Source organism: Aptenodytes patagonicus, chromosome 1 (genome assembly GCF_965638725.1).
Source record: "Aptenodytes patagonicus chromosome 1, bAptPat1.pri.cur, whole genome shotgun sequence".
Lineage (NCBI taxonomy): Eukaryota > Metazoa > Chordata > Aves > Sphenisciformes > Spheniscidae > Aptenodytes > Aptenodytes patagonicus.
In genome coordinates, this window is record NC_134949.1 from 90633466 (window position 1) to 90772656 (window position 139191).

The window sequence follows — 139191 nt, forward strand, 5'->3', positions numbered from 1 at the left end:
CATTTTGGGGAGCATCGGTGTCAAACACTGGGTGTGACACATACTAGGTTTAGATGACCATCATTTTCTGAGCCGGCGAGCTGCGTGTTACCTGCTGAAACGTGTTCTCCCCCTAACCTGTGGCGCTCCCACTCCACATTAAACTGACTTAAATTCAGCTTTTCGACTGGCAGAGCTGAAACTTCCCTGCTGTAAGAGCGACACGACAATTTCTGCCACTGGCGCTTGCTGGAGGTGCGCCCCACGAACCAGAAAGGTAGTAGGCAGAAACCCCCCACGGCGGCGTCACCTCGCACCCCAGCTCCTCTCTGGCAGCCGCAACCCACCAAGACACACGGGAGGCGGCCGCGAAGTCTGAAATCCCCTTTCCTAACGGCGGCCCGGAATTTCCAGAGGAAATTGAACACCGGTTACTCAGCACCGCAGAGGGGCCTCCCACCGCCAGGCCCTGCTGGGGTGGGCGGGCAGGACTCCGAGGGGCCGGGCCGGGCGCCTGAGGGCGCGGCGAGCGGGGAGGCGGCCGCCATCGGCTTTCGGTTTCTATTCGGGCGAGCTGCTCGGGAAGAGCAACCATGAGGCTGCCGGCTTGGCTGGGGCGGCTCCTGTTCGTTGGCTCTTTCCTGGGTAAGTCGTGAGGGGGGTCGGCGGGGACCCTTCCCGAGCCTTCCGCTTTTTCCGCCTCCCTGCCGCCCGGCCTCAGCGGTGTCGGGGCGGAGGGAGCGGCGCGCGGGAGCAGGGCGGGCAGCGAGCGTTAACAGCGGCGCTGCGGGGAGCAGGGCACCCCTAACCGTCCCTCCTCAGGCGGCCGGGCGGGTTTGTGCCGCCCCGGGGTGCGGAGCTGGGGAGCGGCGAGGGCGGCGGCTTCGCAGTCGGGGTTCGGGTTTGGCCGCTGCGGTGGTTTCCGCCCTGGGGAGCTGCCCTCACCCGCCTCCCCGGCCGCGGCCGTCACCGACCGGCCGCGGGGAGCCTGGCCTGGCCCGGCCCCCGCGCCCAGCTCCGCGCCTGTGGCTCTCTGCGCGGTGCTGAAGGGGGCTGTCCCTGGCCGTTTATTTTCTGTCCTTCTTCATGGTAGTAGGCAGAACCAAATAGCTGCCTTCCCCCCCGCGTTTAACCCTGGACTGTCTTAGTATCACCGATCGGTACGTTTAGGATTCCCCACCCCTCCTCCGTTCTTGGCACGGGTACTACTTGTGCCCCGTTTGTCTCAAACTTGTGTAAACGGGAAGGTTACGGTGGGAAACGGGTGTGATTTTACACAGTTAACGTGCAGCTAATTTCCTGTCCAAGTGAAGTTACTCTGTGCTATGGAGGAAGCACCTTCCACATAAAGGGAGCCTTGTATGCCCAAAGCACGTTTGCCCCCGGGCCCTGAGGTGTTAAAGAGTTGAGGAAACTAGCTTTTATTGTAAAAATATTCTTGTCGTCCCTGTATATGAAAATGCTGTTTATTTTGTATTCTGTGTTACTTCTTGCTCGGGCAAAAATCATCAAAGTTCTCAATGGTTTTTTGCGTTTATTTTTTTTAAATGGGTGGGGCTTTTTTTGTAGGAGTAAATTATTACTATTCACTTCTGGTGGAATACTAAACAAAGGCCTTCTTAATCCAAATTCCACCTGTGTGCCTGAGGACCATAGCCCTTGCATAGGACTACAAACATGAGAAGTACAAGCAAAACTCGCTCATTTTTGAAATTGAAGGCAGATGTACAAACTTTCTCATTGTCATCAGAAGTAGCTGCTATTGCTGGATGAGCCAAGCAGCATGGCTTGCTGTATGTAGATCTTCTTATCATTCCTCTAGTCTAAGGGATTTCTCAGTGGCTTTTCTGTTGCTTTGGGAGTTTCCTGGATGTGCCTAAAACAGGACCTATTGTATCCCTTTTTTTAAAAAAGAAGTCTCCTTTTGCTTTTCCTGAAGGCTTTAAGCAGATGGTTCTGCTACTGAGTGTTCAGAACAACTCCCTGAGATTTTCTCCTGTACTATTCCAGAAGTCTTCAGCTTGTTTTGTTTAATTAAGATTGTGAGATCCTGTTCTGCAGCCAAGGCTGTAAGAGAGCTTTGGGACCAGGTGTGTGCGGAGGACCAGTGGAGAAGCTAGGACTCTGCATACCTGCGTGAGTCAGTCTGCCCCTGTTCAGCCTTAAGACACAATTTCTTCATCTCACCTGCAGTGCTTTTGCAGATAGTTCTACATGAGTGTTAGTAATGCATGATTAATTGAGTATCCTCTTGTAACTTTCTCTGTGTGTGAAGGCACTTTGTTACCTTGTGTGACGTAAGTTGGCATGCCGCTGCTACTCCGAGCATCTGAGTCCAGGTGCTGTAGACTTACCCAGGAAATGAGATTCCAGGTTCCAAACAACATACACTTGAAAGGGAGAGATGATGGTAATTGAGCAACTGGAGAGGGTAATTGTGGCTGCAAGTATCATAATATCTTCCTTTAGTGAAAAAATTAACTAGCTCTGTTGTCTTTTTCTCTCTATAAAACTTTGATTGTGCAGTGGTTGATTAGGGTAGGAGATCAGGAATACAAATACAAACTCTTTACTGTTGTTCACTAAACTAAATCAGCAAGATTTCACACCCTTTTTTTGTTTGTATGCTTGCATTATTGCTATGATGTGTGTTGTTGCCCATGTGTAAATGTTCTTATGTTGATTTTAACATGGTAAAATAATCTGTGATCTCTGTATGAGAAAATCAAGACTCTCAAAGTCAGACTGATCTGCCCAAGTGCATAAAGTAAATCAGTAGCAGTTTGACTTGGCATGCAAGTTTCTAGCCTTGCAAACACCTGTTGTAAACACCAGGATGCTGTTGGTAGATCCTTATCCTCTATCAGCCTTCCCCTCCTGAATCCCTGCCTTCCCAGCCTCCCCGCTTCTCCACCCAAATTCAAAGCACTGCACCTATCCTAGTCTCGCGTTGTTGAACATCCGAAAATGGGGAGGAGAGAGAATCACATCGCATAACCCATCCTGAAGACGTGCTTCTTCATTCTCCTGTGGGAACCTGTGACACAGAAACTGCAGTGTAGCGTTGGCATCTTCAGAATCCCTACTCACCGTGTAGGGATTACTGCTTTTCACAACACCCTGCCACGTCAGGTTTTTGTATTTGCAAGTCTGAGGTTTTATCAGACAATACTTAAAGTGTAAAGGTCACATTGAGGCTATGAAGGACTTTGATTTTAGACCTACAAAGACCACGCTCCTTCAGTCACTGGAAATTCAAGCCAAAACTGTGTTAATTTGGGGATCCTGGAGATTGTTTGTGGGTGGGGAAAAAAGTCAATGTAGTATCTGTGGCCCAGTTTGTTGAAGGAACCCACAGAGAGATCTTTGCACCCTCCCTGTATGAGGCGAGGAAATTGTTGGCTACCACACCAGCAGGAGGATCGCAGTGCCAGCTACACTGGTGGGGACATTCTGCTGTGCTGCAGATGGCAGCCAAACTTCTAGTGACTTTAGCAGAGTCAGGACTTCCCCCCGAAAAGCAGAGGGGATAAGGGAGGTAAGCTGGATGAGTGAAGTAGAGCACCTAGAAGCATTCTGCGTCTGTAGTGAGGCTCATCTGAAAGCCAGGGAACTCTTTCGGTGGTCTGAGCATCAACTCATTTTTAAGCAGTATTGCTGCCTTCTAGTTCTTGCATATTTTGCTGGGTTCCTTAATGCTTCATTTCCCAGTTCAACTTCTTTCATAAAAAATGAGTTAAGGGGAGACAACCTGGTTCACCTAAGAGCAGAAGTTACCATATACAATATTGAGCATGGGCTGATAGAAAGATATTTGTTAGGAACTCTCATGTTTTCTTCCTGACTTCTAAAACTGACCAACACAGAAACCAAACTTACCTTAATGTGGCTTTGTGTTTCTTTCCCATTAGGCAGTTTGACAGGTTTGGGCTGGTTTTTGTTTTAAAATTTCCTCCCTTTCTTTCTCTACACACAGAAATATATGCTCCTTTCTACATTTTTCTTGATCATAAAAATACCAGGATTGCTCAATGTTTTTTCCTGTGTCTTTCCACTCTGTGAGAGGTATCATGGGAACTATATCACAAGGCGTTGGGATGAATGGGGGGAAATCTGGACTCCTAATAAATTCAGGTTGCTTGTAGAATGTGTTTAGTTCGGTAGGCTGCTAATGGAAATGTTAAATACGGTTTTAAATGGTACGAATGGAAGAATCTTTTCTAGTCATCAGCTGTATGAAGCTGGCATCTGATTGTGTTGTCCTATTACCTTACTCTTGAATCTTCCTGAATAGAGGAAGTTCTGAATTTCTCACAAAGGAAAAAGAAGAGAAAGAAAACAAACAAACAAACAACCCCCCAAAAAATCCTCTTCTCCCTGCTTAAAAACTCTTGGTAAATCTTTGCCTCCAGAGCTGTGGCTGTTACGTTATATTAAAAACAAAAATTCCATTGATATTTAACACTAAAGGATGAACACAAGAGTGAAGAATGTTACTGATACTTTCTTAGCTTAATGTGGTTAATGGTCTTAGTCCTTAGAAAGCCAGGATCATCTCTGGATTACATGCACAGACTCCTTTGACTTTTTTTTTTTAATGGTCCTCCTATGAGTTTAGTCTCATGAGACCATATTGGCTGTGTTCAGTGTGGTATGGCTGTGTTCAGTGTGGTATGGCTGTAGGCTATCTGGGTGGTATAGGGTTAGGAAGAGACATAGGTTGTAGTTTGGAGTACATTTAAGCGGATGTGGCCACAGGACAAGAACAGTTCCTCTCTATGTCATCCGTTTGTGCCGTTCTTTACAAACAGAACTGCAAAGATGATCTGGCTGAAAATGAACTCGGTTGAAGGACAAAAAGTTATTGAGACAGATTATTTTCTCAGTCCTGTTGATCATATAGCTACATAAAGACTGTGCTAGTACAGCATGGAAGTGCTATCTGGATGTTGGGAGTAAGTGGCCAGATGATTTGGCTTTTTTTCTGGCAGTTCGGGGTAGGCTTAAATGCAAGTTGGCTCTGTCCCTAAGCAAAGCCCAGAGATCGAAAATAATCAGTATCCTACAGGACACAGTGATCCTCTCTAGTAGTTCACCATTGCCAAAATAGGGATTCCCAGTTCTCCCCCTCCCTCCCTCGCCTCACGCTGCCATGTGTTGGCCTGGGCATTCACTGAATTTAGCTTATTGCGTTAATGGGAGTGTAATTTGTCAAAACCCCCCTATAAAGTTAATGGATGGTGTTGGCTCAGTCCAGGGAGCATGCCAGTGGAGCAGGACCCTGAGACTGCAAAAAGGAGGGCAAAAGCAGGTGGAGGGGAGGGAGAGTGGGGTGGCCATGCACACCTACTCTCCATGAGGGGGCTCAGGTGTTGGCTTAATTGCCCTGAGCTAATCAATTGTCTGGGGCAGGGGGCACAAGATTTTTAGAATAGGAGTTCTCACATTGCAGCCTGCTCCTCTGTGTGACCTGAAGAAGGGCCTCGTTGGTTATGTTCTTGATAGGAGAACTAGCTGAATCTAGGTTGTCTCAAAGTACAGGCAGTAATAGTCTACTACATAAACCCTTCTGAAGCTGGAGTTAAGTGATTAGGTTATCCTAAGTTTGTATATGCAGAGCATGTCATGCTATAACTACAGAACATACAAGTATGATTTTATGTGCTCTCTTCCCACTATTGCCCCATATAGTGCCTCTCACAGCAAAAGAAGATTTGGAAACCATGCTCCTGTAGTAACCCCGCCCCATATGGTGAATTCCCTGGAGTACTGCTCTGTTAGTGGACTTTGACTTCTGCAGAATAGATGAAGTTTCGCTGCTCTAGAACAGCATCTAAGAAGGACTCTTGTAAGGCAGGGATCAGTCTGTCTTTGCCTCCTAGAGAATGTCTTGCACTTCCATAGTCTTTTATAGTAAGACGGGTTAAATCAATGATCAGAATAACTGTGACTGAATAATTATTAATAAAGTCATAATGCTGCTCAGAGGTAATTTCTGGGGACTGAGGCTCAGGAGGTGGAAGGACTATACAAAGCTAAACCCTTGGGTTGTGAGGCTGCATTACTATCCGAGTGATAGGAATGTTGGAGGTGAATTCAGGTTTGTGCTAGATGAATAGTAAGAAGTAGCATGACAAACTGCATGTGGTTTGCTTAGCAGAAGTGAAAACTCTCTACTTAATCCAGGGTGGTGATGAGAGCTGCGAGTGGGTGAAGCTTGCTAATAATGTTGTGTGTGTCTAGGCCGTTACGTCAGAAATTTCCCCTTGCTGTTAATGGAGTGCAACGTTACCAAGTATGAGAGAGGTGCGAGTGCAGGTTGGCCAATGCGTTAGCCACTGTACCACGGAACTTGAAAGGTAGAGATGCTACACTAGCTAAAATACTGGTAACTTTGTGAAGCTTTTTCTCTTGCTGCTACCTTTAGTGTGGCCCTGGTGACGCTGTACACATACCTTTATTCTGGTGTATGAACAAGCAGACTTGCCAGAGATGGAATATTTTTGTTGATGTCTGTTTAGTATGAAGTGAATAGACTTACCTAGAACTAACCTAAAGCAATGCTTTGGCAAAAAGAAAACACCCAAATCAAGAAGGTGCCACAAAAATAAGAGCCCACACATTTACATTCAGAGAGAGGAGTATCCTTTCCAATTTGGAAATATAGCCCAGTGGATATGTCTAATACGAAGTTTATTTAGAGGCATCTCCTCAGAGTTGCTTTTATATCAAAAGTTCTAAAGCTTAAGAAAATTTGCCAGAGCTGCACAATCAGTATCCACGTTGAGATGTGCACCGCACTGGGCTCAGAGCTTCCATTTCGGATCTTTGAAGAAACAGGCCTGAGCTGCAAAATTTTGGATTGGACAGATTCTGTCCTTAATTCAAAGGCAAAGACACCAGGATTTCAGGTGCATTGTTGTGAACCAGATCCTTCTGGCTCACAGGAGAGTCAGAGGTGAGTAGAGATCTGGAAACAACTTGTCAAGCCCAACCCAGTCACTCGCTCGCTCCCCCTCAGCAGGATGGGGTAGAGAATCAGGAGAGCAAAAGCACGAAAAAATCGTGGGTCGAGATAAATACAATTTAATAAGTGAAGGGGGGGGGGAAGGGGAGGGGAACCAAGTGATGCAAAAGCAATCACTCACCCCTTCCCACCAGCGGACTTCTTTGAGCAATGGCTACTTTGGAAAAACACTCCTCCCCCTCATTTTTATTGCTGAGCATGACATATGGTAGGGAATATCTCTTTGATCAGTTGGGGTCAACTGTCATGGCTGTGTCCTCTCCCAACGTCTTGCCCATCCTCAGCCTACTTCTAGAATTGGGCAGAGTGAGAAAAAGAGAAGGTCTTGATTCTGTGTAAGCATCGTTCAGTAATAGCTAAAACATTGGTGTGTTATTAACACTGTTTTGGTCACAAATCTAAAACACAGCACCATACAGGCTGCTGTGAAGAAAATTAACTCCATCCCAAGCAGACCTAGTACACAAGTGCGTGGTAGCGGTGACCATGGCAAGTAGTAGGAAGAGTAAGACTGGGCAAGTAATTGGAGAACAAGGAGAGTGGAAGAGGCTTGGGCAGGAAGCAGGGTGGAGGGAGCTAGAGAGATCTGCGAGGCTCAGCAAACGGAAGAGAGATGTAAGCGGGAACAAGGCAAAGGAACTGAAAATTCTGGCTATTGTTAAAAAAAAAAAACCAAACCAAAAAACAAAAAAAAAACCCCAAACCAAAAAACTTTGGAACTAAACTTACAAAAGTTGTTAGAGATTTGCACCTTCTTCTCAATTCTGGTGTTAAAGTCAGCTGGTGTCTGACCCTGGTAGCACCTTTATTCCTGCAGAGCTGATATTTTGGTCCTCTGTTTTTCCCCATTCCTCAAATTCTTTCCCTGGAAGTATCCAGGATTGCCTAGTCCTTGTCATAGCCGAGCTTTTCTGCATCTTGCTTGTACCTAAGCTCTGCTGGGATCCAATGAGTCCTTCTGAGAGTCACATACCGAGGCTTTGATAACCCTACCATAGGCTTCCCTGAGCTGTGCAGTGGAGCATGCTCTTTCTTCCTCCTCTTCAGGCTGTGCCAGTGTGCACGAGGGAATTATAATGCAGCTGGGCCCAAGAGGGTCTGGTCTGGTCAGGACACTAGTGAGAAGTTTTTAGGCTCTTCTTCAGTTGACCATTTTATCTCTTTAACACAGCAAAATATCTTGAACATGTGGTTTGACTAGTGAGTTACTAGGGAGGCAGCGTCTCGATATCTGACAGCATTTTGGAAGGCTTTATTTCTGTCCTAGGAAAGTTTAGGGCTGTGAACCCAGACTGGAGAGAGGCAAACGCCCTCACTGAAGAGGGTAAACACGAGGGGTTGGATTTAAGATGCAGCTCAATCCTCATAATTTCCTGGTAGCTATTTTAAGAAGTCTGCTCCAGGGCGTGGGTGCAGTCACTGCACTCCAAGCCAGGCCTGTGCTGCTGGCCAAAGGGATGGTCTGACTCATGTTCTTCCTCGGTTTACTTGTTTCCGCTCCGTCCCATGCACAAACACTGGTGTTCCCACAGCAAGTCACATCTGGGAATTACAATCCTTCTGTGGGTTTTTTTGGGCATGTTTTTTGGAGTAGGGGTGTGTGTCAAGTTAATTTCAGTGGATTGTACTCTCCGCATAATTATTTCTTTGTGGGAACAGGCAGACAAAACGGAGAGGGAGGAATGGGTAGGTCATCCCCACACTTTTGGTCAGCAGCATAGTTTTAAAATGACTGGGTAACCTTTGCATGGGGATGCTGCCTGTTGTTAGGCCCGTGCTGAGGGATATAACGGAAAGTATGGATTTTGTGGTGGGGAGGGACCCAGGCTTGTTGGTGGGTGCCACCCTTAGGTCCTGCCTTTGCTGATGTGTAGAGCTCTGTAAATGCAGGCAGCCCCATATTGTCCAGGAGTAGCAACACATACCTCTGTGAACTTGCTGCAGTGTGCAAGTGAAAAACTCTGCTTTTGATGTTAGATGTAAGATTTGCAGTCATTCCTGCACAAATCTGATTTTTTCTCTTGCAACAGCCTGGGACGCTGCTGCAGCTTACTGTCATCTGCGTTCTCTCTTTCCTGGCTGTAGCTTTTGCCTATGCTTTTATACCACGGGTCTAAGTGTTTTCTTACTGGAGTTTGGGAAGCGGGTCGTGTTTGTGGCCTGTGGGGGAATTGGGAGGACTATGGGTGAATATTGTGATAGTCCTTCTGGACTGAACATTTATTTCAGGGTTCTCTGCAACTGGTGGTTCTGAGAGTTAGGAGGGAACATAACTCTCTGCTGCTTACAGTTGCTGGGGGAATTCACAATTAAAAAAAAAGCCTAAAAAAGGGGTAGTTGGGAAGTTACAAAAAATGGAACAAAAATCCACTGTTTAAAAAGCCCAACTCCTGAGGCAGACGGTTCCTTGCTTTAAGCTAATCAGTAAGGACTTTTCCATCCAGCTTCAGCAGTTGGAATGTTAACGTCTTAATGGTAATATGGGAGCCAAACTGCTGCTTGTGTTCATTATATAGACCTAATATATGCATATATGCATTTCAGATAGGTACATGAGGCCAAAAAAGATGATAATGATAGCATTAAAAATAAAAAGGGAATTAGCTTACAGAAGTTCTCTGGAATAACTAAACCTTACCTCAGCTTCAAGAAAAGTAGTGAAGAAAATCAAATCAGGTAGACATATATAGTAGTGAAGCATTTATTGCTGATAAATGGAATATTAAATTCCACTTACTCAGTCTGAACAGAACACGTGGATACCTTTAGCCTGCTTAAATGCTTAAAGAATCGGAATTATTCAGGTGAATATTAAAACTCAAGTATAGCACAGTAGGTTGTATGGGCGACCTGTTACTCTGTGAGTGAAGGACTGTGCCTTGCCTTGTGTAGGCTGCAATCCAAGCTCTGCATTCAGAGACATGATTTGGTTAGCATGGAGTTCCAGGTTACATGCATTAGCTGAGTCGTTGTCAAGCATGAGAAAATCTGAAATGTTTTCACTTACTGCAAGCCAGGCTAAGATTTGTGGCTTGCTGTTTGATGCAGGTCAAATCTGTGCACCCATGCTGTTGCCGTGGTTCAGCTGATGTGTGGTAGGCAGAACGGTTGACCGTGGCTCAGAGTCCTGGGTAGGTGGAGAAGGCTGTGTAGGCAAAGGTACCTGGCTGCTGGAGAAGTGGGAACAGAAGATGATGTACATGAGATGAGGTGGTGGGTTTGCAGAAGAGGCTTTGCTCGCACAATGTTAGCTTCTCTTTATCAATAACGCTTTCATTATGTGATTTGTTTGGAAGGATAGAACGCAAAGACATGGCATAAGAAGGAATTTGGGTTGAAGGAGATACAGGAGCAGGTAGTCTGACAGTTTCTGTAGAGGCTACTGGAGGCCTTAGTGCAGCACTACTTTGTTGTGTGAACTTTATCTCAGAATAATAGGCTACAATAAGGAGAGAGGGAGAAAGCAGAGAAACATCATTCTTATTTCTAGCCTTCCAAAAAGAGTGTATGAGAAAGTGCTTGGCTGTTACTTCTCCCTCTTTGCTCACAGCAGAGAAGTTAACTGCTGTGGAATGGAAAGTCTGTCTTTGTATAAAATGAAGTAGAAAAGAGGGGGAAGGATTCCTTGGAAATTTAGAAAACATATGATGACACATGCTTTCTTTAGAAGCTCAAAGATTTGTGGTGGAGACCTTATGCAACGTTTCTGTACAATTTATAATTTCCTTGAAAAAAGGAAGCTGACAGCATTGAATGGGAGGTTTCCTCACATTTTCACTAGAGCAGTGAAGCAGGGAAGTAAAAGTGTCTGATCCCTGATTTTAGACAGGAGGAGATCACGGTTATCGTGAAAGGATAACCTTTTCCCTGTCTTGCTCCTGGGAGCCCCAAGTGTCCTTGGGCAGGAACTCTTCAGCTCCTTGCTGCCAAGCCTTTGTTTCACCAGCCAGCAAGAAGAGAGAGCAGTGCTCCCCCATGCCTAGCAGAAGCTGTGGAGGGAAAATGTGTTTTCTTTTCAGCTCTGCTTTCCTCCAGTCTCATTTCTGGGCTTGAAGAAGAAACAATCTTGCCCTCGTAACTCCAGCCTAGCTCTTATGACTAACTGAAAGAGAGCAAAGATGTGGAGAGTTTACATGCATCAACACCCAGAGTTAGGAAGTTATTAGTGTTTGGCTGAGCAGTGGTGGCTGTCCTTGCTCATGTTCTTAGTCCCCAGCAAATGGTTGCTTTCCTCCCAGAAGGGAGTTGTGTTACCTTGCTCTTGTCAACAGCCACTGTGGCTTGCCTTATGCATGGTGACGTTAAGCCACCACAGCTTGATTGTATCTGTGAGCCAAAGTTACTGAGAGGTAGAATTTCACAGTGGGTAGAGCAGGGAGTTTTTCTCCATGCTAGGAATACTGTAGGTCCCTAGGCGGTGAGAGATGACTTCTTGAAGAAAATGCACTCCTAGAAATTGTCTTTATGAAACAAAAGTCTCTAACAAGACTCCAAGCTTCATCAGATCAAAACAGTGTTTCATCTTGCCCAGCATCCTGCCTTCTTGTGGTCTCCAAACATAAATGTTGGAGCTCCTGGGTTCTTATCTTTTCTGGAAATTGTTAATTGAGATGGGTGGGAAGAGATGCTCATACTGGAGCAGCAGGAGCAAGTGAGATGTTTAAAGCTGTCTGAACAAGATAGAAGACAAAGAAAGGCAGGTGGGTTGTGTTGAAAAGATGTGGGAGTGATAGCTGAGCCCTCTCTACCCTGTTTACTTTTCCTGTTCCTGTGCCTGGAAAACGCCACAGCATAAGTGTAGACAACAAGAAGTAGAAACTGTGATAGCATGAGAAGAGTACTTTCGTGAGTAAGTTGCAAACAAATTGGATAGTCCATGAGAAGTAAGGCATGGAGAGGACCTTCTGTTCTGTACCCAAGCACACAGAAGTGTGTTTCCCATTGCTTGCCTTCAGTCTCCTGTCTGAGAGTCTTTGTTTCTATGGTATGGCACCAGGCAGAAGAGCAGGACACTTAGTATGCTGATGAGCATTGTTTTTTGCCTATGGGGAGCCTAATCTTAATGCCTGGCTTGGCTGACCTCCTGGCTGCTTTCATATGGAAAGGAGATAGGATGTGGAGCAAGATGGGCTATAGTTTATTTTCTGGACTCATATACAGTGAAGGGAAGTGACTTGTTTTGATGTGATAAAGCTGTAGTATCCGCATTGATTGATGAGCAGGAGTAAGTTTTCATACACTGATGACATGAGAAGCAAGGGAAGCACAGAATGATATAGGGTTTGTGGTGGATTCATGGCTTGATGCCATTTAGGCATTAAAAAAAAAAAGAATCAAAACCAAAACAAACCCAAAATAGTAGCTGTCACTTGGGAGCAGTTGGCTTGAGGAGTAGGCTTCTGAAATATTTCTCTTTCACCATGCACAGTTACTGTTTAAAGGGAAGTTTTCCATGGTGCGTATTGGGAATCTTGCCTTAATATGAGACCTCATTTATATCTTAATCATGCCCTTCCTTCAACTTAGTAGTAAGAAGTTACCAGCTACCATGGAGCGGAATTGAGTCCTTAATGCAAGTGTAACTTGAACTCAGTATTGACATGTTTTTGTCTATGTCTACATACATGTCTGCCATGGCAGTAGTCTTGTGATTTTATTTTTTTTTTAGAGCCATTCAGAGCTATTCGGAACTAGGAGGTGATTGCTGAAGACTGAAGCAGGGACATAGAGTTGCTAATGGTTTACAGTATCCCTTCCCCACAGCAGAATTTGGTCTCATCTATTAGATCAGTAGATTTTTTTTTTCCCCCGCACATGTAGCTGTTTTTAATAAAAACTGGAGAAAATCTCTTATCAATCATCTTTTGTTGTTGTTGTTGTTTGTTCATTTATATTGAATGCCTGGGCCTTTTTTAGCAGAATATGATTGATTCAAAACCGATAGCAGTTAAGGTTTCTGGACAGCTCCCATTTCTTGCTTGCAGCTCTGCTACATCTCAGAGGTTGGGATGCTATTTCACATACATTGACTGTGAAATAAACTTGCTTCAGTGACATTTCCAAAGGAAGTCCCTAGTATCCCCGTAATTTCAGAGCAGGCGCTTTGAACAGAGTAGCAATTTTGTGTCAGAAGTGTGCTTTTTACTAACTCTGTGAATATTCATGCTGAAAAAATTGCAGTTTATTTGCTCAGCAGGAGCTTCAGTCTGGGCATTCTGCAACAAGATGCTGAGATAGATTTTGCTGGTGACAACAATTCTTCATTTCATCTTTTTCACCAGACCATGGGCAGGAGGCCTAATTCAAGTGAACAGAGGGAAAGTACGGAGGATAGAGGAGCTTAGGATAGAGAAGATGATCGGGACAATGATTCTACCTGGGACCAGAATGTGGAAACTGGATCCCTTTGCGGTGCCTGTCACATGATTGTGCAGACAGGCTGGGTTTGGGTAATTCTTAACTGACACATAACTTTGCGATTGTGATGTGCTTCTAACCTAAATTTGAATGTGTCTGATATTGCTTGACTAATGCTGTATGCACTGGTTTATAAAACAATTATTAAAGTAACTTTTTTCTTTTTTTTCCCCTGTATAGCACACATTCACTGTGAGGACGTGTTTGGCATCGTGGGAGAAAATTTTACTTTTCCAGTAAAAATAGACCAAAAAATAACGGAAATTATTTGGACGAAAAACAAGGATAAAGTGGCTGAATGGGAAGGGCAAAACAAAACAACATATTTTACATCTCTCCGTAACAGAGGCTTGCTTAACAAGGAGAATGGGTGCTTGACTATATTTAACTTGGAGAACAGTGATGCTGGCACATACGTGTTAGACTACTTTGATTTGGTGAAAAAAAATTACGTCTTAACCTTCATACTGTCTGTGTTGGGTAAGTAGTGGAAGAACTGCATAAAGAATTTGCACCACGTTACTCACTTTAAGAAGGCTAGAAAGGGGATTGTTTATTTGTCAGGGAAGCAAACAGAAACAGAGGAGGGCTGTTCTTTGGCTCTATTGTTAAGTTGCTTAGGCACTTTAAACAAATTTTCAAAGGTGGCATCTAATTTATGTGCCCATCATTACTCACCTTGGAATGACTTCTAGAATGTGTTTAGATGGCACACTGTGTACTTTCAGGTAGATAACTTGGTCAGCTTGCTCAAAGAGTTTGGTTATCCCAGGCATCATGTATCTACTAAAGATGATCCTGCAGGCATATTATACATGCTTGAATATCTGTGGCATCATCCTGTGCAGATCTACGCAGCTTCACTAGTAGTCTGGGAAATATATTTGACTAGTGTGTATATTAGTCCTATTGACAATGAACCATGAGGAGTTTCAAACTAGGCACTGAAGAACCACAAACAGGGCCACTTTTAGAAATACGTTTCTTACACACATACCTTACACTTACACTTTTATCTATGTACTCTCCTGCTGCTTTTATTGCTGCAGCCCTTGTCCCGTTCTAAAATTCAAGGCGGTTTATAACCAAAATAATACAGAATGTTTTCTCTCCTTTTAGCTCCCCCTTCAGAACCTGAAATAAATTGCAACATCAGTGGTGATGACCTTGTGTTAAAATGTACAGCAGATTTCCAGGAGCCTCTGAGTTACACTTGGAAGTTCAAAAGCATATCAGTCACTCGTCAGACCCAGGAAGTTTTCATCCCTATGAAGGATGTTGGTGCTTCCGAGAAAGCTGCATGTTTCATTAAATTCTCTCAAACAGAAAAGAGCTCTGAAATCTCTTTGACTCAATGCTTTCCAGATAAAAAAGGTAATGACTCTGTCAGGTTGTATACACAAGTCTGAGAGGCTAGGTTGGGAAGCAGCATGGACTTTGACTGTAAGATTTCTACTCACTTCTCAGGAAGTTGAATTTAAAGAGTAAAAAGCATCAGAAGTGATTTGTCTGCTAAAAGTGTGTTTAAGGTTGGTGAAAGGTATGAGGTTGACAGTTTGGTTCCCCCCAGAAAGATACTTTTTGCAGGGATCTCAACAGAATAAAACCTTCAGCTGTGACTTGAAATGAGTAATAATAAAGAGGGAGACACACTTAGAAGTTCTCTTGTGAACCTTCTGGCCTTATGATTTATACTAATGACTGTTGTACTCTTTACACTGCTTTCCATGAACTGGAATGAAACTATTCAGTCATTTCAAGTGAGTCATCTAGCAGCCGTTAGATAAAATAATTTCTCATCTAGCATGTGCATAAGTCAATGAGCATACTTCTTTTCGTCCTTCACAGACAGATATAAAAAGGAGAAAAGAGTTTTTCTGCTGTTGCTTATTGCTTATTGCTTTGGGACAGCCTCAGCTGAACATCAGGTCAGCTTGAAGCTTGCTTTTTTTTTTTTTTAAACATAGGATGAGAACACATTTGGAACCATCTGGTTTGTAGGGTGTGTAAGGCATCCCTAACTGACAAAATTTCCCACTTCTGTGCAAAAGTAATTTTCATGGTTTACCAGTATAGAATTCTTCCTCCTTCACTGGAATTATGTGTTGGAGACTTGTTAGAAATGGCTGCCAGGTGCCCGTCAAGCTGCTCTATCACTCCCCCTCCTCAACAGGACAGGGGGGAGAAAATATGACAAAGGCCTAGTGGGTTGAGATAAGGACAGGGAGATCACTCAGCAATTACTGCAACGGGCAAAACAGACTTGTCTTGGGGAAAATTAATTTATTGCCAATCAAAATCAGAGTAGGATAATGAGAAACAAGAACAAATCTAAAACACCTTCCCCCCCACCCCTCCCTTCTTCCCAGACTCAACTTCACTCCCAATTTCTCTACCTCCTCCCCCCGAGCAGCACAGGGGGACGGGGAATGGGGGGTTGCGGTCAGCTCATTATGCATTGTCTCTGCCGCTCCTTCCTCCTCACGCTCTTCCCCTGCTCCAGTGTGGGGTCCCACCCACGGGAGACAGTCCTCCACAAACTTCTCCAATGTGGGTCCTTCCCACGGGCTGCAGTTTGTCAAGAACTGCTCCAGCGTGGGCCCTTTCTACAGGGTGCAGTCTTTCAGGAACAGGCTGCTCCAGCGTGGGTCCCCCACAGGGTCACAAGTCCTGCCAGAAAACGTGCTCCAGCATGGTCTCCTCTCTCCACGGGTCCACATCTCTTGCCAGGAGCCTGCTCCAGTGCGGGCTTCCCAAGGGGTCACAGCGTCCTTTGGGCACATCTGCCTGCTCCGGCATGGGGCCCTCCACAGGCTGCAGGTGGATATCTGCTCCGGTGCCTGGAGCACCTCCTTTCCCTCCTTCTTCACTGACCTTGGTGTCTGCAGGGCTGTTTCTCTCACATGTTCTCTCTCCTCTCTCCCAGCTGCTGTTGCTCAGCAGTTTTTACCATTTCTTAAATACATTATTGCAGAGGCGCTACCACCATCGCTGATGGGCTCAGCTTTGGCCAGCGGCGGGTCTGTCTTGGAGCCGGCTGGCACTGGCTCTGTCCGACATGGGGGCAGCTTCTGGCGTCTTCTCACAGAAGCCACCCCTGCAGCCTCCCTGCTACCAAAACCTTGCCGTGCAAACCCAATACAAGATATTTGCTGAAACTTCATTTGGCTGAGATCTGGCTTGGCCTTTCATAGGCCAAAAAATGGAATAGCCATTGCCTTTCAAGCGGTGATGTGCCTTCACTGAACTAAGGTACTTACCATGTAACTTTCCTGGAGCTGGCTTAGGGTTTTGCTATTAACTGACTCTGGTGCATTAATTTCTTGAAGTTACTTTTTTAAAAACAAATAGCTATAAAACATACTCAGGGTTGTATTTCTACTGAAGTAGTGTATCATACAGTTGCTTTTTAACTAATCGTTCATTATTTATTTTACTTTTTTTAAAGGAGACAGCTATCACAAAAGAAGCAGAGGCGGTCTTATTGCGGCTTTTCTTCTCTTCATTATAGTTGTAGGAATACTAGGATTCCTATACAGAAGAGGTATGTATAGCATTTCCTACTTGAGCTTAACATGCTTCAAGATTATGCTGATCTAAGGTTCTGTAGAATGTATGAAAGTTTCTGACCGTAGGATGTATTGTAAATACAGTAGTAGAAACAAGTACAACTTAGGTGAAGGCTAATGGATTTGAAGGAAATACACTGAACTTTCCTGCACTCAGACACTGGGCTCTGTGTACTGGGAAACAATGTAGTTTGTATTTCTCCTTCAGACCGGGTCTTTCATTTACTGTGTGTTTCTACTTACCAAGTATCTATGGCCTCTCCCATTCCTACTTTGAGTGTGCTTTCACTGCCTTTTTTTTGAGAGGATCATAAAGCTGCCCTCAAGATCAGTTTTATTGTTGTGGGACAGGCTCATACCAGGGCCTGTTGAATACCTTATGCGGAGTCTAATCTGATAACTCAGTGTGCTCAACTGATACATAGGGACTTCTGTGACTCCTGTCAGCCTGTATTGCCACCATCTTGCAGTTCTAGATTTGTTTCTTGGTCTGTCCCTACACTGAATTCGAGTATTTATTTTGTAAATCTGACAGCTTATTTGGAAATGGTAATTGTAGGCTATCACTGTGTATCTCTTGCTGCCACCTTTTTAGGTTAATATGTCAGATTGTATTCTGGCTTGAAAAAGAGGTGCACACCATCTCTTCTCTTTGTGTTTGAGTCCCAAACAGGAATACATTGCTTCATCCTAAGAGTGCTCTGCATGGAAAATTCCTGTTGGCTTCCAGGTGGGGTCACCACTTGGGGGTGGCTACAGGGTGAAGAGCATGCGATGCATCTCCTCTCTGGGAAGAACTAATTGATGATATTCTGGAGGGAGGCTCTGATCAGAGCCTACATAGATGTATATTGCATGTGGACCTTATGCTTTCCTGATCGTTCTCCATTTAGTTTCTGTTGGCATGGAATCATAAAATAAACTAGGTGGGAAGAAATCTCTGGAGGTTTCATCCAACTTGCTGCTCAAAGCAGGACCAACTTCAAAGCTAGATCAGGTTGCTCAGGGCCTTGTCCAGTCAAACTTTGAATAATTCCAAGGATGGAAGTTCCCCAGCCTCTTTCAGCATGTGTTCAAGCGCCGAGTCACCCTTGTGGGGAAGGATATTTTCCTTATTTCTGTTAGGGATTTCCCTTTTGTAACTTGCAGCCATTGCCTCCTGTCTTTTTGTTCTGTACTTCTGAGAGGAGTTTCCTTTGTTTTCTATGTAAGTTAGCTGTAGACTGCAATTAGCCGTCCCCTTAGCCTTCTTTTTCTTCAGGCTGAACAAACTCAATTCTCTCAGTACCTCCTTGCACAGCTCCTGCCCCCTAAACACCTTGGTGGACATTTGCTGGACTAGCTTCAAAATGTCAGTGTTTTTTCATTAATTGGGAGCCTAAAACTAGACACAGTACTCCACAATGTGGTGTCACAAATAATTCTGCTAACACAGCCCAGTATCTGGTAGGCTTCTACTGCAAGGGCACATTTCTGATTAATGTTCAACTTATCGTCCACCAGGGCTTCCAGGTCCTTTTCTGTAGAGCTGTTTTCCAGCCAGGCAGAGCTCAGCCTGTACTGCTCCGTGGGGTGATTTCAAGAGGTGCGGGGCTTTACGTTTGCCTTTGAACGTCACATCTTTTCTGCCAGCATATTCTTCCAGGTTGTTGAAGTTCCTCTGAGTGGCAGCCCTGCCTTCCAGCATATCTCCTACTCTCCCCAGTTTGATGTCATCCGCAAACTTTCTGAGGGTGCCTTCTGTGTGCTTATCCATGTTGGTGGTGTTGAACAACACTATGCTCGGTACCAACACATGAAGAATGTCACTCATAACTAGCCATCAGTTAGACTCAAAACAATTCGACTACTTCCCTTGAAACAGCGAAGGTTTGACCATGCTAGAAAATAAACTTGTTATATATCAGTAGGATAAGCACTGCATAGGTATAATCAAGCAGAAGATGTGATTTGCTGATTTAAGAACAAGACTCAGAGTCATGAACTGCTAAACTCTGCTTTAGATTTGGTTAGATGTGTTCTGACTTGTTGTTGTTGCAGGAGGCCCGTTTTGTTGATCTCTCACTGATTGTCTTTGCTCCAAAACAATATTTTACTGTTTCTTCTTTCCCCAAGTCAAGTATTCAGTTGTACATCCTCAGTGATTTTTTTTTTTTGTTTGAGTTGTGGGGGTGGGGAATGGATAGAGGCTCTCAGTTAGTTTCCAAAGGCACAAAACTTATTTTTGAGTAATTTCTCCAGGTATTCTATTTGTTCTGGTGCAGGTAGAACTGCACCTGGAACAGGAAGAGCTGCTCAGGAGAACAGTCCAGCGCATGGCTCAGGTAAGAGAGCTAGGGTGTCACAAATGTGTGGAAATCAGACTATTGCTTTAATTTGGTCTAGGCTTGTAAATTTTTTCTCTGTGGCAGTATAGTCTTTCATTGGAGAGGTAAAGGAGTTAAGTTTTCTTTCAGGCTTTAGTTGTTTTACAGAGTGTAGTTATTTTTTCCAGGTCATTAATACATACTTTCTAAAATAAATAAATTTTGTTATAGGAGAATGTCAGTTACTTTGCTCTGTGGACAGCCAACAACAGCCTAACTCAGACAGAGGTAAGAAACCTGTATTGGGGTATAGATGTTTTTAAACATCTGCTCTTGGTTGGAGCAAGGAGTCTGATCTGCTCTTTCCTTTTTTCCAGTGTGTAAGCTTTTGAGTTGATCTTCAGTGTGTGCACACGTGGCCTCAAAGTCTCAGCTGAGGTCCCATATTGGATAATCATAGGGACCTGCACTTAGTGGATGTGTTAGTGGGGCTCGCAGAATTACTGATGGTGAATGGCATGAGATTTGCCTGGTCAGCAACTCTCTTTGGAGATGAATTCTGCTTCTGACAATGGAGAATGTGGGCTGACCTCAGGATGAGGCCTGGAAAAGTGCACACTATAGGGCAATCTGTCTGTTAGAGAACTTACTCTTTACCTGTTTGGTTAGAGCTGGTTTACCTGCTGAAATGAGGTTAATATTTCTTCCATCTCTTTTAATCTTACCTGCCTGTCTCATTTATATAAACTTCTTTCAGAAATTTGGTTGATTATTTTTGTAAACCCAGTATTCATATCAAGTGCTTAGGGCTGGACGTGAATGTAATACATTGCTCATTTCCAGTGCCCCCCATGGCAATTTCTTGCTGGCTTATCTTGGAAATTGGTCAGCTAGCCTTTTTCTCTGTGCATTGAATTTGACTTAGAAAGCTGGTGGTTCCAGTGGGTGGGGGTTGATGCTGTGCATGTAGCAGTAGATTTAATGATGACCGTTGAAGGTAGTATCACATCAGACTGGCAGGAGTTTGCTGTTAGTTTACCTTGGTTGTATCTTGAAAATCCATCCAAGACAGGCACGTTGCTTGTCTGATGTGCAGAACTCTGGTCCTTGCTTTTGGTGCATGACTCCAGTGCATGCTTACATCCTGTAGGTCAGGTTGCAATTGTCTCCTTTTCTTTCTCTAACCCCTTTCAGTTGTTTCAGGAAAAAGTCTGTTAGCAGCACCTTTTGAGTCACTCTTACTCCATTTTGCAGGCCTGTCTTCTCCTTGTAACAGTCAAGATGAGGGAAGGAGACAGTCAGTGGAGGAACTTCTTACCTCTTTCCATTAGTTACCAGTCTGCTGCCCACTGATGATTTCTTTACATGATGCAGGCAGTACAGATCCTCAGGGTTGTCTGCATTCCTGTCTTCCTGTCCAGATCTCCACTTGTGCTTCTGCTGTCCATTCTAATCCTTTCCCCCCTTTCCCCCCTTTCCCCCCTTTCCCCCCTTTCCCCCCTTTCCCCCCTTTCCCCCCTTTCCCCCCTTTCCCCCCTTTCCCCCCTTTCCCCCCTTTCCCCCCTTTCCCCCCTTTCCCCCCTTTCCCCCCTTTCCCCCCTTTCCCCCCTTTCCCCCCTTTCCCCCCTTTCCCCCCTTTCCCCCCTTTCCCCCCTTTCCCCCCTTTCCCCCCTTTCCCCCCTTTCCCCCCTTTCCCCCCTTTCCCCCCTTTCCCCCCTTTCCCCCCTTTCCCCCCTTTCCCCCCTTTCCCCCCTTTCCCCCCTTTCCCCCCTGTAATTTTCAGTAAGATTGCTCAGTTCTCTGGCTTGTGGGCCTGTGTGTTGGGGTGTGGGAATCACGCTATACAGTGAGCAGCTAGGGAAGGGGACAGCTCCTTTAGTCTGTGCTCCTTTCACAGGGGTGAATGAGGCTAACGTGTTCCAGCTTTAACACGTATATGTCTTGTTGCCAGGACCACTGTGGTCTGTTTTACGAACCAAACTAAATCAGTCAGTCAAGCAGATTAGGGAGAGCAGGGGAAGACTCTTAAAAAATACTTTGTTTTGGAGGTCACCGGGCCAAATACTGTTTCAATGGGGAATGGCCAAAGCTCCTGCCATCAGATATGAGCTCAGTGTCCTGTTGGAGTGTTCTGGTGTGAACTAACAGTGGCTTCATGTGGGATACTCGGTCTGGTATCTTACACGAGCTGCTGGAGTTAGCAGAAGGCTGGAGCAGGATGTTTCTTGGATTGCAAACTACTGTGTCACCGTTGCAGAGATTTTTTGTGTGTTTAATTTAATTTCTTAAGTTGGTCTTTAATTTCTGAAGTTTCTTAATGTTTTTATGGGCTTGGAGGTTAAAAAAACGCAATGAGGTCCTTGATGATGGGCCTGGAAAAGATGCCACAGGTAGAGAGGCAGCACCATGAAAGCAGGGGTTTGGGGTTTTTTGTTGTTGGGTTTGTTTGGGATTTTTTCCTCCCTTTCTACCCACCCTGCCCCAGCATATCAAAGTCTTATGAGCTTTTTAGCAGGATTTTGGATAAAGAACTTCGTTTTTCTTCTGTGGTTCTAGCCCATGGTTCAGAGATCACTGAAGTCTAGAGACTACGGATGGATTTGAAGGTGAAAAAAGGAGAAGGATGGGAAGGAAAAAAAACAGCCAAAAAAACCTCCTTTTGATACTGCACTTAAATTTACTTCAGAATGGCCCATGTTTCTGTTAGAGATTCTTTAAGGTCTGCAAAGAGAAAGGGTTTAAAGTCACAGTGTTAGTGCAACACATACATGAAGTAAAAAAAGGAGATGTGGATTCTCTTCTCAGCTGTCTCTGGCTTTTTATGACAAATCTGTGCAGCTTTATCACCTTAAGTAAACCCACTTCAGAAAGATTTTGTAAAGCTGTAGGCATACGTATAGATAATGTTGGTTATGGTCTGGGATTGCTGGAGGGAAGTTGAAGTTGAAATTAATTGTGAGTCCTTCAATGACGTGGCATAACATACTAGTTCTCAGGAGTATCTGCTGAAAGTGTTATAATGAAACTGTCACTTTAAGGCTGAGTTGCATATTTTGCGGACTATTGTGCTACCTCCATACACATTTCTAAAAAGGATTTCTGTTTACTTGCAGCTACCTCTTCACAAGCCGTTGATTATGAGAATGAAAAGCCTGAAGCAGGTAACAAGTGAGATGGTGCCCTAAAACAGGGGAACATGAAGGGGGGAATTAATTTTTGCACATGGCCTTTCATAGTCCAAAACATATTAGCATGTTCTTAGTGTAGAGATTACCATTCCCCTGTTGGCCTAGAAAGACCTGTTGCCTTAGGAACAGTAAATGTTGATGGGTAGGTCACTGGATGAAAAGTCGAAAAGGCCTGGATCCTTGTGTTTGTTAAACAGCACTGAGCAAATACCTTCTTGGGGCTTCAGCTTCCCTCTTGGTATGATGCGAATGATGCTGCGTGCTGCGTTTGCAAATCACTTCATCTGTGGAAAGAAGGACTAAGCATGTATGAGGGAACCCCTTTTTATGGTAAATTAGACAAAAGGGTAATTTGCTTATGTTACCTTTTATTTGCATGCAAAACAGTGCAAGGATATTTTTGTAGTTTGTCATCATGGGTAGGTGATCTTTGCTTTCTGCTGGAAAGAAACCCTCAAGCAGGACCTAAGATAATAAAATGCTGCGACTTCAAAGCTTTGTTTGTATTGATGGCGGATAGATCTGAGCCTCCACACACCGATTTAGAGATGGGATGCTTACAAGCTTGCAAAATGCTAGTCTGGGAGATACAGTGGGCTTCTTTCCTTAGATAAGCACCATTTCTGGGTGCAGTATCTTCCACTTGCTTTATGCTCTAGGGAAGTCTTTCGACAGCATTCATCAGGCAGCTAAGCAAAGCCCCAGTTTTGTTTTCTTAGTACAGCCAGGGTAAATTTCAAGGAAATTCTGGGAATTTTTTTTTTTAGAAGCTCTTTTTACTCCAGAGGGATAGTGAAATATGAACATTTGTAGTTCAAGTCAGAAAAAAAAATGGTTTTTTTCCCAGGCTGTTGCACTGATGATTCATTTACTCACTAACTCTTCCGCCATTTTCCACAAGTAGCTGATAATAAGGGGGTTGGAGAAGGCAGAAGTTTTTCCTGATTAAGGGAAAAATCACTAATGATGACAATAAGGAAAAGGAAACCCAGAAGCCCCTGGGTTTTGCCGCTTATTCTTCCTGCATGAATTGTAATGGGCGTAGAACAGCTTTCCTCATCTGAAGAAATAGGGGTTGTGTAGCTGGTGGCAAAGGTGTGATGCAGTGTGGGATTGTTTTGTCACTTGTGTAACTGTTTCCACATACATAGATATGGATATAGGAGAAGGAGGTTTATTTTATGCCTGTCTTATGGAAGAAAGGAGGGAAGCGTACAGTTCAGGCAAAAGAGAATCGGGTCCATAGATTAAAGATTGTCTGTTTCGACACTAGAGGAACCAAATAAAATACTTTATTTTGTTGCAGTATAGTGAGAACGTCAGGAAGGGGAGTCAGTCAGTGCACCTTTGTGCAGTACGCCCTGCAGCACCTAGGTAGCATGCCATCACTGCTGTACAGATGATAAACAGCAGGCAAGGCTATGATGTTCTCTGAAATGCATGTACAAAGCAATTCTAAATGGGGTTTCTGCTGGTAGCACAGCAGTACATAACAATTGCAGAGGAGAAGGCGTGCTGCTGAGCTCTGGACAGCACAGAGCAATGACTTATGCTGGTGTGGGGAGGAAGCAATGGAGTGTGCTCCTGAGGGACTGTAGCTCTTCTCTGATCTCTTTTCAGGCAAAGAATTGAACAAGGAGGACAGTGCCCTGAAAGACAAGCGGATAGTTAACAATGGTGTAAATGGTGTAAATCAGGAAGGTAAGTGCTTGTTCTATGGAGCAGTCAGTGCTAATGACCCAGTGGGCAAACTGGCCAGGATCCCTTAGAGTTGAAGGCTCAGAGCGACTCTTGTGTAACGCTTCTTAATGGTGGTGTTGGGGAGGATTGTACCATGAATGCTGAATACCTGTCCTCTGTGCAGGAGTTTCAGCAGCAGAGTTAACCAGCTTTCAGGCCGCAGTCAAGAGCAGCTGTTTTATGTTCTGCTAGGGCAGAACATAACTACATAAACGTAGTCTTACGTTTTTACCACCCTTGGAAATAAACCCAGCAGAGTGTACGGGCTTGAAGGAGGTCTGTTCTAGAGATCAGTGGGGTTTAAAAAAAAAAAAAAAAAAAAAAAAAATCCCAGTCAGACTGAGATGAGAATACTGGTCAAGTGGCAGTCCCTGCTGAAGTGCTGGCTTCTGGTCTTCTAGTTAATGCTGCCTGTTGGGAGATCCCTGCAAGGGGGCCTCCAGTCCCCCAGTGTGCGCACATGAAGCACTTAAGTGAGGAGCAACAGTTGATGTGACCAAGAGGAAGCTTTGCCAGCTTCTGTCTGGGTTTGGAGAGATTGCTACTCTGTGAAATGGAGTCAGGCTGTCCGTCATTGTCTCTGGTGGAAGACAGTACTCCATGTGTGTCTGTCTTTAACCTCCCTGACATCTGCTGGGAAGGCAACACAGCAATTCAAGCAGTCAGGAAGATTTCTGGGCAGCGTCAGGGACAACTTCTTCACACAGGCTACCGGATGCACCAGCAAGGGCTGATGTGCAGCTGTATCTGCTGCGCACTAACAGAGAAGGACAGGATGGGGACGTGGTCACAAATGGCTGCCTTGGCTGTAGTGACCAAGAAACAGCTCCACATCCTGAGAGGAGTGACGAAGGTAAACATCAGAGTACAGGCCCTGCCCTTTCAGGGAGCAAAATTCCGCTTTTTCAGGAAGATGGTAGGCAGGATCTCATGGGAGACAGTTCCGAAGAGCAAAAGGAGCTCAAGAGAGCCATCAGGCCTTTAAGGAGGACGTTCTCCAAGCATGAGCACAGGCCATCCCCGCAGTCAGGAAAACAGGCAGGCAAACCAGAAGATCAGCCTGGCTAAGCAGGGACCTCCTGACAGGGCTCCAGTGCAAAAACTGCTTATACTAGATGTGGAGGCAGGGACAGGCTACAATGGAGCAATTTAGGAACACTGCCTGGGCGGGTAGGGATGGTGTCAGGAAAGCCAAGGCTCAGGGAGACTTGAAACCACTACGGGATGACCAGGACAATGAGAGCAACTTCTGCTGCTAGGTTATCTATAAAAGAATAAACGAGGAAAATGTGGGCCTGTTGCTGAACAGGGGATTGATTTAGTGGTATCTGATGCTGATGAAGCATAGGCTAGGTGAGCAGACAGTGAGGTAGACTGAAAACTGAACATGTTTCTGGTCACAGGAGAAAGATGGTGACTGGGTGTAAGCAGGATGGTTTTACCAAGCGTATATCACAGTTGACCAGCTTGACAACCTTTTTTGGATGAAATGACTAGATCTGTGGATGAGGGGAGAACAATGGGTGTCTTTAGCAAGGCTTTTTATGCAATGTCCCACAGCATCGCTAGAGTCCTAAGTTGGGATGTCCTAGTCTGGATGACTGTCTACCTACCTGGGTAGAAAACTTGCTAGATTGTCAGGCCTGCAGGTAGTGGTTAATGCATTGTACTCCACATGGATGCTGGTGGCAAGTGGAGTACTGCAGAGGTCTATTTTTTTGGTGACCTGGACAAGGGAGAGAAAACGGTGTCATTGAGTTTATAGATGACAGCAAAATGTGAAGTGCAGTCAATCAGCATGAGGGCAGGATTGTCATTCAGAGGGAGCTGGAGGGGAAGAGGCCTACATGAACCTCATGAAATTCTGCAGGGGCAATGCAGGGTCCTGTGCCTGGATGGACCAACAGCTTGCACTGGTGCAGAATGGGGACTGACTGACAGGGGAGCAGCTCTGCTGAAAGGTACCTGGGAGTCCTTATGGACAGTACACTATGAGTCAACAGTGCTCCCTGGCAGCAAAGGTGGCTGATAGCATCCTAGGCTGTTTTAAGGAGTGCTTAAGCCAGTGCATTGAAAGAAGTGGTTATTTTCCATTACTTGGCACTTGTTAGATGACATGTAGAGTATTACATCTAGTTTGTGGCCCACCCAGTGCTGGAAAAGTGCTGATAAATTTCATAGAATCATTAAGGTTGGAAAAGACCTCTAAGATCATCGAGTCCAACCGTCAACCCAACACCACCATGCCCACTAAACCATGTCCCTAAGCGCCTCATCTACACGTCTTTTAAATACCTCCAGGGATGGGGACTCCACCACTTCCCTGGGCAGCCTGTTCCAATGTTTAACCACTCTTTCAGTAAAGACATTTTTCCTTACATCCAATCTAAACCTCCCCTGGCGCAACTTGAGGCCATTTCCTCTCGTCCTATCGCTAGTTACTTGGGAGAAGAGACCGACACCCACCTTGCTACAACCTCCTTTCAGGTAGTTGTGGAGAGCGATGAGGTCTCCCCTGAGCCTCCTCTTCTCCAGACTAAACAACCCCAGTTCCCTCAGCCGCTCCTCATAAGGCTTGTTTTCCAGACCCTTCACCACCCTCGTTGCCCTTCTCTGGACACGCTCCAGCACCTCGACGTCCTTCTTGTAGTGAGGGGCCCAAAACTGAACACAGTATTCGAGGTGCAGCCTCACCAGTGCCGAGTACAGGGGCACGATCACTTCCCTACTCCTGCTGGCCACACTATTTCTGATACAGGCCAGGATGCCATTGGCCTTCTTGGCCACCTGGGCACACTGCCGGCTCATGTTCAGCCGGCTGTCGACCAGCACCCCCAGGTCCTTTTCCACCAGGCAGCTTTCCAGCCACTCTTCCCCAAGCCTGTAGCGCTGCATGGGGTTGTTGTGGCCGAAGTGCAGGACCCGGCACTTGGCCTTGTTGAACCTCATACAGTTGGCCTTGGCCCATCGATCCAGCCTGTCCAGGTCCCTCTGCAGAGCCTTCCTACCCTCAAGCAGATCAACACTCCTGCCCAACTTGGTGTCGTCTGCAAACTGACTGAGGGTGCACTCGATCCCCTCATCCAGATCATCGATAAAGATATTGAACAAGACCGGCCCCAAAACTGAGCCCTGGGGAACACCGCTCGTGACCGGCCGCCAACTGGATTGAACTCATTCACCACAGCTCTCTGGGCCCGGCCGTCCAGCCAGTTTTTTGCCCAGCGAAGAGCACACCTGTCTAAGCCTTGAGCCACCAGCTTCTCTAGGGGAAAGCTGTGGGAGACAGTGTCAGAGGCCTTACTGAAGTCCAGGTAGACCACATCCACAGCCTTTCCCTCATCCACTAGGCGGGTCACCTGATCATAGGAGATCAGGTTGGTCAAGCAGGACCTGCCCTTCATGAATCCAGTTGTGGTGGGGAGCTGTCTTGGGGGAAAGGTGTTAGCTTTCTGGTGTTAGCTGATAGCAACATGTTGAGTTGTAGCTAGTAACTCAGTCTTATGCAATGGCCAGTACCTTGAAGCTGAGCAAGGCAGGGGACTGTAGTTGTCTTCTGATCTCTCTTCAGACGTCTTTAAGAAGGAGAACAGCAGCTTGCTGGCCAAGCATGCAGATGACCATGGTGTAAATGAGGGAGTTAAGCGCCTGTGCTCTGGAGCGGTTTTTGTTCATTGTGACTTTTGCCTAACGCTTCTTGATGTGAAGTTATGGGTGGCACCATGGGTGCTGAGTGCCTTCTGTGCTTGGCCTTTGCAGGATCTGGAAGCGAGCATGAGGACAGTGTGGAGCTGGGCATGGAGGAGAGAGGGGAGGTGTTGTATGATGGCCCTATGCGGGTGGGGGACGTTGGTGAGGGCTGTTATTGATGCTGAACAAATGGCCCAGCTCTCAGTCAGATTACTCTTGACCCATCTGGGCTGGGGAAGGGGAGCATTGTGAGCTGCAGGATTGTCTGAGTATTGCCTGTTGTCCTTGCAGAAGTGACCCAGGATGCAGAAGGTGGAAACAAGGAGCACCTGAGCAACTCTCACAGCTGCAGTAAATAAGGTATGTGAGGGTGAAGCTCCCTGTGTCTTGGGAGAGTGTGCAGACTGTCACAGAGGCTGGGAGTGGCAGTGCTGGGCCAGGCTGTGTATGACCCTGACTCCTTTTTGCTCCAGTAGAAAACAGAGTGAGAATTATTAGGAGGGAAGGGGTGCATGTGTGGTGGGCACGAAAGTGTGTGATGTGTGCTAGGGAATCATGTGTTTGTGATGGAAGTATTTAGAAGACTGGCCAATTTAGCCAGTTTAAAACTGTAGGATTAAATGTTACTAACATTCATTAATAACACACCTCTTGCTCATGCTTGCACTTTTACTTTATTCCATGCCTTAACAAGTGATAAAGGCTTATAGTGGCTGAGGTGTCAATAAGGCAGTATGTTTTTGTGTCAGTAGGTTTCTGAACTGCAACTGTACCTTGTTAATTATGAATGCTGTTGAACATCATATCAAAGTAGAGAGATACTGTGGAACACTGAAAGGTTTTTTTTTATTGCTTAGGTGTGCAGCTGTGTTTTCTTTGGTCACAAAGAATGCAGGGTTTACTTAATTTGTGGTTTTCTTGTGGTTTGTTGTTTTTTAAACCTACATGGACATGGTGGGAAAGTTATTCTAAATAAACAGACCAGTGGGCCTGAGGACTGACACATGGAATGAGAAAACTGATTATTACTCTGTATGGGAGAATAGTTGATCAACACTACATCTTATGGATACTAGTGAAATTCAGGCTGCAAAGACGCAATGTTTCTCAACAATTATTTCATATTCCATGAATTAGTTAGAACTCTTACACAGTCATCAGTTCTGTATGCTGCATTTACTATGGGGGCATAACAGGCCTCCATTTACGTATCTCCAAAGATGTTTTGCCCTCTCAATCTGTTTTCTATGGTATGTGTGCAGACCAGAGTATCTGTGAGGTCACACAGCTGCTTCGTGGAGTACATCAACTAGGAGAATATCAAAAATCAGATTAGTCCTGTCCCAAATCTGATAACAGAAGGATATAAGGGCTATCCTTTAATAAACTGCACAGGCAAGGGCTTACATTGGTCTATCATCCATCCAGACCAGAATACTGTTTCTGTAGAATTTTTCTAGAGTAGAGAAAGCCTATGGAATGCTAACTGTTTTCACTCTTGTTACTAATTAGTTTCACACTGTGATTTCCAATAAGTATTAAAGATCATAGGTTTGGAGCTGAGATCATTGACCTTTAATTTATAGTGGAAAGTCTTACTGAGACACCTAAATCTGGCAAAGAACACAAAAAGGTCAAGTTCCTATCTGTGCAGAAGGAAGGTTCCAGGCAGAATAGTTGAAGCCATAGCATAGTACTATATCTCAAAGTCTTTGGTCTCTGTGACAGCCAGGTGGTGGAGGTAGAAGTAATTTCCCCAACCTAGCAGATTCAATGGCAGCATGGAGAAGTGAAATCAGCTGCCATCAATAATCATTAATTTCTCAGTTCCCAAGGGATATAGTTGAAGTGCATGACCTGCTTAGAAAGAATTTCACTGGAGTTGAGTAAGATTTTCAGAAGTAAAACTGTAGGTAAATATGTAATAAAACTTTCTCATTGCTGGTGTGTCTGCAAAGCTTACACAGATTAAGATGATACTGAGGACCGTTGCTGAACTTTGAATCCATCTAGTGAGGGCAATCAACTTCTCTGGGTTTGAGAGACTCGCTGTAACTTACCATAGTTCAAGCATGCTGTAGTCCGACTCTGGGGAGCTCTGTTTTCCCTGTGGATGGGTGAAAATTGTTTCACGTAGACTATAATTTGTAGGATGGCTTGGGCCAATCTGGCCACTTACTATCACCAAAAGTGGAGGTTGTGCTCTTTGGACCACCTCTGGTGTTCATCACACCCCCCTGTGAGCCAATTTAGCTACCTCATGTAGCAGGAAACTGACCCAGCAGAAAAATCTGGGTGGTCTTCTGTTGGACTAATAGGTTAAATCTGATCATAAAGGGCCTTGGTAAGCACTGGGCTGACATACTGGAGGGGATGGGATGCTGGTCAGCAGTGGATTCAAAGGGAGAAGGAAGGGCGGGAGACAGGGAAAGGGGTGTGGGGGGGGTGCTGTTGCAGTGATAGCAGGACAGGCTGAGGTGCGCAGGTGAAATAAGTATTGCATGAAGCTGTTACTTTCTCACACTGTAAAGCTTTGCTGCACTTTGAGCATGCTGTAGTACAGCCGTAGTTTAACTGAGAATAAAACATCTGTGAAGAAATAAAGTTTTGGAGGGATGTGAAATTAGGTCACCTGTAGCAAATAAGCTGAATGAGGGAAGAAACGAATGGATGGAAAAAATTGTTTTGCTATTTGTGAAATGAAAGGGGTGACCTTATCGCAGTCTACAACTTCCTCAAGGGGGGCAGCGGAGAGGGAGGTGCTGATCTCCTCTCTCTGGTGACCAGCGGTAGGACACGAGGAGATGGAATGAAGCTGCATCAGGGGCAGTACAGATTGGACATTAGAAAAAGGCTCTTCACTGAGAGGGTGGTTGGTCACTGGAACAGGCTCCTCAGGGAAGCGGTCACAGCACCAAGTCTGTCGGAGTTCAAGGAGTGTCTGGATGACACTCTTAGTCATATGGTTTAGCTTTAGGTAGTCCTGCGAGGAGCAGGGAGTGGGACTCAATGATCATTATGGGTCCCTTCCAGCTTGAAATATTCAATGATTCTATGAAAGGTTTTGTTTCCAGATTTATTAACTGAGTCACCAGAAACTTCTTTTTTTGAAATTTTTTATCTGACTTAAATGTTTAAAAAGAAAATGTAAAAAGCTTTTAGAAAATGTGTACTATAAGCCAGTGTATATCAAAGCATTTTTGTTTCGTAAGAAATGAAGTTTGCAGATTGACTGAAAATAATTTTCCTTTCCTCAAAAGAAAAGGAAAAATGTTGTTTTGTCTGTCATACAGCCCTTAGTTAGGTGGTGTGACTAAGGGCATTTCATACTGGTTTCTGCTTTTTGTGTTGTAGATCAGTGGTCTCCAAACTTTTTTGACTGTGCACCCCATCAGTAAAATGTTCTGAACATACACACCCAATTTATGTATATTTATAAATTATATACATGTGCTACCGTACTCAAGTATTATGTACATTATAAAACATGCACAAAAATAGAAATTTAAAAAAGGATGAGATAAGGATGAAGTAAACAGTATTTTAATTTTTTAATTTTGTTAATGGTGCAAAAATATTTTCTTCCTGCACCGCAGTGGATTGCCTTGCGCACACCCCACTTTGGAGACTGCTGATGCAGATAATCCATTTAAAGATTCTCAAAATGCACAGGAAAGTGGAAGCTAGTGGCACCTTACTGCTGCAGAGTTTTCTGTTCTGCCAGGTTTGATGCTTCTGTTGAATTACTAGCCAAGCAATCGCATTCAGATATTTGCTGAAGACAATGTTGAAAAGAGGAAAAAAATCTCCAAATGTGAGAAAACATGGATGAGTGGAAGGGTGAGAGGGAGTTAGGACTAAGTGTCAGAAACCTGACTCTGTGATGCAGAAGAAACTGCCAATGAAACAGTTATGAAACAAGGAAACGGACTTGAAACAGGGCTGTATAGCTGGAGAGGAAGCTGTGGTATCTTGTAATAATTGAGTCAGATCCTGTTGGTTGCCAAGGAGTAGTACACTGACTGACTTCATTTGGTCTTCAGTATTATGCATGGCCTATGTGACGAGCTGCTTTGCAAGGGTGACTTACTTGGCTAAACTGTGCTCCTATTTCATGCTTAAAGGTTTAGCATCTGAAATAGTTATGTTGTTACGCCATGTCAAGACATCAGCTGTAGCTGTGCTTTCTTTGGTGCTGTTTGCGAGCTGTGTGGGGACAGAACCTTTTGCATGTTCTGTGGGGAGTGAAACCTGATGCTTATCACCACAGCTATAAAATGAGAGGAGAACACTAACTTCATATTCAGGCCCTCTCACTGCATAGACACAAGCAAATAGCAGCCCCCCCTAGGCTGGCTTCTCGATCACGTTCTTTAGTCTTGTCATCAAGCCGGCATAAGTCAGCTGTAGGTAAAGCAGTAAACCTGCTTGGATTTTAAGGATACAAATCATAAAAATACATCAGGCCTATACAGGGACCTTGTGAGAACCAGAGAAGGGACATCTTTCTTTTTCTCATTGTCTACAGAGATGAGTTCCATGTGTCACAACATGCTGCTCTCCTAGACTGTCTCCTGGCATCTTATTCTAGGTTGGAGTGATGCTGAGCTAGAGACTAGTGGAAGGGAGGGGTAGTGCTATCAAAATAGGAGCAAAGACTGAATGACATGGTGCCTTGGCATATCCAGTTGGTTCCCCTTATACCGTTGTTCTGTGTGCACCAAGACGGAAACACCGATGTAAGTGGGCCTTCTGTATGCTTTATTGTATATGCTTAGAGGTTGATGCATGTTGCATGCAGTGAGTTAGGTTGGGCACGTAGTCTTGAACTTGCTGGATTCTAACTTCCTGCACTGTAACTTCCCTTTGCCTTCAGTTTCCTTGCTTGTCAAATCAGAGCTCTATTTGCAGTCCTCAAAAGAGAAACCTCCAAAAGCACCTGGCATTACTGTGTGGAAGAAATAGCAGCAGCATCACACGCGTGTGTGGTGCACAGCTGATACTAAGATTATAGACCTGAACCTTTGCATAAAAGTGGTGTCTTAAGTGCCTAGTTATGTGATCCAAAGCCATGGATCAGAACAGCCTCATAGGTTACCAGCTGCTTAGCAGGTGGCTGGCAGTAAGTGATAAATGTTCTTAACCTGCTCCAGTTGCAGAGGAACATGTCTAACCATAAACAGATAATTTGGGTAAAACTGCTAGTGGCTATCGGCTACCACGGGTTGCGAAGCTGCTGTCATTGGATTGTTTTGGATCATGTGGCAATGTCTTAATTCATCTTCACACTTTATTAGTATTTAAAGCCTGCAGTATTCTTGTATAACTAGTTCAATTTCTAGAAGAGAAGACATAATAATTTACCTGTGTGCTTTTCTTTTTCTTTTGCCTCAAATGTTACATCATAAGCAAATAATTGCTTTGTGGACCAAACAACAATGGAAGAGAAGCAGTAGAATTCAACGGTGAAGGAGCTGCTATCTTTTCTCTTGGAGGTTTTCCACCAGCACTGAAGTCATCCATGAAGAAGTGCTTTGAAGACTAGCTGAGCTGTTTCCAGTGCCTATCTTTCTTTCCTCAGAAGGGACAGCCTCCTTTTCTAGTGTCACTGCATGAAGATAAATAGGCTGAATCATGGACAAAATCTTTTGTATTGTTTTGTATCCAATTTTAACAAACAGTGCTCTACTAACACAAAATGTAAGAGCTAAGGCCTTTTTTTATAATTGGTATTTAGAGATTAACAGTCATACCCATTTGCATAAATGTGGATAAATCCAAAGCTAATCGGCTTTCTATGCAATTTTGGATCAGTACATTTTTACAATCGGAAGAAAGACAGTTCATCCTTCAGCTGTTCCAGATGGATGAAAGTTTTTGCATTTGCTAGTCTCAGTTCTCCAGCAGGAACTCAATACTCCAGACAAACACTCTCCAAAATAGCTATCTCCTGGAGCTGGCAGAAGACTCGCAAACTGATCATCTCCTGATGGTGGTTGACTTTGTGATAAAGCTACAATTCAGTTTGTTGTTGCGTTGGAACAAAGCTGCTGCTATTAGCAGTGGTTTGGGGTTTTTTTTCCTTGAACTTTTGATATTTTTTGCACTTTTAGGTTTCTTTTTTGTCTTAGCTTCTGCTTCATGTTATTCTAAGAGAATGTCAACCTACTCATTTCTAAAGAATAACAGTATGTTTTTAAGTTGCTTGTGACTGGAAAGAAAACTTGAAAACTGAGGTCATATATACACTGAAGCTCAAAAAGAATCAAAGAGAAAAGAATACCATGTATTAATGTTTTCAAAACATCAAGCTATGGAGTGTGTTTCATGACTTCCACATCCTGGTTGTTAATGAAAGCTGAACGCCATTTCAGTTGATTTTGAACTTGGTATGTGTAAAGAATCATGAAGGTTTTACAAGGAAAACCAGTGATCAGAAACTTCCCCCTTCATCTTCCCTCTTGTTTCAACTTATGCCCGTTACTCTCTTGTTCTCCCACCAGGCACTACTATGAAGAATGTGTCCCCATCTTCTCAATGATCAGCTTGTAGGTAGGGGAAGGCTGCTGTTAGGTACCCTCCCAAAGCCTGCTCTTCTCCAGGCTTGAACAAGCACAGTGCCTTCAGCTTCTCCTCACGGTACAAGTGCTCTGACCATCTTGGTAGCCCTCCACTGAACTTGCTCCAATTTTATTGATGTCTGCCTTCTTGAAGGGGTCCAAAACTGGATGCAGTATTCTGAATGCAGTCTAATGCGTGTTGAGTAGAGGGGGACAATCATTACCCTCAATCTACTGGCTAAGCTCTTGTTAATACAGCCCAGGATGCTGTTGGCCACCTTTGCTGCCAGGGGACTCTGCTGGCTGGCTCATGTTCGGCTTGCTGCTTACCGAGATCCCCCACTTCTTTTCAGCCGAACTGCTCCCCTGCCAGCCAGACCCTAGCTTGTATCGTTGCAAGTGGTTCCTCCTTCCCAGAGCTTTACATTTGTCCTTTTTTAATTTTAACCTGTCTAGGTCTCTCTGACAGCCCAGCCCTTTAGCGTGTTGACTGATTCTCCCCAATTTGGTGTCATCTGCAAACTTGACAAGACTGCACTTTATCCCCTCCTCCAGACCACTGAAGGAGATGTTAAATGGGACCAGTTCCAGCACAGACCCTTGTAGTACTCCACTTGTCTGAGCCACCCAAGTCAAGTATGACCTGTTAGCCACTACCATCTGAGCCCAATCATCCAAGCAGTTCTTTACTTATCTATAGAATCATAGCATGGTTTGGGTTGGAAGTGACCTTTAAAGATCACCTAGTCCAGCCCCCCTGCCATGGGCAGGGACATCTTTCACTAGATCAGGTTGCTCAAAGCCCTGTCCAACCTGACCTTGAACACTCCCAGGGATGGGGCATCCACAACTTCTCTGGGCAACCTGTTCCAGTGTCTCACCACCCTCATTGTAAAAAAAATTCTTCCTTATATCCAACCTAAATCTACCCTCTTTCAGTTTAAAACCATTGCCCCTTGTCCTGTCACTACAGGGCTTGGTAAGAAGTCTGTCCCTATCTTTCTTATAAGCCCTCTTTATGTATTGAAAGGCCACAATAAGGTCTTCCTGAAGCTGCCTTTTCTCCAGGCTGAACAACCCCAACTCTCTCAGCCTTCCTTCATAGGAAAGATATTCCAGCCCTCTGATCATCATGGCTCTCCTCTGGACCTGCTCTAACAGGTCCATGTCTTCCTTGTGCTGGGGACAGTACTCCAGGTGGAGTCTCACAAGAGCGGAGTTGAGGGAGAGGATCACCTCCCTCGACCTGCTGGCCACGCTTCTTTTGATGCAGCCCAGGATACGGTTGGCTTTCTGGGCTGCAAGTGCACATTGCTACCTCCTATCTAATTTTTTGTCCTTGAGTATATCCAAGACCTTTTCCATGGGGCTACTCTCAAATAATTAATCCCCCACCCTGTATTGATATTGGGAATTGCCCTGACCCAGGTGCAGGACCTTGCACTTGGTCTTGTTGAACTTCATAAGGTGCACGTGGGCTCGTTTTTCAAGCCTGTCAAGGTCCCTCTGGATGGCATCCTTTCCCTGAAGTGTATTAGCTGCACCGCTGATCACACCGATGCGCTTGATGTTATCTGCAAACTTGCTGAGGGTGCACTCAATCCCACTATGTCATTGATGAAGATATTAAATAGTATTGGTCCCAGTGTGGACCCTTGAGGGACACCACTCATTACTGGTTTCCACTTGGACATTGAGCCATTGACTGTAATTCTTTGGGTGTGGCCATCCAGCCAATTCCTTGTCCATCTAGTTCACCCATTCAAGCCGTCATGTTCTAACCTGGATACAGAAATAATGTAGGAGATGGTGTCAAAGCCTTGCTAAAGACAAGGTATAAAAATACTACTTTCCCCTCATCCATAAATCTAGTTATTTCATCATTATAGAAGGCAGTTGGATTGGGTAGGCATGATTTGCCCTTAGTTAAATGTATGCTGACTGTTCCCAACCACTTTCTCCTTCACGAGCCCAGAAATGTGTCCCAAGAGGACCAGCTCCATGATTCTCCCGGGGTGAAAGTGAGGCTGACCAGCCTGTAGATCCGCACATTGACCTTTTGGTGCTTTTTAAAAATGAGTGCACCTTTTTCTAGTTGTCAGGGACTTCCCCAGTCTCTATGACCTTTTAAAGGTGATAGCACTCACAGTGGCATCAGCAAGCTCTCACAGCACCCTTGAATACATCTGATCAATTCCCATGGACTGGTGTGGATCAAGTTTTCTCAAGTAATCCCTGACTTGCGGTAGTTTTTCTTGAGCTCTTTGACTAAGCACAGAGCCTGTGAGACGTTGTTAATAAAGGCTGAGGCAGGGAACACATCAAGTAACTAAGTCTTCTCTGTCTGATATCCTTAAATCACCCCTGCAATTCAGGAATGGGCCCGTATTTTCCTCCTTTATTCCTTTACAGTTAACGTAGCAGCAGAAGTTGCTCTTGTTGCCCTTGATGTCCTTTGCAAGTCTGAGCCTTGGCTTTCCTGACACCATCCCTACCCGCCCAGGCAGTGTTCCTAAATTGCTCCATTGTAGCCTGTCCCTGCCTCCACATCTAGTATAAGCAGTTTTTGCACTGGAGCCCTGTCAGGAGGTCCCTGCTTAGCCAGGCTGATCTTCTGGTTTGCCTGCCTGTTTTCCTGACTGCGGGGATGGCCTGTGCTCATGCTTGGAGAACGTCCTCCTTAAAGGCCTGATGGCTCTCTTGAGCTCCTTTTGCTCTTCGGAACTGTCTCCCATGAGATCCTGCCTACCATCTTCCTGAAAAAGCGGAATTTTGCTCCCTGAAAGGGCAGGGCCTGTACTCTGATGTTTACCTTCGTCACTCCTCTCAGGATGTGGAGCTGTTTCTTGGTCACTACAGCCAAGGCAGCCATTTGTGACCACGTCCCCATCCTGTCCTTCTCTGTTAGTGCGCAGCAGATACAGCTGCACGTCAGCCCTTGCTGGTGCATCCGGTAGCCTGTGTGAAGAAGTTGTCCCTGACGCTGCCCAGAAATCTTCCTGACTGCTTGAATTGCTGTGTTGCCTTCCCAGCAGATGTCAGAAGTTCCCCCATATGTGCTGGAGTCTGTGAGTCAGAGACTTTCTCGAGCTGTTTAGAGAAGCCTTTAGCCCCTTCCTTACCCTGAACTGGTGGCCTGTAGCATGCTCCAACCATGTCGTCATCCCTGCTGGCTTTTCCTGACCCACAAGCTCTCAGCCAGCCTGTCACCTGCTCTGTATCAGAGCTCCGTACATTCAAGCCACTCTTTAACAGAGAGCGCAGCCTCTCTTCTCTTCCTCCCTCCATGACTTTCCTGTAGAGCTTCTACACATCCACTGCAGTGCTCCAGTCATGCAAGCTGGCTCACCATGTCTCAGTTATTCCAACAATGTTGTAGTTCTGTGAGCTCACAGAGAGCTATAATTCTTCCTGCTTGCTTTTCATGCTGCGTGAATTTGTGCACGTACCTTCCTGCCTCCTTCTGCCAATTTTTTTTTTTTTCTTGAGGTCTGTTTTGTTCCTGTCACCCTGTACCCTTTACTTTGGAACCCTGTCCACTACTACTTAACTGTGGGTTGTGATTCCCCCTTCCCAGCATTCCTACTTCAGAGCTTTCCTCATGAGGTTGGCCAGCCTGTTGATAAAGATTTTACATTAGACAGCTCTGTAGGACATTTAAGCGACTCCTGGGTGCTTTTTCTGTTTAGTGAAATCGAACAGTTACTAACAGTATGAGAAGGATCGCAGGTAACTTATGCACATGCCCTGTCCTGTTGTAGGAAGTACAGGCCCTACAGAAAACTTGAGATCTTTCCTTATTGCTACACATACCATTTAGATATTTACTTCCACTCACACAATTTCTTCTGCTCTTTGCAGCTGCATTGCAGGAATGTTCAACAGGACCTTTTGTTAGAGCTCGACCATCTTACCTCTACTGCTGTCAATACTTGCTCATAATTTATTAAAAAAAAAAATTGTTAAGATCTAAACAGCTTTGCCATATCTTTTTGTAATATATACCTACACTTTTTATTTAACCTTAAAAGTCAGTAACTGGGTTAAAGATTATTTTGGGGATCAAAGTGATTTATTTTATATATATATATATATATGTATTTAAGTCACAGCTCCTGAGCCAAGTGTCCTTCTCCATTGCACCAACAGGTTTATCAGGATGATGCTGTCTACTTCTTAGTAACTTTTTAACAAATTTCCACGCAAAGATGTCCTTTGTCATGTATATTGTGGTAAGGGTAAACCTGTAGCTTGTTTTCCTGCTTGAACAAAGGCTTGCTTTCTGTCATTAATATGAGAAATAACAGTCCAGAAAATGATTGTTTGGAGGAGCTGGCTGAAGTTGCTCCCAGAAACTATACCAGTTCATCTAATACACTGCATTCATCCTGTGCAATTTAATACTAAACAGCATGCAGAAGTCTCACATAGGGTGTGGTTTTGAAAATTCCTTGATACCTGATATTATTGACTTTGTTTCCAAAACAAAAAGCAACAGCCTTCAAAAATAGTAAGCAGTTGTGGTTAACAACCGCAGTTGCCAGAAGACTTCAGCATAATTAATGGCATTTTGGAGCTTTATCAGCAGAAAACCCCACTTACATGGCAGGCTGACATTAAGACCAAGAACTACAGGCTGTACAGTATCTCACTGCCTGCTTTCACGCACTCACTTTGCGCAGTGTCTGCTGTGCATGAGAAACTTCTACCCACTGGTAGAAGTATAGAGTTTGCAGTTTTCAAAGCAAGAGTGAAGCTCAGGGCTTTTTTTAATTGGTGATGTTGTTTCTTTGGTTTTTATGATGGGTAGATTTTTTTTTTTTCATAGGGATGTGAAGCCAGACATTTGAGAGAATAAATTGACCCGACTTCCTGCCAGTTTTGGTGACAGCATTTGCAGTGCCATTCCCCATGTCCCTCTCTCCAAATGTCTCCTGCGCAATAACTAAAGAAGAATAAACTTTCTATTTTCTGTGAAAAATTTGTGTCCAATCTTGTCTTGCAGTGAATACAAAACTAGGCAGTTTTCAATAGCAAAGAGCAGATGCTCACTCGAGATGCAAACAGTTACTTTTGGTTCATGTACGACTTGAGTCCAGGAAATGCTGACTGTATTCCAGGAAGCAAGCCTGCCTTCTGCCACCTTGGAGTCCCAGCTCATGCTGATGTTGAGACCTGATTATTGCTAATAACAGAAACTCACAGTGAACAGAAGCTGCTGCTAAGTACTTCTGCTCACAAGACACATCCCCATTGATTCCTTGGTCCTGACTCTCCTTTACTTTATACTAGCTTTCACCTATGGAAGCAGTGCCTGCAGGAGATGTTGCTCCTCATTTATCCCAGACTAAATGAGATCAGAGCTCGAGTGCTGGTGTAGAACTGATTTTATGGATTTTGGGCATCAAACTCAAACCACAGTTGTCAAGGCAGCTTTGCGTTGTGCTGATGTGCACAGGCTAGCTTTCAGTTGTTTGCAAACACCCTGTCCTGGATCTAGCTGTGCTGGTTGAAAAGTTACACCGTCCTCGCTTTATCGTTGACTGTGCAACTGTTGGGAACACTCTCTAATAGATTACAGTGTGAAAGCAGTCATGTGAGTGGGAAGAGCCTTCGTTGGTGCCCGAGAGCCAACTTCACATGGAGCTCCACAGGCAGAGTTGTGAGGACTGGCTTCCAGGAGCAGGACTGCAGCAAAAGCTAGGGACAGCAGGAACACCAACAGGCGGCACGGTTGTCTTTTGGGCAGGCTTGTATCTATGCCTTAAAACCAGGGGCTGATAATACCTGGCAGACTGCAAGGAGGTGACGCACACCCTATGTGGCACGCTGCTGCTGGAACACAATGCTCTTCAAGCGGTAGCAGGTTAGTTTACTGATACCCAAAGCAGCAAAGGGGAGGTGAGCTTGTGTGCTCCCACTGTCTCTGGGTGCAGTTTGAACTGTGGCGTAGGTACAAGGACACGAAACACTTCTATGGACCCTAATGAGCATGCGAACAAAATTCTCAGGAGCTTTGCCTTAGGGTTGACCATAAGGGGACTTTCCTCCTTAAAAGGTGGTGAGTAGAGTTGACCATGGGGCACCATGTGGGCCGCTGTGGCTTAACTAGTGCAGTCATGGGAGAAATCTGTGTATCCTATGCCCAAGGATGTTGGGCAAAGTTTCTACTTTGTCAAGTTTTATATGACCCCAATATAATACTTTGGTATAATGCAGCTTCTGCTTCATCCCTGTTGGATATCTGAGGGCGGGCCTGTGAGTCCTAAAACTTCACAATTTTTTTCTAGCAGTTAGAGAGACAAACTGTGTCTCTCTACCTAGAAAAATTCATTCCTAGCCTTACAAATCTCAAGTTTTTTTCCCATTTAGACTGTGTTTTCCTCTTTTATCCTATCCAGTTGTGCTTGTTTGCCATTCCTCTTCATTGGGGGATTCAGTGCTCTTTGAGTATGCATTTTTGATCCTTGTTTGGTTCCTGGAGGGGAGGGGGGAAAAGAGAGTGGAGAGTTGGACCAGGAAGATGGAACAGAGGGGATCTGAGCGATGAATGGTAGGTGGAGGTAAGTGCAATTCAGGTCCAGAAATTCTGTGTACAGTACTGCAAAACAGAGTGGTTTTTTAGGGCTCCAAGGGTAAATTAGTCTCAGAATCATCTCTTGAAATGCTTGCCTTATGCTGCAATAGGCTGTGTCTTGCAGTCCTGGCAACGGAGGAGCCATGCCTTTCCATTGATACCAGCATTTCCCTGCTAGTTCTGGTTGAGAATTACATATTCAGACGTTTCACTTCCAGTTGCGAGTTCTCAGTTTTAAGTGAATGTTAAGCTAACCTACATAACTAAACTAATCGAGGAAAGTCGTTGGTGGTGATAGTGTCTGTCACTCAAGCCAGAGGACAGTCCCAGGGAGACAACATTTGAAAAAGAGGTGAGAAGCTTTAGGTGCCGGAGTGGCAGCCTGAAGCTCTGTGTGTCCCGGTGGTGTTGCTCTGCCGGGGCAGGACTTGCCCTGGGGCAGGACCTGGCAGTGTGTGTGGTTTTTCCCAGGTTCCCTCTGCTGTGTGGAGAGGGAGGGTTTCTAGGGAAGGCCGTTGATGTGGGGGGAGAGAAAAGGGCTCCTGAAGATGAATCACCTATGGATTAGCTGTTTTGCATTAAGAGCTGTAGGAGGCAGGTTGCTGCCCACTTACTCAGACAAAGGGCATTTGGTGAGTGTGGGGGAGGCTTACCCTCTGGGATGGTTTGTTGCAGATGTTTTCAAGGGCCAATAATTTTTTTTGTCTAGAGGAATTAGAACTTGGCAAAGACATGCGATGTTTTTTATTATCTTTAGAACATCAGAAAGAGGGGCCTGGACCCTTTGGGGAAATGATCTCAGCAGCAGCATCATGATTTAGGGTAATGCAAGACCAGCAGACAGGATGGGCCAAAGTTTGGATTTGAGAAGAGGAAAACTTTAAGAAACTGGCTGTGTGACTTTATGGCTGAGGGCCAGCCCATGGGGGCTGGGGACTTGTTCCTTATAAAAAGATGTTGTGACCCAGGGATGCTGTGGATCTCATTTCCCATTACACATAGACTGCTGGTGTCCTGTGCTTGTGTGCTGGGCTCTGGGGACCCTTCTGCTTCCCATCTCCACCACTTTTCTTTTCCCCCTCAACAGCAGGAGGAGAAAAATTTTGCCAGGGCAGCAGAATTTTACCACTGAGGAGTGGCGTGGGTTGCATGCAGAGTTTTATTGCTCAACGACCTTGCACGGTTGCTAAATTACATCTGCTCTGAAGCGTGCCAGCGTCCTAAGAAAGTTTTGCTGGCTTCCAGTGGGTGTGGACCTGGTTGGTTTCTGCGGCCAATCTCGCTGGGAAAAAGGTCACAGGAAATAATACCTAATTTGGGACCACTGTTACATGATCCCCAAATATGTCAGCGCATGGAATGCAGCCAGACTATTTCCTGTTCTTTGGCTTTGTCATGGCTCTGAATCATGACCTTTGCTCAACAGCACCAGTTAAATATGAAAGTCCTCTGGTTCAACCCTGCAGTGTATCAACCGGAACACATTTAGTAGGCTTTTTCTAATCGCTATGGTGTCACAGTGGTAACAAGTATATGGTGAATTGAAACATTGTAATCATAAGTAATGTGCTCCATATTAACAATTATTTATTATCTGGCTGTTTTTCCATTCTCTATTTCTGGAGCCAAATAAATTATGACAGAAGTTCATTGTAGTGGCAAAATCAAACACTGAAAGATTAGACAATGCTGAATTAAAGATTTTATGCACAATCTTCCCTTATTCCCCCTGTACTTAATGCATTTCTGAAAACAGACTGGTATTTTCAGCAGATTCCTGTGGCTGGTAGTAAATGGATCCTCCTTCAACATTTCATTTGATTTTTTGCATTAACTTTGTGTAGCCCCCTGGCTTTCTCTTTTAGGCATAATCCAAGATACACTTTAGAGTAATTCACTTTCTTTCAGATGTTTTTGAGTTATAATGTTCAGACCATAGCCTCTGACCATTTCACGAAGAAAAATTTCTACCTTCTAAGACAGATGGTACGGTCCCCTTTTTACAGAGGGGCAAACTGACACAAAATGAAAGTATGGCCAAGTCTGTCAGATGCGTTCACCGATTAGGGAGCATACATGACTAAGTCTTTGCTTTCCTGCATGCTTGCGTAGTCTTGGGGCCTTCGTATGGTTAAGGTAGAGCTCCGTTCACCTTCAGTTGCAGCTACAAGCTACTAGCAAGATCTTTTGTTGCACACATGGGGAAGCAGGGAATGCACAAACAGCTTTAGCGTGGCAATCCATGTATGAATTCTGTTTGGGTGAAACTCTGTGTGTTTAGGCAGCAGAGAAGATGGGGTTCCCTGTGCTCTTGTCCTCCCCTTCTGCTAGAAAGAGAAGCAGTGCATTCAGGAGAAAAGTTGTTTGTAAATGAGCTGTACAAGCTGGTGCTTTGACTTGTTAAGGAGAGACCAATGATGTCTGGAAATTTTGTGCTTCATGTGTGTGCTAATGTTTATGTTCTGTATATGTGCCTGAATGTGTGTGCATCTGTGTATTGTGCACTGCTCATACAAGGGAGGGAAGTATGCCGAAGAGGTAAATTCTTAGCCTCTTAGTGCGCTGGAGCTTTTAGAGTAGAAAGGGTTTAAGTTACAACAGTATTTGCTAGTAGATCAGTGCTTGTGTGGGGCTGTGAACTGTTTGGGGTCTGTTTTCCCTCGATGCAGCAGTCTTCACTGAATTGTGCTGGAGCGGATGTGGGGAGAAGGGTGCTTTCTTCTGCTGAAACAGTAGGACGGTTAAAATCCGTGCAACTGCTGGCCCAACACAGACATTTGGCCAGTGTCTACCTTAAATATGTATTTGACTGAATGTTTTGGTTTATGTGGAGCTTGGGGGAGTTCAGACAGCAGTACAGATAACATCCAGTTCTTCAGAAAGGCATTTAACAGCCTTACGTTGTTTTTGTCTGCCTGCCCACCTCCCACCTACGTCTGCCCTGTTTACGCCGGGGATGTAAAATGTCAGCCTGACAGTTCAAGTGTGGCAAAATAGCAAACAAATGTGAATAATGGGGAGTTTCTAGCTGAGGCTACCTAACATGGCACCACCTGCCATCAGCAAGAAAGCATGGGTCTGTGAGTGTCCAAGAGTTTGCTGTACAGTTTCAGCCCTGGAAGACCCATGAAGGTGGATGCATCCCTTTGCTCTTACCAGTCTTACCCATTTTAAACTCCTGGCTTAGGAGCAGGGGGGTGTGTGTTTGTGTGTGTATGGATAGGTGTGTGTTGTTACCTACAAGAGCTCTAGGCTCAAGGGGACGTAATCCTGACCTTCTGATAGAACTCTATTTTCTTTCATACTGTAAATTCAGGAACTACATGATACGCTACCTATTTTCTTTTGTTCATATCTAAATTGTCTCCAGATCCTCGGGCCGAGGACAAAGTCCAGTATAATACATTGTTATATATCTGTGGAGGTGGTATGAGTGCTACATTATATCTCTGAAGATTATTTTTTTGGGATTTCATCTTTTTTGTATTCATCATTTTGTGAGCATCCAAGACACTGCCTCTGTGATGAGAGCTGTTTCACCCATAGCATCATTTCTCTCTCCCAGCACATCATAAGGACAGTAAAAGGACAGTGGTTTTGGCACCCATTCCACCCAGTTTGCATAACAGTGGCATTATTGGCATTTTGAGCATGTTTCTGTATGTAAAAGGTATGTAAAATGTCAGACCTTTCAAAATCTCTCAGTGATTTGAGGTGTCTTACGTTCTTAGCATCCAACATTAGACAGGTTAAGGAGCTTGCTGGGATGACACTGTCCAGAATCTGAACTTTCACAGGGAGTTGCATTATCAAAACTGCATCAGTTATACCAAAGTAATAAAGTCATCTATTACCTTGGGATTGGCTTAAAAATCATGAAACCTTAAAAGAGTAAAGAAAGACAAGAAACAGCGTGGGGCTGGAGGTCCGACAGAAATAAATACCAGACTGATTCACAAAACTGGGACATCTTGTTTGCAGCGGGTGGGAACTTGGATGCCAGCTCTCCGGCAGAAACACGGCGGAGCTGGACACACAGCTCTTCCCTAGAAATGTTTTCCTGAACTTGACTGCAAGTTCATCCTCTGTGGAAACATTTCCAAGTGCCTCTGACATGACCGGCCAGCAGGCACCGCTCTAGCATCAGCAATTGCTTGGCTGCTGTGGCATCTGTTTGGGAAGCGCTCCTCGCAGTCCTTTCCAGCTCCCTTTTACAGGGGAATGGTGTGGCTGTAGCTCAAGGCACCAGTTGGGCCTGAAAAGCTCAGGCATGGCCCGAGGGGGCTGTGAGCTGGGTAGTGGGTGCTTCCTGTGCTTCCTGACACAGGGAAGGGGTTTCCACAAGATTTGCGCTTGGTTACTGCAGGTGGTTCTTGGGCTTCTCCTGTGTTTCAGTACACGTAGATGTAGCAATGAAGTGTTACTGGCAGGTAGTTGGCCAGGAGGGAGGTAATTTTAACAGATTCTTATTTAATGCTCTGTGCTTGGAGGTTTCTGGAGGAGCTACCTGAGTGGATTTTCAAAGAACTGGGAAAATGGATTTCCTAAGGAAAGGCTGTTGCTTACTGAATTGGATTTTAGCCCTCGGAGTGCCTAGTGACTTGCAAGCAGGTGCCCTTGTGCAAACACAGTTTGTGTACCCCTCAGCCACATCCAGACACGACCTGTTCTAGTGCACTTCTTTCAATACAGCTGCAAACCCCCCCGCCCTTCCCTCCACCCTCTGGTCATACAGGTTTCGATCCCAGACTATTAAAGCAGTGCAAAGCCTGCATATTGCAGACTAGCTGTAATTAAATCTCCCAGCCGCAGAAGTAGTTTAAACAGGTACAGCTGGAACTGACTGAAATTTTTCTTTACCGCCTTCTGGGCTTAGACCAGAGCGGGGATCCTGCTGCCTCCCTGGAACAGGTAGGGGAGGGAGCTGTAGGAAGAGGGCAGAGAAAGACTGTAAAAGGGACAGCTTTGTCAGCTAGAAACCGATTGAGTGACCTTTCTGCTCTCTGGACTGAAGTGGGACAATTTCCTCTGTGTGCTGACATTTGCTCCAGCCCTGTCCTTCTGCTGCTTTCTTCACCTCCGCTTCATTTTGTAATTGCCTTTTGCATTGTTGGTTTACCCCACCCATCCCCATGCTCCTTCCCTTCAGCGTCTCCTCTCCAGGGATTCCTCTGCATGAACCTGGCCAACACAGGAGGTATAAAAAGAACAGCCATTGCTCTGCTTTTGTTGCCCAGTCCTTCCCGTTCCTGTAGGTTGGGTCTGTCTTATTTGAGATCTCATGCCACTTACGGCTTCTGTTTGAGAAGAAGAAAAAGGTATGAGGATCCTTTTCTTTTTTCCTTTTCTTCTTCCCGTGCATATCTCCTGGGGTACTCAGAGTTTGACCTCTGTGAGTTCTCACACCCTGGCTGGAGCTGCGGGAGAGTCAACTCTTAAACAGTACATCATTTCTTACTGCTATTTTGTGCGTCATTGTGTTACTGTGTTTATGCAGTTGTTGCTTGCAAACAGCACTTTGTGAGTTTGACTTGATTTCCCCTCCCCTCTCCGCTCCTCTGCCCTGTTCTTGCTGTTTTGTCTTTCATTTGTTCCTGGTTTTGTCATGATCTAGGCTAGACAGACTGGAGACTTTTAGGCTCCTAAAGACCTGCATTTCTTATGTAAGAAAACAAGTGGAAAAAACACTTAATCTTTTTCCCTTGGACTGAAATCCTACAGGCTCCTTAATCTATTATGAAGGCACATAAAGGGCATAAGCGGCATTTCTTTTCCTTTGATGGTCATCTTTAAGGGGGGGGAGGTGTGGAGGAAAGACAATTCAGTTGATAAAATGAGAAACCAAGAGGTAAGGTTCCTGATTTCCCTTCTCAGAAATCTTCTGCCACTTGTTGGCTGTCTCACTCAGAGCTTGTCACTTAAATTTTGTGTCAAAGTTTACCTAACTGTTAAAGAATAGCTGTTGCTACATTTTCTCAGGCTCTTGCCTGCAGGGGGTGATTATGGAAAAGGTAACATTTCCCTTAACGGCTGAGCTGCAGTCAATTTAATTTGCAATTTGTTACGAAATGGTAGGTATTGTTTTACCTTCCTTCATCCCCAGGCTGGGGGAATGGCACAGTGAGTTCCAGAGATAAAGGGCTGAGCCAAATAATTACAGGCCTGGCTCCTAGGGGTGGCTTGAGGATTAATGGCTTTTTTGTACAGCACTCGGAGATCCTTAGCTGAAATGTGCTTTTAACTCTGGGGCACTGCGGGCTGGAGGTGATGGGTACCCCCGGACTCTGGCAGAGGTCAGCACTGGGAGGATATCAGATCTTTTGAAGCAGAGATGGAGCTCCAGTGATGTGGCTGGCCAGGCACAGGGGGTAGGTTTATGTTAGACCTGGGAAATGCTCCTGTGTAGGATGGGAAGGAGGGAGGGCGAGCCTGTCCCTTCAGGCTTGTTGCTTTTAAGCAGATGTGGCTGCACGGAAGAGAGACCTGAGGAATAATACATCCAGCAAATGCTTCTCTAGCCATCTTTCTGGTCTTTCTATCAATCAGCAGTCTCCCAGCTGGTAAGAAGAAGTCAGTGCTCAACTGTCATGTATAAGAAGAAAACAGCTTGAGTTGCCTTCTGATGCCACCCAGAGCCTCCTTGGTCTTTTCCCCTCGGGAATCCATGGGTGACCTCCGCAGGTTGCATTAAGCCAGAGCACTGCATTTCAAGTGTTTTGAAGCTAATTTGCCGCAAAGGACCACAACTCGTCTAGGCTGGGACACTCACTGTCATTATCACAAGTGAGGAAACTTTTCTGTCAGGTGCCTGCACAATGCTGGAGTCCCAACCTGGCTTTTACAGCCCTAGAAGGAAGTGCTGAGTGCGTTGCTTTCTAATCTTGCCAGGGAGATTTTCAGAGGGGAGGCTGTGCTGTGGGAAGCAGTGTAAGATACGGATGGATCCAGCCAGCTTGTGCTTGTTTGAGTCCACAAGCAGTTGCCAAGGGCCAGGCACTTGGGGAAAGTTCTCCCTGTCCCATGGGAGGAGCACGTGCATTTGGAAAGATCCTTGAGCGCAGCAGCTGTGGGTGGTGCAGGAGGGGAGAATTTCTCCCCAGGTCTCAGGAGTCCCTCGGGGTGGTGCAGGGAGCAGTCCAATGCTCCCAGCATCGTCCTAAGCAGCAGCTGGTGGTGCTCTGTGTCAAGGCTCTCCTGGCACCGAGGTACAGGGACTCTCAGGGGGCTGAGTATGTCAGCAAGTGCAGTGACCATGGGGAAACGGGCCAGGTCAGGTTATGGCTGGGGAGTCTGCACTGTACAGATGCAGTGAGTCCATCCCAAATCCTTTGCTACTCATCCCATACTGTGGGGGAAGGGAGAACAGCTTATCTCCTTCCCTCTGCAGCACAAGGTTTCAGGAGAACATCCAGCATCTCTGAGCTACAGAACATCCTCCTTTCTTTGTTGTCTTCCTGTAAGAGGCATGTTTTAACCTTCTGTCCATTCAGTTCTCAGCCCACCACACAGCAGCAGCATGTCTATGGCCCTTCATCTGGTAGGACTGTGTTGCTTGTGCTGAATGTCCCCTTCTCAGTATCTTCAAACCTCCCTTTGGGTTTGGAGATGCCATCGATCCATGCCATAAATTCCTATCTTGCTAAATCACTACTCTCTGCAGTATGTCCAAAGTCTTCCTGCTAAAAAGCCTTTTAAAATGACTGCTAGTAGTCAGGGACCTCACCAGTGTCAGTATTGTCCATCTAGTTGGGGAGAATTTGCTGGGGAACAGACCTGTCCTCTGATCTTTGTCAACTCTTTTTTTTTTTTTTTTCTCTTTGAAGCTTTGACTCCTGGCTACGGATAATGCATGTAAATGTCCATCTCCACAACCCCTGCCTCTGGAGAGCAGCTTGCTGAAGAGGAATGAAAGGGCCATGGGAATGATAAGCATCACTTTACTATTATGACCTTTAAGGAGACGGTGGGAGGATGGAGGAGGAACACAAGGAAGACAAGACCACACAGACAGCACTTAAGGCAGGAGAGCAAACCCAAAGGGAGTCCAAGAGACTATCAGATCAGAGGGGAGGAAGAGAGATGGAAACAGGAGACGGAGCAAGACTGGCAAGGAATGGCAGAGCCACCTTCTTCCTGTTTATTCCAGGAGCGGCAGGAGCAGACCTGGGGCTCTCCATCCATGAAAAAACAGCCTTCTGTGCACCATTCTCCCATTTTCCTGAAATCTCTGCTTTTGCTCCTCCAGGCAACCATTAATCTAATATTAAGCCCCTTAACCTCTCTAATTGTTCCCTTTCAGTGTCAGCTGGTTTCCTATTAACCTTTCAATCTCTCAGTAATGCAGTTACTTCTGACTCCAGCCAGCCCCAGCTCTAAAGCTTTACCTCCGGCAGTGAATTTTCCAAGCTTTCACTTTTTTTCTCTTTCTTTTCTGTAATGATTATTACTGCTGTTAAGGAGCCAGTTTGAACCAGCCTCTAAGTGCACAGGGCTGAACCAGTTGGAGTCTATAAATAGCCCTTCACTAACCTTGTGCCTTATTTCATTAAGTTGATTGGCTTCCCTCTCTCCACCTCATTGCATCTCTCTCACCCTCTCCATTATTGATGCTGGTTCTTTTGTTGCTATCTGAGACATCTGCTTGTTGATAGCAGGGTTGATCAGTCCTAGGTTTTCCTCTCCCGAGCAAAATAGCATTGTTGCTGGGGAAGCATCTCTAGAGTTTCATAACAGAAGGAAAGCAGGGGGTGAGGCAGGCCTGAAACAGCAAGTCGGAAAACGTCCACACCATGCAATAGGAAATTGCATAGCTGAGCACCAGTCACAGGGACAGAGTTTGCTGCCTATAGGCTGGGTTTCTCCTGTGACACTTAATGTGATTATACTCAAATGCAGTCTCCTGTGCAAATCCCATTGTGCAATATCGAAGCCAAGGCGCCTGCCTAAGGACAAATGGCGCTGAAGTTCAAATCAAGAGTGCTGGCCTAAAGCAGACATACGGATCCCAGAACGCAATGTGAACTGTCTGCTGCATGTGAGACAGGTCCTCTGGCGACTTTGACATCATTAATCAATATACTACTGCTGCTTGATCCTGTATCCTGGCAGAGCATAGTTTGCTTCACTGGCCATTGTCAAGTCGCAGCTCAACAGTGTCTGTGCTGTGCCCCCTCTAACTCACCTGCTTCTTTTAGTGCTGATGCAGTTCCTGAGCTCTGCTCAACCCTAGTACCTCTCCCCAAGGCCTGCAAACTGCTCCTTTTTTTCTAAAATGCCATGAATGTTTGCAGTGAAGTCTGAGTTGGAGCAGTTGCATGAGGTGCAATCTCTGGAGTCAGTGTAAATCATGGCTCAACATTACAAGGTTGGGTCTGAGTTGCACTTGCGAGCTGCTTGTGTGCAGCAATGCAGTGTGGCAAAGCATCTGCCGGTGCTTCACAAGTACTAAGGGTGTTACTGCAGTACTGTAACAGGTTTGGTTTGATGGACCCAGCAACAGCAATGGCTTCTACAGGTGGGGAAGCACCATCTCATCACAGAAGAGCAGGGATCAGGGATCCAGTCATGCCTCTGTTTTGCTGCGTGCCGAGGGGCAAGTTCTTTCCTCACGGAGCCTCATTTTTCCCCAAAGAAAGAAGAGAGAGACTCAGAGGAAGCTCTTCCAGTCTGTGCTTAGGCTGACATTTACAGCCTTTTGCTTCAGCTTGGAAGAAGGATTTGTGTGTCTAAAAGCTCCTCTGTTTTTTCTAGCTGTATCATTTGTCTAACACCAGCTGTTACCTTTCCCTGAGAGTCCTGCCTCAAAGTCAACAGCGGCTTACCAAAATAATAGGATCTATTCTCTTCTGCTCTCTGTGCAGCTCTGTGTGTCCCTACTTGCCCACTTACTGCTATTCCTTGTTGCTGGAGGGCAGATTCTGGCAGCGACGAGCCTTTGTCTTATTTTCTGGCAAAAGACCTCGGTCTGCAATAGGGCAGGAAAGACAAACAGCAAAGAAATGAGAGCTGGTAAAACCGTGGTTAAAGGAGAAGGTTAACTTCTGGTGGCTTCTTTTTTAACCACTGAGTTTGACAGGGGGAAAGGTTTGTAAAAGCCCTGCATGTGTGGAATGCCACCCGCTCCCAGAGCAGCTGGCAGCTGGCACTCGCACCTGTTTAATAATACAGGTTCTCCAGGATGGCCGCGTGCTTGCTGTCCATCACTTACAGCCTCCTTGACTTCATGTTTATCCTTTTAAATCCTCGGGCCTTGCCTTCGCTCCCATGCCTTTTGGGCGCCCAGGACCCACCGAGACAAAGGAGGCACTCTGGGTGCTGCAGCGGGGCCCCAAGGTGGTCACTGGGGCAGTGCCTCCCTCCCACCTGCCCCTCAGCCCTCCCAGCTGCTGTTCTGGCTGCCATTAATTATGGAGGGAGCTCAGGAAACTCTTCACGTCATGGCTCTGGGTGCCTCATGGCAAATGGGTTGGTGGCTGAGCCTGGTCCTCAGGGTTCAAGCCCGGGATGTTGCCCCTCATTTGTGGGAGAAAGGGCAGCCCAGAGGCCTCTCTGGTCCCTGCTGAACCGTGGGGCAGCAGAGGAGGATTGGGTGCTGCTTCCCCCTCCTGGGCTTGCCAACGGGTGCCATCTCAGGGCAGGCACCATCTTGCAGTGCTCCCCTTGGTCCTGAGATGGTGCCTCAGTGGAGTCTCCACAAGCTTTGTGGTCTGCCCGTGAAGAAGGGCAGCCATCTTGCAGACCCCACCAGTGGGGGAAGGTCTTGTGGGGACCACTGCTATGGCTGTGGACGGGGTGAAGCCCCTGAGGCCAGTCATCTTGCAGACCCCACCAGTGGGGGAAGGCCCTATGGGGACCACTGCTGTGGCTGTGGATGGGGCAAAGCCCCTGAGGCCAGTCAGCACCCCCCTAACAGAGCCCCAGCAGAGTGAAGGGCACAGCCGGGCCCCAGAGGAGGACTCGGGGGCAGAGGCGAGCTGGGTACCACTCTGAGAGCAGGGTTTAGCTCCTCAGGCACCTACGCTGGAGATAGGAGAGGAAAAAAACTCTCCCAGGTTACACCAGGAGGTGCCTGCTGTAGGTGCAAATGAGTGTTTACTTTAGCACAGCTTGTTTTCTCTCCACCTCTACTCCCCCAGGAGGAGGAGGAGGAGGAGGAGGAGGAGGTGCGGTGGCAGAGGGAAGGGTCAGGGAGCGGGGAGCATGGCTGGTACCGCTCCCCCCCATGCTGCTCCCATGCCAGCAGGGTTTGGGGGCTGCTCAGAGCCCCTGCAAAACTTCCTGGCGCACCTGCCCTTCATGGAGGGTCCCATGCTGCCTACGGAAAAGTCAAAGCCCATGGAGAGCCCATTTGACCCGCTGATGGGCGTGTCGCCCTTCTGCAGCGGGCGCTGTGCTGTCCCTAGCTGCCGGGAGAGGGGAGCAGGGCTGACCGGTGCCGGCAAGGCCTGGCGGGATGGTGTCATGTAGCTGCAGAGTGACACGGACTGCCTTGATGTCTCCCTGTCTTGCCTGCTGAAAACGCTGCCTTGCAGTGAAGGTGATCCGGAGTCCTGGGTCAGTGATGCAGAACATGTGTTCAGAGGGGAAGCCGATGGGAGATGTAACTCAAAGCAAAGCTACCCCTGCTTTTTTGATTTGCATTACAACAGGCGAATGGTATCAGACCTTCCTTTAGCTACACTCCAGATGCCCATTTTCCCTGGCTTCTCTGGTCCGTCTCATCTAGTCCCCTTCCCTGGGAAGCTTCCTAAATATTTACCCCAGTGATCAATCATATGACCGCAGTGTGGCAATGTGATACGGCTTTAGCTGTGCTAATCAGCTTAGCCTGGGCCCCTGACCCCTGTCATCTTATTTTAGGAAAAAACTTTACACAGTGCCTGGTGAGGGCTGTTCAGTCCAGAGGATTTAAATCCAAAGTGAAAAAAAGCACCACAGACTTTTGCTTTTTTATTTTGTAGCCAAAATTCAGTTTACCATTACAGCTTCTGATTTGTCATTCATCTAGGAGGAGTTGAGCTTTGAATAATACACAGAGGTTTCAATTGCATGGTAAAATATTTGACTCTTTTGACTGTTAACAAAAAAATACCCTGAATAGTAAATGTTGAGTGCTTTGGCTGCAGCACTTAAGAGATGCTCGGTCATCCAAATGGACTTGGACACTGAATCACTTCCTTCCTTTCTCCTCCCAACTTTAAATGATGTCCTTTCAGGCAAAATGGGCTCCAGAGAAAAGAACAGTGTTTGGTGCGGGTGACTGGAAACATTTACCTTGAACCTCAGGGGGTTTTGTGGGGGAGACACCAGAGGAGAGATGGGCCTAAAGATAAAGATATTCTTGGAGTGTTTTTTTCTCCACAGAGAGACATCTCTACTCTGAAGCACCAGCAAAAGTCAGAGATGAAGGAGCAGCCAAGAGCAGCCAAGACCCCAACTCATCAGCTGGTCAGCCAGTGATGCGGGTGGGAGAAAGTATGCTGATAGCTATGTCTCTTTCCGAGGCTCCAGGAGCATAGTGCAAGCCCTACAGACATTACAAGAAAATATGAACTACATCATGTCTGGAGGAGCTTGTTTTATTCTAGAGATGAGTACTAACAACCTTCTCTCCACTGCATAATCTCTGAAGGGATCAGACTGGCTTTGTGAGGGAGAGACAGACGAGGGCAAATTAACTATACTCAGGTAAAAGAATAACTGGAAATATGTTGTTGTGTAAGAGGAGGGTCTGGCAGAAACTGAGTATCTTCCAAAGCCTGAGAACTACTACCAGTGACAGCTTCTGTCATCAGCCCTGCAGGTGAACATCCAGGTGCTGCCAGGCCAGGAAGCATCTCCAGATCTGCCTGAGGGCTTTCCCAGCCCAGCCCAGCTGCTGCAGCAGCCTCTGCTCCCAAGCTTCTTGAAGTACCATCCAGATGCAACAGGAGGATCTTCAAACTCCCTGTTTGCCACACCTCCAGCCCTTCCCCCTCTCTGTGGAGCGTGTCCTTGAGTGAGTTAATCATCCTGCTTTCTCAGCAGCTGAAAAGATCCTCCTTTTTAGCATTCCAGGGGAGACACAGCAACTGCCCAGGCATAGTAGAAGACTTTGAACATCCTCAAGGTTTTGAACTTGTATTGTCCTCTTGACACCCGTGACTTGAATATAGTCTGGAACTGATTAACTCAGCTGCTTCGCTCTCTGGAAGGGAATGTTCTTCCTGCAGTTAAATATTTACTCATCACTGCACATGGACCAGGCATTACAGAGGCTGGGGCTGCATTTGCATTTTCTCCCCATGAATTGAAAGAGAAAGGAGCATCCTCTGGTATTTCAGTGCCGCCATTTCCATCCTTCATGGTAGTCCAGTCATGCCCAGTTCAACCTAGCTGTCCTGTTAGCTTCAGCAGCATTCCTAAATCCTATGGCCATGAGATTTGTAGCTCACACCATGGGGACCCCACATTGCACACCCAAGAAATACCTCGGTTCCAAAGTATATCCTCAGAGAACAGCATGAATCGCGTTTCTGAAAATCACATGTCTCTAGCACTTAACAAACGCCTTTGCATGACGTTACTTTGGAAGAGGTAGAGCTCCCCCCTCCCCAGCCTTCCACCAGCAGAAGGACTTTTATGGTAAAAGTATTTTCTATCTTAGGCAGCACCACAGTGAAGTGGTTAAAATGGGAAAATCTGAAGCATCAGTATGGGCTTTTAGAAACACTGGGACATCCCCATCTTCCCTCCAGCTCCTACCTGCTGTAAATGCTGATGTGTGTGCCTTTGACATGCCGATGTAGCCAACAGGTACCTATCGCCCGCCTCTACTGCTGCGCAGCATCAGACTGGGAGTCGGGGATTTACACTGCATTCAGAGAAAGAAGAACAGACCAGGCTCCCGTGGCTGCTGTGGGGCACTGACTCCTTCCCTGGGAGCAGAGAAAAAGCTGAAGGGCGCATGGAGGAAGTAATTGAGCTTACGGAGCCCCCACCCAACAGCCCTGTCCATGGGGACTGTCCTCCTGGCTGCTCCGTCCTGACTGTGGCAGGGCAGAGAGAGCCGCTTGCCAGCCCCAGGATCAGGTCTGGCCCCCAGGACATCAGCAGCTACTAGGTCTGTGGCGGGGAGAGAAGAGAGGCCGGGAGGTGTTCTGGCTCCACACAGGGCTGAGCAAATGCAGCAGCTTTTGCCTGGGAATAGGTGCAGTCCCTGGCCACTGCAGTGACATTCCTGCTGCTCCTCCTGGCAGAGGGAGTCTCCTGTTTCCTCTGGCTCAGGCAGGGACTCTTTTTCTTTTTCTCCATCTCCATGGCACCTGGCTGTTAGCTTACCATGTCAGGCACCAATGATAGCAACCAAAAAATAATACAACTGTACTCAGTTAATCCATAGGAAAATCCCACATTGGCACACAAAAGGTGGAGACGGCACTCACGCATTTTCCCCCAGGGGCCTTGGGCAATGGAAATTTTCTCAAGCTCCATTCATTAACAAAATAGATGAGCAGTTATGTAAGGTCACGTGAGGAAAGTGGTTGGGCTTTGGTCAATGAAAGAGTTAGTCACACATCATCGAACTTGATGGGACTGGGAGGAAATGTGGAGCCACCCTTTTCTTGTTCAAGGACTGAAGAGGGAGAATTTTAGCCATAAATCCTCATTACCCCCAGAGCTTGGGCACCACCTTTACAGACTATGCATTGCAGAAGGCATGTGGTGGTGCTAAGCAAAAGCAGGGGGTTGAGATCTGTTGAGATCCCCCCCACCTTCCCCTTCCCGGATCACTCACCCCTCCTCTGAAGGACTTAAGCAACCACCTGATGATTTTGGGGTGCAATTGTGCTGTTGTGTGCCCTCCCAGCCAGTCTGCTCTGGAAGCACTTGGGGGGGGTACGTAAAAGAACACAGTACAATTCAGCGGTCACAGGGCAGATAAAAATCTGCATTAGGGCTCTCAGGAACCACTAGGACATTACTAGGACATTTAGTTGGGGGAGGATTTTCAAGGATCTCTTCTGAAACTTGCCTGTTCCCAAAGTTTGTTCCTAGTTTGGAACTGTTGTGTCTCCAACTTTGAATCAAAGATGACACCCATCGTATAGAATTTCCCTTGGACTGACTGCAGGAAGCAGAGAAGATAGGGCACTGACTGGGATCCACATTTGAGTACCCAGTTAGCTGTGGTCTGGAATAATATTCTCCCACTTCTCACTGGCTCTTGTCCTCTCTCCTGGGAGCCCAGCCAGGAGTCCTCCTGTCTCCCAAGTTTGGGTTACCTTGGCCCTTGGCTCTTCTTAGCTTCTGCTTTGGGGCTTGCAGATCTGACTTTTAGACAATGACGTCTTGCAGAAGACAATCAAACCAGTTTTGTTTTCTCTCATTTGCTCTAATCCCTGGATGCTGAATAACCAGCTTCAATCTGCTTGTGTACTTTCACCTTGCAGCCAATCTCTTGAAGGTCATTTCAGACCATTGGGCTAGCAGGGCAGCAAAGCTTGGCTGGCAGCCTCCACGGGACGTGGAGCAGCAGTCTCCTGGCACAAACTATCAGCAGGACTGGTGGCCTGACTAGTACAGTGGGTGGAGGAGGCCTGGAAAGGGAAACTTGTATGGGGCAGGTAGGGAGGATGTGGGTGTCAGGGTGTACCCGAAGCGTTGTTTGATGCCTGAAGACTGGGAATAAGTGGGAATTGTGTAAACCAAAGTCCCTCCCACATTCACTGATCTGCCCCGAGTGCTGAGGTTGTGAAACCCTGGAAACCTGCTGTGAGGAGGTGCTCACTCTGACAGTGCTGCTCAGGGCATCCTAACCCACCTGGGAGGGGCTGCATTGCAGGGTGCAGATTCAGCCCTCAGTAAAAGCCCAGCTGTCTCCCTGAGCAGATGGTTTCCAGGAGGAGCCACATTCCTGACCATGAGGAGCTGAAAGGACCGTGTACGGGATATGCCTTAAAATAGACAGAGATATAGGAACAGAGTTCAGGTTCCAGGCAGCGTGGACTTGCTGGCATCTCAGGCGTTTGTTCACGAAGGCAAGTGCTAAAACTACAGCTGCCTCAGCCTTGGCTGCAAGTGTCACTGGTAGCCGTAGGGTCATCTTCACTCAGGTAAAGGATTCTGGTTGAGATTTTTTTTTTTCCCAGCCAAATTCCTTTCTGTTTGATTGTTTTCTGCTTCTCTAAAAGCCAAGCTGAGTGGGAAATAGATTCCCCCTCTCCCAAAGGTTCAAGGTATTGAGGAAAAATATGTATCTTGACTTGAGAGAAAAAATTAAAACTAACTTTTCAAAGAATTTATATTTTGCTAGGAAAAAAAAGCTCTCTGAAATATTTTATTTCAGTAACCTTAAAATGTTTTCTTCTGTTTTTTAACAACTGTTTTAAACCTGTCATGATTTTTTTTTCTTTAAAAATGTCTAAATGTTATGACACTTAGAAAAGAGATACCCTCAGCAGTATTTCAAGCTGAGAAGTTCTTTGAAAGCAGCTCTTACCCGGAAATGGTTTGGTTGTGAGGAACCGGCATTAAAATTTGAGAAAAGTTTGGCGAAAGGTTTCCAGCAAGTTCTCCTGAAACCTGTATCTTTGAGCTGTAAAGCTGTTCCTGGCGGTTTGCAAACCAAGCATTGACGGGTTGCAAGACAGAGCTTCTTGATGGCAGCTGGAGAACTCAATGAGATTAATTTCTCTTGGCTTCCTTTCTTACTCTTGCTACGTAGTTTGGCTTTGCTCTTTGAAATAGTTCTTATATGCCCCCCGTCGAAATAATACACCAATGATGTCAGTGGTTCCTGTAAAATACTCGGAGCGTGCAGAGTCTGCAGAGTTCAAAGAGCTGTCGGGACAGTGTGCTGCAGGTAGGAAGAGCCAAGAACTGGCAGGTCAGGGCACAACATCAGTGACCAGAAGAAGAAATCAGTTTTTTCTTACTGCCCACCTTGTGCTTAGCTCTCCAGCCAGCACAGCCTGACTGCCTTGCAGCGTCTGCTGGAACGTGTGGCACCAGGCGACGGCGTGAGTTAATTATTAAACAAAATGGAGTCATTATTCCCTGTGCCACCACTGTTCCTCACATAAATCTGCTGCACGGTAGAAAAACGGTCCTGTGCAATGAGAACAAAGAAACCTTTTCAGGATGAGCAGACTTTCCTCTGCTGGAGAGCTGCTCCCACTTCACCTCCCTGGAGATAGAAGAGTGATGCACTTGGTCTCCATTAAGGTGGGATTTGGTAAAGACAGATGAAAGTGATACAGAGACTTGCGGCACTGATTTCCATGAATAATCTCCCCAGCTGTTAGCCTGGGTCCAGAGCCATTTCCTTATCAGAGAATACATTTCTACTAGCAACATTTCAGAGTCTGGAAGGAAATATTTTAAAGTTACCTTTGGCGTTTCAAGGCTAGCACAATTTCCACTGACCTTCCCTGGACCTCTAGACCCCAGATGAGGTGCAGAGGCCCCAGCCGGCTGTCAAGCAGCAGTACATATGAGAAGACAGACTCTGGGACAGAGGTGGTGAGATAGCATCCAGTACTTTAAAATCCATCTGTGACTAGTTTCACCTGACAGACACACAGGAAAAAACAAAGGCTTACAGGTGAGCTCCACAGATGCCAGCCACCCAGGAAGAGGTCCCCTTCGCCGAAATAGCTGGACACCCTACCTCTGGGAGGGGATAGCAGAGAGCCAGTCTGGTTTCTCTGCTGTGAAGCCCCTCTGAAGCTCCTTTCACACAGAGGGGGAAGGTTCTCTCCTCTGTGGCTGCTAAACATGGCAGGGGTGGGAGGTCCGGAAAGGGCGTGTGCTGGGGCAGGAAGGGTGCATGGGCTGAGACCCCTGCAGAGCTCCGGCATGCCCCCCAGCTGCAGGAGGGCCCTGGCTGAGGGGTAGGCAGCTGAGATGCTTGCAGTGGGTCGAGTCAGCTCAAGGGACTTGGGTGTTGCTTAGATGTTTGGCTCACATCCATAATGTGGCGTTCAGGTGCTTAAACTACTGTGTGGAGACAGATACTTGAGCCTCTGCCTTTCACCACCCAGCAGAGCAGCCCCATGGAGGCAGAGTGCTGCAGGGTGGCTGGGAGGAAACAGATGGGCAACACTGTCTATTTCCCCAGGGATTTACTTCCTGAGGATTTGTGCTCCAAGCACTTTGGCAGGCAGCCTCTGTACACTACACAGGCGTTATGCTCTCCCTGTGTTCGCTGGCCGGTGCCAAGCTGAGTTGGTCCTTTACTGCTCTTCTCAAAGGGGGCAAGCGTCTCGTGGAAGGAGTCCCTCCCCTTTGCCACATGCTGTAATAGCAGGGAAACAGAAACACAGAGGTCCTGTGGCCTAGGCAAAGCCAAAAAGCAAGGTGACTGGCAAGGCTGGCCGTGGGAGCAAGGACTCCTGGCTCCTGGGAGCCAGCCGCTGGCCTATATTGCTTCCCTGAATGTTGTATAAAGGGACAACACTGAGCACACACTTGCTCCTGCTGGCCTCAGTCAGGTGTGTTTGTGGTGGCTCTTGCTTTACCTGAAGAGTTTACCTTGGCTCTTGCCCTATTGCTTCACTGGCACCCTGTGAAAGGACTGCAACGACCCTGGTCATCCCCTGGATGCAGAAGGAGTGTCTGGAGTAGACTGAAGAGTCAAGAAATGAGCACGCTCCAGGGCTGGCTACAGGCTGGCTAGCTGTGCTTGCAGGCCTGCTAATGCCCAGCCATGGCTGAATGTGGGGCACGTGGTGAGGTCCTGTCCCACTCCTTGCATGTACTGCACACCTCTGCAGCACTGTGCTGTGGCCACCTTCCTCGCCTGTGACCCCATGGGCTGCACATGGCTGCTCAGCCTGCACTGTAGCCTCTTGGCTGCGATGTTGGGCATCATCCCCTGTGTGGTGCTGGGTATCGCTGCATGCCCAATGCAGCCCCTTTTGATGAGGCACCTGCTTCACTGATGGCTCACGCCGCCAGAGCCACCCGGCCATACACCACCTCTGCTTCAGGGACACAGATGCTGTGTGAGAGGTCTGTAGTAACCTGCAAAGAATGTTCAGTGGACTGCTAAAGGAAAGGAAAGCTGGTGAGAAAAGGAATTGACACCTGGCACTCCAGGGCTGTGTTGTCCGTTTTATCACCAACTCTCCTTCATTCTGCTCCCCATCCCCTTCTCCAGACAGCATCACAGGGAGATGGTATGAAGGGGCCCATATCTGTAAAGGCTGGGGAAGCCTGGACGTGAATAAAAGGCACGGCTGAAAGGCTGACCTGCTTCAGGGTCACTGCACTGTTTCATTCCTCACTGAAGCAAGCAAGGGCACATCTCCACAGGGAGGGGGGACAAAGCCCATATCCTTGCCTGTGGTCTGAGTTGGCTGGATGTGAAATATTTCGGGAGAGACATAGGTGCATGAGACCTGTGGCTCACCTGTTGTACCCTGCCTCTCGGTGTCTGTAGTCCGCATGCTTTCCACTTTCATATGTTTACTGCTGGCATGAGCCATAAGGGAGCTTTCCTCTCTTTTTCTTCTCTGTCTCTCTCTCAGCAGCTCAGAGGCTGTGTGTGACCAACCGGCTCTAGACAGGAGCTAACTGCAAAATGTGTTAAACGAATGCTGGTCCTCTATTTCCAAAATCGGCTGACCCAGAAAGCTGCAAGTACACATGGCAAAGCCCCCTCTGGTGCCTTCCCCACCGGGGTTTCTTGAGAGTTCAGCTGCCTGAGGATATGGGAGCAGGCGGGTCACTCTCAGGTCATTCTGGGCTGGTTCACAGTGACCCCCTGAGCTGCTCTTCTCCCCTCTCTTCCTGCCTTCCTGCTTGTCAGAGTCTCAGTCTAACCCTTGCAGAGGAACAGACACCCTTCTGTAACTGGACAGCCTGTCTTGCCTGCCTAGGACCAGGACCTTGCAACTCAGTGCTTTGTGGACTCTCAGCATCTCCACTACTTCATAGCCAATAGGCATGCAAGTGGTTTCCCAGGACAGCTCTGCGTAAAATACTTCATAGAATCATAGAATCATAGAATCATTGAGATTGGAAAAGACCTCTAAGATCATCGAGTCCAACCGTCAACCCAACACCACCACCCACTAAACCATGTCCCTAAGCGCCTCATCTACTCGTCTTTTAAATACCTCCAGGGATGGGGACTCCACCACTTCCCTGGGCAGCCTGTTCCAATGTTTCACCACTCTTTCAGTAAAGAAATTTTTCCTTACATCCAATCTAAACCTCCCCTGGCGCAACTTGAGGCCATTTCCTCTTGTCCTATTGCTAGTTACTTGGGAGAGGAGACCAACACCCACCTCGCTACAACCTCCTTTCAGGTAGTTGTAGAGTGCGATAAGGTCTCCCCTCAGCCTCCTGTTCTCCAGGCTAAACAACCCCCGTTCCCTCAGCTGGTCCTCATAAGACTTGTTCTCCAGACCCCTCACCAGCCTCGTTGCCCTTCTCTGGACACGCTCCAGCACCTCAACGTCCTTCTTGTAGTGAGGGGCCCAAAACTGAACACAGTATTCGAGGTGCGGCCTCACCAGTGCCGAGTACAGGGGCACGATCACTTCCCTACTCCTGCTGGCCACACTATTTCCGATACAGGCCAGGATGCCATTGGCCTTCTTGGCCACCTGGGCACACTGCCGGCTCACGTTCAGCCGGCCATCGACCAGCACCCCCAGGTCCTTTTCCGACAGGCAGCTTTCCAGCCACTCTTCCCCAAGCCTGTAGCGCTGCATGGGGTTGTTGTGGCCGAAGTGCAGGACCCGGCACTTGGCCTTGTTGAATCTCATACAGTTGGCCTCAGCCCATCGATCCAGCCTGTCCAGGTCCCTCTGCAGAGCCTTCCTACCCTCGAGCAGATCAACACTCCCGCCCAACTTGGTGTCGTCTGCAAACTGACTGAGGGTGCACTCGATCCCCTCATCCAGATCATTGACAAAGATATTGAACAAGACCGGCCCCAAAACTGAGCCCTGGGGAACACCGCTCGTGACCGGCCGCCAACTGGATTGAACTCATTCACCACAACTCTCTGGGCCCGGCCGTCCAGCCAGTTTTTGACCCAGCGAAGAGTACACCTGTCTAAGCCGTGAGCCGCCAGCTTCTCTAGGAGAATGCTGTGGGAGATGGTGTCAAAGGCCTTACTGAAGTCCAGGTAGACCATATCCACAGCCTTTCCCTCATCCACTAGGTGGGTCACCTGGTCATAGAAGGAGATCAGGTTGGTCAAGCAGGACCTGCCTCTCATGAATCTGTGCTGGCTGGGCCTGATCCCCTGGTTGTCCCACACATGCCTTGTGAGCGCCCTCAAGATGAACCGCTCCATAATCTTCCCCGGCACCGAGGTCAGGCTGACAGGCCTGTAGTTCCCCGCATCCTCCTTCCGGCCCTTCTTGTAGATGGGCGTCACATTGGCAAGCCTCCAGTCGTCCAGGACCTCCCCTGTTAACCAGGACTGCTGATAAATGATGGAGAGCGACTTGGCGAGCACCTCCGCCAGCTCCCTCAGCACTCTCGGGTGGATCCCATCCGGCCCCATAGACTTGTGAGCGTCCAGGTGGCGTAGGAGGTCATTGACTGCTTCCTCTTGGATTACGGGGGGTTCATCCTGCTCGCCATCCCTGTCTTCCAGCTCGGGGGGCCGAGTACCCTGAGGATAACTGGTCTGCCTGTTAAAGACTGAGGCAAAGAAGGCATTGAGTACCTCAGCCTTTTCCTCATCCTCAGTGACAGTGTTCCCCCCCGCATCCAATAAAGGATGGAGATTCTCCTTGGCTCTCTTCTTGTCATTAATATATTTGTAAAAACTTTTTTTGTTGTCTTTAACGACAGCGGCCAGATTGCATTCTAGCTGGGCTTTTGCCTTTCTCATTTCCTCTCTGCACGACCTAACAAGATCCCTGTACTCTTCTTGAGTCGCCTGCCCCTTCTTCCACAAGCGGTAAACTCTCCTTTTTTTCCTGAGTCCCAGCAAGAGCTCCCCGTTCAGCCAGGCCAGTCGTCTTCCCCGCCCGTTCTTCTTACGGCGTACAGGGACAGCCTGCTCCTGCGCCTTTAAGACTTCCTTCTTGAAGATCGTCCAGCCTTCCTGGACCCCTTTGCCCTTCAGGACTGTCTCCCAAGGGACTCTCTCAACCAGCGTCCTGAACAGGCCAAAGTCCGCCCTCTGGAAGTCCATGGTTGCGGTTTTGCTGGCCCCCCTCCTTACTTCACCGAGAATGTAGAATTCTACCATTTCATGGTCGCTAAGCCCAAGACGGCCTCCGACCACCACATCTCCCACCAGTCCTTCTCTGTTAGTAAACAGCAGGTCGAGCGAGGCACCTCCCCTGGTAGGCTCACTTACCAGCTGTGTCAGGAAGTTGTCTTCCACACACTCCAGGAACCTCCTAGACTGCTTCCTCTCTGCCGTGTTGTATTTCCAGCAGACATCCGGGAAGTTGAAGTCCCCCACGAGAACAAGGGCTAGCAATTGAGAGACTTCTGCCAGCCGCTTGTAGCGTCCCAGCAGAAGCAGGGTGTCTCCAGTACGTGTCATATCACTTAGGCTCAGCTTAGCCATAAGTCACTGTTTACAGATGTATTTTGTTTACTTAGAAATGCAAGTGAATCTGGTTCACGGATAGAGTCAAGTTACAAAGAAAACACACATGCAGAATTCATGCAGAATTAGGATTACTCTCAGCAGAAAGAAGTCCCTTCAGGTGCTCAGGATCTTGGGTAACTTGTGAGGCTGACTGCTCTGTGCCCTAAACCAGGACTGAAATGCTGAGAGAGGTCCTAGAGCTTCATCTTTCCTGCCTTTGGTGTTAAAGGTGACTGAAGAGGTTCCAGGGCTCTGGATACTGGCTCTGGGCAGCCAGCACCGTCTTTCTCCTAAAGAGGAATGGACAAGCCTTCTTCACTTGCCCCTTGCAAACCTTAGCTTCCTTAGCTGTTGTGATGGGAAAATGCATGGAATTAAGTCATTTTATCTTCCCTCCTTCCCAAAAAGCCTTTATTTATTGTTTTTACTTTACACCTTGACTGGATGTTATTCCTGAATTCGGATGTTAAAGTGTTTTCCCATGCCTGCAGCCTCCCTGTAACCGTACAAGCTACAGATTAGGAGATACGTATCATAGCAAGGGATCTGGCCCAGTGTGCGTCTTTCTTCCTCTGCTTGGAAAGAGCAGGGACAAATATTAGTTTGAGATGAAAGTGAATGTCTTCACTTCGTTAGAAACAGGGCACTGATAATGACTCTGCCTCACATGCTTGGCTAGCCTTGTGCCATGCCCAGGGAGGCTGCCAAACTTGCATTCAGCTGATCCCTTGCTATCTGCGAGGGAAGGCAGAGCCAATGCCCACTCAACGGGACTTTGTCCTCCTGATGGCAGGCAGCTTATGAAACGTCAGCCTTTGCGTGCGCTGGCATGGCAGAAAGGCTCTGGCCCTCACAATAGCAGCGTTCTCTGTGGACTCAGCTGGCAAAGGCTAGCACAAAGTTAAACCTGAGCGCAGGCAGGCTTGGAGCACTTTTCAGCAAGATCTCATCAGTTATTGGCAGTACCCGAGGCAACGACTGTGGGTTGGGTGGGCTTTCCACAGCATGAGTATATGAACGATGGTGTGTGCATGCATATATATATATGTCTATACTTGCATGCATTTTCTGTACGTGTAGACTAAAAGCCACAGACTTTAAGAGCTGTTAATAATCATCCATGATGTTTCATATATTCTGTGTATGGGGGACAGGGCAGCGGGGGAGGCCGGTCCTGTCTTAGGGAGGACCATACTACCCAGACACCGTGCCTTGGGCTGTTGCTGTCACAGCACTCTGTGCGTTGCTGCCACAGACCCTGTTTGCATGGAACACATCTTTGCCAATGCAATTAAGTCTTTCCTGTCCAGAGATGCTTTCAAACTGTGAGAAAATCCTGTTCTGGCTTCTGTAGTCCTTTCAAAGGGTGGGTTTAGCTGTTGCATTGATGCCTTTGTGTTCGGATCTGCTGCCGGCAGGATCAGGTGCATCTTCTGAGCACACGTTGGCCCTATGGCTGTTTATAAGTAAGGGTTAATGAGGAGGTGGGGCTTTAAAGAGTGTCGTCTTGTTTCTGCCAAGGTCTGAGCTGGGAGACTTACCTCTGAGCTTACTTTGTGATAGCTGCTTGCAGAGGGAGCTCTTCCTGCGACCTGACTGAGAGAGCAGGACACGGTGCTTGAGGGAGCTCTCTCTGGCTAGCAGGAAAGTAATTCACCGGCGTGGCTGCGGTTTCCAAAGCAATCTGCCCTTTTATTGGAAATCAACCTAGCTGACACAGGCAAGGGGAAATGTTTGTTCAGCTTGAGATCAGAGGCTCTTGTTTTGAAAGCTCAGTTTTACCCTCAGTCCTAACTTCTCTCTATACAGCATTAATCACTGTTCTGGGAACAGAGGATTTGAACTGTCTCCAGAGCTATACAAGCAGATTTGGTGGCTCTCAGTAGTACTCTGTAAGTCGCAGCAGGCAACTGTGTAAGTAAACAGCTTCTTTGCAAGCACCAGTGCCTTTCTCTGCAGGTTACGTCGTCTGGCGGAGGATGCAATGGGAGGGCTCTGCCCGCTTTTGCAGGGACAGCCTAAGCACCACACACAACAGGCAGGGACAGTCTGGAACTACCAGTTGACAGTTTTACCACCCACTTTGCTGCAGCTCAGCAAGAGCAGGATTTGTATCAGGGAGCCAGGAAACCAGCTGTGTTGCAGAAACAGCTGTGCCATGACATCATCTTTGTCCCTTGGTGCGTATGTGTTTCAACATAGGCTTTAATTACACGAGCGTGAACTCACCTTACCTACAGGGCCAGGTTTTTTACAAAGCAGTTTGTGCCTGCTGGAGGAAAGGCATGGTTTTACGACAAATAAGTGAGGGACGAATTCTTTTAATGCTTCATGGTAGACTTCTAGAGCAGGGCGTTCTGGTGCAACTGAGAGTAATATATGCCGTGAGACCTTGTCAATATTTTCTTGAATATTTCCTTTAGAAAAATTACCTTTTTTGGACTATTTGCATAGAATATTTCAGAAATTCTTGTGCGCACATACGTGTGGTTGAAAATTTAGAGAAAATGAATGCATTTGCCTTTTGAAGTGTTCATTTCCAATAAAAGGCTATTTTTCTCTTAAGTAATACCTGTTGTGTTTTTTTTTCCAGCTGGCCAATATTGTCTAGCCCTCGGGGACCTGATGCTATTGGGCAAGACTCAATCTATTGAACCATCAAGGATATAAATAAATGCCACTAAATGGTTTAGCTCAATGGCCTTTGCCCTTCCTGAGGGATGGAGCTCATCTTCCACCAATATGATTAGCAGAGGAGGTTGTGTATTGATTAATGGTCCAGACTCATTTCTCGTTAGCTGGCAGTAGCCTGTGATGCATGACCTTTTCCACTGAAGTCAAAGAAGCATATTTTACTCCCTAGTGGTTGGGTGCCCAAATCCCTCAAGCTCTCGAGGGCCCATGCTAACAGATTTGATAGCTGTCTCAGTGAGGGTAAACGACCCCCCAGTCTCCTCCAGGATGCCTCTGGGGCAGAGCTGAAACTGCCTGGCAGGTGGGGAAAATGCCCTGCTACTCTCTTGTCTCTCTGGGGGAAAGCATCCCTAATGTGCAGACCTTTGCAAAAACGAAGCACAAAATACAGCCTGGAGTGCAGGTGTGTGTGCACCATGGCGCGCACACAGCTCGCGCATTGGCCGGTGCCTTGCTGAACGGGCTGCTTAATCACCCCGCCTGGGCATTGTCCGTAAATCAGCGTTTTCCTGCCGGGGCTGGAGTGCAGTCAGCTGGGCGTTGCTGGTTTCCTGGGGAGGAACTCGAAGTCCCATGGGCGAGGGAGTGCTGGCGCAGCTGGATAGGGCCCAGCGTTTCCAGCACAACGTGTCCCCAGGCCTCCAGCCTCCAGAGCTGGCACCTCGTGCTGCCTATTGTGTGCGCGGCTGGGGTTTCAGTGCGAGTGTTAACCTGTTCTTGAGCTTCACAACACCACCCGAGCATTGCTGCCGCACTTGGACGGATATTGCTTTTCCTGGCAGGGCCTGGCCCCGGGACAAGTGGGATAAGGAGGTGGCATTCATGAGCTCTATTCCTGTCGCTGCCATGCGGTGTGACCTTCAGCAAGGCCGACGGGAGGCGCGGGGAGACAGTCCCATGACGCTGCCACTGTCCTTTCCTGTGCCGTGGCAGTTTGCTTCTCAGCCCAGCAAGTGGGAGCATCATGTCATTCGCCCCGGAGAATGCAGCCCTGTCTGGGATGGAAACCTAATGGAGGAAACACACATGCTCCACCTGAGCTACGCTACCCAGCGGCGCTGTACTGAACAGTGCAGTACCCAGGTGAAAGAGGCAGGGGAGCTGTGGGAAGGACTGTGATTCAGGTGTTAGCAGAGGAGAGAGGAAGGTGTGACACTTGGACTAGGGTGCTGAAGATGTGTCCATCATTTCTGCCTCCATCTGAATTAATTGTCTAGGACCAGAGAGTCTAGGCAACATGCTCAGGTGGAGATACCTACAACAGAGACATATAATCTGAGTCCCCCACCCCACTGTGGCAGCTCTTTCTGTCACCATGATGTATGATGCATGTAGTAGTAGCTGCTTACCTCCTGGGGAAGGGAGATTCCCAGCTCAAACTTGTAATGGGAATTGCCGTCTTGAGGTAAAAGCAGTTACATGTTCTGGCCTTGTACTGCTGCAGCCCACCCTTGCCGCTTTAAGTCAGCATGCCACTTCAGACCTGGGATTTGGGTAAGGCTAATTTAGGATTACAGCTTCTGTGCTGATGAAATCTCACAGCCCTTTTTGGGACTTCAGGTTGTCAGTATAGAGAGGGATGCACTCAAGGTGATCCCTACCGTACCTTCTGAGCAAACATCAGAGCAGAGCTTATCAGGCACCTTAACAGGCACATTAGTTAGTTCCCTGCTACTGCATCATTTGAAGTTCAAGAAAAACCTTGCGGACTGGGAATGGAGAGGAAGAGCAACAAGGAGAAAGGAAAAACTAAACACAGCAGAGAATGAAAAGAGGAGATGGGGATGGCTCGAGGTTAGAGGCCAGGGAAGCATGAAGCCAGGAACCTGCAAAGAAGGAAAGGCTGCAGGAGGAGCTGCAAAGGGCAAGGGGAAGGGACAAAATGAAGCTGGAGACCCCCAGGAGCACCAGACAAGACAGGTCTGTATGAGTGGGGGCACTTTAAGACAAATCATCACCCTGTTATGAAGGGGATCTGGAACTGAAAAGGAGCTTGACAGGAAGAAAGAATAATCCAGTGATTCCCTTCATGTTGAGACAAATGAAGAAGCCAGATTCCCACTGAAATGGAAGAAGGATGACTGCAGATACTGCTCAAGGCACTTTACATGCCTCAGTGAAACATGTCCTAAGAGAAGAAGGGCGAATCCATGGCCCTGACATTACAGGTGCCTTGGGAACTGCTGCCAGCAATGTGTTGTCTCTTTGAAGGCACCCACAGAAAGAGGGCTCTCCTTGGCAGCTTGAGTGTGCATGTGGAGGAACACAGCCTGCTGGGAGCAAGACGGTCGAGACAGGGTTTAGACTATGGGGAAGAGGACTTGGGATTTTGTGTGGGCTTTTTAGTTGGGACTTGTGTGGTTTCCATGCCTGCTTTTGATGTGTAGTTGAAGGAAAAGCATAGATATTAAGATACAGCGGTGACTAAAGGAACATATGAGAGCAGGAGTGTAATACTAATTTGAGCAGGAAACTGATACTCCATCCAAGATTATATAGCCAGTACAGGTGAGAAACTGGGAGAAACAATGGAAGTGCCTGAACGCTAAGACAAGTAGCTCATGAGCAATATATAGGTGAAGCCAGAACTAGGGTATGAAACTGTGTATACCATAGAATCATAGAATCATAGAATAGTTTGGGTTGGAAGGGACCTCTAAAGGTCATCTAGTCCAACCCCCCTGCCATGGGCAGGGACATCTTCAACTAGATCAAGTTGCTCAGAGTTCCGTCCAACCTGACCTTGAATGTTTCCAGGGATGGGGCATCCACCACCTCTCTGGGCAATCTGTTCCAGTGTTTCACCACCTTCAGCATAAAAAATGTCTTCCTTATATCTAGTCTAAATCTACCCCCCTTTAGTTTAAAGCCATTCCCCCTTGTCCTGTTGCAACAGGCCCTGCTAAAATGTTTGCTGCCATCTTTTTTATAAGCCCCTTTTAGGTACTGATAGGCTGCAATAAGGTCTCCCCAAAGCCTTCTCTTCTCCAGGCTGAACAACCCCAACTCTCTCAGCCTTTCTTCATAGGAGAGGTGTTCCATCCCTCTGATCATTTTCGTGGCCCTCTTCTGGACCCACTCCAACAGGTCTGTGTCTTTCCTATGCTGAGGACCCCAGAGCTGGACGCAGTGCTCCAGGTGGGGTCTCACCAGAGCAGAGTAGAGGGGCAGAATCCCCTCCCTCGACCTGCTGGCCACGCTGCTTTTGATGCAGCCCAGGATGCGGTTGGCCTTCTGGGCTGTGAGCGCACATTGCTGGCTCATGGTCAGCTTTTCATCCACCAGTACCCCCAAGTCCTTCTCGGCAGGGCTGCTCTCAATCCCTTCATCCCCCAGCCTGTATCGATACTGGGGGTTGCCCCAACCCAGGTGCAGGACCTTGCACTTGGCCTTGTTGAACCTCATGAGATTCACACGAGCCCACTTCTCCAGCTTGTCCAGGTCCCTCTGGATGGCATCCCGTCCCTCTGGCGTGTTGACCACACCACTCAGCTCAGTGTCATCTGCAAACTTGCTGAGGGTGCACTCGATCCCACTGTCTATGTCATTGATGAAGATATTAAACAGTACCGGTCCCAATATGGACCCCTGCGGGACGCCACTTGTCACCAGGGCTTTTGGAGGCAGGATGGGCAGCTAGCATGGCTGGACCACTGGGGCTGAAGGATTTGTGCTGCTCAGAAGAGCAAAGAAAAGCGGGGTGTGTGGTAGTATTGTCTGTTCATGGTATTGTTGAGTGTGAAGAAACAAGAAGCAGCAGAGGTGATAAAACAGAATCTGTTTGGGTTTAAATCACCTTGAGGAAAGACAACTGTAGTTCTGCTGCAGTTATCCAAGATTGCATCAGGATATTGATGAAGGTCTCTAATGTTTTTAGAAAGATATGCAGTACCAGGGATTGTCATGACTACAGGTTTTAACTTCTTATGTGGAGAATAATTGCTACTAGTGTAGGCTGGGCCCAGGTATTCCTGGATGCACTGGTTGACATATTTCTTCACCAAAGAGGCAGCAAACTAATCAGAGCTGCTGTTGTGTTTGACCTGGTCTTGGTAACCAGTGAGACATTGCAGAACAATGTGGCAGAAAATAACTTTTAACCTTGACTGGGCGCAGACTGATTCTGTTTAAATTAAATGGAAGAGTAAATATCATGGGGCCACAGCTAAGATTTTTCAGCCTCAAAACAGGAATGATCAGAGAAGCTATGGGACTGAAGTGATGAAGCAATTTCAGCTAAAAGTCACAAGTACTTATATGTGGAAGACATTCCGGCTCAGCACTGCAAAAGCTACCTTGCTTTCCTGAGTGGAGGGAAAGCATTTTCTCTCTGGAGAAAAAATTTCCTCAGTGAAAGATGGGAGTGGTCAGCAAAGAAATCTACATCGCAGAGGTCACAAAGTTTAGAGAAAAAGACACGTCAGTCGGCAGTAATCAAGGTGAGATAGACATGGCAGAGGAAGTCATGAGTTGCTGAAAGTTCTTTGTAAAGTTAAAAAGAACAAGGCAAGCAATCAGACCTCTGTGCAGTGCGGCTAAGATCAAGGAATGCCTCAGAAACCAAAAGTTTTGCCTCACTTTGCAGGAAAGACAGTGTAGAAGAAGGGGATTACAAGTTGATGGCCAAAAGTGTCTGGAAATAGAAACAATCCCATCAGAGGTCAAGGCAAAACTCACAAGGTTTATTCAGATCAGAAGGTTCCCAGAGACACATCAAGTAGTAAATCCAATAGCATTGATGTTCAATTAACCTGTTCGACTAAAAGTTGGATGGGGCCCACACAGTTGCATAATATCAACAATTTTACCTAAATTTAATTAAGGAACAAAAAAGGGCTGTGGCTACAGCTTTTCTTTTTATCCTAGAACAAAGTAGGAATAATTAAAAATATTGACTTGCATAGACAAGGGGACAAAATTCAACATGGCTGTATGAAAGGTAGAGTATTTTTGATTATTTTTATGCTTGGGGGGGAATAGATCATTTTTTAAACACCAGTTCTGTGGTATATGAAATGTATCTAGGTTTCACAAAAGGTGGTTGGGAAGTTGTGAAAGCAGGGGAGTACAGGGATTCACACTTGAACTGAAAAGTGGGTAACAAATTGCTTAATGAAGAGACCCTGAAACATAAAGTAGTAGGCAATTGCTAATGAAATTCCCTAGGGACTGGTTTTGGCACCAGTTAATTTCATATCTTCACTGATGACCTTGGAGAAAAAAATGTAAATGTTTGCTGAAGAGACAAAACAAGGAGGCATTGCCAGTACTGAGGAGAAGAAAAGTGCTTTCCAGAAGAGCTGGAAAAGGAGAGAGAAAATTGTAACAAGTGCAAAGAATGGCACTAGAGTGATCTGGGGAAAAAGAGAGAAATGATGGTAGGAGTCTTCGCTTTTTTTAGCCTAGGAAAAGGAATGTTATGAGGGCATATGATTGCTGCCTATTAATACATCAGATGGGTAAATCCCAGTGAAAGAGAACTGCTATTTCAGCTAAAAGACTGAAGAGTACTGGCATGAGAACATATATGCATCACCTACTTAAAATAGAGGCTAGATACTAAGAGGTCATTTTAACCACAATAATATAGAGGCTTCCTTCTAGCCACATGTAAACAGTTTTCAGATGTGTGCCATAAAAAAACAGCTCTGGAGACAAACTCTCTCTCTCCCTTGACAAATCTCAAATAAGCTTAAGCCCTTCCCCCTGCTCTGTTGTGGGAAACATTACCTAAGCCATGCTGTAGGTAACTCGTAATTCCTGCTGCAGGAGGTCAGTCCCCCCAGATGTCATAGATTCAAGGGCACGTGTTTTTGCCCAGCTTCACTTGAGCTATGAAGTACAGTCCCTGGTCTCATTGCTCCTGGGATCTGAATGCATGGGTGGCTGCTATTAGCATAAAGAAGAAACTTCTTTGCTGACCTCCCCAAAAGGCACATATTTGGCACAGCCTTTACCATTGTGCACTCTCTGATACAAGTGGACATGTTACCACAGCTCCTCATGGTGCTCTGGACAGTAGCCCACGAGGTAAGGGAAATAAAGACATATGGGTTAAGCAAGATGTCTTGCACCACAAAGCATCTTTTATCTTCCCTTTTCATTTTTCTCCTGAACTTACCCTACATATATGTAGAGTCATCTGGCCCATCCCTACTCTACAACAATCCAGGACCCAGACCCCAGAGGAGAGTCTGAGCTGTGTTCCTGGGCTGCCTGTGGAGGCCTCAGGACAGAGGCAGGTCTGTCCTCATATGTGTGCGCCAGTGCATGCTAGGCTTCACGTGAGTCATGTTGCCTGGCCTCAGAATCAGCCCAAATTATTTCCCTGTTTTCTGAAAGGGAGACACTGAAACATCAACTTCAAATCTAATGTACTGTGCTGCTTTTGTCAGATTCCCTTGGGGAACAATGACACTTAGGATTTCTTGTAAAGCACTAGAAGATATCTATCTGGCTGTCATTATCTCCGTGTACTGTTCTGCTTGTCCATGCAAGATCCTTATTTTGCAAGTGGGTCTCTGTGTATATGCCTCCGAATGTGTCTTGTTGTATGTTAGGACCTGTGTGCATCAGGGCATGGGTCCTATTTTGTGTCTCTCTATGTCTCTGTGCAGTTCCATCCCTCTATACCAAGAACATAAGAAATGTAATGAAGGTGAAATCCTTTTGCCACCAAGTTAAAGAGCACTAGAAATGTGGCTGGAATAATCCCGCCAGACTGATAGCTCAGACCAGAGCTGTGCAGAGTGCGCAGACTGGGAATACTGGGATCACATCAACTGGGCTTGCAGGTGCGCTCTCAGGTCTTCAGATATTGCCCCACTACATGTGCTCTTCATGTACAATACACAGACGCCAGGAGGGGAGACCTTCACTGCCAGTCAGAGGACAGCTGAACGTGGAAAACATGTCTTCCAGCCAAGTCCCTTCTCTGGAAGGGCTCTGCCACCCGCCGCAACGTCCTGCAGACTCTTTCCCTCTGCCAGATGATGGGCACAGCTGCTTGCCAGAGATCACCGGCTGAGAGGCTGCCTCTTCAACGGTTGGACTCGATGATCTTAGAGGTCTTTTCCAACCTCAATGGTTCTATGATTCTATGATTCTTAGAAAAGCATGTACCACAGGTGGGGATTACACCAGCAGTGGTAAGTTGCCCCTTCTCAGGCACTGGCAAAAGCTTCTGAAGTCTTTTCTTCCATGCGGGGGGAGAAAGAGGACACCCTGATCAACGCCAGCTAAGATTCACCAACACCACCTCCCCTTCCCCTGCGCTCATCTGCCAGGAGAGGTGAAAGAGCAGCGTGCCCAAGTGAACAAGTTTAGGAGGCGCTGAGGGTAACCAGAGAGATGAACCAGAAAGTGATATGAGCACTGTGCACGCTCCTGGTCCTCTGTGGACCTGCCAGCTCAGGGCTTGTGATCTGCCTGTGGTCGTGCTTAGTACCAATGGGCTCACAGGAGCACACAGCTCCATCAAGCGATAAGGAGATGAGCCTTTGCCTGTGGCCTCCACGGAGGGCACCCGTGCATGAAAGGAGCACCTCCCAAGGGGCAGGAGTGGTGGTGGTCCTGATGGGAGCCAGCTAAGGCATGCCACCCATAGGCAATATAGTCTTAAAACAGGCACTGTTCCAACACGCCTGTGAACAACTCGAGGGAGGTAAAGGGAAGAAGGGAGCCCTTTGTCACCACGCCGGGAACAAAGGCCGGTCTGTGAGACCGAGAGTAATACTGACCCAACCAGCATCAGCTGCCGTTGTTTCTTCCGTCACGCTGACAATACACAGTTGCAGGGTTTCTTTCCCTGCGAGGAGAATGGGATTTAGTGATACCATAAGTTAGTCAAACAGCAGCCAAGATACCAATTCAAGTCCCGTTCAATGGATGCAGCATTTGCTTTGTGTTGTTTTTCTCCCACTTCCTCTATTTTGCACCGAGACTCATTTCCTCTCTCTTTCTCTGTAGCACGAGCATCACAAATGCGCACACACTTTCACTCCTCCTGCTTCCATTTATCTCCTATTTTGGAGGAAGCAGCTGTGCGTTTATATTGCTAGGGAGATCAAATGTTTTTGCCAACACCGCCCTCAGAGAAGCAAACAATGTTAACCACTGAAATTAGCATCAGTGTGCACCAACGGCATCATGTCCACCCAAATGAGTGGGACAGTGCGTTGTGCTCCTTCGGGCTGCTTTTGCTGAGGGTTTGGGTAGCCACCGGACATGGGTCTTCCAGTAAGTTTCCTCTGGAGTCGGGAGAGAGGCCACAGCCGGTCCCTGCTGGGGGCTGGTCTCTGGGCAGGGAACACTGTTGAGGAAGCAAGGCTGTGACATTGGAAATGGCCTCAAGTTGCGCCAGGGGAGGTTTAGATTGGACGTGAGGAAAAATTTCCTTACTGAAAGAGTGGTTAAACATTGGAACAGGCTGCCCAGGGAAGTGGTTGAGTCACCATCCCTGGAAGTATTTAAAAGACGAGTAGATGAGGCACTTAGGGACATGGTTTAGTGGACATGGTGGTGTTGGGTTGACGGTTGGACTCGATGATCTTAGAGGTCTTTTCCAACCTCAGTGATTCTATGATTGGATGCTGGATGTACGGACATTGAATGGGTCTCAAGCGGTGGAGCTTGGCTGCTGGCTGATGACCTTGTGTTGTTGTTAGATAACCCCTGGCACAAGAGCCAGCCAGGAGCTTCGTGTACAGCAGATAGCCCAGGTGAGCTGTCCCTGCCCTCGCCACCCATCCACCCTCGGCAAAAGGCTGCCTTTCCCTGTCTGCTGAAAAAAGCAGTCCTGACCATGTGGCTCCTACCAGGCACTCGCAGGGCCCCACACAGCTGGTAGGGTGAGGGAGAGAGGGGACAGGTTGCAGGGTCATCTGACTGCTGGTGTCCTCGCACCATGTGGCACCTGTAGCAGTGCACACTTGGTGCCCAGAAGCAGCTGCTGAGCTACAGCTTCCTTTTTCTCTTGAGCTGTGATCCAGGTGCAAAGAGCACTCTCTAAAGTTTCCTTCTCTGTCACAGATGCACTTACCATCTGCATGGCCAGGAGGAAGGCATGCAGTCTGGCTGGATTTTGTCTGTCTGCAAGCCACTTGCTTAACTGCCCCCCATTGCTACATATTCCTGTAAAATCAGGACAGTTCTGGCTGACTATCTGAAGAGCTAGAGATTGGCCACAGATAGAGAGACCTGCTGGTATGTGTTCATACATACATACATACATACATACATACATTCCCAGCTGGTATGAGCTGGGAAACCTCTCGAGGATCTCCCTGATGAGTGTTCATGTATTTAAGGGTAAACCAGTGTCCAGATCTAAGCCAGGAAAAAAATCTTTGTTCTGGTCAGGTAGGGAAGAATTGTGGGGATGTGATTTGGTCCCCCAGTATTTCACCTGGCAGATCTAGTCCTGCTATTGCAAGGAGCTGGGAACTGGCAGTTCTGTGTCTTCCAGGCTTTTCTATTGAAGGGTTTCCATCAGTTATAGGTACTGGGAAGCATTTCTTGGGACAGAGAAGGGGCAGAGTTTGCATGTAATAAACAGAAAGGCATCTCCTTATTGACCACAGGCAGGCCCCTGTCCTGCAAATTAATACCTGCATTATTGAGCAATCATCTCTGATGTTCACACAGTGCCAGACATACAGAGAAACCATCAGAGCAGAAGGATGGAGCACTTAAAGCTCCACTGGAGCTCTGGGGCCGTGGGAAGCAGCAGAGGAAGGTCAAAGACTGTTTCACTCTGTGCCTGCACAAGGTGTGAGGAAATAAAAAGGCTTCGAGAAACAGTCCTAGTTTTTACATCGGCTGGCTCTGATGTGCTTGATAGCTTTGGTAGTTTTAGGGGAGGAGAAAGGAAAAGAGGAGCATAGCCAACTCCCTGAGAGGAGACCAGCCCGTGGCTGGAACCAAAAACAAAAAGGACTGCTGGAGAGCCAGAACTAACCCTGGCTGTGCCAAGCAACATAGTGCATCCCCTCCAAAAGCATGGCTATGGCTTATGGTGAATAGGGTCCTGAAACTGTTTGTAAAGCTGGGAATCCACAGCACTGCAAGAAAGGGAATTAGGACCTGCAGAATGAGGTGTGTGGGTCAAGGATGACTGCACACAGACCTGCAGGCCCTAGGCAAGCCATGCAAGCCACAAAAATATGAACATGGCTGGCTATAGCTGATATCTGATGCTAGAATATGATAATGTGCGAGACTGGCTACAGTTCAGTGGGTCTGTGGTAGAGCAGTCTGCACAGAAGAGATGCAGACTGGTGGCTGCTGATGCCTATCATTGTCAATACAATGGAGGAATGAACAAAATGGAAAATAATCCTGCTTATTTTGAAAAAGACCTAAAGAAGGGCCTAAACTGGCTCAGAAACTTGCCACGGAGCTCATCTCCCGGATACCCTGCTATCACAGTTTCAAGAACATTTCCATTGCAAAGCGCTGCAGAGCAACTAGTAATGTGCAAGTATAGTGTCGCGTGTGTAAATATAGACACAGATTACAGAGATATATGTATGTCTTTGTATACATGTGTATATTTGTATATGTATGGATATACACACATGCTCACAGGCAATATACATTCAGTATACATATTATATATGTTATAATATATATATGTTACAGTAGAGCACTTGATGAGGAGCGTGTTTCTGCCTGCTGACATCACCTTCAACAGAAACCTGAAGAGAAAGACCCTGCTGCCCGAGACACAGGAGATTTGAAGCAGTACAAAGAGACAAGGAAGATGAAACAACAGACACCCCCCCCCAGGATCTGAAGTTAGGGAGCAGGAAGGTGCTACAGCAGAAGGAGATCCCTGAGCCCTGCAGGGGCTATGAAACACCCAGCCGAGGAAAACATCTGCTCCTGGTGGCAATTGCTAATGTCCTGGAGGAACCCTGCAAGTCTGAACAACAGCAGTGGGTGCTGCAGCAGCTCTCAGGCATTGCTTGCCAGGTGGGTTGTTCTGGCTGTTTATAGTGATGCCCTACACTAACAAACTCTGCTGTTGTTCTCCCATTTTGATCTGAAAAGGAAGATGTGGGACTGGGCACGGTACCTGCCAGATATAGCCCTGCTGGTTCAGGCAAGCTCCAGTGCGAGTTGTGCTGCACAGAAAAAGGCAGATCTCTTGCAAAGAGCCTGAGGCCCCGAGCAGCCCCAGGACTACCGACAGCCCCAGAGGGACATGCTCAGTGCCCCAGGGTGAGGGCACTGCAAAAGGGGAGCCCCTGGGGTGCGTAGCTGCAGGCAGAGCAGCCCAGGGTAGGTTGAAGCCAGCGCTGCCTGGCCAAAATTAACATGCTCCTTGTTGCCTAATCTGTGAGGACCCATCCCAGGGAGTCCTGAAAAAGCCTCAAGCTGTTGTACGCATGGTTGGAGGGCAGAGCAGCACCTTGCTTGTGTTAACAGTACCATCACATGTTACCCTAGGCAAGGGTGTGCTTTTGTCACTGTTATCACCAGGGTGTGATCACTTACTGGAAAGCTTTCTTATCCTGGAGCACAGAATCTAAAGGGAAGCAGTTGGATTGCATCCCCAGCTCCCCTGGCTTCGGCACACATAACTGAGCTCCCCAAATATTGCTTTAGCAGAGGGTTGGACACAGAGCAGAACAAGGAGGGTGTCTCTCTCACACGGCGTGGTGACACCAAGCCCAATTTCACGGAGTTCAGCATAAAGGAAGAACAGCAGCAAAAGCATCCTTGAGACTCGGCCAAAATCTGCTCAGGAGGGAGCTTCAGGTGCCACTTCTGCTGGGAGGTCAGGCCAGCGTGTGCAAGGTCAGATTCCTGTGAGAGGCGGCTCCGTTGGCTGCAAGGCAATCCCCACGTTAAGCCTGAAATGGTGATGGGCAGCTGGCGCACATCCACCTTGGCTGGCACCGCCAAGGCCGCGGACACAGCGTCCTCATGGAAACTATAAAGCTGGGAGCATCCTCAAGCATAGGGATGGCTTTCCTCAGTGGGGAGGGAGGACAGGAGGATTCTCCTGCCGTGGAGAGTCGGGGGATCTGGAGCAAGGCACAGCCTCTCCCTGCTGCCGTGCCGGTCCCTGATGGCAGCCCTGCTCTGGCTGTGCCCTCCTGCCCCAGCTCCGAGACTGCGTGATGGCCGTGCTGGCCCTGCAATTTAAGGTTGGCTTGACCAGCAGGTAATGATCAAAGAGTGTGTTTGATCTTAAAGAAAAGCAGGAGTGAGTCTGGGTTGTTTGTGGAAGAGGAGGTCAGACTGGACCAGGAGAGTAGAGGAAGGATCTGGTCTGAGGTTCCTCACCTTCCTGCAACTCAAGGTGGGTCAGAGGCATAAATGTGCAGGGCAGGAAAGAGGTTAAGTGAAGAAGAGTGGAAAAGGTAAAGCCACAAATACCCCCATATGAAGGCCGGGAAGGGAACATTCTGCTTAGCTGCCTAGGACAGAGGTTTATGATTTTTTCCTATGCAGTTCAGCAGTGTTATCCACTGTGAAAAATCATTGGCCGTGGAGATATCTGATAAGAACTGAGCTGGCATCAGTTGGGAGAACAAAATGTCAAGAATGCATTGGGCTGCACCCCCACTTTTACCAGCAGGCAGGACATTGGGCTGGGAACAGCGTGTTGCTCGCCCTTATCTCTAATTGTCCTGCCTGCCTAGCTTCTTTACTGCCTCCTAATGAGTGCAAATATGATGTTTTGAGATTTGATCTTCTCTGAAGAACCCCTTCTCCTCCTACATCTCACCCCCCATCCTGTGTTCCCTAATGCATAGGCTTGGCTGGTGATGGGAAGTTTAGGGAGCTGGGAATGATGTGAGCACAGAGAAATACCTCTAGTTTGGCTAGCTCTGCACTCCTAGGCCAAGGGTGACATAGTTTTCCCCATAAAGCAGTAAAAAGTTGCCATTTATGGCAAAATCTGTCTGCTCCCGAGTGCTTTACAATGAAGGAAAGCAAAAATCCCCTTTCTCGCTTTTTTTGGTGAGAAAGGGGATACAAGCTGTGGAGTGGTGAACAGCCTCAGCCTACACCACAACTATCCAGGGTTCACCGGAGATGTCCCACTGGCTTTCAGGGACAGGCACCAGGAAGAGGAACAGCTTCAAGGGGAACCAGTGGGCTGAGGTGGGACACACTGTGTGCTCCCTTACGTGGCTGCTGCGGGGCTCAAGGGCTTTTCTTCTCCTGCCCGTGCCACATCCCCTTCTATCAAACCTACCCCTCTGCTTGTGCCCTCCTGGGAGCGTGCAACTCCCACCTCACCTCTGCAGGACTGGAGGTTTGTGTCCCCGCTGTACTCGGTGAGCGCAGAAACTCATCCCACGTATGTGTGAAGAGTTGTTTGTCTAACAGAAACACAACACATGGCATCTGAGGGCTCTTTTGTCCCTCACCAAGGTGGGACAGGCCTTCTTAGGGTTAGATCAGAGATGTTAGCCTGAAATTCAGAGACAGACTGACCTCCCTTTTCCTGCTCAAGGCTTGATATGAGTGAAGCTGTGAAAGAAAAGGCTTTTCTGTACTCCTTCCTTCTTCAAGCTTGACTCTAGCAGGGTGCCTTTCTCAAACCTGGCTTGGGAGGCTTTGCTTCCCCCCATCCCTCATGAGCCATCACATACTTATGGCCCCACAACGCACATCCTAAGCTGCTCCCCGGGGCTGCTGGCAATTCAGTTAATTTCCATGAAACCTTGGGGAAAATACCTGCCTCTCCTTGTGTTTTTGAGCAGAGGGTGCAAGCCCTGTCCCTGGGGGCTGTTGCACCCTTCCCAGGCTGCTGCTGGAGGGTATGCAGAGCCAGCTCTCTGCTCTCCTTTAGGGCACGGCTGGGATGCTGAGCTGCTGGGGGTCAAGCCCCACTGATACCCTGGGAGCAATAGCATTGCTGTGCTCTCTCTGGATAGCGGGACAAGCCTATTCAAGCCTGAAAGGTGGTCAGGCAAAAGAGTATTTATGTAGCTGTATTTATACAGCTGTAGCTGTAAGACATCTGTGGTCATGTATTTAAACAACTAGATCTTGCCTGAGCGTTCAGGTATTGATATTCCACTGATGTGAGTGAAGACAGGGCGATCCTTAGGGATAATACGAACAGAAAAGTCCTCTTATAGCGTGGTGGTTACATACCGCATGTGTGTGTTTTGGGGAGGTGGGTTCATGTGTGTTGGCTGAGGATCCAGCAACCATGAGCACGCAGCAGCGTGAGTGGAGAGCTTCAGACGAGGGGCTAACAGAGAGGAGGAAGAGATGCTTAGTGCTTCTTCCAAATTCGGCAGTAATTTGGGGGTTTCACGCAACCTCATTGATAAAACCAGCTACGTCATGAAGGCATGAAAAGGGACCCTGCTGACACCAGTGCAAGTTCCTTGATACCAGTAACGACACATGGGGGTTTAAAGATGTTGATGAGTTCAGACAGCTGATTACAAAAACACACTGAAATCCAGAATGAAAAAGAGGAAGGCTCAGACAAACTGTAGCTATCTGACTGCTTCCAGAGGAGGTAGTGAGGATCCTGCCTCTCTGTGACCAAAATAGATCTTCCCCAGCAGATCCTGAGGGTGCTCATCCCAGTATTAAGTTTTTTTCCTATCATACCTTCATATTTCCAGGTGATCACACTGTTTCTACCAGCTTGCGCTGGATGCCAGCAGTGCAGCTGAGCCGTTCCTGACCCCTGGTCTATGGTAATGAGAAGTCTCTGCTCGAAGCCTGCAAGTGGTATCTGTTGCTTTGGGAGCAATTAATCCAAGATGGTCATTTTTCACCAAGGAGGAGAAAGAAGATCACTCGGAAATATTCTTCTCTCCAAGGAAAAACTCTCTTCGTTTCTATTTTAATCTCTCTGGGGATTAATTGCCTCCTAAAAAAGCTGGGAGATCAGAGAAGTAAGAGCATGTGGGCAAGCATGTGTGAGAAAGAGGAGGCTGGGGACAACCATGTTTCAGACTGGTTGTTGCACTGATTTGCTTTTAGAAAGTATTTTTTAAAGGACAAAAAGAAACAGGAAAAATGTGCCTGGATGATTAGCTCTAGTAACAACTGAAAACAACAGGGGAAAATAGCCTAACTGGGGAAAAGAAAATCCAACTGCCTGCTAAGTCTCTTCCCCCTCTCCTCTGCCCGTGGGCCCAGCTTTGGGTGCTGGGGCAGCACGGAGCTGCGGGGAGACTCTTCCCAGCCGTTTCAGGTTGTAGCTTGACAACGTGGTAAACCTGACTGTAGGGCTCCTGACATCAGATCAAACACACCCTGGCCATGCCATACACAGGGCAGATGAGTATAAACTTGTTGGCTGAAAATCTTTTGTGAATTTTTGAGACGATAATTCTTACACAGCCAGACTTCATGCCTGTGCTGCTCTGTTTTTTCTGGATCAGGTGCTGCCCGTCCTCCCACACGTGGGACGAAGCCATCACGAGTGCCATGCGATGCTCTGGCTCATTCAACAGAAACGCAGCCCTGTTACCGTGCCTCAGCCAGACCAGATTTATAGGGATGGGCAACGCAGGTGGGCATCGGTTGGATGTAAACGATCAGATCCTCGCCACCTAATACATATCAGCAAATACATGCATGGATAGACAGATAGGTGTTGTACGAATGAAGGGTTTCAGGGGGTTCTTTGAAAGCCAGGTTCACTGAGTGGCATCACAACTTAGCTGGGCAAGGATCCACATCCAGAAGGTCCTTTGGCCGGTGCTGATGCTGCGAAGGTGTGTGGAGCTGCATCCTCTGTAACAGCGCTTCTGTCAACTTCTTGGCTATCTCCCCATTGGGCCCAGATCTGTTTAGTTGTGAAACCTGAGAGTAGCATCCTATGTCCGGCAGGTATGAAGACCAAGGTAAATAACCCTCAATAGAAACCACACTTGTTAGGGAGAGAACGCGTGTTAGATTTCATAATTCACCTTGGGACTCATTCATCAAAGGCTGCTCTGAGACGGTTAGCACAGATGTCTATTTTTAACCCTGATTCCAGTCAGCTGTGGGTCCCAGTTCATGCATGTGACATGCTGTCAAGAACCCTTTTTTTTTTTTTCCTTTAACATTTAAAAAATTACTGTGAATTTTTTCTGCTGGCTGTTCAACCGCCTCTCTGCAGCAGTACGGGGAGGAGCTGAGCTGCTCTGCCTGCAGAGAGGTTTCCCATTCCTCACGGCTGATGGTTTTCAAACCATCCCTCACTTTCTGGCTTGTTTCTGCACATCGGGGATCCAGTTTGGCAAGTGCACTGGACATGGGGGTGCCGGCTGGGCAAGCCTCTGGGCGGTGACACCAACTTTCCCAGGCACGGGGACCGGAGTCCCATGCTCCTTAGGAAGCACAGCTTTTTTCCAGCTATAGTAGGAAAGTTCCTGTGGCATTTCACTGGAGAGGTTTTTCGGTATCTCTCTCCTGATCAGATCTCCCCTCTGGGCTCTTTGAACTGGCTGTTTGCCTGACAGCAGAACGAGCCTCCTGGAGGCAGAGGGAATTTTTTGTGTACCATGCAGGAAATTTGGGGCCTTTTAAAGTGAAAGGAAGGATAGAAATGCAAGATCCAATTGCTGCTGTTACCAGAGCTGGGCAAACTGGCCGTATTTGCTTTCCAGCCGTCTGAAGACTCAGAGAGCTCAAAGGTTCATGCAGGTGAAGATGTTACCGTGTTTGGGAAGCCAGATGAAAGAAGCAAGGAGACATATGATCTCATGAGAGGAAAGACGAGCGTGATGAGAGGGATTTCTATCCCTCCCTATGGGAAGTAAAACTTTCCATAGATACAGACCCTCTGCCATACTCTTCATCAGCAAAGCCCAGGGGTCCAGAGTCTCTTGGGGTGGCACGTGGAGTAAGGGGGAGAGAGAAGGAGGAGGGCTGCAGAGGCTGGAGGTGATAGAGAGGAGAGGAGAGGAGAGGAGAGGAGAGGAGAGGAGAGGAGAACACAGCAACATCTGAAGCAAGTGCAGGCAGGGTCTGAGCGAGCCTGCAGTAGGGAGCTATGGGAGAGTGCAGAAGGGGCCCCAAGCATCGGTACTGTTTGGGAGCTGATGGAGTATGAAGCTGTGAGTGGGAGCTATGGGAGGTCCCTGGGAGGTGTGGTCAAAGCCAGGCTCCTGGGGAGCCTATCCAAAAGGCTTTACTGAATGTTTGTTACTACATTTCCACCTAATTGGGGTTAATCTGCTTTGTGTTTTGGCTAATCGGCTGGTTCAGAGCCCTAATAGGTTGGAGGGGGGGTGTTTTGCCCTCCTCCTGTTTTCAGGCGGTGGAGTCAGGGGAGAGCGACCGCTGTGGAGGGGCTCAGAGCTGCCTGCTGTCAGGTCTGGTGGAAAAGTGCTTTATCCCTTGAGGAACGGTGCTGGGGAGCAGATCCCCGGGAGGGACTAGTGCCTTTCTTCTTGCTAATTGGTGGGTCTCGTGAAAATGAAGGATTACTGGGGAAAAAAAAAACACCTCAGCAAGAGCCTGGCACTAAGCAAGGTAATTGCTCTGTAGGGGTCTGCTGAGGCTCCCTGGTGGGCACCATCCCCGGCTGGCCCCATGGCCTGCCCTCACACTTCTGCCTCGGGGCCCCACCTCGAGCAAAGGGGATGCGTGGGTCGGGCACACGCCTCTGCTGTCCCTCTGTCCCCCATGAACTTTGTCTTCTGGGAGCCCTTCTGTGCCCATCTGCTCAGGGACTGTTGCTATTTCAGGTCCCTTTGCTGGCTGGGAGGGGGTGAGTCACAGACATTTCATGCAAAGTCTTCCTTGTTGCTTTAGGTTAAAGGAAACGCTGTTGCCACCAGAAGCACATCCCACTTTCTGAGGGTGGAAAAAGAGTCAGGAGGATGAGCTCAGCCGTGTGGCAAGAGCCCATTGCGCTAAAGGGAAGCTGCTGTAAATGCTGTCCCTCCTGCCAGACCTGTGCGTAAAGTGCTTTTCGTGGGTGCTGTGGCATAGCCATGGGACATGCCAGCGATGGCTGTTCCACCACTTTGGACCTCCTGAGCTCAAGGCTTGCCAAGCAGATGTTTGCTCTAATGCCTTTGTGCTTGCAAGGTCAAGGATGGGTCTGACCCCTTCGATATGTCACACGAGGGGGTTTCCAAACCAGTCCCTAAAAAAGCCTTCGTTGCTCTAGAAAACCACTGCAACGTTCATCCCGCAAGTCTCTCAGAGGAGGCAACATGTAGAGGGTCTCAGAAAGCTCTCAGGTCCTGGGTGGGAAACAAAAGAGGGCCCAGAGCCTTATTCAGAGCCCCTAAGTTGCACGAAAATGGGCAGAACAAAACCTGGGCTGCCTTCAGGGCTGCTTGCACGCGCTCTCCCCGGCAAGGTGACAAAACCATAGGCAAAACAACGCCGGTGGTGCGATGACGCCCAGCCGACTGGTGACAGACACTCAAGGTCCAGCGCTGTTTAATCACAGCAGACGCGACCTTCCTGTTACTCAGAACTGTCCTTGCGCCAGCTCGCCCCCAGCCGCCCTGGCCATCCCGCAGGCCATGACTCAGCCCTGCCTCCCCTCCCTGCCAGGGGCTGCAGAGGGACCCAGCAGGGACCCTCCATGGCTTTGCCGACCTGCCTGTGCATCGGCGGACGGGTTCTGCATGCATACAACCTCTCACAAAAAGGGCTGCCCTTGAAGCCAAACTCATCTGGGCTGGGGAAGGAGCCTCTTGCTGAAGCCAAGGTCAGGGGCGCAAAGCAGCTCCAGCTTTTTCCCTGTACTGTTTGTGCAAGGCGCCTGCTGCTCATGCTTGGCCCGGCTGCCAAGCCCATGGAGCAGTGATTAAACCTCCACGCCTGGCACTGGTGTAGCAAATTCAGGGGGTTTCCAATCAGGCTTTTTCACCTCCCTTCTGCCGGCGAAGGTGGAGTGTGCTGCTGCCACAGATGTGGCTGGCCCTGCGCCTCCGTGTGCTATGGGGCAGCCAAGCTGGCTTCCCCAATAAAGCAGGAGGGCTGTGAGGCTTGAGCTGGGCTTTGCAGGTGATGCCTCAGCCTGCAGGTGTGAGGGGCACGCAGCTGCTTTGTCAGGGGCACACGGGAAGGTGGTGACTGGGTGCCACCATCACCCCTGAAGACACGTGGAGGTGGGTGCTGAACCCCTCCATCATGAGCCACTGAGTCAAAGCCCTGTTTCACCAACCGCCCACCTCTGCGTGGGGTGACCGAGCGCAGTGGAAATACCCTCTGGCTGGGAGGCCGTGCCATGTCGTGCTCTGGCAGAGACCAGCTGACGTGTCCTCTGGTGCTCCATGTCCAGCAGCAGGAGGTGGAGAGCGGCTTGGCTCAGCCATGACCGTGGGCCAAGTAGCGGGGATGGTGCAGCCACAGCACCACGCTCCCACTCCTGCAGGCCTGAAGGGCCAAAGGGCCCTGGACACTGTTGCTGACTCGCTGCTCTTGGTCTCTGCATCTGGATTGCAAGCCAACAGCAAGCACACCACCTGGGTGCTCTCCAAGCTGTGCCCAGTCCCTTGTGGTGCAGCCTGGGCTTGTCACCTTCATGACTGTAAGTCTAGCTGATGGTCCATGCCTGCCGCTCTGGCTGGCACCAGGCTCTAGCCAGACCCATCCCATCTACAGTAGCTTCAACATCAGGAACCAAAGGCCCCCACAAAGTTGGGTCTGAGCCTCGGTCCCTCTGTGGCCGAGCTGAAGGGAACCAGCATGGGCTCAGCACGTGAGCAAGGTTAGCGCACTCTTCTTCAGGAGCAACACCATTTAGGCATCAGATGTCCAAAAGCCCGAAGATCCACCATCTATGATGTGAAATCACCATTATGCTCTTCACTTCATTCATTCTTTGTCTAAACTGATCCTGGTCAGGAAGCCTTTCTAAAGGCTTTAAGAACCTGGCACCGGGAGCTTGAACATCCCAGTGGCATGAAGCCCTTGAAGCAAGGGGGCAGGTGAGTGCAAGTCTCACAGCCCTGATGCAGAGCAGTGCCGTACCTCTGCCTGTGGCTTGGCAGCGGCTGCGCAGTCCCATGCAATTGATGCTGGCTCTATAAACACGAGCAGAAAAGGGCAAATACCGTTACCATGGTGGTCTCAGCACTGGGAAAACTCTGCTGGAATGAACTTGCATTCAAATAGTCATTCCACTTCTGCACCATGACTGGTGCAGAGGAGGAGGGAAGGAGGAGGGAAGAAAGTTTTGCCTGGCCGTGTTCACAGAGTTTCATGATCTCCCAGGACCAGCTCTCCAAAGTGGTATGAATGTGTACAGGTCACTTATTACAAAAACCTGTACCTTTTTTAGCCCAAACCTTGTACTCCATCTTTGGTGCCATTTAATATTTTCAGTCTCTAACTACTAGGTACTGCTTAGCTTGTAAGTACTGACTAACATCTAGGGCCAATATAAAACATCTTATGCTGCCTTCACCACCATCCTGGCCCTGGTTACCTGCTCCCTTCCCGAAGCATCAGAGCCCAGTTTGCCCCAGTCACAGCTCCCTCAGCCCCTTATCCAGGCAAGGATGTTAAAGCAGTCAGAGCGGGATGAAGCTTTCTTTTAACATGAGCCAATGCTTGCTCCAGGCTTGGCTTCAGAGTAATTTTCTTTCAGGAGATCGCAACTAGACTGGTGAGTGACAGCACAAAACGCAAGAGATGCTCCTGGACTGGTGTGAGACGTCCAGCACAAAGACAGCCTAGCAAGGAACCATGTGGGCTTGCAGGGCACAGGTTCAGCTCTGACACAGGTGCTCAGAGGTGTGGGACCCCCATCCTCCCTGCAAATATTCAGATCTCAGCTCAACAAGGCCATCAGCAACCTGACGACGCTTTGAAAACATCTGTGCTTTGAGCAGGTGGGTGGACCTTCAGGGGTCCCTTCTCACCTACATCTTTTATTCTAGTGAGAATAACAGCTAAGGCTGTTTAAAGCTGAAATGCCAAGGGGAAGAAGAACAGGTTCCTTTTTTTTTTTTTGTATCCATCAGACAAAGCAAGGCTGATTTTGCAACTTCAAGGCAGTTAAGTGCCTGAGGAAGTCTCAGGCAACTAGTCAAAGTTCAAGCAAGTGTCACGCCTGGGTGGAACAAGTGTCATTTCTGCATCACTGCTCCATCATCATCAGATCCAGTAAAATTCATCCCACCTTCTTCCTTCCTCCCTTAGTCCCTCATCTCCCCGTCCCAGCTAGGATCACCTCAAGCCCAGTTGCATCAATTCAGCTGTTAGCACGGGCAGACTGCAACAGTTGGAAGACTTTATTATTATTTTTTTAATGATCTTCAACTGGGGGTTCCAAGAGAAGTTAAAACAGTTACCATCCTCAGCCTCTCACTTTCTTCCCTCCCGAGCGCTCTCTTTGCTATTTGAGTTTATAATGTTCAGTACATGAGAGAAGTAACCTGGCTTTAAAATAAGACCTGGAAAAAAAAGTAATGAGTAAGGAGGGATGACAACATGGAGTTTTAACTGTAGATTCTTCCAACGCTGTGGTTTAGAGCGATCCTTTGCAGACGTAGACGCATATCTAAGGGGCACAGACCAGCAGTTCAGGAATAGGACCAAGGGCCTGAAGCATCTCCAGGTGGCTTTAGCACAACAGCACTAGGAGGATGAAGTTAGGACTTCATGGTGACTGTCCACATGCAAAAGGCCAGCTCTCCCACCGAGTTCTCAGAAGTGAACCATACAAGCATTAAACAGTAAACCAAAACATATGGAAAATGGCTAGATATTCAGAGGGAAGCAGCATGACCCACTTCAGCCCACAGAGCCAACTTAGAGCCCAGACAACAGCAATGCCTTTCTCAAAAGCGGAAGATGTAGGATCCTATACATGTGATCAGCCTCTGCCCTCATTCTATGACAGGCACGAGCCAGAATCAGGATGGGGCAAGTGCCATGCTGGAACAAGTGTGTGCATACACAGAGGACACTAGGAAACACTATCCCTTGCTTGGCAAAGCAAGCAGGAAAACCGGTGTCAGAATTTTGAGAACAAGGCTGCTTGGATCCACGTGCCATTCAGTGGAAGTCTGTTATTCTGAACCCAGTGAGCAAGATACAGCCTTTTAAAGCAGGCCAGAGCAAACATCCAGCCACCAGCTCTTCTCTCCACTCAATGCTATGTTTGCAGAAAGTAGCCAAGATGCATAGTTAGAGGCCAGCAAGCTTTCTGAGCTTTAGGCTTTGAAATGCAAGTGCTTGCAAGCAGTTTGTCACATTAGGTACTGAGCTACAATGTGGGATGCACCAGGGCTGTTAAAAACTGCATATGCTGTTGTCTCTGGGTCAAGCAGCTCTGCTTCCCTGCTACAAAAATGGGAAGCCAGGGGCTAACCCATGGTGTCACCACCACACCCCTAAGCGAGAAGGGGAGGCTGCCCTGAACCAGTTTTTGTCTTGAGAAAAACATCCACCTAAGACCATGTGGGGGCATCCTCTTATAATCCACCTTTATTTGTAAAAATCCACATATAAAATCTTCAGTTTCCTTTTACAAAAACAAAAAGGCACATAAAACTACTCATACTCTCATCCCCATGGACTGATGGTTGGACGCTCCCCCCACCCCAACCTGCCCCTTGCTTTCTCCTCCAGTCCATGTTTCTTCATGTTTCCTTTAGTTTCAGCTCAATCCTGCCCAGGCACAGTTCTGCACTTGCAAAGATGAAGTACACACACAGGGGAGATGGTGGAGAGGTGGCATGGGCTGTGCGTGGAATGTTTTACAGGCGCTTTTTAGTAGTAGGTCTCTTTTTCCACCCAACCTAAAGGAAAAGGAGGGAGAAAGCAGAGTTAGTCTTAAGGCAGACCAAGTATGAGGTTCACGAGAGCTCCTTTTAGGCTCTGAAAACTTGCACGGTAGAACCTGAGCTATTAAGTGACCCGTCACAATAGAAAAATCTTGCCAAATTGTTGATGTGCTGCACTTTCAGATCCCGTTCCAGCTTTCTAGAACTACCCAAGCATTAATCAGTCTTGTCTTGGTACTTTCATATACTACAGGAGAATGCAGGGAGAGGGACAGAGAAAGTCCTTAATTTGAACTAACTGCACTATTAATGTTGAGGAAGGGAAAACACAGCAAAATATACCCCTGCGTAGTGCTCGGCACTGGGTGTCCCTGAGCATTGTCAGAGCTTCTACAGAGCTCAGCAGCATGAAGAGGTGGGGAAAGAAACACAGATTAGCAGCATATTCTTACCACCAGGGTTGCGTCTGATGATGAGCTTTCTGACTTCATCATACAGGAATATGAGGAGGGAGTATGGGAAAGCGCAGAACCACCAGGTCGGCCTGTTTGGGAGAGGTAATGGTGAGAACAGAGGCAGCCGAGATGCTCTTCACCTAGCAGAGCTGACTTGATGGCACAGCAGAGTGCAGGAAGGCTGGCATGTCCCAGCTTGCCAGTGCGCCAGCTCCCACAAGGCTGTAGTTTAGCCAAGAATCCTCCAAGCCAAGAATTACCACCAAGTCCTTCTGCTGCAATAGGTTAATCCACTTTTGGATATTAATTCCAACACGAGGTGTGTCATAGCACCTTTGCTCATCTCCATACTGGCACCTCCCCACCTATTAAACTAGCCCTATTTCCTCTAAGTACACATAACCTTTGTGCCCACAGCCTTGGCTCACTTGAACGGCGTTGGTTTCCCTTATGATTTACACGTGCTAACATCTAGCTGCTGCAGGCATTGGGCAGGTGCCAGCTTTCCTGTTAGGAAACGCTCACACTTCAGCACCAAACTCCAGACAATGCTTCTGAATGGAACGCAAGATGTACCAGGGGGTTTTTTTGCCATGAAAATTTCATGGCATTTAAGCCAGAGGACTGTTTGAAGTTTGAGACTAAACTCTGCCATGAAGTGTTGCAATGCTGTTGGGCAATGCTTCGGATGTTGGCACCCTCCCAACCGTTAGGAAAGTTACTATGCACCAACTGGTCATCTGCACCTACATAGCATCTTTCAAAAGACTTTACTACTTATCCTATTTCTTTGGAAGGTAGAAAAAGGCACAAGATTTCTTTACTAAAGAACTAGTGATGACGAGTCAGCTGGCCTATGTTTTGGAGCAATTCAACTGGCTTTCTTTGGAGGTGCAGTCCCCTATCCAAAGAAAAAATACCCCATGCAAGTAAGTACAAGGGCAGCTGCACTACAGCACACTGGTACAGCTGAAGCTGTGTTGCTAATTTTTAGTGGGGCACTGAACTGCAGGCTCCCTGTAAGCACGCCCACAAGCAGTAAAGTAAAGCAAAGCAAACCCCTGGTGTGCCACACTACAGCAAAGGATCACTTGCCACCTCCAGCCTGAGCTCTTCTGGGTTAAGACTAGGTTTACATGCTCCGCAAGCTTGCGGCTACTTTTATCCATCTCCCCACCCAAGCACTATTGTTCTGTGGTACAGTCTGCTGTACAAAAAAGATGATGCAGCTTACTTGAGAGGGTACATCCTTAGAGCAACATCCATCCCTGGGCAGTAGGACAGGAAGGCAGCCAGAGCAGTCTCCTCAAAGAGACCAAATATTAAGATCTTGTTCCTAGAAGAAACAGGAAAGCAGTCAGGGACAAAGTACTTTCACAGATGACATCCTAAAACACACTAGTTGCCACATGGTAGTGAATGGAAACAGACATTCTGGTCTAGCCCAGAAGTCCATCAGGTGGGGACTATCAGGCCATCCAAGCTGATGGCACAGTTGTCACAAGGGTCTTTTATGTCTCTAGACAGAGATATTCTGGTTCACAACTAAGTCAACCAGCAATTGCTTTCATCACAAATTCAGATGGAGGCTGAGGTTCATGCCACCAGATCGAGACATCAGCTGCTCTCCTGCTGCACAATGCTGTGTAGAGTATGTCACTGTCCTTTGAGGTGGGCTAGCTCCCACCTGTGCCAGCAGAAGTCAGCATTTCACTTTGTCTCAGCCTGACGACTGTAGCAGGTACTACAAGAAAGAGAGCACCCAGTCCCTTTTATCTACTACCAAGGCACCAAACTGTTCAAGACTTATGCCAAGATGCCCAGACACTGCTGGGACGAAGAACTAGAATGCCGTGTGCTGGAGAATACACTGAGTCTAGTTCTAAATCCTCCATGGACAGCCTGACTTACTTCATCCCCTGCTGGAAGACAGAGTTTCTTCGGGTCTTACAAATGATCAAGTCTGCCCACTGCACAACCACAATGCTGACAAAGAAGGCTGTATGGCAAGTGAACTCCACTATTTTCCTCTGTTCGTAGGTCTAGGATGCAGACAAAGCAGAGAGCATTCGTTCAGACATGCTGCCTTTGCTCTCTGGTGCTCACACCAAGTTCAGCAGGCATTAGTATTCTGGCTGGCAGCCTCTAAGCTGCGCCTCAAAACTTACCCATTGCTGCCCATAGCTGTCTTCCACATCGTTAACCCATCGGTCATCCCACTGAACTCTGATCCCTAGCAAGCCAGAAGGCCAGAACCCATTCTCTGCCATGATTACAAAATAGGTGAAGAAACCTCCAAGGGCCTGGATCATACCTAAACAGATAAGAAAGGATGATAAAACCGATGAAGCTACTGTGCAGTGCAGTTGTAACAGAAAGCAGTTTGCAGGAGACCCCCAACCACCTAAGAAATTACTCCTTGTGGGGCTCAGTCTCCCAAGCAGCAGCTATAGAAATAGTTCACACTAACATCAAACTCAGCTGCTACCCTTTTGCTGAGCAGTTTCTGCTCCCAACTTTGTACAGAGTTACTTCTGTTCTGCCCTGTGCTGCGATGGCATGGTACTCAAGGACACAAGATAAAACTCCCTTTGTATTCTCATTAAGCCTTGCCCACCCACCCCCAACTCTTGCAAAATACAGTCAAGAAGGTTCCCAAGGTCTGCTGCAATTAAGCATGAGCTCCCATCCTGTGAACTGGGCACGTCTCTGTAGCTGCCTTTAATCAAGGCTCCTAATACTGTGTGTTTAGGGATACGCTGGAGAGAATCCTTTACTTCTAATTAAACTAACAATGGGATCTATGTTCTTGCTGAACAAGTTTGAACCAGAGGAGAGCTGGTTGTCGGCCAGTTCCTTTACAGCGCCACGCAATTAAACAAAGTTACTGTGAAAGCGATTCAATGGATCAAGCTGCACAAGCCACCGCTATGTGCCATGGGGGCAGAATCACGGCAAGCTCTTAACAACCCGAGGTTCTGGTTTACACATCCCAAACCTCAATCCTACCAAAATAAGCAGAACAGTCACTGACCCAGGATGTGTACAACCCCCGCTACCACCGAGTTCAGATCAGTACCAGAGAAAACAGAGCAGCTTACCAATCTGCCCATAGGCCATGCTGATCAGCCGTTCATTCACCAGCTTGTCTGTTTTCGGATTTCTGGGCTGCCTCTTCATGATGTCACTCTCTGCTTGCTCATATGCCAGGGAGATAGCAGGGACCTTTGGAGGTGGTAGGACTGCTGTTAGAACCGTTTCAATTTTCCACTGTATATGGCCTTCCCCGGCCCATGTTTTCAGCCTGAGAAACAGCGCTGCCCAAAAGCCCTAGCTGTAGTATTCGGGAAGGACCTTACCCCCTCCCCCTCCCCAGTTTGTCCTTAAATGGAACTGAAGGATCCTCAGACTCTGAGAGCCACGAGACAAGGGAGTGTGGATTAAGAGAGTATCAAATGGTCACTTATTTTAAATCAGAACACTAGAGAAAGCTGTATTTAAGCATTTTCCTTCCACCTGTCCTTTCTTTAGGGTACCTAAGATCACCCACATTACTTCTTGAGACAAAAAAAAAGACATTCACCATGTCAGTGCCCAAGTCAATGCAGAGGATGGTGACTGTTCCCAGTGGAAGGGGTATGTTCGCAATGATGAAGATCAGGAACGGCGTGATTTCAGGAATGTTACTGGTCAAGGTGTAAGCAATAGACTTCTTCAGGTTATCGAAGATCAGACGCCCTGGGGCAAGGAAGAGAGAACAATGTAACTCGCTTATCAGCAGAAGGCAGCTTCAGTGGTAACACTGAAAGGCAAAATGCTAGTGCAGCAAATTGAAGAGTTCTCTTGCATGTAAGGGTGAGACTGTGTGCTCCGTGCACAGCATCACCTATACAGAGTAATATTTTTGGTCACAGCAATCAGGGTTCACTGCATACAGCAGTAGGATACTAAGCCCTGGTTTCTGAAGATCATCAAGAGTCCCTGGAGGTACCCTCTGTTCTGCTCCTGTTCGAGAGCTATTGCTCCATCAGGGAGGAAAACGTGTGGACTCAGCTGGCAAAGATGACCGTAGGGTCAGTGTTGGGCGAAAGGACGAAGTAGCTTTTGTTACTCAGCTGCTTCCTACTGTTACCCATCCCAAAGGGTCATGCTGGTCCCACGGAAAGGGAGAAGACTTTGAAGGGAGGAGGAAAGCGCCACCCTCCTTGGAAAAAACACTTGTCATGGAGACAAGGTCAAATAAAGGAGAGCCCTCTAGATGCCTCTATTTCAGATGGAATCAGTAAGTAACATTGCTGAAGCACGCCACTTCACCACCACTGCACACAAGTTATAAACTCACCTTCTTCAACCCCAGTGACAATGGAGGCAAAGTTATCATCCAGCAGAATCATGTCAGCTGCCTGCTTGGAGACATCCGAGCCAGCAATACCCATAGCAACACCAATGTCAGCCTTCTTCAGGGCTGGGGAATCATTCACACCGTCACCTGTGACTGCTACAATAGCACCCTAGTCACAAAGAGAGGGATAGAAAGACTGAGCTCATCATATAAGATGTTTTGGGCAGAAAAGCTTTCTCCTGTCTTTCAGGAGATGAAGCATAAAAAGCTATTTCACTTTGCTGTAAGGAGACCTCAGTTTCTCCTTGTCCTCCCCCGACATCTTTCCCTGTTCTGATCAGGCTTATCAGAGAACCATGCTGCTCTCTCCAGAGGAGATGCTGGACAATATATGAACATGTTGAATCCTCCTCTCCCAAGCACTTCCAGAGCATTTAGGAATTAAGTGTGTTAAACATCCCAGGATCTGAAGAAAGCCTCAGTACAAACTGAAGATGTTTTCCTGCACGACCCTTATATTTATGTATTGTAGAGCAGCCTGACATCAGTAGCTGAAGGCTGCTGACAGACTGAGATCTAGTCTGGCCCTTTACCTGAGGGCACTGAGAAGACGAAGCTCTGCTACTTCAGAAGGCAGCACTGGTTGGTAGTTTTTATGTGTGTGTGTATATATATATATATATATGTCTGGGGATTTCTCCAATATGGAATCCTTGGACTCCCTCTCTTTACCTGTCGCTGACAGCCTTCCACAATTATAAGCTTCTGCTGAGGAGATGTCCTGGCAAAGACAATTTCTGTATGATGAATCAGGATGTCATCCAGTTGCTCACCAGTCATGTCCTTCAAATCTGAGCCATGAACAACACAAGCTTTGGCATCCCTGCAATCAAGAGACAATATAATGTTTTACTTCACAAGTTAAACTAAGTTTTTCATTAGTTGTATTTGCCCCATAAAGCTATGGCTCTTCAGTGCTGTAGGGAAAGACCAGCTCCTGCTGTGACTAAATACTAATCCAGGCAGCCTCTGCACAGAAGTTTGATGCTCCAAGTTTAAAGGTAGATGGGGAACAAAGAAAGAGACAACAAGACAGTGCCAAGCCATGGACAAAAAGCACCATGAGCAGACTAATTCTTTCTACAGCTTTTTAAAATGCATCAAGCCAAAGACTAGTTGTTTCCACAGCTCTTGGCCTCTCTGCAAGAGAGGAACTTCTGGCTCAGGCAGTTAGCTTCCAGTATCATAAGAGATGCTATGGTCTTCTGCAGGCAACCCTTTTTGCAACAGACTGATGATCTACACATGGCTCTTCACAGAGAGAGCTCACGCTATGCCAGTTCAGACTATTTTACACTCTTCAGCAACAAAAGCATGCAACGTTATATTTAGACTGGTTTGGTACCCTACATGCTACAGCAAAATACCACCTCTCTAACCCAGCATACCATCCCTTATAGGTCTAGGAGACTATCCATGCAGCTCATGACATCACCCAGTTTAGACAGGGAAATTCCTTCCCCACCCTTACAGCCAGCTGCCAACCTGCTCAGTCACACAGCCCAGCGATCCCCAGCCTGCAGTGCTAGGTTGTGAAGTTACCCTCAAAAAAAAAAAAAAGAATTCAGCCACAATACTTGTCTTCCCCAAGCAATTCATTCCACAGGGTGTCTCTATTCACAGTTCATAAGCTACATGGCTACCCTCCAGCCCAAACACAGGCTGGGTCAAGCTAAGCAATGCAGACAGCCCAGCCACTCTGCAAACAGCCTGCTTATGCCAAAGCACATTTTCTGAGGATGTCTTAGTTCTGCACCAGGCTATGAAGGCAAACATTAACCCCTAAGAGGAAGGAATTCTGTTTTCACATTTATTCTGCTTGTAGCTATGACTAGTGTCAATTCCTCTACCCAGCCCAAGTCCTGCTCCCTTTGCCCACCTGCAGTCAGACCCAGAAGACAGTCTGAGCGCAAGAGGGACAGAACAAGGTTTTGAGTGATCAAATTTATAGGTGGCATTTCAGCTCTTTTCTCTAAACAGTATAAAACAGTTAAACAGCATTTACTTTCGGTAGCCCATTCAGTCTGGATTGCGACTAACAAACTAGGCGTTTTCTTTTTACCAGAGTTTTCCCATGAACCTGTAAGTTATCTTACTAAATAAGCTTGACTAAGTATATGTTTGGGGGCAAAGCTAGACCTAGCCTCTATTTAAAGATCCGGAATCACAGGAGTACGCAGTTTCAGGCTCTGCAGCAGCATTGCTCAAAACAATCCCCAAACAGCCACCTCCCTCCCCCATGCCACTTTAGATATTTTTTCCTGCCTACTACATTGGGCCAGTACATGGTGCTTGTGTAGCAACATGAACCCGGGAGGGCAAGTGTTCAGCTCGGGGAAAAAGTTAGCCCCCAGGAGACTTCACCCAGCCAGCTGTTTCTTTCCCCCAGTGTGGGGACAGACCATCAGGACACGCAGCTACGGGGCAGAGAAAGGACGGAAGAAAATGCATGAATTTTCTGTACAGGGCTTACTCCTAACTACTTCCCACGCACAAGAGACATGCACATTCAAGACAGCCTTGTGCATTCCTCACATCACTCATGACACACATTGAAGAGCCGCAACATGCTGAGCTAAGCAGATGCCAAGCTTTTCATGTCTAGGGAGAGATGCTGAGAGATTATCCAAGGCAAGGAGAGAGGCAAATGCTTAATTCTTTGAACAGTTCTGGCCTTCCCCACCAGTCAGTACCTAGGGTTGACCTGGCTGACAGGAATGTTGAGTCGAGCAGCAATATCTTCTACTGTTTCATTGCCCTCAGAGATGATGCCGACACCCTTGGCAATGGCTTTGGCTGTGATCGGATGATCTCCAGTAACCATGATAACCTGAAATGCAAACAGACTGCTGTGAAAGCCTTGCCTGTACTGCAGAGCAACACTGCCCAAGAGGCAGAGTCCCCTGAGACTGAAGAGGCCACGTGGCTTTTGTTCTACTCGCAAGCCCTGGCACAGAGCAAGGCTGAGGTACAGGCAGTAACCTGTTACCAGTATGCAAGGGGTTGAGGTGGATGGAAGACAAAGAAAATTGTTAATCCTGAGTCAACAGATCCAGTTCTGTTTCCAGCCTGTGCTTCGCTCTCTCATCACAGTCAGTACTGTGGGACATGCAGAACACACCTGAGCCAAATCACATGCTCTGGGACACCATGCCATCAGCACCTGCCAGTGCCCCAGCAGTTTGGAGTCCAACTCATTTTTCAGTCCATTAACATACAATCACTTGTATTTAACTCAGAAATGAAGCCTGAAGTAGTACTGGTTAAATCTTGATCAATACTTCTCTTCACTCACATTACAGCAAAGACACAGAGTAAGGGAAGTCACAGAGTAAAGGAAGTCCTTTATATCCACAGGTATAGAGCAAGGCTATTTTCAACCCAGGAATAAACTACCTTGATCCCAGCGCTTCTGCATTTGCCAACAGCATCTGGCACAGCAGCACGAGGAGGGTCAATCATAGACATCAGTCCTACAAAGCAGAGTTTGTCTACAGGAAAGTTCACTTCGTCTGTATCAAACTGGAAGCCTTCAGGGAACTGATCATCAGGCAGAGCCAGGTGACAGAATCCTGTAACACATCAAACCCGTGTTTACTCTGTTCCTACATATCAGGAGGCAAAGAGCAAACGCTTATTGCTTCTGCAAACAGCTACACAAGAATAACAGGACAGCATCAGAGGTTTAGCCAGGGTTATTGAGGCAGAGTCATGCTCATATTCTGATAACTAATAGCTGTTGCTAGGTGCCCAGACACAGCTTGGTTCACATGCAGTGGAGCAAATCTAATACCATGTGGCCCCATGGAGACTGAAGGTCCCAAATGCTTTGCTTCATTTTGATCTAGGTGACCCAGCTGCTGGGCAAGACAAGACCCTGCAGGCTGCCTTTTAGATTAAAGGCTAAAGGCAGGACTGTTCCTATATGAATTGCTGAAGTGACCTTGACTCAACACTATGGTTACACTGCAGGAACAGACTACAGCCCTCCACTTAATCTGTGGGGACTCTGCACAGGAGCATGAGGGACAAATCTTTTCCAATTTATTAAGGCGGCTTTTCCTTACCTAACACTCTCTCCCCGAGGCCTCCCAACTCAAGGTAGGCGTTCTGAAAAGCATCTTTCATTTCCTCATCCAGAGGTTGCTCTTTGCCATGAATAAGAATGGTGCTGCAGCGATCCAAGATCCTCTCTGGAGCTCCCTTCATCACCAGCAAGTAACGGGATTCTGATGGATTTGCATTTTTGTGGATAGACAGCTAGGGTGGAAGAAATGAAACCGTTTTATAGACAAGTACTGTGAAGGTCATGAGTAATCACCATCGCTCAGTGTTTTGTGACTACAGTAGCTCAGGACAGTTTGTGATATTCTGCTCTAGTTTTCATTTACCGGCACATTAAAGAGGTTCACAAACTCAGGAATTACTATGTATTCTTTAACATTAACATATAACCACAGATGTTGCAATGGCCTTTTTTGTATCCACATTCCACCTATTAAGGTCATTCCCCAGCAGTACATTCCTATTCCCAGATTTGAGTTCTTCCATTCTCCGTGAGCTACTGCTGCACAGGTGGAAAGCATGTCTGTCTAGTCTTTTCTCAGCAGCTGACACCTTAGTGTCAAGGCAGCTCCAGAAGCTCTTACACAGTGTAACTAAGTATAGTCCATTAACTTAAATTTATAGTCTCGAGCAGTCTGCAAGCAAGTAATGGCTAGACAAGATTTTGGTGCTAAAAGAAGTTCTGAGGCACACTGCGTGCAAATTTACGTAAGTGCTTCACACAGCAGCTCTCCCTCAAGAGGACACACGCTTACCTGGTACTTGTTGGTAGAGTTAAATGGTATTTCCACCACTTTGGGATACCTTTCTCTCATCTCCTTGACAGAACCACAGCACAATTCAATGCATTTCAGAAGTGCAGACTCAGAGGCATCTCCTGCCACTGCTCTCTGAGGAAAGAGACAATTATCAAAGCGTACATCCCAGTGGACTCACCACAGAAGATCAGATATTTAAAAAAAGTGTATTCATCTCAGCCCAGTCCCAGCTTCTACATAACATGATATGAGAGCAAAGAATAAATAATTCTATTATCTGGTACTGACAAATACTGCATTTCAGAATGCCAGGCCTCCCCAGCCTGAGAGAGCAGCAGTCTTCTGGTGCCAAAGTCAAGAAGCCCTTTTAAAGGGCAGAGAAAGTCAGATAACCAGGTGCAGACAGAGAAAGAGAGGCTGGAGGGTAAACTTTGAGAAGAACTGCTGTAAGTTGCTTGCCATGAAGAACAGCAAATGTGAGATGAAGACTGATGACAATGCACGCAGAAAACACTTGCGTGTACTCTCCCACCCCAACATAAGATCAGCTTATCAAGCCTCTGGCAGAGAAGATTTAATCTGTCCACGCCTCCTCCCCTATAAGGTTAGCACTGGTAGAGACTGTAGATGAGGGTTCTCAGCCCTGGAGATCTGTGTGTGCTCAATGTCCTACTTGACATTATCTCCTTTGCTGCAATTTAAACCAAATATTTCTTGCCCTTCTGGTCTTTGTCCATGAGAATTTTTTTTTTTTTTTTTTAATACTGCTTTTTGGCATCTAAAGACTTTTCAAGACTCCCATCTAATGAAGACTTAGGAGGGGGGAAGAACTCCAGCTCTTTATCTTAGGTCTAAAAAACATGACCTGAAATTATAGTCAGAGGAGTACCAGGGAAAAGGTTTGTTCCATTCATTTCTATTACCACAGCATCAGAACACCCTTGGGAAGAAGTTTACTAAGCAACATGACTATTATTTGACAGATAATAAGCACTGTACAGTTAATTTCAGCCCTGGCTGGGTCACAGTTCAGAAGCAGGAATCTAAATTGATGTTATGCTGGCATTTGCACCAGTGCTGAACCAGCAAAAGCTCAGAAAAAACCCAACCCAAGACAACTTGCCAGTGAGAACAGACTGGCTAAAGACAGTCTCCCACGACTGCTGCTCCCCCAGCTCTGGTGTCTACTTCTCCCAGCTCCCAGAACCAGGTGTTTGTAGCTTTTAAGTGTACAAATGCCAGAGATAGCGATTCTTGTAACAGCCAGACATTGGGAAATGCCTAGGAAAGCTTTCCGGTCTTTCCTAGCCCTGTCTGAAGTATCTCACTTCCCAAACAGACTGTAGATGCTAGTGGATGGCAGAGAGTCTGCTGTGGGAAACGTGTCTTCCCAGTCCCGTCTTCCCAGTCCCATCTCCTCTGCCCATAGCACATCTCCTAAGAGTCCTAGACTGCAGAAAATACTGAAAGTGGCAGATACTTCTATTTTGCAGGTTCCTGTGACCCACAGGACATAATCTCACTCTCATTATGGGAGGGCAGTGGTGGGGAACAGGACAAATGTTTCTTTTAGGAACTCACCTTAAGAATTGGTACATTTTCCTGACTGGCCTGAAAGACAGCACGGTTGCAGAGACCTGCAACTCTGGACAAAGCAGTCCAAGTAGCTGAGCTCTTGTCAAAGGAAGCACCTGAAAGCAGAGGAAGAATGTCAGAGGCCCCCCCAAAAAAAATCACATAAGCCCAAAATACCACAGGCTTAAGAGCAAGAAGCTTTTACCTCAGAAATAGGAAACACTTAAGAGCCTGTTAGCACACTACATCTCTTTCAATCCTCCTCCCTTCCCAGGTACTTGATGGGCAGCTGATTATTTTAAGACCTGAAGGTGAAATAGCAACAGCACAAGAGAACATCTCTGCTTTCAAGATTTCAGTAACAGCTGCATCTAGCAGCAGCAGCGGCCATGCTGACAAAGCCAAGGAATTCTGGACAGATAACATTCTTTCAGAGGGGCTTGAGTAAGGGATGCTGGGTTCCACCTCCAGGTTGTCTTACTTTATCCATCATCCAGGAACTGGATGACATAGCTCCCAAAGGAACAATGCCTATTTAAAGAAAGATATTGCTTCTCCCATGTTGGCTCTTAAGTTGGCTTCAAGGGAGATGAATTGAACAGACAGTTAACTGATAAGCTAATGTACTTCCCATGAAGTGAAATCTTCTAGGTTTATTTCTACTGCAGCCAAGCCAACCATGCCAGGCCAAAACAGAGTGCTTCCAAATAACTTTATAGTTTGATACTTTGCACTAGTGTTAAAGACCAAGAACAGTAAAGCAGCTTTTTAATGTGGCTCAGACAGGCACAATGTTTTGGAGTGGTTGGGGCAGGGTGCAGCAGCACCACTGGAAAAAGTTTATGCTAATAATGTGCTGCAAGCGCAACATTTCACAAGGTAGATGACAGCTAGGAAACTCCTGAATTTGGTTGTACCAAACAGTTCTGCACAGATTAAGTAACTCTCAATTGCACAGCACACTGAGATTTCAGGTTCTTATCAGTATCTAGAAGAAACTTCCTGCTGAAGTCTTACAGTCACTTCACTCATTGCTACCACTCTGCAAACACAACCAGGATGTTCTGGGAAAAACCCTGTTCAAGGGCAGCCATCTAGTTCAACAAGGGATATCTCCATCTGTGTCCAGTCTCAAGTAATTTATTATCAGGGTCAACACCTCTGCTGTTCACACTTTCAGCAGACTTAAGATGGGGCAATTTAATCAGATACATTTTGGCAAAAATAATTGGGTACTCTGAAGTACGTAACAGCAAATATTTCTACGTACAGGACAAACGTAAGGGGCTGAACATTCAAGAGGCTCAAATTCCAATGGAGTAATTCTGAGCAAAAGCAGAGTTTGGAGTTTAAGGATTAAACAGAACTGTGGTACAGTGCAAAGCCTTCTGTATCACCTCAAGTCTTTTAATGCTCATTGAAGATCATATCTTAGAAGTCCTTGCACTGTGAACTTCACTTGGAGAGCTAGAAACATGGGTTCTTAGAAGTACAGGTAGCCCCAGAAAAAGCCATTTTTTAAATGAGATCCTTCAAGCGCAAAAAGACGGTCTTACCACTCTGGTTCTCTGTAGTATCAGCCTCATGAATCTGATTGTCAAACCACATGTGTGCAACTGTCATGCGATTCTGTGTCAGTGTCCCTGTTTTGTCAGAACAGATAGTGGATGTGGAGCCCAGGGTTTCCACAGCTTCCAGGTTCTTCACCAAGCAGTTCTTACGAGCCATACGTTTGGCTGTTAGTGTCAGACATACCTGGAGACAAGGAAGAAGATGACAGGTTAGATGTGCTTGTGCACTAATACATTGCTACCCAACTCACTGTGGGCATGGAATGACAACCAGCTTATGTGCCCTGTAGTGATTCCGTAACTTCACGCTCACCCTGCCAGTGCAAAATAAACAGCAACATTTAGGCCCAGCTGCTACATTTAAATGACACATTTTCCTCATCACAAAGCCACCAGAAAAGGACTTGCAAGGCTTCAGTCTCCTGCTTCTCAGTGCATTAGGAAGGAAATAACATGCCCTGGACTAACATTTTAGTTAAAGTGAAAGTTCCCTAATCATAGGAACTTTCAAAATAGGTGGAGGCAGGCCACATACGAGAAGGCCCAAAATAGCTCTGGTGATAGGGCTGCAACTTGCTGGTGTAGGAATTGAGCAGCCCCAGCTACCCTTTCTCAGAGGCTCTTATCTGGTTCCAGCTCCCAACTGTTCATTCCCCAGCTCAGTTGCTGCTCTGCTTCCTAAGACTACATGGATGCCCCTAGCCCTGTCCACCACCACCCTCTACGCAGCTGCACACACCTAGATACTCGCACCATCTCTTTGGGAAACCAGGCTTACAAGAATCTCTGCCAGCTCCCAGATCAAAAGCTGAGACTAGAGTGAAACTTGCTGGATGCTTTGCCAGCCCTTCAGGGTTGGAAGGGCTGGTGTGCATGTGGGTGCAGAAACCCTGAACAGTTGTAACAGGAAGGCCCCTTCTTGCCACAGAAAAAGGCAAGACAAGTCCAGAACCCCTAGTCTTGCTCACTTCAATTCTATGATGCCAAGCCTCTGTGCAGGTCTAGCTTAGGGACCCATCTTCATTAGAAAAACAGCTGCAGAACTTGACATTGATTTGGGCAACTAATCTGACTGCACTGAATTTATAAAATCTAGCCCTACACACTCACCACACAAAGTACCTTCCATTACTTTAATGGTTACCTCTGTGAATGCACACTGAGCATGAAGCACTCCACTTACTTAAGAACCATATATATAACTCATTCAATCTTTTTTCCAACTTCACTCACCGTGACTGTTGCAAGCAGCCCCTCAGGGACATTGGCAACAATGATCCCGATGAGGAAGATTACAGCCTCCAGCCACGTGTACTCAAGGATGAGTGAAAGGATGAAGAAGGTGACACCCAGGAACACAGCCACTCCAGTGATGAGGTGGATAAAGTGCTCGATCTCCGTGGCAATTGGAGTTTTCCCCCCTTCCAGTCCAGAAGCCAGACTGGCAATACGGCCCATCACAGTGCGATCCCCAGTGCTAATGACAATGCCACGGGCAGTGCCTAGAAGAGAGACGGCTTTTAGAAAACAAAAACCCTTCCCAAAACACACTAAACAGTTTGTTCAGCTTGTCCTAGAATTTAGCAAGCTTTACCCAAGACAATGCAGGTAGGCATTTCAATGGCCAAAGTCTCCCACCGCAGCTTTTTTTACTCTCTAGCAGCATGAGAAATAAATGGAGATATGTGCTGCACAGGATTCCCATGTGACTGGCTGCGCTGTATGCCCTCTCCCTTCTACCCCAGGGAATCAGGTGCCAATTGCATAGGGAACTAGAGGAAGCCATCTTCAAGAAGTAGACAGTGTCCTCTTCCCTCCTTTAAGGGGAGGCCCATTTTCTCCCCCCAAAGCTCTTGAGAAAGATCAGGAATAACCCTCAGTACTGCAGGGTTAGGTTTTTTTGGAGGGGAGGACAGAGCAGGGGGCAGCTTGCTCCTCAGAATCTGTCAGCAGAGGACACAAAAGGAGTCAGGCAGAATTCTCCACCGTCACTGAACAGTTACAAACCCTGTGGGCATGGAAAAGATGCTCTGGGCTTCAGCACAAAGAATACCTACCACCATAATCTGAGCTGCAACAGGAAGTTCTGCCAGAGATGTTTGAAATTCCTGCTTTCTGCAGCAGCTGTATTATTTCTTATAGCTCTGCCTAACCATCTTGGTTCACATTATGTTATCTGCACTTTAACACTGCTGTAATAAGGCAGTCATGCTCAAACACGCAGCACATAACTGCTCCTCCTAGAGGAGCAAGAAAGAAAAAGTAGTGCTGTGGAGTCTTCTTTGCCCATTGTACAATATTGCAGTTGGAATGGGCAAAGCCTTTGCTGGGAACTTCTAGCCTGCTCTTGCGTGGTAGGAGTAGGCTACCAACTAATACACTAAACTCACACAGTGTTTGCATTGCTTACCTATGCAGTTCACTCCCTAGCATTATTAATACTTTAGGGAAGTAAGAGAGTCGCATACCTTCTACACAGTTGGTGGAAAAGAAGGCAATGTTCCTAGTCTCCAGCGGGTTCTCATTGGAGAAGTCTGGAGACCTGGTCTGAGGCTCTGATTCACCAGTAAGTGAGGAGTTATCCACCTACATGGGAGAGAGTACTTAGACATACACAAGCAGGCAGACACCTTCAGCAATGAAAGGAGATAACACACTAGGCACTCCCCCCACCCTTCTCTTCCACTCCACCACCCATTCACAGCATAGAAGACATTCTTTGAAACCAGACTAATTCATCATCCTTCACAATGAAGTTTTCAGACAGCCTGTCACTGCTGTACCTTGCAACCATGTGCAGATATGATCCGAAGGTCAGCTGGAATTCTGTCTCCTCCTTTCACCTCCACTAGATCTCCAACTACAACACCTTCAGCATTTATGCTGATCTTCTCACCATTTCTTACTACAAGAGCTTGCTGAAAAACAGTAAAGAAACAACCTGTGTCAAAAGCAACTCTTATGAATGGGTTTAAGAGATCTGAGTATCTTAAAATAGTTGTGCTATGGTTCTACAAGGTTTCTACTTGTACTAAGATGGTTATCTCCAATACATATGTTATTTAAGAAAAATAGCTCCTTTTGTTTTCTTGATATTGAAGTTCCTTGTTGCCAAGGTGACAGTAAGATGGTTAGGTATGATACAGACCCTGTCTATGAAGGAATCTGAGTTTTAGTGCTTATCAGACCAGTTACTGAACTCCCTAGACTATCAAGAAAGTGTCCTATGAACGTTAATAAGCTGGTGGAACTCACAGGGTGCCAGGAACTGCCCTGGACTATTAGCATAGTTACTTGGAGCATAAAGAGGAAGGAATCTCATAGACCCCTCAACATTAAGAGTCAGTAACCCACACTAACAGCTTGGCACAAGAGACATCTTGTCTGCTAAAGGCCAATACATACCATCCACAACCAGGCCTTTTGCAATTGAAGCCCATGTTTAAAACAGTTAATAACCTTGAGCAAGCTACAGCTTGGCAGGTCTCAAGGAAATGAGGTATTCCATACCTGAGGCACCATGTTCTTGAAGGACTCCATGATCTTGGAACTTTTTGCTTCTTGGTAATAAGAGAAACAGCCAGTAATGATAACCACAGCTGCCAACACAACACCCAGGTACAGCTACAAGAAGCAGAGAAAGTGAGTCAGAGGACGATCTGCCTGAAAGGTTTCCAGTTTGTCCAGATGAACTGCTTGGTATTTAAGTGCCCCATTACAAAGCATGGGGGTACTTGCAGTCTCTGTACATTTTGTACACAAAGGCCGTCCACAAGCCAGCGTTGTTAGCACAACATGAAGGAAATTGGCTGTTCATTTCATTATGTGGAAGCACTCCAAGATGTGTTAAGCTCACCCACTGAATTCCCCATGCTTATGGGAAAAGCTTCTGGACTGAATGCTTAGAGGAAGTTAATCTGCTTTGAGCCAAACAGGCTGCTCAGCCTGCCTTTGAGGTGAAACAGACATTTTTACTTACATTATCATTGTTGGGCTCCTCCTCCATCACACTTTGTATGCCATAAGCCAGGAAACATAGAAGAGCACCAATCCACAACAGGAGCGAGAATCCTCCAAAGAGCTGCCGACAGAACTTGACCCATTCAGGAGTGGTGGGTGGGGGTGTGAGGGAATTTGGGCCATCACGAGCCAAAATCTCAGCTGCACGTGCAGGAGTCAAACCCTAGAAGAGAGGTTCCTTTTATAGGTATTGTGGCAAGACTGACTGGGAAAGGTGGCTCTGAATTTGTTCATGTTCTGCTTGAAAAGGCAGGCAGAGTCCTCCACAGCAATAAGGATATGCCAACAGGTAATGGAGACCTCCACAGCTGCCAGGGCTCTGCAACACAAGTGCAGGATGTGAAAGCTGAATGCCAAAAGAGGAGCTACAGGATGTTGGATGCTACTTGAGGAGCCTGCAGGTCATGGGGCTACAAACATTGAAGAAGGGCATGACAAGAAGGCTACAGCAGCAGACTTTGAGCTGCGAGGAACAGCCCAGTGGAATCCATCCTATCAAATTATGGAACAAGTGAAAGCTGGGGGCCATAAAGATGATGACGCTTTGGATTGGCCTTCCAGGAAGTTCAGCTTTCAGAAGCCAAGGTCTTTGACAGAAATATGCAAATCTCTGTGCTGTTACAGAGTAAGAGCAGACCTGTTGCTATATGCAATCATGCAAAAAACACATTAAGCAAAGCAAACAAGAACAAAGGTGCAAAACCACTGCAGTGCTTCTGCACTGGACTTTGAGGTTAGCTAGGACATTTGCACACCTCTTACTATAAAAGGGTAAAATTTTAACTGCTACTAGCCATCATTAAGTCTCTGGGCATGTGCTAGCTCACTGGACTACATCTGCAATATAACTAACATTTGCCTTTATTACGAGCTCCTCGGAGAAAAAAAAATAAATCCAAGAACCAACTTGACCTTGGAATAATTCAGAGGCAGATTAACAGCGACTTTGTTAGAAACAAAGTCACTAAAGTATTGCAGCCAGGCTGTACAGTGGGAGGACGAAGAGAAGTATTTGTGAGCTCAACAATTCTGCCAAAGCCTGGGAAACTTAACTGGAGGAGGGGAGATTAAGAAAAAAAAACCAACCAAAAAACCCAACAGACAACCCAGATCTCCCTTTGCGAAGTGCTCTGAGCTGAGACTGTTCCTTTTCAGATCATGGCAAGGAGGGAGGGAAAACAAAGCCTACCTACCCGACTCAAGTCTGTTCCATATTTACGATGAAGTTCATCAAGGCTCAGCTTGTGGTCATCCTGAAAGACAAGAAATGGTTGTGGGGGAAGAGATCACAGTCCCGGCAGGCTGATCAGCAAGAACTCAGCAATTCTACCCCCTACCCCAGGTTTCCTATCTGTAACAGTTCGGTGAGATAGCAAGACTCTAGCTCATCTTCTCTTGTGAAGAGAATCTCAATCTCATTCTGCAACCCAACGCAGTCTCAACTTTAGTGTTCTTGTGACTATTTAGGTACGACATGACAGCTTTCTAAACAAACTCTGACTATACCTTAGTGCAGTCTTTACGCTCCCAGCAGATTCTGTGAAGCCTCAGTGTTTTTTTTTTTTTTGGGGGGGGGAGCAGGGACGGGGAGGGAGGAGGGGAAAGGAAAGGAGTTGGGAAGGAAAGTAGGAACGTAAAGAAGATTAACCCTGTAATTTCACACATTTTTAAGTAATGCTGACAGCTTAAGCAGTATTTCTTCCCCCAAAGAGGGGAGGGAGCAGATGCTTTAAGTTAGCATTGCTACTGAACATAAAATCTCATCTTGGAGCAAGCTTTAGTATCCCCTCTCCCTAACAGAAGGGGGCAAAAACATGAGAGCTCAGACTCAAATCCACAGCACAGAAACAAAACCTGTATCACCATCAAGGAGAGCACATCTAAGCTGGATGATGTGCATACACAGACATATAGCACCATCCAGCATTCACAGATGGGGATGGGAGACACTCCCCACAGCCTCAAACTTGATTAGAAGGAATAATAATACTGAGGTCAGTCTGAGAAGAGGTCAGCAGTAAATGGAGCTGTACAGACTCAACTCCTCAGCTGGAATGACAACAGCAGTCCCACTCACATGACAGCACAATAAAGCCTGCAATGCTGCTATCCAGACAAGTGCTTGCCTGGGTGAGGAAATGCAGCTCCACTGCGCTGCATGGGTAATGCAGGCAAGCAGAGACTTGGGTTCTGTGTCTGCCTTTTGAGAAGTGATGTTTTCAGGGCTACTTTGTGATCATCCTGATGCTGAAACATTTGCAGCATGTCTGGCTTGGAGACAGAGGGTACCAGAAGGGAGATCAGCACCTTCAGTCACACCATGCTGTCAGCACACCAGCTCTTTTCTTTTAGTCACATGAAGCACAGGGCTTTGGGGTCAGTGAATATTCTTAAAGCTGCTCTTTCCATACCCTACACTCTTACCATTGAGACTTCCTTTTTAAGTTCATCCATGTCCCTCTCCTTCTTCCCCTTTTTCTTCTTTGTGCCATGCTCTGATGTAGCAGTAGGCTCATATTTGTCTCTTCCAGCCTGCAAGAGAAGACACAGTACCATAAGAAACACCTTACAGTCAACTTCTACAGCAGTAGATACGAACTATGCGCATAAGACTGCCAGGCAGACAAAATGATTACAGTTTATTAAAGTTATACCGCTTCAATAAATAAAAAAAAAAAAGCTAGAGAGCAGACAGGTCTGCTCAATAGCATCCCTGATACAAAGATTACAGCCAAATATTGTGCAAGTCTAGCTAGGAAGAAAGCAAGCTACATGCTATTCAGTCAGTCTTGATGTGTGAGCCCCAGCTCAAGCTGAAAAGTGATGAAGAGCAGAAGAAACCAATTCCTGAGTGCATACGTATGTTCCCTTCAAGGCATTAACTCCTCCTCCCCCCCTCTGTCTTCCACATCCTCTGGCAAGAAGCAGCCTATCAACCAAAGATAAATAAGAGGTGGTATCTCTGACTAGTCAAATCTGGGGGATAAGCTCCAACACTTTCATTCTCAGTTTGGCACTCTAGGTGGCTGATTACGCAACAGAAATCTGCTTTCAATTTATGGCAGCTTGACCAGCGAGAATGGTATACAAAGCAGTAGTACACTTTTGCAAATTCAATCTGTGCTCAGTCCTGCTTACACTTCACAGAGCAGATGATTTGCTTAAAGCCTCTTTATTCAGATGGATTTTCATTCACTTTCGTTATGGTTAATTCTACATGAAATCATGCAGAGATTTAGATCTTGTCATGATGGGGTAAACAAGCATCTAAGGACAAAGAAATCATGATGCAGCACATATAAACATCACTTGAAAGACAAAAAAAAAAGTACAGAAGAGTTACAGGCAGAAATAATCCCGAACTGCAAGAAGTTTGGACACCCTGTAAGGTACCAAAACCAGGCACCAGTACAGCCTCGCAGTGCAGTTCCTCCACTAAGTATGCCATACATTTCCAGACTCTCACAAGCCTCTAATAGCAGCTTTTCCCTCCCTTCTCTTCTTCATGGGACCTATTACATCCCTTCCAGGTTTTATGCGATGACATTTTCACCCAATAAGATCCTCAAGAAGTATTTTGAGAGGAAACAGCAGTTAGTGGCACCAGAGTCAAACCGTTAAGAAGATGAAGAAAAGGTTTCAAAGGCATCACCTTGCTTGATCTTTGCATGAGAACCTCAAATCACAAACTGGATTCCTGAGAGTGATCTGGACACAGAAACTATTGTTAGGATCCAAGACCTGTCCTGTTGAGCAGCAAGCACAGGAAATGTTTATTATTTACTCCAAGGGAAGTAGAAACCAAAACCAAAAGTGAAACTACATGAAAAAAGAAAAAAAAAAACAAAACCCACAACTTTTCTAAAAGAACCCGTCAGTCACACCTAGACAAGGATTTTTATTGTTCTGAGAAAGCTCCGTGTACACCACTCTGCAGCCAGTTGTACATTTCACATGCACAGAAGCCCTCTCTTGCCCTGTTCAGTAAAGGCAGGCTTTGCATCCCCCTTACCCTTGCATGCAGCTACAGAGCTGTGCAGTGGAAACAGTTTAATAAGTGGAGCGGAGCCAAGCTGTTTGCCTCCTCTTGTCCAGGAAAAGGACACAGAACTACAGACTGTCAGCATTCCTGACATTCTCTTCCCTGCACCTAAACTCTCATTTCACTTCTTAAAAAAAGCAAAAGCCACAGAACTTAAACCAGCATGGTCCTCACATTCCAGCATCACAAGAATTTGCCACGGGGCAATTCACAAAAAGTCACCATGAAGCATCTCTCTCTCCTTCAGTCTCTGAAGGAAACAACTTTGATTTCTGCTAGAGCTCTAGCAGACAAATCCAAACACAGTGCTGCACAGAACACATGCTTCTTGATTATTGCTTGAGATGAGAAAAAGATTTCTAATGAAGGTGAAGGAGCTGGTGCCTTGACTAGCAGTCCATCACCTTCAGCTTCACCCCTTCCCCACAGAGCAAGCTCTTGCAGGTGATCTAAAAGCCTCCTGGTTCTTTGAAACTTCTGTAAGAAGCACAGTTAGTTTATCGGGGGCAGTGGTGAACAGCCCAAGGATGTAAGAAAGTTTAGCTCTTTCAGCTGCAGAGACAACCTACAAGTGGGCAAACATGAAAAGGCTCACTGCCCTTGTTCAAACATGATTTGCTTAAAAAAAAACTGAACAGAAACCCAGCCATCAGTTGCAGTCAGGATAAAAAGCGGCTAGTTACTCATTTCCTTAAGCACCCAAGTATTGGGTCTTAACTGAGTCCATCTTACCAAGGAGCTCAGAGTTCCTCAGTTAAAAAAAAAAAAGCACGCTCTCTTCCCTTCTCTTGCTTTAGTACCACCCATACAGAAAAGGTAAGTAAGTAGCATCAGTTTCAGCTCTTGCTATAGGATCATTTCACACAGTCTGCACTTCCTGCTCCATCATTCAAATTTGAACGTGACACATAGATCAGAGTCAAAGTCCTGCCCCAGTTCTCTGCCTTCAGGGCCATTGCCTCTCTTCTGTTCAACAAAGGCTTGTGTTGGCTGGGCTGCAAGGGGACAAGGGGTTCATCCCACCCCTCAGCGCTGTAGGATTTCCCTGCTCTCCCCTCCTTTTCCTGCCATACAATGAGAAGGCGGCCTATGGTACTCCAGATCCACATCTTACTGAGAATTCATCACATGGCCTGACCACAAAGGAAGGTCTGTCTCATCAGACATGTCACCCCTGTTACTTGACTTAGCCTAGGAACTCTGACTCATCAAAACTGCCACAGAAAAAGCAACACAGCTTTTTTTTTTTCCATGCAAGATTTCCTCCCCCCACTCTTTGGCTTAAGCACAACATTTGTACACACCAGTGTAAGAAGTTTACTATAGCCCTCAGAAAATCCTATTGTCTTTCAGACACAGCTTATGCTTTTCCACTCTGGACTAATCGAGCCATTCATGGCTGATGTTCTCAACACAAGCCATGACTGACCAGGAAACAGGAGAGGTGCAAATCAGCAGACAAGCTCAGAAGTACCCTATTCTAACATCACCTAATCCAAGAAGAAATGTCAAGTAAGAGCCAAAATAAATTATACAGTCTCTGGAGGCCCGGTCTGTTCTAGTACTTATGTCATTATAATCAACTGTGCAGAGAAAACAGAAAAGTTACTGTCCTGTTGCCTCGTGAGACAGTCTTCAGTAAATATATTAGCCAGATGAGTCATGACACGGACTATGCCTATTGGACTGGAAACACCGCTCCATGACCCTACGTAATCTTGGCAAGGGACGCGAATGCCTTCTCTGGATCCTTCTTACTCCCTCCAAGAGCTGTGTTCAATCTCCTATCTTTAATCAAAAGTCTAATCAACTGCCTCAATTGAACAGACTCTCAGCATCCAGGACAGTACAAAGCAGTTTTTACTCAACAGCTAGTGATTGCTCATTGTGAGCAGACTGCTGCTTCCCAAATTATGGAAGGACAAGCTCTCCTCCCATGACAAGGGATCTAAATCTTGCAAGGGTTTTCATCACCAGGGTAAAAATGGGACCACCCACACACATTAAGTCTTCTCTGGATATTAGGACAAACATCTCAACTTCTTGTGGAGCTTCTTGAAGACCCAAGTGCAGAGGTGGCTTTCCAAATGCCACCGCTGAGCAGCCCTTCCTGGTTTTTCGGTGCTGTACCAACTACAGCATGTCATCTACCACACTTCTTTGCCTGGACTATTAGTGCATCTTTACCATCAATCCAGAAATCTCTAGTAGTTGTCAAGCACATGAAGATGAGTGGACTAGACAGTTCTCCCCTAGAGGAGCTGGTGACTTCAGCCACCCCTTGAAAAGGCCTGGGTGAAGCATGACTTTCTGCAGTTTTCAGCAGGTCAGGATCCTACTGGGTTGTGGGATCGCAATCTGCAGGTACAGACCACTTGCCAGAGACCCTTCCTCCTATTACACAGCTTTTGCAAAAGCATGCATTGACTAGGCCCAGGGTTTTCTTTGGCAAAAGGAGTATGCTCTAGCCATCGTAATAAAAAGTGGGAATGAAAAAGATGGGGAAGGAGGGAGAGCAATATATTAAGATTTCTTAATTGCACCAGATGATTGCTTTGATTTGCATAATTTCCCCTCAGTTGGTCCATTACGCAATAAGCCTTCCTAGTTTCTGACAGGAAAAACACCCTTAACTGGGGTTCAGGCATTAGCACTGACCTCCAGAAGCAACTCAAAGCGTGCACTAACGACTGTGTGCTACGTGACTGTGGCAAGGGAGATGGAGTGAAGCATGCTGCTTCCAGGCAGCTCTGAACAGGAATGAAATCCCATCTACTTTCCTCCACTATGCACACCCCTTTGGATAATCTGCTTTTTGGGCTGAACAACATACCCAGGCAGCTCATGGCCCTCCCCTCATCCCGTTACCATTTAAAGTAAAACAGATGCTCCACTCGGCTTCTCACAGCTGCAAAGACAAGGAACTGTTCTCTCACACTTACACTCTTACTTTCTCTTCCATTCCACGCTCCCATGGGAAAGAGGTTTCCTTTTCAGGCACCCTAACTCAGGGCAGGCACATGCTGTTCAGTGTTGCAACCACACACTGCCTTTTTCACAGCCTTGCTCTCTCACATCCCCATTCTTTAAGGGGTCCCCAATTACCACATGTGCTCTCACCACTAAATGAACAAATCTTGTAACTTGCTACCAGAAAGCCTGAGGCAGCCGTACACTGTTGCATTATCCCCCATGTTGGCATTTCGGTTTCAGGCCAATTGCTTTATTATCATCCATGCAACATATGAAATGGAAGCAAGACAGCTAACAGCCTTCTATATTAGAAAGTGTTTGCACCTCCCATTAGTCCAGCCAAGGCAGCCTAAGCCCCCAAAGCCTTTTGCACTGCAGTCATACATACACACACAAATCTAAGGCTTCTTTGATGATTTAAAGCATCCAGAAGACTGCAACACCACCAAACCTCCCCTCGATGTTTTATCTCTTAGATGACCTCATATTGTGCAGGCTGCCTGTTGCCCACCAGACTGAAAAACATCACGCTGGGCTGCCAAGCATGAAGAGGGCCTCACCGAGGAAAAAAACCCACAAAAAAATTTCCCAAAACCCACCCCATGCACTCCTTAACCCCCTTTTCCGAGTAACTGTCCATTCAGCCATGTTCTTGCAGCTCCCCTACTATTCATGCGGTTATGTCAACATTGCCGCTGTTGTACCGCACCGATGACGACAATGCAAAGTCAAGTCAATGTTTGAACAGCGCTTGGGAAGCACAGAACACCTAGAGGCAGGGACAACGCTACCACCTCTGTGCCGTCACGCTCTCCTAGAGAAGCAGAGAAGTTTGGGAACTTTCCAGGAATGAGTCTAAAACAAAAGTCAATAAAAGTCTACACACCCCCCAACTACACAAGATACACAGGGAAGTATTTGAAGGGAAAAAACCAAACACCCAAACAACAATAAAACCCAGAAACTGGTCTGTACTTTTCCAACATAAAATAAAAACAGAGCAACCCAAGAGGTGTTTCTGCTCCACACATGGGCGTTTGATCACAACACCCAACTTCAAAAAGTCTTCACTCCTGTTCTCAAGAGCCTTCACATACACTCTTCTTCAGTTGAAAGCTATGATGTGAATTAAGGTCTTCTCCTCCTTGTGGGCTATAAGGTAGAAACAACGCCGGTACAGGGCAGAAACCGCTGCACAGCCTTCTGTGAGGCTTCTATCACCCCAATTAACAGGACAGACACGATAAAGTCAGGGGCGATCACCTCCCTCCTGCCACCAACTCCCATCACGGCCTCACTGCTGCCAATAGGCAAATTAGCCCTAATAATCCTGACAACTCCCCTTCCCCCCCCCCCCCCCGGGCCCTCGTGTCTCAAGAAGTCTAAAGTACTCTTACGAGACAGGGGAGCAGCCACGCTCCGCAGCTCAGCTCCAAAAGGGCATCAGATAACACCAGCCCCGGGGGCTGCGGGCCCCGCACGCCCGGGGGCGGGAGGCCCCTTTTCGGGGGGACTCGGCATCAAGAGGAAGGCGGCGGGGTTTGGGCCACCCCCCACCCCCCCCCGGCGCCCGGGCTCACCGGCACAGGGCCCCCTCCGCGGCCATGTCTGCGGCCGGGCCCGCGGGGAGAGGCCGCCAGCGCCTCGCTCCGGCGCGTGTGCCTCCCGCCCCCCCCAGCCCGTTACTTCCTCTCCCGGCGGCGCGGGCGGCCGCCAGGGCACGTTGCTCGGGGGCAGGCGGCACCGGCGCCGCCCTCCAACGGCCGTTACCGCCCGCCCCGGCCCCGCCGCCCTCACACACGAAGCGGACACCCCCCCCCCCCCCCCCCGCCCGGCACAGACAAAGCGGAGCCCCGCCCGCCCCGGCCGGAGGGGAAGGGGGACCGGCCACGGTCCTGCTCCTTGAATTTCCCACTCCCGGCCGCACGCCCACGCCCCGGCCATGCGCTCCGCCCCGGGCCCCGCCGCTCACCCCCTTGCCCATGGTGCCGGGCGACTGCGTACGGGTCAGGCGGCTGGGGGCGAGGAGCGGGGCTCAGCGGCGCCACGTGTCCCGGCCGGCGGCAGGTGCGGAACAATAGCAGCGCCCCGGCCGCCGCTCGCCTTCCTCCTCGGCTCCTCTCCTTCGCCGCGCCCCCCTCTGCCCCAGCCCGGGTCGCTCCTCTCTGTCGCCGCAGCCGCCCGCAGCTCCAAGAGCCGCCGGCTTCCCGCCGCATAAAGAGCCCTCGCCACACCGCCCCGCCCCGCCCCGGCCCGCCGCACCGCCCCTCCGAGGCGGCGGGCAGGCGGGGACGGGACGGGACGGGGCGGGGGGGGCCGTGGGCGGGAGCGGTGCCCGCGGGCCCGGCCTCGGGTGCACCTTGGGGCTCACCTCGGCTGCCCCAGCCGCGCCTCCCCGGTGTGGGGGGAAGCGGGTCGGGGCGCATAGGCTCCTTCCGCCCTCCCGGGGGCAAGGCCGCCCGGGGGCGCCGCGCCGGGCCGGGCCCCAGCGCCGCCGCCATGCCGGGCCGCGCCTCCCCCCGCTGCCCCCGAGGGTTTCGCGGTTTATTCCTTGTGACCGCCGCCCACGGTCACGGCGGGAGCCCGCCCCGCCGTCGCGGCCGCCTGCAGTCGCGGGGTGCCCCGTGGGTTTCCCGCGAGTCTTGCCGGCACTGCCGCCTCTCACGGAGGGGCACAAGACCTCCGGAGGCTCCTTTCCGCCCAAACCTGAGTCTGTGCCACTGCGTGGGGGGCTGCATGGGTGAGCTGTGAGGGGCAGGCGCGGGTGGCATGGCACTCGCGATGCTTCAAACCTTCCGGGGCTAAAGCGCACTCCGTACGCTGGGAGATGTGCCTATACTTGCCAGAAACTGCTTTAAAGCGTGGTGATGGCTACACTTGGTGGTCAAGGACTCAGTGACAGGGCATCTTTCTGTGCCCTCTGCTGCTCAAGGAACCTGGCTAGGGGACCATTGTCCTTCCCTTACGCTTCAAATTCTGGGAAAGACGGACGCAGAAGTTGTGACTGTGTGTTTGATCAGTTTGCTTTTTACTTCTGTCTAGATTCTCTGGCAAAGAAAACCAGCTCCTGCTCTTTTTTGTTCTTGACGGCTTAGTAGAACCTCCAGGACCCTCTATGAGCTTGGAAATGAGAAAGTGTTTCAGTAGCCTCTTCCCCACAGGAGGCTTCACCTGACGAGGGCCCCAAAAATTAGCTGGGAACTGTCTTGCAGAGGAAGAACATAGTTATGTCACTTCCTTGCTAAGCAGGGCCTGAAACTCCCCTCCACAGGAGAAGAGAACTGAATTCAGGCCTTAAACATCCTGCACAAGAGCTTGCTCATCAAACTGTTTGCCCACAGACCCATGTGTGTAAGGGGAAGGGATGCCAGTACAACCATCATGTTTTTTAGAAGGTGGTGGAGGCACCACACTGGTGGTGGAGCTTGGTCCTGTCACTGTGCCCTAGACCTGCTTTTAGAGCTTCCGATGGATCTGGTGCTTGCGGACGTGCAGGATGCTCCATCTTTGTGATTCCAGCTGGACTTACAAACAGCTCGACCTGCTCAGTACTGAGGGGCTTCTGGGACTGAACATAGTGAACTTTAAAGTAAAAACCAGCAGTGAGGTCAGATGCAATTTTAGACGGCAGGCCAGCATTTCAGAGACACTTTTTTAGTCTTCTGCATAAGCTCCATTTTGTGCCTCTGATGGTCTTTGTTTGGTCTGGCACTGTGTTGACAGACTGGGAGACTGAAGCTTTTGGTTTACCTAGAAAATACATAGCACCTGGGCAGCCGTCTCCTTCCCAAGCTGCACCGTCTTGACCCCGAGGCAGTGCTCTCAGTTACCTCTGATTACTCATCTTTGAGGTATTCTTTTAAGACTTCCCATGAAAGGCCTGGCTCTTGCCAGCGGGCGGAGAGAAGGGGATCCGCATTAGGAACTGGGTAGAAATTTCAGAGCCTGAAATCACCAATTCATTTGATTTTCACACCTTAACAGCATTTCACTCCTTAAGAGCAATCCACTGTACCAAACTTGGGTTTCTTTCTATGTGGCAATGAAGCATCATCAATAGGACACTGAAAGAAGACCTCCAGACAAGTTCTGAGCCATATTGCCTCTTGGAGTGCCACCTAACCAGCGTAGCTGATTTGGCACGCTATCAGTTTGATCCATCTTTTGCCTTGGGATAGTTGATGCGTTGCCGTTTCTTCACAACATGAAACTGTAGCGTGCAACTGTGATGCTGTAAACTCGGACCTAGTGTCTCTTTCAGGAGACAAATGCATCTCAGTTCTGGTACTGGCAGTGATTTAAACAGAGAGCAAATCCATACAGGTCAAAGGAAATTTTATTATGTCAAACCAGGCAGGGAGGGTAGAGTACTTCTGTTCTGCTCCCGTAATAGGTATCAGTGAGATTAGCTTAAGAAAAAGCAGGAGAGCTCTGTTTTCAGTATCTACAAGCAATTACAAACTCTTTTTGATACCTTGGCAGGGTGACTAAGGGAAGCAGAGATAACATACAGGGAACTTCACTCGTGCCAGCAGGTCAGATCCAGATCAGGTTTTAATACCTGAAAATTCCTGCTCTTTGGCTTGTGTCCCCCTCTCAGTTCATCTCAGGAGTAATCATGAATGGTTATTTTGCAGATTTGCAGCAATACATCGTTTCTCCCTTCGGACCGCTCACTGTTTGTGGTGCAGTTGTGGGCTGCTAAACAGCAGTCGAATTCCAGGGGTAGGTAGCACAGGATGTGATGAAAGGAGGAGGGTAGGAGGGTAGGTCTTAGGCAAACAGTGCAGGGCGTTATGTGAATGCCTGCTGCTGTGGACATCACACGGCCCTTCTGCAGCGTTTTTTACTTCGAGAAGCTGGGAGTGTTTTACAGCAGGGAGTTTTATTATGGCCATTTTAGGGACGGGAAAACGGAGTCACAGAGACGGAAGGCAGGCATGCAGAAAAGCTTTAGCAGGTTCTAGTTAGAGTCCAAGGGTCTGAAAGCCCTTTGCTCTTGCTGGTAGATACGACAGCTTCTGCTCAGGCATATTCCTGCTTCCAGTAACAGACTGCATGCAGCTTGACACAGAGAAGCAAATCTTCTTTATCCCTTTGCAACTGCCACAGCCTAGGGCTGCATTTGCTGGGAAAACTAGGATCCCAGCAGTGGATACTACCCGGAATAGGAAAGAATGTCATCTCCCACATGTTTTTTCTTTCTGTGACATCTCCCGTGTTCACCAGCATTTTGCATGTGTTTCAACAAAGGCCACACTTTGGCCTTCACCTTGAAAACCACAGCCGCTTCTTCAGTGGCAATTAATATGTACACGTTGGGGCAGTTTGCCTATGGACAGCACAGTGCCCTTCCCAGCAGAGAAGAAAAGCTCCTGCAGCTCCCACTTACTCAGCAAAAAAAAAGGAATGGAGCTGGGCCCAAATAAGCTGTTTTCCCTCATCCACTTGTACCTTATCTCAAGAGTCTCCAGAGGATGGGGTTACCTACAGCAGACTAAAGCAGGCAACAAAAGCAGCAGTAGTGCAGATAAAGCGAGATGTGCTCCGCCATGTCTCTATCGGTGTGGTTCAGAAAGGTGGTCAAAAGGGATTCGTGCTTTTTGAAGGATAATTCCCTTAAGAGGGGACCCAGAGAAGACAAGGTGATTGTATGTTACTGTATTTCTGTCGACCTTCCCTCTGTAATTACAGGTCTCACACCCCTGCTGTCTTGTCCCCTGCCTTTAATGAGATCCCTTGAAGAGATAAGGCAGTGACTCCATTAAATGAGGGGGGGGAAACAATATCTAACTATGGGGTGAGCAAAGATCAAGATCCACTATACCCGGTCAGGCTTGGCTAAGCTTCTTTCCTGCGCTTTTTTCCTCCCCCTGGCTGAGGGATACAAACATTTTGCATTTTTGGCAGTATTTCGCATTTTTCTGAAACCTTCCAAGTCATTCAAATACTGTTGCAAAAACATGACAAAGGCTCCTCAAAGGCCCTGTGAAAATTAGGGCTCCGGCCTTTGCCGTTGCAATGGTATTACCTTCCTTCAGAGCAATGGCATTGCAGGCTGCAGAGGCGAAGGGCAGAAATACGCAGCATTCCCGTCATTTCAAGTGCCTCAGTGCTATGCCTGTACAAAATTCCTGGGCGCTTGGCACTTCCGTAGGTGGGAACTTCGGCTGCTCAGCCTTTCTCAATAATAAGCTCAGTGCCTCAGCCCGAGAACTTAAAAACTGTGGCTTTTTTGTGTTTTACCAGAGAGGAGGTGGAGGCTTACTAGAGTCATACAGTGAGTCAGATCAATGTGCGGGATTTAGGAGAGCATGGTTCCTGTCCGACTGCTAGGAGGAGGGTTTTTACTGCTGGTTCACAAATCCCCAAAGACTACTTGGAGGGGGGGATGCTGTGAGAGCACGAAAAGCAAAGCCATCGCCAATAGATTGAAATACACTAGTCAAGGATTTGCACTTCTCTGGGAAAAAAGTTTAGGAATCCACAAATCAAAAAAATAAAGGGTTAAACTCTTGCTCTGGACAAATCTGTAACACACATTTAAGTGGCACTTCTTTTTTAAAGCCCATAATCGTAATCTATCATTCCATTTTTAGTTACCAGTGCTGTTTTTAATTCGCCCTCCTTTGCCAGTGAGTTATCTGGGAGATAAAGCAGCTTTGAAATCCCTAGACTCCCTGGAACCACAGTGTATATCTGTGTGTGCACTTTGCCATTCCAGAGCAGATAAACCGAGTGCCATGTAACTTACGCCTTCTCTGCAAATCGTTTGAGCGCTAGTGACTGTATGGGAATATATCGAAAAGAGCATAAGGTTGAGACAAAAATGTCTGCATGTACTCTTCCCCCCCCGCCCCCCTCCGGTTTGCACCTGCCTGTATTCCATGGCAGGGAGGTGATTGCATCTAAGTATATACAAGCTGGTGAAAAATGCCAGATTTCTTTTTTTAATCCATACTTCGACTGTTTTTTACCTGGCTGAGCGGGCAAGTGGGTGTGTTATTGATAAGTAAAAGGGAGTTGAAGATTGTTGCTCTAGGGCGGACAAGGAGAAAAAATAAAGTATGTGTTGCCATATTAGAAACAGCTCTGTTTGGCATTTTACTATGCTACAGATAAGTTTTCAAACATCTAAAAGGCATTTCCATTAAAAGTTTTCTTTAGAAAAATACGACGTTTCCCAAGAGAAACACCCCGAAGTCAGGATGTGCCAAAGTCCAACCTCTGCTCTCTCCACCTCTCTGCACGCACTGTGGTGCAGCCTTCAGTTACAACACGCTGCTGCATCCAGCATTTCAGGTGAAATGCTGCACAGTGACTGAGAGGGGGCCAGCTTTAACAGACCGAGGTTTATCTTCACCTGCCCTAACGCTTCATTTTCCAAGACTAACGTTCTCTGAGTCTGAGAGCCCCTTTTAGCAGGACGGCTGGAGGTGTTAGAGAGAGGAGAGCAGGCTGACGGGAACCCTCGCTGGCTGCAACCTCAGAGACCAAGGTCAGCATGGAGCTCAGCGCCATGCCTGTTGACCGACGGCCAAGTAAGAGTGACGGCAGGATCTTAAGACCTGTCTAGTGGTGCTCCACCATGTGGATCATACCTTCTAATACCTGATCTGGCCTACAGGAGGCCGTGCCTCACTTCCCCATACCTTATGCAGCCAATAGGGGTACTAAAGCTGGGCGTTCCTGGTAGGAAAAGAGAGGATATGGCTGAAACTTGTTGATCTGAAATAGACTGAATGTGACGAGCTTCTAAGCAAGCTGCATAAGCCATCAAATTGACAGGGCGCTGGGGGAGGACTGAGAATATTCTTCCCAGCATGACAGGGATGGATTTTCTGGAGGTGGCTGCTTCTGTTCCCGTACAAATGATTACTTTAATACAATAAAAAATGAACAATATGAGTTTGGGCACCTACGGGCTTAAATAGCCACGTCTTTAATTTTCATTTAAGTCTACATCCATCAATAAAATATTTGATATTGTTCGCTAGACAACTGAGTTCTGCACAAGATGTTCAATCTGGCCCTGGTTCATCAAAACACTTAAGTGCTTTGCTGAATCAGGGACTTGCTTCTCATTAGAGCAGGCACTTTTTATTCAAGGAAGGAGAGAGCATGGTGCAACCTTACCTCACTGTGTGGGCTCTCTTGGCAAGTGCTGCGCACAGTAATAGGTTATGGATTAGGACCCTGTTGTCAAGGCCCAGACTCTCACTCTGGGTCTTCCACCAGATGCATTTTTCAGCTGGTAGTTATCAAACGGGCTTGAGAGTGCTTTAGCTTTGGGAAGGAGCTAGCTGGTGGTTAGAAGTGGTACTGATTTGTTGGGGGTTTTCCCCTGAACCAGGGAAATTCTTCTATACAGCCTCAGGATTATAGAGAAAAGGTTGAAAGTATTGGGCTCTGAAATGGAGTCAGTCATTGTGCAGGTTCACTTTTGGGATAATCCAGCCCCCATGAAGATTTTTGCAAAAAGCTACAAAACCAGGTATTGTGATAAGGCAAGCACTACAGAGCGGACATTTTAGTAGTGCCTCTATGTAATTGTCTAAAAAGCAGCGTGTGGTAGGGAGGAAATCAAAATGAAAAAAGGCATATCCCTCAGGTATCTTTGAAGGATGTCTCACTAAGAAAGAGGGAGAGTAATCTCATCATCCAGGAGTCTGGGGCTGTGCCTGGATGTCCTAGAACATCCGTCGGCACTAGCAGGGCAAAAGCTTTGCCTCACCACCATAATCCCCTGTCCCTTCCTTCTGCTGCCCTGGCACTTCCCATCTCTCCCAGCAGCTGTGTTGGCCCAAGTGCTGTGGACAAACACTGTGAAACAGGTTGGAGAACTGATCCCACTTGAAACAAACATGCAAAAAGCACCCCCCATTTTTTTTCCTTGGAGTCTTTTATTCGGGGATCTGCTCTCCCATCAGGTCTGCACAAACAGCAGTGCCAGCACAAGGCAGCATTGCCGTAAACTGGCATTGTCACCACAGCGTGGGAGCCAGGAGCCCCCAGATTTGCTGGTAATCGAGTATAGTTCCTATACGGGTCCCAAGCTTATAGTGGCCAAGTGCTTCACAGCTGTTAGGAAAAGCATCCTGCCCACCTGGAATTAGTAAGGAAATGCTCTTGTCTCCCTGAGGCACAGAGGTAGGGCCTCAGGTAGGATGCCCCTGGGGTCCTGCAGAAGTGACAGAGCCGGGGAAGGGGCTAGGAAACACCCCAGTCTCACCCCAGTCTGGATTTGGGACGGTCTGAGTATGGTCCTAATCCCTTACCCTCAGAAGTACTCCTGACTCCTGGAGTTTACATGCAGAGGAATTGCTTGTCTCCTTAGCAGACATGCACAAGAAGTCTAGGAAGGAGCAAGGGTGTCAGCTATACCAGCTGCAGCCAGCCAACCTGGTGGCCAGAAGGTGCGGGCTCACAGCAGTTCTCCTAAACTGTGTTTTAGAGGGAGTTTTGTACCCTGGGAAACATGAAGCACATACGCATGATTGGTGTTTATATACGGGGCTATTTCAGGACAATGTAACTGCTGGGAAAAAGGATGATTAAAAAAAGGTTTTGAAACAGACAAGATAGCTCCATAAAATCCTCCACTGCCTGAGACAGAAAGCCAGCAAAAATAAGCTTCACCAACAAATACAATTCATTCCAGCTCTTGCGGCGGGGAAATAAAACAAGAGAACTGCCAGAACAGTGGGTTGTAGTTCATGGTGTGAGTGCATCAGTATCATTATAGCCTTGAGATGAGCAGTTAGCCTTAGTAAGAAATGCACATTCAGCAGCAAAATTGTTCTTTGCAGATGGGCTATAGCCCAAGGATGTGTTGTATTCCCAGAGTGTTTACTGCCCAGAGCAACTCAAATGGGCATGAGCAAGCAAAGCGCTGACCAGCTATAGATTTTTGCTTCGAGTTTATGGGTCCTCCTTATCTGCAACACAATTTAAATTCAGTAACAAGTTCTGTTTGCAGAACATCTTTCTCTTCAAGGATTTTAAAACCTACCTGTTTGCATTGATCGCTGTTCTGGGGCAAAAGAAAAGAGCTGCTTATCAACACTCTGTAATATTACCCCATGGAAAAAGTAAGGAAATTAATTACAAGAAGATAATTGATATGAGAGAGAGAGAGAGAGAGAGAGAGAAAAAACTCAGATGACAGGCATAGTTGACAAGGTTGCTGGCTTTTACAAAAATGTCATTTTAAAAATTTTGTGTGTACGTGTTCAGAACCCAAACAAGAGAGCCTAAAAAGCAGACTCGACTAGTGGTAATTGAGATCTTGAGATGGGTTCTTCTGCATGGTGGAGAGGCATAGCATCTCTTTAAAAGCAAATACTTAGAAATCCATTCTGTCCTTTGTAACAAGAGCTCAGCGTAAACCCCTCTCCTTCAGTGGCGTTACTTGGGATTTCTGGTGTCCACAAGGACAAGTGCTAGCCCAGAGATTTTTTCCAGCAGTTTCACACAAATGGATGCATATATGTTTGCTTCAGTTTTTAAATTAGCCTGGGATGGCTGCTTACTGCAACGGGAAGGACAAGATGTAGTTCCGCTACAGTTTTAGAAAGAACCTGCATAAACCTGCAGTTTTACCTTTACTGTGGATGAATTTCTTTAGACCCAGGAAAATTAGAGTTAAGTTGTAGCAAGTGTTGTCTGTATTGCTGCTTACTCTGTGTAAAGACCTGAGGACACGGAGGCTCTTGTACTTTAATCAGCTTCAGCGTGCATTGCAAAGAAAGGGTTTGAATGGGCACGGACATACAACATACGCACAGGACCGTATCTGGACACTGTTAGCCTAGCAACCCTGCGCGACCGTGTGCTGAGCATAGCCACGGTCTGACTGCAGACCACAGCAGCAGGGAGCTCATCATCTTTCTAAAAGTTAGTACAGAGCAGTGGTGGCTCAGACTCAAACCAGGGAAGGACCTGCGTTGTCTCCTCCAGGCGTGCAAGTCACATGGTCCTTGTTGGCAGGGCAGAGCCAGCCGCTGAGGAGAAGCTCTGGGGAGGATGCTGCTCCATTTTTTCCTCTACCCTCTCTGACCTTAGGGCTCTGCATGCTGAGAGGATTTACAGCCCTGCTCTGATATGGCCAAAAGGCTGCTCTGAGTTATCTGTCTAGATGTGCTTCTGAGTTACAACTTTTGGGCTGCCCCAGGCACTCCCCCATGCCACCAAGGCACCTCAGCGGTCCCTCCGTGCTGCTGAGGGGAGCAGGGTGGCATGTCCTTTCTTCCTGAAGGGGGCTGCCCATCTCCACCCTGTTGTACCAGGCAGACTATCAGCAGCCATCACACTCCTGGGCAGTGCTTCTGGCTGCCCTAGATAAGAGTTGCACATCGGACAGAGGCTCTGATAGGCTCTGTCTGAGGGATTACACCTAGATTAAGAAAAAGTGGTCCTGGGTTTAATCAAATTAGAAAGTCTGAAGTACAAGCTGGCAGCTGACAGCAGTGCAGACCGTGCACATGGGAACACACTATTGCTGGGGAAGATCATGTGGATTTATAATGCATCCGTTCCCTTGGCTGCCCAAGGCAATGCCTGCTGAGGGAAGGATATTCCATTTGCCATGAGTAACAAGAGGTGCATGTGGTACACCCTTCTGAGAGCTCGCTTGTGCTCTCATAGCTGCTTTGATGCACTGCATTAGCTACTTGTGGATTTATCCAGCTCGCAAACTGTATCTCCAAGTGTAGTCCCACACTAAGAGCCTCATCATGCCATTATCTACATTGTACAGGAGGCAGAAAGAAACACAGCACAGAGGGGCAAGGGTAGGATTCATGGTGTTTCCATACTCGCTAGAGAGCCCCTCTCCAAAGAGCAATTCATTTTACTGACATCTGCCACCGAACCTAGAGCGAAGTGAGTCACTCTGCAAGTCCCCATCTTTCTCCACTAACTTTGGCCCTGTTAAAGACCTAAACTTTTGAATAAGCTAAAGTTAGGGGCAATGAATTGCACCAAAACTTGTCTTGCCAGAGCTTCTGGAAAGTTCACAGCAGAGCTAAGATCTGCCCATATTCTGCTTGGGATCCCAGTTCCAGGCTAACCTAAAGGCCCAGCCTCTGCTTAGGTGGATACCAGCTCTTCACCAGGACACTAATGGTTCTTTTCAATGTCTTTCTGGCACCGGCTGCTTTTGGGCAAGTGCAGCTTTACTTTCATGCAACACATACTTGTACCAGGACTGCAATGAAATTTTAGCAGTGCTTGAAATTGTGGTAATTCTGCTGACTTGTAGCGTGGGTTTTTCCCCGATGAAGAGCGAGGTGCCTACTGCTGTGCTTTGCTCCCTGCGCTCTCCTGTCACCCTCTTTGTTCTTTCCCACAGGCTGCTGAAAAAGCAGCATTCCCTGGGGCCATAGCATTAACATCTAGCACTCCAAGAGGCAATTACAGTGGAGACGGTAGACCAGGGGAGCTGCTTGGAGGAATAGCATGTCCCAGGAGAATGTGCTTTGCTCCTCCAACGACATTGCTCTGTACAGTGCACAGGTATCTGCCAAGTACATGCAGTACAGCAGCCCAGCTCCCTATCCTCCAGTGTGGGTTTTTTAATGATTATATAGTGTTTAGATACATTTAGACCTTGGCTTGCCAGCACATAGCTATTGTCTGCATGGGCATGTCCTCAAGAAACAATGCAGAGAGCCCGTTATGGTTAGTGATAGACCTGAGCTGCATAATTGAGATCCACCCTTAAGCCTCAAGATGTTCTGATCTAATGCTCATCCAGCAGATTCCTCTGTTGCAGATAAAAGCAAAAAACACTGGACCCAGCATTTCCAGAGCTGAATTCTCCCAGTTCTAAAGAAACTGAGGATTTTATTTCCGTTTGAGGGCTCAGTGTCAGAGTTCAGATCTTGTTCCCATATATGACTGCTCAGGAGGACTGCTGGATGCACTAGTTTATTTCAAGCCTGGTCTCTAGTTACATTGTAAGTGTTTAGTGGGGAGAGGCTAATCATGAGTTGAGTGAATACCTGGGAAAACTAATTTTAAGGCAGGTCTGTAAAAGTCTTTTTTTTGTGCCAGAATAGCAATATTGTTAAGGAACATATTTCCCCTCCCCTGTTTTCTTTTGGCAGAAAAGCTGAAACTTCCATAATGGCAAAAACCTTAGGGCAAATGCTGTTGAATCCACTTACAAGTCTTTTTGCCAATGTATAGTCATTTTTGTTTCACTTACCAAAATCAGCTAAACTAACAGGACTCTCTTGTGACAGTAAAAGCAGTACTCCCACAAGAAAGTTTTGCTGAAATAGCTCCTCTGGAATACTTACACTGGGAAATTTTAAGAGTAAGACCTCACTGAAGTAAATATATATAAATATATATATATTGCAAAGAGGTAGTGAGGAGAACAGCCTGAGTCATCTCCAGTCTATCCCAATGGACAGATGAGAAAGCTTTGCCTTGCTTCCAGTTCCTACATAAACAGCGAGAGCTTCCTCTCTGTTATTTATGCCCTGATGAGTAGGAAGATGCCAGTAACAACCACCACCAGCCTTGTCTTCATTCTTAGCAGCTTATTACCCTCACAGTGTGCACACAAGCCTCTCCAAGGGCATTGCCAAACTCACCAGGCAGCCTCCCTGAGGTATGTTCTGAAGAGCTAATGCACGTCACGCCCATGCAATCCTCTTTTCCTGCATCTCCAGGCAAGGGCACGCACTGCCCATAAAAGCATGCAAATCATTCCCTAAGTATTGTACCAACACGTAAAAGAAAGTATTTCCTTGCCCTGAGGAAGTCATCGGCAATGAAGAGATGGAAAAGACTGGGGAAGAACTGGAGGGGGTCGGCTCTTCCCTAGCTGAAATAACAGGGGGCTGGAATAAGCTGGGTGATGGAGAAGCCAAAACCGCCGTGCCGGCCAGCAGGACCGGGGAGTGGGGCAGAAGGCTCCCCTCCTGCCGCAGTGATCAGCTGCAGTGGCCCTTGGATGGGCTCAGGGTGCCACTGATCCAGCAGGACCAGGGTGGCTCAGGCACTGCACCTGGCCAGGACCTGTCACCCGGCCTGAGCTGACCTGGCTCTCTTGGCCATCATGGAGGGACTTCATCTGGCCAAGGGACAGCTGCCCTTGGCCAAGGCCACTCTTAGCTTGGAGCTAAGAGAAATATGTGACTTCTGGGGCCTGACTTAGTGCCCAGGGCAGTGGCAGAAACACATTATTTCGGGTGACTGACCAAAGGAGCTGTGGTGGGCTTGGAGGGGACTGCTTGCAAGCCGTTGATGCTCTGCTGCTGGCCTTTACAGGCTGGAGCTATTGCAGAAAGGGCCTCTCAGATTTTACAGATATTTTTTAATCTTGCTTAACAGCTCAAAGAAATATCCTTTTTCCTCTTCATTTTTGGGGCAACATTTCCCAGGTATACTTCCAAACTCAAAATACAGGCTTCCTGATGCAAGCTGAGCGTATTGAGCAAGAAGCTGGCATTACTAAATTGGAGCGGTACCATCTTCTCCCGGAGAACCACAGCGGAGGAAACAGAAGGTTTTGCAAACCTAATCAACTAGTCCTACGGGAAGTCATGAGACCAGCTCCTCTCAAGCCAAAGCACCAAATGCTTAAACAACAAATCAACATGTTGATTAAAAGGAAAAAAGCCTTTTAAATCTATATTGGCCAATGCAGTTCAAAAGGGACGTTTATTGTTGTAAGTGTATATACTATAAATAAGGGGGTTATTTGATGTTCTGAGAGTTGCACAACAGACTGTTTCATGCGATCTTTCAAGAAATGGTTTTAGCATGAGTGAGGTGGGTGGTTCTCTGAGGTATTGGATTTCATGAACACACTGAGGCTTTTGGGAGAGCTTCCACCCTAAGAAAGATGGATCTGTCATGTTGGGTTTTCTGCCTCTCCCAGGTGACAGAGAGCAGACAGGGTGATTAAAGGGCATAACCCCCTGAGAAGCAGGGGGGGGGGGGGAGATTGTTTGGGTAAAAGAGGAGGGGAGATTTGTTTATTGCTCTTCCAAAGAGGGAGTCTGCTTTGCATTTGAGTTTTGGAAATACTTTTTGTTGCCAACACAGGCAGTAGTGTATCAGGGGTCAGCTAGATTCTAGCAGCGCTTCGAGAGTCCTCGACAGCAAAACACGGGTGCCTTCATGCTCCATGTCCATCTAGCCATCTTATAAGCTGATTTCAGGATTGCAAGGAGAGGACCAAAAAAAAAAAAAAAAAAAAAAGCATCACAGCACAACAAGGACCAGTGTGTGATCAGAGATGGGGACTCCAGGCAGGGTGTCATGAGGCAGCTGTAGCAGGATGGAGCACAATGGAAAGATGTCAGCTCCCCTTCTTCACCTGAAGTTCTTCAGGGCTGCAGAGGGACCTGGGCATAACCAGTACTCCACCTTATGTTGTTAACTTTTTAAATTTCCACTCTTCTGTTGTGCCATGTGGAGCCTCATTTCCTCTGCTCGGGAACAGTGCAGTAGATTGCAAAAGGTCTCTCGCAGATGCAATGCCATTAGCAAATGTAATGGTCAGAGAAGGCTGATGTGGAAAACAACCATACAAGTGAATGCAGGTTACACCTCTGGTTCCTGCTGGCAAGTAGTGCTTGTGCCTCTGTTGATGCAGGATTCTTTTTGTTTGTTTGATGTGGTTGGGGCAGAAAAGCCAAGCTCCTTGCTGTCAGTTCACCCACGTTAATGAGCATGAACTGGGTCATTGCCACTATAAAAGGGAATGCCTTGAAGGAAGATTGTAGTGTAATAAAAAAGGTAATCTAAGTACTGCACCTAATTCTGTGCTTAGCACTGTGTAGCTGAGATGTTACTCATTCTTACTAGACCTTTACACCAGTCTGACTGAGACTAGATTTCTACCCTAAATCTGAAAAAGAAAGAAAAGTTTGATCCAAAGGGTAGGGTTTAGAGCTGAACCATGAAGATCAAGCTGTAAGCTTCACTGCACAGGCATCGCCCCGCTTCTAGCCATACTTAAGTCTAAAACACCATGTACTAATTGGTGAGGATTCACCATGGAGCCTAGGAAACTCCAGCTACATCCTAAATGGAAAACTGTAGTTCCCCACTGGGCCATGCACTTTTATACAAGGTGCCCCCATGCTTTATCCTACAGTGGTACAGCAAGGAGATCTCTCGCTCTCGTCACCCAGCCCCACACAGCTGAATGAAGGGGATGCTGACTGAATGCATACCCCAAAAGCTGCCTTCTTCCAAGGAAAAAGGCCGTGGGCTGTACTCGATTGCCTCACCAATTAGCTCATGCTGATCTAACCCACCCGTTGCTCTGAGACAGGATCAAGGATACCTACCCCACCCTGCCTGAACCACAGAGACTTTTAAGAACTGATGGGTGGTAGCCCAGCGGCAGAGGCTGTGGGTACTTATTGGAGGACTAGTGACCCTTAAAAACTTGAAAATATTTCTCCAACGCCTACCACAAATCATCCTTATTGTAAATCAAGCCAGGCCTGCCTTGCCTCTGTGGACATGGAGAATAATGCATCGCAACTTTTACAAAAGGGCAGGTTTTCTGGCCTCTCCCCAGTTGTTGTGTCTGGAGGAAAACACGCCGGACTCTGTCACATGTTCTTCAGAGGTCGTGTTTTCTGAGCCCTCTGCCCAACTTGCTGCTTTGTCTTAAAGTTTTTGCTCACCTCTCCAAGTCTTTAACCTGATATAATGCAAACTTAGTCTGAATTCTGACCCAAACATAAAATTCCCCATGGCCCTAAGTGAACAATTTCCCTGGCGAGGGAATAGAAACAAAACTGAAATATGGGTCCCACCCGTCTGAGGATACTTGTCCCTGGGTTGTAGCTACATAGGGTCTTTTTTAAAAAAGAAAGACTGAGCCAAAATCCTGCCTTTAGCCATCTCCAAACTCTGGATAAGCTTACACTTGAAATGAGCACATGGACCCATAAGCAGAGCCTGACTTACATTAATTCCTGAGCAAAACATTAATAATGCAGGAGAATTGGAAACTTGGGACACTCGGCTTGATTTACCAAAAAGGTCATGCCCATGGATTGAGTTGCAGGTCTCAGCACTGAGCCTTGCACCACTCCTCTGTGGCAGCAAAGGTTGGCAGAGCCTTTGCAGGTGACTCTCCTCCTTGCTCTCCCGCAAGCGTGGGCAGCAGAAGGCACGGTGTGCATTACTGATCTGGGTTTCAGCACATCTATATGTGGTAACCAGAGAAGCCGTAGCAGAGCCACGAGGAAGGCAAGCTGAAATCGATCCAAGAAACTGGTAGTCCATCAGCTATCCTGTTGCAAATCCCACTGAGAGGATGTCAGTACAGCAGTATTGGAGATTATTGAATTTCATGTTTTATGAATATAAAAAGCAAAATAAATGCAATCCCAAGTTTGCAGCTTATGTGTCCCTGTCTCTGAGAATCAGAGAGACCACATGTAGGAAAGCAATGGCAAGAGAGCTGAATCTCACGGGTATCAGCTTGACCTCTGAAACTTAGCATGCAGGAGGAAGACTGACACATCTGGAGTGCCAAGTGATATATAGAGGAGGCCACTCCTGTCAAGCCAACAGTCTGGGTCTCAGCTGCACAGGAGCTCTGCCTAGCATGACTGCATCTGTGCATTTCCCTCTTGGGATGGGGAGGAAGGAGTTAACAGTCTTATAGCTACCTACTACAGCCTGAAGGCACTGTACATGCATAGACAGAGAGGAGGAGCAGATTGATGGGGCCCTCAGGCTGCTTAGGGAAAGGCACAGTTGCAGGGTGATGCCCTGGTGCTCTTGAGGAGCACACAGCAGCACTGGTGCAGCTGCATTTTGTACCAGTGCAGCAAAGCCACCCCAGGTCCCCAGGCAAAGCAGGCTGGTAATGCTCAGAGAAAGCCATACCTGCCAGGCACTCTGCTTGCCTGAGGTCTGTGTGTCCTTCCACCCCCAGCTGAGCTGGCAAGGGGCATGGAGCCACCAGCAACACGTGATACCTTGCAGTCCTGCACCTGCCCCAGGAGCTGAGGCACCTGGTGCTTCACCCAGCATGCAGGTGGCTGCATCAGCACCTACCCATGTCTGCAGAGGGCTTCTAGTCAGCCTGCCATGCCCCCAGGTGCTCAGGGCTCATCTTCCTTCTCTGGAGCTGGGGATGCCTCAAAACCTTGTACAGGAGGTGTGAAATCCACATCTCTGCATTCACATACCTCTCCCACCATGCTACAGGGCTGGCAGAAGACATGCTCCCAGTGCTGGGGCTTATCTCCAATTCCCAATGCCTCTCAGCTGTGTCCCGTTATTCAGAAAAAGGCACGGTGCTCGGAAAGAGTCTGCTGCCAGGGCTACCCTGGTGGGGCCAGGGCCCATCCCACGCGTGACCTTGCCTGGAGGAGAGGGGAAGGTGGACCCTGATCAGTGATCTGACACGGGGTGATGGTGTGGGGGGCTGCCCCTCCTGCTTGCTGGCGTTGGGACTTAGCACTGAGGGGCTGCTCTGTTTATAAAAACCATGGCTGGCAGAACTGCTCTGGAAGCTGTGGTTTTCCAATTGCATGTCACAGGGGCTACGTCCTCCCAAACCATGCCTCTTGTCCCCTTTGCAACACACTATAGCAATGAGATGAGAAACAGATAAGGTTGACACTCCTAAGGTCCTTCACCTGGGTTACCTGAAAAGCAATACCTAGATGACAACTCCTGCTGCTGAGATGGGATTTTTCTGGGACTTCTGCTGGACTCACTCCCGTTCTCCTCTGCTTTACCTGTTCTCTGCCTCTTCAAATGACAAGAGTTAACGTCCTTATTCTTCCTAAGTTGGGCAAATATCCAGCTGAGCATGGAGAGGGAGAAAGGACAAGGGATTGTTAGCAGCCTCAGAATAATGTATGAGAAATTGTGGGCTGTATCCATCGCTCACCTCCGCCACAGAGACTTGGACTGGATTGACGCTGTTTCCCCACTTGTAAAACAGAGATAATCAGTCCTCCCAAATCTGTTGCTGGGAGAAAGTTTGTTATTGCTCATTAAGCCCTTCGAGCTTGTTAAAGGGCAGGCTAGCTGGCCGAACAACGGGAAGTCTATCACCAGGCTGGAAGGCACTCTGATTTGAAATACAACAGCCCTTTGCAGGGGGCAAGATCATAAATTCCACAGGGCACCAGATAAACCGGAGGAGGTGAAAAGACAAAGGGACAGCTGAAGTTTCAAGTCCCTTCCCCCCCCTCCCCTGCCTCCTCCCTCCCACCTTTGCCATGCCAACACAATACAGGTGTGGCAGCCCTCTCCATCACCACTCGAGGGCAAAAGCAGCATGCGGTTATGCTGCACCAGGTCCTGCTTGCCCATGGACCACGTTTCTCCTTCGTTCCTGTTCCTCCTTGGTCAGCAGGTGGACAGCCTGAATGGCTCCTCTCCTGGGAAAACGAAAAGAGGAATGGTGATGGAGGGGGAAGACAGGGTTGGAGGAAGGCGGGGGAATGGAGGGTTGCAGTATGGGGTGAGATGGAAAAGCCGGAGCTGAGCAGAAGGAGAAAGTGGAGATCCTGAGGTAAAAGAGGGAAGGGGAAAAAGGAGCACATAGACACCCTCGCAAAAGAAAGGCAACAGGTGGAAGTATGGAGGAGAGCCTGGCGATGGGTGCTGGTGTTGCACACATTTCCTGGCAAGTGGGAAAATATAGCAGAGACGAGAGGTCACACAGACCCTCCTTCCCAGCACATGCATCTCCGGGCAGGTGCCTTGCACACCCAGGAGGTAGCACTGATGAACACATTTAGCAACCGTTTTCACCTGCCACCACTGGAGCAGAGTTTTGGAACCAGACCAGAGATCCACAAAAGTAATACTGCTTTCATTTGGTGCAAGCAGTGCCCACTTCACCTAGCTCCAGCCCTGACTGTTTGACTTCCCCGCTGCAGGGCAGTGATCAGTCACACAGTGGTCACCCAACTTGTACTACCACTTTGGTTGGACAACAGTTACAGGAGCCTGCAGAGTTCCTGTGAGGGTGAAGACAAGTAAAACAAGGCTGTACTTAAAGTGTTACCAGTGTAATCATTTTGGAAGTGGTCTGGGAAGAGGAGGGAAGACAGCACTTTGTCAGAGCAGTAACAACCCAAGTTATGCTGCAAAAGAGCACTTTTACCAGGAAAGCTTATTTCACTTTTACAAGGAAAGCTTATTTCACTTGGAAATTCCTGCAAACAATGTCAACAACTGCTTTGTATGGAGAATTATGTATACAAGAGCCTAGATGTGCACCCACGTTGCTGTGGCGTAGCAAACTCCTGCTCATCAGCTGCATATTGCCTGGGAAGGAATATCTGAGTTCACAACACATGCAGGGTCGTTGAACATAGACAAACAAGGTACAATCGTTATTTATTAGTAGTTTGTTACCTTGACAGTGTGTCTAAGCTCTAAAATGTGTGCTGTGCAAGGAAAATGGGGGAGGAGGCCATATACAACTTTGGGAATAGCATGCTACCGACAAACCTCTTTGGTGAAGACAAAGAGGTGAAGACAAAGTCTTCACCAGTTGTTTTTCATTGCACAGAGGAATAGCTACAATAGCTATGCAGAAAAAGCCATGTCCACACTGCTGGGAGACTTCTCTGCTACAGCTTCCCAGGACAGGTACAGCCACAGAAAGGGGACAAAGCCAGAGAGGCTACGACAGCTAGATTGACTGACTTCGGCCTGGCTCCTTATGCTCTTGGACTCACCTCCAAACTTTCCTTTATCCAGAAACATTAACTCCAAGCCCTTGCTGACTGCATCCATTTTTCACAAGCGATGCATGCTCAGGCTTGGAAAAACACAGGGGGTCATTAATGGATCCTACTGTGACAGACAGGGACCACAGGCTACTCACAGCCTGTTGGCTAAGAACTGCATTCCCCCAAATGAAGGGTAAAAGAATTTGCCTCTTTGTTTTAGGGATTGTTCTCCCCAACCCTAAGCACAAGCTGAATATTCATGAACCTCCTATATGAATTAGTTATCTTCTAAAAGAAAACACAAAGTCCCCATTCTGCATGAGGTGCCCAGGCGCCAGACAAAGCCAAGTGTCTGCTCTAGCAGTGGGTTTCCCAGGGACTCTGCATGCTGCCTTAAACCAGTTACTCTTGCCTATTAAAGCAGGATCAAAACTGAACAAAGACAAAGATCCTTCCACAGCTGTTCAAGGCAGCTGCAGCTAGTTCAGACTTCTACATGTCTTGACCTAACATGACTCCCAGGCTGCCATATTGTCTGGATGGGAAGCCAGAAGGGAAGCTAATGTGATTTTTATTGTAAGTGCTGCTCACCAGTGCAGTCTAGTTTACGTTAAGAGTTCAGGTTGCTAAGTAGCTTGCCAGTGCAGAGGTTCAGATTTGTACTTGAGCTGTATTTGTGGTAGGAACAAATGGGTATGTATGAGCAGAAATGTGTGTAATGGCTCATTTGCAGGTGTTCATGGTAGCATGCACGAGGGAAATGGGCATCTCTGAGTGGGAGCACTCCTGAGGTGGTTGAGGACATTGGAGAATGGTTCATTGTATACATGATGGAGCTGACACGATGGCATTTAAGAAATGGGTATCACTGGGGAGGCAGACCCAGGTCCAAGTGAGATGGCAAGAGTGTGCAAAAAACCCGAGGTGAGCAATTGCAAGTGTGTGTACAAAAGAGACAAGACATGCCTACTGTTTGTACTGTGTCTGTCTGGGATGCAGTTAGGAAGTTAACTTTCTTCACAGCAGCCTGTACGGTGCTGTGCTTTGCATTTGTGGCTAAAACAGCACTGGTAACACACCAGTGTTTTGGCTACTGCTTGCACAGCGTGAAGGCTTTGTCTCTCTCCTCCCTGGGCCTCACAAGTAAGTAGGCTGGGAGTGGACAAGAGGTTGGAAGGGGACAGCCGGGACAGGTGACTCAAACTGACCAAAGGGATATTCCATACCGTATGACTATACCATATATTGTGCTCAGCAATAGAAGCTCAGGAAAAGGAGGAAGGAGGGGTGTTCATGGTTATGGTGTTTGTCTTCCCAAGCAACCACTGTGTGTACTGAAGCCCTGCTTCCCAGGACATGGCTGGACATCTGCCTGCCAATGGGAAGTAGTGAATGAATTTCTCTTTTTGCTTTGCTTCCATGTGCAGCTTTTGCTTTTCTTGTTAAACTGTCACTATCTTGACCACAAGTGTTTTTTTTCATCTTATTTCCTTCCCCTGTCCTGTTGAGGTGGGGGGAGTGAAAGAGCAGCTGGGTGGGCATCTGGCAGCCAGCCAAAGGTCAACTCACCACACTGTCCTTTCGTTCAAGTGGCCTGTGTCCCTCCCGAGCCCCTGTGTGCAGACAGTTGGGATTGTTAGGGACACTTAGGAGGCTGGTGAGCAATTCAGAGGGCTTGTGTGGGGAACTGCCTGGGGCCGGGAAATAGGAAGGAGTACCAGGGTCAGACTGAACTTGTGTCTGTATGCCTGGGAACACAAGTGTCATTGCCCCTAAAAATACCACCATGGTACAAGTGCTACAGCAGTACTCCCATACAGCAAGTGCCTCTGGGCTGGCCTTGCCAGGCTGGACCTTCTGAATCACCAGGGACCCCTGTCTCTGCACAGTGAGGTGAAGGGACTCGTGCTGAGAGCTGGGCTTGTAGGTGTTTCTCATGGCATGTGCTGAAGAGCGTTCCTCCTCACCCAGAAGACCTGGTGCACATGGAGACTGTCTGGTCACCTATATGGAAGCCTCTCCTGCCCACATCAGTGGGGCCAAGAGCGCCGGCCACATGGGTCCCTTCGCCTGTGCTCTGTGCCATCCCTGGGGACACCAGCTCCATGCTCTGCCCAGGCCTGCCTCTGCCACTGATTCCTCTCTAGCTCAGAGCGAACATCTCAGAGCAACCAGGTCTCCTGCAACTACCAAGGGGTGGAGAGGGATGTCCTTGGTGAGTCCCCACTGTGTGTCCTCTACCTCTTGTCTGAAGATGGCAGAGAGACCCTAGTGCTCCAGAGGACAGTCCTGGCAGGTGTCACCAAAATCAGAGCCTTTCTGGACTACAAGTGGTTGGACTCCACTTGCTTCCTTTTCCCAGCCCCTAAATGGAGTTAGCCCTTACCATCAGAAGATATGGAAGGACACCAGCAGGACTGCTTGCTCCATGAGCCAACTCCACACCCCACAGAGAAGCAGCAGGCATAGGCATGGTCACAGCATGGTTTATGGGGTCCCCAGATACAAATCCCTTCTGCAGCATGAGAGAGACCCTGGCATACGTACACTTGGCATGCCCAGGCCCCTCTCCCAGCTCCCCCAAGGGCTAAGTGGTTTTCTCCTCACCTTTTTACCCGCACCCTCTCCACCTGTGGCCCCACCATGTCACAAGACCTTGGCAGCCTCCTCTTGGCCTTGGTCAGGCTGACACATGCAGCCCCAGGAGGAGGAGGAGGATGAAGAGGGGGGAGCCACAGTTACTATTTCTCTCCCCGCACTTTGGATTCTCGCAGGGAGAGGTGGGCACAAATGGTGGGGCTCTGCTCTGTGTCTCCTCCTGACTCCCTGTACTTGCGCTTTTAACCCTCTGACCTTCATCCTTTTTCTCTCATGAATTGTCCCCATTTCAGCTGTTTTCCTTTATGCCTCCCCATCCTGAGAGCTCTGTGGTTTAGTTAGGATCAGCTGACACCCAACCCAAGGGGTAGGGTTTTCCCCAGCAGTCCTTGGCCAGTGGCCACATGATTAAAAGCAGCGGGAGAGCGGTGGCGGGAACCCGATCTGGCATTAATGAGAGCAAGAGGTTGTTGCGTGACCAGCTGAGCAGCAGGAGCCTGGCCAAACAGCAGCATAACAAATAGCGCCGTGTGTAGCAAAGCTCCTCGTTAGCATTACACAGATCTCGGTTACACCCAGGGTGCTCAGCTTCCCAGCTCTGCCCTTTCCTAATCAGCCCTCTCGCATAAGGGAACATAAAAGACCGGAGTCTACTTGCTCCTTGCAGCAAAAAAAGATGTCACATTTCTGCTTCAGTTGTGTTTATGTCTTGCCCATCTCTGGAGCTGATGGTGTCCAGATGGAGCTGGTCAGGCTAAGTGACCCGGGACTGAGCAGCGTGGAAGAAGGCTATATCTCACTTTTCTTTGCTGGGAGCCCGCTTCCCCCATTGGCTGGTGAAGCTGGCAAGGTGTCCACGGGCAGGGAGGACCAGGCAGGACACGAAGAGTTGTTAGGCTTTGCTATCAAACAGCTCACTGCATGGATCTGAGCCCTGCTTGGACTTTGCAGGACTCGGTTGCTTTGGGACCTGCCTCTGCTGCCCTTCAGACTACAAAACCCTTTTCCTTTCTTCATGCAGGTGCTTAGTGAGGCTGATTGCAGACTGCTAGCTGCAGAACTCTCTCAGCTGGCCACTCTCTTGCAAGTTCTGTATTAAGAAACTCCTTCTCAAGGTAGTTCACTGCTATATTGCACAGCAAAACACGCGGGGCTTTACGCTAACTACCAGTTGTAGTTTATTTTAACTCCTCCATGTACAAGGCAGCAGGGACTTGCTGACACAGCTCAGTAAGCAGAAGATCATGCATCCTTAACTGATAGCAGATGTAGCGAAGGCCTGGTCCTAAAGTCCCCGATATGAACATGATCAGAAGTAATTATATGGTTTAGCTATTACTATACCCCTATACACAACAGTGGTTCCCAACTGGAAGCTTGGAGGCAGTCCATAACCTTTGTGCAATCTTGGGAATCGATTGCAGTCTGAGGAAGCTGCTGTCTATGCAGGCCAGAGACATCAAAACAGGGTATTGCCCACAATATGTTCTTTGCACGGTATTGTTAGCTAAGGAATGACATATAATACGTGGTCATATCTATCATCTGTTTAGCTACACCAGCATAATTCATACAGTCAAAGAAGTTATGTCAGTAAAATTTCCCAAGTGGACAAGCCTCATCATGGTTTTCTCACAACCACATAATACAACATTTTCACACTGCTCAGAGCAGCTAAGCAAGCATCAGACCTGGCTTTCGGTGTAAGAAACCCTCTGAACAAATGCAGCATTTCCATCTTTTCTGGAACAAGAAAATGCATGAACGGTTTCTGCCCTTTTAGAATATGAATTCAGAATAAATTTTGCCAGGAACTTCAGAAGTCATCATTTGGAGCTGGGAACCCGGAAAGACAGGCAGCGTTTAGTCTGTATGCATCAGGAGAGTTTGTATTTGCAACTGCATTTCTGCAGTAGAGATGTGACTCGTTCAGAGCCCAGGTGGAAAGCAGACAGGTACAGGAGTTTGCACAGAGCATGTCTGTTTGCACAGATCTCCTCTGGAAAACTCTTGTCTCAGGGCAGGGACTCCCAGTTGTGCCCTCAATAGAAGTAGTACGTGACCATTTACGGTTTCAAGGATGTTTCTTTTCCATGCAACCTGAGCGGGGACCTGTGAGGTCAACCACAGCTCCAAGGCCAGTGAAAATGCTGCTCTGGGGATGGAGGCAAAGCTGTTCAGCACCGAGCACAGAGAGGCCGAGCTGTCAGAGGCACTGCTGTGCCAGTTGCTGTGGTCATGGCATGGTCCCCACATGTGTCAGTGACCAACCAAAAACTGCCATTGGGAGGGGGCACCCAACCACCAACATGAAGTATACCCTGGTTCGCAGCATGCAATTGCTCTGGTTGTGAAAAGCACTTACCTGGTCTTGAAAGCTTGTATGAGTATGTACTGGGGGGAATTAAAAAGGTCCACTGTGCAATGACAACTGTATCCCAGCAAAAGCCCCAGCGCAGGGGCCTTATACTGGCTTTGCAGGGCCTTCTACAGGCAGAACCTCCCCAGCAGTAGCACTTCCATGCTAGCACGGATGCCATATCTAGCTGCACCAGCAAAATCTTTTCTGGTAGAGGCCAGGAACACCTGGCAGAGGGAACCCTACAGCTGGGCATTTCCCAGGCCACCTGTACAACCAAACCCACCATTTCATTACCACACTGTTGGTGGGTCAGAGGCTCCTCCTTCTGAGTGCATGAAGAGGATGATACCAGTACAAGCACATGTGGGTGATACAGGCTACGGTCCTGGCCGCAGGAGAAGCGTGAGGCGTGTCATTAGGTATGTCTGTGTGGTCGCAGAAAGGATGCTGTGATGCTGCACTGCAGCTAAGGGGAAACCTTTGGAGGACAGGGCCACAGTGTAAGGTCTTGTCAGCATGTCAAAATGAAGCTATCTGCACTTAGTCAGCCAAACACCTGAAACATGCCCCATGCTTCAGCCTGGCTAAGGAGAGTTGTTGAAATGTTACCTGCAAACATGATTGTGTCTTGCTGAATACAGTGAGACAATATTGCACCCCACTGCAATATTGATGGGGTGACACCGGGTCTTAAGT

At 47.5% G+C, this 139191-nt stretch overlaps 2 protein-coding genes and 1 long non-coding RNA gene across 6 annotated transcripts; 2 read left to right on the forward strand and 1 right to left on the reverse strand.

Moving 5' to 3' along the window:
• The first annotated feature begins 523 nt into the window (after nt 1-523).
• On the forward strand, nt 524-50902 carry CD58 (CD58 molecule). 3 transcript variants are annotated; one of them, XM_076348642.1, is made up of 10 exons: nt 524-624; nt 13604-13903; nt 14543-14797; nt 16872-16967; nt 19257-19316; nt 19530-19586; nt 22412-22459; nt 24107-24187; nt 28208-28276; nt 48877-50902. In XM_076348642.1, exons 1-9 carry the CDS (start codon nt 573-575, stop codon nt 28273-28275), a joined length of 1017 nt encoding a protein of 338 aa, XP_076204757.1. In that variant the 5' UTR covers nt 524-572; the 3' UTR covers nt 28276; nt 48877-50902. The 3 variants fall into 3 exon arrangements, with proteins under 3 accessions (XP_076204757.1, XP_076204749.1, XP_076204764.1); XM_076348634.1 differs by lacking the exon at nt 48877-50902 and adding an exon at nt 33326-38450; XM_076348649.1 differs by lacking the exons at nt 19257-19316; nt 19530-19586; nt 48877-50902 and adding an exon at nt 33326-38450.
• A 1304-nt stretch (nt 50903-52206) lies between these two features.
• LOC143165202 (uncharacterized) lies at nt 52207-58323 on the forward strand. Its single transcript, XR_012996222.1, has 2 exons — nt 52207-53740; nt 53848-58323. It is a non-coding gene; the product is annotated as an uncharacterized LOC143165202 (long non-coding RNA).
• Nucleotides 58324-87463: 29140 nt separating this feature from the next.
• On the reverse strand, nt 87464-115030 carry ATP1A1 (ATPase Na+/K+ transporting subunit alpha 1). Of its 2 annotated transcripts, none has more exons than XM_076348676.1 (23): nt 114815-115030; nt 108252-108359; nt 107021-107080; nt 105787-105990; nt 105318-105431; nt 104591-104725; nt 104276-104393; nt 103041-103309; nt 101793-101991; nt 100243-100352; nt 98659-98793; nt 97906-98098; nt 97235-97410; nt 96532-96668; nt 94511-94661; nt 93779-93947; nt 93020-93174; nt 92538-92661; nt 91605-91750; nt 91348-91478; nt 90671-90772; nt 89434-89525; nt 87464-88996 (listed from the first exon to the last, which is right to left on the reverse strand). In XM_076348676.1, exons 1-23 carry the CDS (start codon nt 114824-114826, stop codon nt 88968-88970), a joined length of 3069 nt encoding a protein of 1022 aa, XP_076204791.1. In that variant the 5' UTR covers nt 114827-115030; the 3' UTR covers nt 87464-88967. The 2 variants fall into 2 exon arrangements, with proteins under 2 accessions (XP_076204791.1, XP_076204782.1); XM_076348667.1 differs by lacking the exon at nt 114815-115030 and adding an exon at nt 109480-109545.
• Nucleotides 115031-139191: the final 24161 nt, after the last annotated feature.

What these genes read in the sequence shown, in the direction of transcription:
- CD58 (XM_076348642.1), top strand. Translation starts at nt 573, where the DNA reads ATGAGGCTGCCGGCTTGGCTGGGGCGGCTCCTGTTCGTTGGCTCTTTC. An exon ending in CTTCATACTGTCTGTGTTGG is followed by an intron (nt 13,904 to 14,542) that starts GTAAGTAGTGGA and finishes CTCTCCTTTTAG; the next exon opens with CTCCCCCTTCAGAACCTGAA. An exon ending in AGGATTCCTATACAGAAGAG is followed by an intron (nt 16,968 to 19,256) that starts GTATGTATAGCA and finishes GTTCTGGTGCAG; the next exon opens with GTAGAACTGCACCTGGAACA.
- ATP1A1 (XM_076348667.1), bottom strand. An exon ending in TTAAAAAGGAAGTCTCAATG is followed by an intron (nt 107,081 to 108,251) that starts GTAAGAGTGTAG and finishes CTTGTCTTTCAG; the next exon opens with GATGACCACAAGCTGAGCCT. An exon ending in ACAGCTATGGGCAGCAATGG is followed by an intron (nt 91,479 to 91,604) that starts GTAAGTTTTGAG and finishes TCTGCATCCTAG; the next exon opens with ACCTACGAACAGAGGAAAAT.